This window comes from Gasterosteus aculeatus, chromosome 2 (genome assembly GCF_964276395.1).
Source record: "Gasterosteus aculeatus chromosome 2, fGasAcu3.hap1.1, whole genome shotgun sequence".
Classification (NCBI taxonomy): Eukaryota; Metazoa; Chordata; class Actinopteri; order Perciformes; family Gasterosteidae; genus Gasterosteus; species Gasterosteus aculeatus.
The window spans coordinates 16,266,274-16,406,078 of record NC_135689.1 but is presented as its reverse complement, the minus strand read 5'-3'; the positions used below and the strand labels follow the sequence as shown (position 1 = coordinate 16,406,078).

The window sequence follows — 139,805 nt, the reverse complement described above, 5'->3', positions numbered from 1 at the left end:
TACATTCCAAATTTGTTGATAATTGAATGTGAATTGAAATAGGTGTGTTTATTAGGTAGTTGGAGGTGCGCCATGAAATTATTTTTGTTTCAGTTTTGAAAAGTAAAAAACGGTGTCATCATCCACCTTCTTTAGGTCTTTTATCCCAAAACTCAAGTGAAACCTGTAGTACGAGCTGAGGACATTTGAACAGTGTTTCAAGCTTTACCCACATTCTCTGCTGCTCTTGTCTTCCACAGTCCACAAAGGTCCTTGTTCCACAGTCGGATGATCGGGAAGCCAAACGAGATACTCCGGAGGAAGGAGAACTACGGGATCAAAAGATGGAAATAACAATTCGTAATTCCCCGTACACACGGGAGGACTCCACAGAGGACAGGTATTTGGAACTGTAAGAAACTAACATGGATGCATTTTCTTGGTGGAAGAACACATCATACTTAAAGATTCAAGGATCATTTATTGTCATTATACAACGCAGGGATGTACAAAGAAATGCAGTTGTAGCCCATTTGCAAAACAAGAAAAATATGAAAGCAAAACAAAAAACATCAAAGTATGTATATTATTGTTTAAAAATGATGTGCAGCACAATGTTGGCAACTCTTTAGACCCTCACGACGTTTTCTTTACACTTGTAACAGGGCAGAGGAAGATGAATCGTTGGCTATCAAGCCTCCACAGCAAATAGCCAGAAAAGACAAGTCTCACCACCGAAAGGAGGAGAAGAGAAAAGATAAGAGACGTCATCGAAGTAGCTCTGCAGAAGGAGGTGTGGAAGTGCTTCTTAATCAATAACTTATAGCAGAATACAACATTTTTTTGCTTCCACTTATGGCTCTTTGCTTCTACAGCAGGGAAACAAGTACGACCCAAAGACAAAGAAAAAGAGCGAGAGAACGAACGCAGGAAGCGTCAGTGGGAGGAAGACAAAGCCCGGCGAGACTGGGAGAGGCAGAAAAGGAGAGAACAGGCCAGAGCTCATTCACGCAGAGAAAGGTGAGCACAGTCCTGGTTTACGACCACATATTATCTACTCATGCCTATATGTACAAGTTGATAACTCATACCTCTTGTATCAGTTAACATGATTTTAAATGCCTTGTTGGAGTAAGAATTCTACTCCTCCAGTAAGTTAAAGCCTTTGAGCAACATGAACTCAATCTTCTTAACTTTCTTTTCCTTTCAAATCTGTAGCTTCTGGTTGTAAATGTGATGTACTATTATAGTGGTAAGATTGTTGGTGTGTTTTATTTTATAAGTCATTTAAATGTATGTAAACCGAGCAGCCTCAAGTGGATCTCAACACCAGATGCATTTGGGTTGTTTTATTTCAGTATATTAATCATTGAGTACAACTGTGACGAATACAAAGTAATGTTGCGGCCACAAATTAACTGTATGTTTTGAGCAAGACGTACCTTGACCACCCAGACTCCAAACAAACAAACATTGACAAGATGGGGCTTTTGGTTGTCTGGACAGACCCCGATTGGACTCTCCTGGGTTTTTTTTGGACCACAGGGACCGCCTGGAACAACAGGAGCGCCAGCGCGAGCGAGACAGAAAGCTCCGCGAACAACAGAAGGAGCAACGTGAGCTGAAGGAGCGGGAGAGGAGAGCCGAGGAGCGGCGCAAAGAGCGAGGCGGTCGCCGAGAAGGTCAGTGAGTGAACACAAACGCCTGCTGGACAAGAATCACATCTTTTCCCCTGAGGTGAAGCCAGGCTATCATTTTCCCACCTGCCTTCACTTTTTGTGCTAAGCTAGACTAAACGTACTAAATGTAAGAGGTTCAATGATTCCTTAAGGCTCAAGATCCAAAGCAGCCCAATTGTCAGCATTGTGTTTTAAACCCTGTGAAATAGGACACCAAATATGTGTGTATGCATACACACGTGCAGTAATAAGAGACTTTTCTGTCCTCAGTGCCGTCTCACCATCGGATGCTACCGGACGAGTATGGGGACAAACCCAAACAAAGCCACAACAGCCGAAGTCCCAACCGCATTCCCCGAGACAGATCTGAGCTCAGCGAACCTCGGAAAAGTGCACGTGAGTTTATACATTTCATTCATTGGAAATTCACTTCTGAAAAAAGGTCTTGTCGTCTTATTATTATGTCCTATACATGCTTAGCTGTGCACTTGGGCAACGTCTTACGGGTATAAGGATGCAGGGTGTGAGTCTATAGACGTAAAAGCACATTGTTCTTTGGGTAATAACATTATATTTCAAAATATCAGTTATTGTTGATATCCGTATTTGCACAAACTCGTAGTTTCAGCAGAACATTTTGTCCGCAGCGCCAAAGGAGGAGAAGCCAGAGGGCAAAGACCTGCTCGCAGATCTCCAGGACATCAGTGGCAGCGAGAGGAAGACCAGCTCAGGAGGTTCCTCCGTCGGTAAGGGCTTATAAAACCTGCTCTTTGAGCAAAGCGTACACCTTAAACCGCAATACAATTTAGATAATTAAAAATAATCAATTATGTTCGTCATTAAAGCTTTGAAATGAACGATACAGAATAAGTAGATCAGCAGTTGTGCTTCACACACATTCCCAACACAACCAAAACCCTCAGATAACATTGAGCATTTCAGTGAAATCGCTCCCATTTTTTTATCTTTTCTTAAAAATCGCTCTTGTATCTTGCCGCCTTGTCTAGCATCGGGATCAGGCTCTGAAGAGGAGGGTGATGATGATGAAGAGGAGTCCAGCAGCCAGAGTGAGGGTGAAGGAGAGGAAGAGGAGTCTGTTTCAGGCTCTGGACGGTCCGAGCAGAGTGCAGGTAAAGCTGTAAGAAGAAAAAAAAATGTGTCGTGACGTCTGTCAGTGAGTCGCCTTCACTAACGTGGCGGCTTCCACACTTTCAGAGGACGTGAGCGAGGACGAGCAGTCGGCCGAAGAATTTGAAGACGAGAGAGAAAACGGAAATCACGTACCTGCAGGTGGGTGGACCTGTGATTTCTGTGCTCCCAATTCAAAGATGTCATCGAACTTTTAACGGTGAATTTATTATGACCTTTTTACCACAATGAAAAGCCGGTACGCGGTCCGGCCCCGTAAGCAATCCCCCCAAAGCTGTTTAACGTGTAGAAGTCCTATCAAAGGGGACTTTCATAACATATACCCTTTTAAGTATTAGTATTTGTTAGACCGAAAGAATAGATCCTCTAAAATATCATTTTTAATGTTAAAAGTGTTTTGACCGCTGCACGACTAAACTCAAAAACTCTTTAAGATCGAGCTGTTTTTTCCCACTTGGCCTCACAGTGCCAGAGTCCCGCTTCGATCACGACTCTGAGGAGAGCGGTGAAGACATGGATGCAGAGGAGGAGGAGGAGGAAGAGGAGGGGGAAGAAGTAGAAGAAGAAGACGAAGAGGAGGAGGAGGAGGAGGAGGAAGAGGAGGATGCAGGAGAAGCTGACCCCACTCCTCAGTCTCAGACTCATTCTCGCTCCCCGACCCCCGAAGAGAACTACATCCCAGATTCCCCTCCAATGTCCCCCGTGGAGCTGAAGAAGGAGCTGCCCAAGTATCTGCCTGCTTTACAGGTCGGTGCCAGCGTGCCGCAAAACGTTCCTCCGGCCGCTCGCTGTTTCATGCGATATGTAATCATGGAGTGCGGGTTTTTTCAGTCAACACGTTGCGTTTTTTTCTTCAGGGTTGTCGCAGCGTCGAGGAATTCCAATGCCTGAACCGAATAGAGGAGGGTACCTACGGCGTGGTGTACAGAGCCAAAGACAAAAAAACGGGTGCGTGTTGCTCCATGTGCTCCCCGTGTGGTCCCACGCGTTGTTTATTGGGGAAACAATGAACGCAACCTCCTGTTTGCAGATGAGATTGTGGCCTTGAAAAGGTTGAAGATGGAAAAGGAGAAGGAGGGCTTCCCCATCACCTCTTTAAGAGAAATCAATACAATCTTAAAGGCTCAGCACCCAAACATCGTCACAGTGAGGGTGAGAGAACGTGGCTGCTAGCGGTACATCGCTATGTGTTGTAGGGAAATCTAACCTTTGCGTTGACTCTGCCTTAGGAAATCGTTGTTGGAAGCAATATGGACAAGATCTACATTGTGATGAACTACGTGGAACATGACCTGAAGAGTCTGATGGAAACCATGAAGCAGCCCTTCCTGCCAGGTTGAGTGGCTCTATTGTAAAAATAAAAAGTTAAATGGAATAAAAATGTTCTTCTGCCTTTACTTTGTTTTCCTTTTGTGTACGTAGGACCAAAGCTCTGTTAAAGGATGCCGCCTCTCTTTCAGGTGAAGTGAAGACTCTGATGATTCAGCTGCTGCGAGGTGTCCGACATCTCCACGACAACTGGATCCTCCATCGGGATCTGAAGACGTCCAATCTGCTGCTGAGCCACAAGGGCATCCTGAAGGTACAGTCAGCCCAGAGAGACGCCTTCTCTAATCCGGCCCCCACAAACCCAACAGGCTCGCTAGCTAGTTGCTCCCTTGCCAACTGCTACTGTCTGTGGAGGAAGCTCTGCAACCGTTGTTTAATAGAATCACTCCTTTTTTCATTTACTTGCATACATGTCTGTCAGGGTCTAGGAGGTCTGCTAGTTACAACCATCTGCCCAAATACTCCTGCTTTTGGTTGATTTTTATTGCTGTGGGAGTCGAATTACAGTCGACTCTGCATTTCCTTTCAGGGATCATTGCTATTGAGAAAGGTTGAATTTTTAAACAGTGGGACGTAAGAAGACGTTATCAAACAAAATGTATGGAAGAAAGAAAAGCCTATCCCTTACGTTAATTACATTTCCATTTAAAGATCCATCTCTCGAAACTCCTGCGAAGGATTATTTAAATCCATCTTTCTCAGACACATCACAGTTACACAAACTGCATGTGATTGTTGAAAGTCTATCCGAGCAAGAATATTTGGCAATACAAAAGGCAGAAATAAGAGTCCACGTCTAAATATTTAATGTTTTTACAGACATTTGTCTGTTTGGGTTCTCTGCAAGCTGACAATATAAATAATGAATTACAGTGCATTGTGTTGTTTTTCAAATCCAATGAGATAATCCAGAACCTGAGTTCATGGTCATTTACTTCCTCCAGAAAGCTCATGATGAAACACGCTATCAATAGCGAGGCATTGTTTTGTCTGACCGCTGTTTGTTTGGCTTTCCGTCCCGTCCCGTAGATTGGCGACTTTGGTTTGGCCCGGGAGTACGGCTCCCCCCTGAAGCCCTACACCCCCGTCGTGGTGACCCTGTGGTACCGATCACCAGAGCTTCTGCTCGGAGCCAAGGTGAGAATTACCCCTCAGCCCACTTCCACACTTCCCAGGAACCACAGGGAGAAAGCCACGTAATTACTGAACGTCCAAATATAAACTACTTTGCACTTTGGTTTCCCCATCTGGATTTATTTGGTTTACCCAAATAGTTATTCCTAAGACAAGACTATTCTTTAAGATGCCAAATACCGCTGAAACACTATTCAAATTTTACAGTTTTATGATTTACGCAACTAGACGATAGAGATCCAGCAGCCCATCAGAGCAAATCACACACACACACACTCACACGCATACAGTAACCCGTCCACCGTAGAACCTTGCCAGACAAACTGTCTACTATGTGTTCCTGCGGACTGCCACTGTGTTTGTTTGTCTCTCCACAGGAGTACTCCACAGCTGTGGACATGTGGTCAGTGGGCTGCATATTTGGCGAGCTGCTCACCCAGAAACCTCTTTTCCCTGGAAAATCTGAAATCGACCAAATTAACAAGATCTTCAAGGTAAATTCCCTCATTTTCCCTCATAAACCAGACTAAATCACGAAGAAGAGCACAGCCCTTTGGTTTAGAGGCTGTATCTCTCTTGAGCGTGCCGTCTGTCAGAGGAGGTCACCACTGGGGGGAGCTGTCGGTAGCCGCTAAACCAGCGCATGGAGTTATTATCAAACCATCATGAAGACCATTATAAGGAGGGTTTTTTTCATAGTAGGGGACGTAGTCCTGTACGGCCGTGAGCAGCCTTTTCCACAGCGCAGCAAGGTGAAGCCATTTACCTTGGTGTCGTATCCGAGGTGTCACGGTGCAGGAATGCTGCCATTTTCTGCTCTGTGGCTCATTAGTGCTTTTCTTTCCAAAAAAGAGCGGAATGTGTCCATGTCATAAAGATCAGTGCTGATTTATATAACCACAAAATCAACCCCCCACTGCATCTCTGATACCTGAGATGAATCTGCATCATGCGACAGTAAAATAGGGCTGATATGTGAAAGTACAAGGGAAGGTAAACTTCACAGGGCAACACAGGAACTGAGATCAGAAACCAAAGACACTTAAACAAAGATCCCAGCTTTCCATCTCCAGCACGGACACACAAGTCTAGTCGCTCACGGATCGGCCCTCCTTATGGTCTGTTTAAAGCATGGCAGCCATGAAGACTGATGTCATCCAGGCCTCCTAAGTCATCCTACAGTCTTAACCAGTTCTTGAAATGTACTTAGGGCTGGTTTATAGCCATGTATATTGCCTGTGGTGGACAAATACCATTTGCCAAAGTGGAAATATCTCATATCCATCTCTGCTTGCACTAACTATAAGCTGTCTGACGACTTGTGTGCCGTCTGCAGGATCTGGGGTCGCCCAGCGAGAAGATTTGGCCCGGCTATGGCGAGCTGCCCGCTGTGAAGAAGATGACTTTTACAGAGTACCCCTACAACCACCTGCGAAAACGCTTCGGAGCGCTGCTCTCGGATCAGGGCTTTGACCTCATGAACAAGTAGGATTCTATCGGACCGCCTCGTTCCACACACACAAGACACCACATTGCACCTCCCGCCGCGTCCTCACTGCACCGGGTCTGCAGGTTACCAGGTGGCTTCTGTCAGTGCATGTGACCACGTAGCTGTGGGGATAACTGGGTTATAGACGAGACCAATGTCAATGAAACACCAACAGCTACCATCTCAAACCATCAGGAGTCCTACAGTTGAAGTTGCCCCGTTGAGTACTGTTGACTCTTTCCAGCACTTCTTAGCCAGTAAGTGCAAGTAACGGCTTCGCAATTCCATAAATCAGCGTTGTTTCAGTGGCTCCCTTTTGCCTACACCTGTAAATGAGAGCCGCGCCGCTCGGTTACCCCCACAGCTGCAGAGGATGGCAGCAGCAGCAGCATGTCCAGGGAGGGAATCGCGGTTTAGTGGAAGTTTGGCGCCAGTCCAGCGCAGCTGCAGCCTTCCAGCTGTTGGAGGACTCGCCGAGGCGTTTACACGGGGACAGATTTATGCCTCTGGGGGTTCAGCACGTAGAGAAGTGCTGTTTTGTTGAGCGGTTTGAAATATCACACACCCCCCCCTTGCGTGGGACAGTGTTTGAGGAACGGGGCTTATGGTGCCCTGAATCTGCTCTTATTTCAAATTGTAGGCGTTGTTGGGATGTTGTCAGCCAGATCACAATCACAGGTCTGAATAAGTCTGTGTGGTCAAAAGGCTCCTGGGTCCCGAGGGTGCGGAGGAGGAACAGGAAGCGCCTGCTGTCCTCAAATTGGATTGTCAGTCTACACTAGCGTTGGCCCCGTGTAGAACAGTGGTAATGAGTCTAATCCAGAAGATTCCTTCCACATTTGATACAACGTGGTGGTGTTCCCTCTCTTTCACGCTTTTATCACAACCGAGGAGCTCCCCATTGTGCTGCGTTGATCCCGTCTCAAGCAATCAGGACTTTTTGCACAAACCCAGCGGCTCTCCGTGTCCCAGATTGTCTGTCTGGATTTAGTTTGGCCAGCATATTTTATAAATGCTATTTCATAGCGTGGATCTCTACACATGACACGTTGAAAAAGGTTTTTTTTATTCTTCATTCTTCACACAGACCGTTCATAGGCAAAGACCAGCATTCCACACTCCAATTAAAGCTGAACGTTACCTGTGGGTCTGTACTGAAAACATGTGTGAAGTGCGTTGGCCTCTCCGTATGAATCGACTGTTTCTTCCAGATTCCTCACCTACTGCCCCAGTAAGCGGATCCTATCGGACGAGGGGCTCAAACACGAGTACTTCCGGGAGAAGCCGCTGCCCATCGAGCCGTCCATGTTCCCCACCTGGCCGGCCAAGAGCGAGCAGCAGAGGGTGAAGAGAGGCACCAGTCCCCGTCCCCCCGAGGGAGGACTGGGCTACAGTCAACTGGTAAGGACATTAGGCTCCACTTTCTCCATTACACGCGGCTACCAGGCTTTCCGAACGCCGGCCATGGTGAATAGATTACCGAGCTACCGGCTCCTGCTTTGTGTCCGGCTATTTCCTCCTCGTGTCTTTTATGATGCTCGCCCTTTAGTCCATAATTTCTTCAGCAGCGGCCCGACCCACCCAGAAGCTCACTGCTGATACTGATGTATTTAAATATAAGTGGAATTTCTGCATTTTGTCTTCAAAATAAGTCACACCGTTAAACGCCAAAAGGTTTTGTGTTTTCATCGCTGCTTTATTCCTCTGGAAAAGCTTGTGGAAGGAATGAATTGAGTTTGAATGAAACTCCACTGAAACCGGGAAAAATAACTATAGGAATGTGAATAATAAAGGTGTTCATGCAGGTTTTTCTTTTCAAAAGCTAGCCAGCACTGTGTCCATAAATGAAACCGCAGAGGAGCGATGAAAGCGCGCGTTAACGCTGTTTCCATGTGTTCAGGGCGGCGACGACGACCTCAAAGACACCGGCTTCCACCTGACGACCAGCAACCAGGGAGTGTCGGCAGTCGGCCCGGGATTCAGCCTCAAGTTCTGAGCCCAGAGCTGCACGATACCTGGCTGTCTATCCCAGGCAGCGGGAGCAAAGACATCTGGGACCTGTTGCTCGTTTGGAAGTAGGACAGCGTCCCTGGTACACAGCTATGGACCGGATGACTCTCTGAACATTTAAACAACTGTTACCAAAAGTGGTCGGGACTGTCTCACAGCAAGACCGGTGGCTCCAACGTGTTGAATCTTCCGAAATGAATCTTCTCAAACCATTTTTAAATGTGGCCATTGTTGCTCTTTAAAGAGGAGACTAGACCGTACATTCGTTAGACGTTCAGCGCTCATGTTTGACCTTTTGTTTTATTTTACGAGAGAGGAGCAGATTTTTTCTAAGTGGTTGGTATTTCCTGGCTGCCTGAGCTACTGTATAATGATCCATCCAGCATCATGCTAGAAATTTACTTTCTCTGTCAATGTCACTCGATGCCAGGGGGACGATGTTTTTACAAGAAATAAAATCTGAAACTTTGTTTTGTCTGCCGCCTTGCCTATATTTATAAACCCCGTCCAAGTTATGCAAACACAACCGTGCGCCGCGAGAGGAGAGAAAAAAAAAAAACGAGAGAAAAAAAAAAATCCAGCCTTGAACCCAACTTGAGAGTCGCTGTCCAAAAGTGATGTCATTCTTTGCGCTGCACACTCTGTCTCAGTACTTTGTTCTTTCAGGGGCCAGAGGCCCAGACTTTGCTCTGCTGTTATTTTGAAGTGGCTCTGCAACGTTAGAATTAAACCAACTTATCTGATTCCAAGCAGAAAACAGACAAACCGCACGCTTCACTTTCAGTCCCATGCAGACCGCACGCCGCTTTCGCAGGAACCAGCGCACAAAGAAGTAATGTCCTGGGATGCCTTGAGCTAAAAGGAAGTGTTCATTTACCAGTTTCTCCCCTCCTGGAGCCCCGACGCAGATGATTGCACCTGATGTGTTGGAGAAGCTTGGCAGGGCGCTGCTCCTGGCTCCCGTGTGAGGCTTGTAAAGTCTGCTAGACGTCTGAGGTGTCTGCATGTGGCCGACTGTCCAAATGGTTCCAAAGGACGTGGACGGCAGTGTTTCCTCCGGCTGAAGTCGTTTAACTTGGTTCAGTGTGCAAAGAAATGGCTTCGAAACCCCTGAACACACATACGTTCAGAGACTTGGAGGCCTTTTGGTGTCACGTGTGTTCACTGCATATGAAAAGTGATCTATAATAAGTTCATCGTTTACTGAGGACGCCTCAATGATCCCTGCGTTGCCTTGGACCACTGCTGCCTCAGCAGCGAGCGCTTAGAAACCCAGGCCTTAAGAATCAGCAGATGAAATCACATCTTTCACACGTACGCACTCATTTACACGACGACAATCGCCTCTAGACGTGGAAGACACGGGGGAAGAAAGAGCTTGTATTTCTTTTATTCAAACAAACATGTGCGGCGAGGCCCTCAGAAACGCACGCGCACTCTCCACGAGTAGTTTGTGAGGACTTTCTCTCTTTTCTTCACGACGCAGGTGTATGTGCCCTCGTTGATGGCGTTGGCCACTATGGTGATGTGGTCGTCTTTCAGGGAGATGTAGTTGGGGTGAGAGAACTCCAGCAGCTCGCCGTCCTTGTACCAGCTGCAACGAAACGGGAGTCACGCGTTAGACGGGCCCCCCCACACTCCCCCACCATCGCTGTGCTTAACGGGGGCCGGCAACACATCGCAGAGATACTCACTACACTTTGCCTTTCTTTGACGCAATTTTCTTCCCGCAGCGGAAAGTGAGCTTCTTGCCCTCGACCACGAGCTTGTGCTTGGTCCTCGGGGGGGTCTGGGTGGGAGCCACCGTGGGGAACGGGAATTCTGGAGAGCAAACGGAAGGGAAACACCTCAGTGTGAGACGATCAGACCGCTTTGTGATCTTAAAAACTCCAATTATGACTAAATAAGAGGATATGTAGGATATTGGAAATAAACTGACGACCTGGTTTATAAATGAATAAAATATATTGAGTGTACACCAGAATACAGCCATGATTCTGAAACTGTAACCAATAATGTAATGACAATATTGTAAAACCACTGTAATTTTGAAACTGTAATCAATAGAATAACATCAATGTACAGTTATGATTGTATTTAATGTAATCAACTGGAATGCATGCATGTAATACTTGCACCACAACTGGTATTGACTGAGAGACATTGAAATCAGAGTTACATTGAACTCACCAGCAGACCACTCCCAGAGGTGTGGACACTGACTTTCACACCTTTACGGATCGGTATAAATACCTGTAGGCAACCATTGTTCTCCAGTTCGCTGGTGGAGGCAACAGACGGACACTGTGGCCTGTTAGCTCAGCTGGGATGTTCTTTTTACCACAACACCCTTTTCTTTTGTTAAATACTTTTATTGATTTTAACCTTTCGATCCGCGCTGTCCTTTGTCCGTCCGCCGTTTCTTCATTTCGAACACAACAAATCCTACGCTTGTGTATTTGATATATGTTCACAATAACTCTGATTATTGTCAACATATTTGACACAGACTCCTCACCCAGAGTCTCGTCGTCTTATCGGTGTAATCTCTCCCATCTGGATTCTGACACGCACGCAGAAACACAACAGGCCGCCTGGTGATCAAACCGCAGTCCGCCTGCCCGATTTTGCTCTCGCGAATGCCGCAAAACTCCAAATGGACCTCGCGTGTCTCTAACCCCCGAAGCCACACTCTGAAATTCCAGCGGTTTCGAAGTCGCTCAGGAATTTTCCACAGCCGTACAACGTCTCCCAATCAACAAGGAGGAGCAGATTACAGCGAGCCAGGAATCGCGTCCTCTTCGCTTCTCTCCACGATGAACCCCGTTGCCAACTCAGCCCCTCAAAAGCCACAACAGCGTATGTACGAGGCTGCGACGGGGAAGTGGAGCCATTTGCTCTTCAGACGCGGGAGTCCTGAGCAGCTAAAGACAAACTCCTCCAGCGGCAAGTGTAATGTTCTCTCCCGCCCACACCCTCACCTCCCTTTAAATCGGATTCTTCAGAAACCCCAGATCGGCTCTGCACGGGCCTGTTGGCCTCCGTGGCTCAACTACCCCCCCCCCCCACACCACCCCTGTATCTTACCGTAACAGAAATCACAGCTGGAGGGGCAGTGCTTCTGCATCAGCTTACGCTTGCTGCTGCAGTAGCCTTTCCGAGCCCAGGCCGGACAGATAAACAACCGGTCCAAACATCCTGGAGGAGAGGGGCAGACGGAGCGAGTCAGAGACAAGTTTTGGAATCTCAGATCTACTTTTGGTTCCAATGAGGACGACTCATCTTAATACACCCCTGTAGTTTATACAACATTCATTAGTCAGTCGTCGAAGACAGACTGTGGTCGGCATTCGCGCCGGCCGGGGTCCAACATTTGGATCGGGGCTTTTAGAGGTTTTGCACAGCTGGTTCTTCCCAAGACGTAATACTGGGATCAGACTGCACGATATTTTTATGTAGCAGATGAAGCCATTGCTTAAATTCCTGCCCTCATTTGGCTGAGAGACGATCGCCGATGATGATCAGACCGCCAGGCCTATTATGTAGTCTGGTCACAGCACCAGACCATTTTTCATTCATTCAAGAGGCTTCAGTGGTTTACGTTTTTGGAGGAACTACCACTTCCTACTTCCAGACACCCTGTGTCCGGATGACTGGGACAGTTGTCAGATGTATTCACAATTGGCAAAATCCCCAAAGAAGAGCTTTCCTTTGTGTCCTGGCGATTGGAAAGAAGGGTCGTCAACGTACCGTAGAGGCGGTGCAAGCCCCACACCTCGTCCTGTGTGATTTGCTTGCGCCCTGTCAGGGTTGCATTCAGGTGCATTATAGCTTTTGGGTTCAAGGAATGCATGAGTCCGAGGACATGGCCAATTTCGTGAGTTGCCACATGTACGAGATCCGTTAGCCAAACCCCTGCAACATAGATACCATATGATTATTTTCTCTTACGGTTGCACTGCACCTCCCCCCCAAGCTGAGCATGGGTTGCATTTAAGCAGTTTCAACAAACACGCTAAAGACACATGCCTTTCTTCCAGCTGAAGCGCATGTTTCCCAGAATCCAGTATTCGTGGTCGTCGAAGTGGATCTCGCCAGTTGGCGGGAAGAACGCGTGAGCCAATTCTCCTGTGATGCCGTCGAAACAATGGTGCAAGTAGGACTGCAGACAGTCGGTGTGGTTGATGGGGTAGAAGCCTGCCAAGACACAGAGAGAGACATACCTCAGAGCCGAGGAGGGAAGCCCTCAATCCATTACTCCTGCTCCGTGTAGACAACGGCAGGGGAATGATGAATTACAAAAAACCAGAGCGTTTTCATCAGCCTTCACCTCGCGGGATGACGAGCATTCCTCTCGCTGTCCCTGAGAATTTATGCAGGACCCTTGAGTTTGCACCCAAAGGGACAGATAAAGCACCATTAGGGCTTCTTTTTCAACTTATGAATCACGTTGAAAACAAGCCCGGTTACACAGTTGCGGTTTGCTTTAATGGTGTTTGGAGGCTTAAGTCACGACGGAGCGGGAGTCTGGAGCCGCCGGGGGGGGGGGGAGGAACATCTGTTGGGGATGGACGCGGCCACGTGCAGAGTACCCACCGATCTTCATGTCTGCCTCTTGGTCAGCTGGCACCTCTCTGAAGCTGAACGGCGAGACGTCGCTCCACAAGCCAAAAGCCTTGGCGATGCCTCGCCGCGTGTCGCTGGCATTGATCAAGTTGGTGGGGAAGGAGAGCAACCTGCTCAGAAACGACAGCGTCGCGTGATTATTACGCGTCTCTACACACATTCCTCTACAGCAAGGGGGATGTGCCAAAGCACAATGGCTACTGTTCAGACAAGAACTCCCACGAGCTCTGCGAGTACAGCTCCATTACTTATTCTCTCATATCTCGGCCAGGCTTGGACTGATATGGATACTTTGGATTCAAATCAGATAGGGATCAGGTGGTCTGTCAACATGAAGCAGATGAAGTTATTATTTTACTCATGCAGGTTGAGTTTTGGTTTGGAATGGAAAAAGTTTTGATGAATGTAAACAAGCATTTGCAAGTTTATTATTACACTTTATTTTAGTGTTGTTTGCTGTTAACTAGAGGGAGAATTGCAAAGGAATACTTGTATGTCAGCTTGAAGTTGTCCCACTTGAGCTGCTCGGGGGTGAGGGTGTAGCGCTTGTTCCTGGAGAGGTGGAGCACTTGTGACTGGGCCTCTTTCCGGATCCCGATGATCAACACAGTGGTGTAAGCTTCTTCCTTGGACAAAGAAAAACCTTTCGTTAATCCCCTCCCACTGACGGGAACCTCATTTGTAATCTTGACGGTTACGCCTGCGCTCGGTTGCTCGCGTTTCGGTGCCTCGCGTCTGAATGTCACGCGTTCTAATCCCACAGAAACAGGGAAGTGGTCAGAAAGTTAAGGGTCTTTCCACACATAAAGAACGAGCCTTCTAACAGATAAGCCGTGTCTGATGTCCCTTTGGGGGTGGGCAATGTATTCTCCAAATCAACACACCTGAACTCTGCTATATTTTAAAGGCCGCCTGTGTGTTTTCTTATTTTATTTCATTGCTTTCGTTAATATTCTGTGGTTGAGGCTGTGGTTTTCCTTGGGTGCAATAGACCATAACAGTGATCACGCAGTTGATCAAATCTATCGCTTTTTATGGAGACGGGCATAAATGATGAAGTCGGGACGTGACTCTGACCCAAGGAGCCCATTCTGTGCGGGAGAGGAGCAACACCTCCTGTCCTACCTGATGCATTTAAGGAATTTTACGGAGACGTGCGTTAAAACTGATCATGTGACGTATAAGCGGTGCTACATACCGGCGCTTATTCGCCACTTTGTACTTAAACAACAGCGTTTTAATCTTAACTATGTGCTTTGCAGACTGACCAGAGCAACCACTGCAAATCTAGTGTAAGATTTGAGGCAAAAAAACAGAGCATCCCAATGAGAAGTGCAAGGGCCTCAATATTATTCAAAATCATTTGTTTGATTGTTTGACCACCTTTGGAATCTGAACATCTGAGCATCTGACCAGACACTCAAACAACCGATCTCTCTTTGTAAGGTGTTTGGCCAGGTGTGTGTGTGTGTGTGTGTGTGTGTGTGGAGGTGTGAAAGTAGTCTGTTTCATACAACTACTGCCACTAGGGACGTCCCACGACTGAAATAAGACGCAGAGGCCTTTTAATGGGAGCGATGCCCAGTCCACCAGCACTGCCATTGCTTTGAATGAACAACCGGGTGCAACACTGACTGGAAAGATGTGCGGGGGATGAATGCACCAATTGTCACGTCTCACTCATCTCCATGATGTTATTTTTTAACGTCACCCAATAAGTTCTGCTTCGTTTAACACGTACCAAGGCCTCTAATAACACCAGGAGGATTACAACATTGCAGTGGCACTCATGCATAAGCACACAGTTGGACTTCTTAAGAACGCTGTCATAATTAAAACAAGGAGAATCAGTCTTATCGGGTAACAACAGGTAGACGGATGCAACAAATGCCGCAGTCCATGTTGTCTTACTTGGTAAAAGCACTGAAGATGGAGAGCAAAAGACACCCACTTTGTATTCTGGCCCCTAAACTCTGGTTCCTGTTCCTGCTTCGCCCAGTCAAGGCAAATGGAAGCCGTACTTCCTTCATTTCCTTATCAAAATAGTGAAACGGGGGCATGCAGTCTGCTGTCCCACTGCTGTTGGACGTGCCGGCCTCTCCTGCTTTGACCTTAAATATATTGTTTCTGTGTTGCATTATACGTATCGTCATTGTTTTATCCAACCGTTGCCTTCCTGGCCTCATACCTTACACAACTGTGTCCTGTGATTTATGACGTGTTTAACGTAGGGAAGCCAGCGCAACTCTTTCAGTCTCACATCTTGTTATTTTTACTGCAAATCCAATGTCCGACTTTGGCACAAATCTAAGAAGAGTTCCAGAGAAGCAAAAGCTGTTTTCTGTTCATAATTTCTCATGAAATAAGTTCTGAGTTTGTAGATTTTAAGTAATATAAATAGTGTATTGTATTTAAGTGTGCACAAAATAAAACACATTTAAATACTCTGATTGCGTTTTGACTTCACTTTATTGAGGAAGAAATCAATTTAGACCCTAATATGTGTTTAACTTAAGCTGTAATTCCTTCTGGTAGAAGCCAGGCAGTTGTGTAATCCTCAGCAGTCGTCTTGACACAAAAGGAGAGTGTGTGGCGAAGGAAATGACATAACGTGATCGCTCCGTATCGCAGACACACTTATCCAACTGACTGAAGATTTTACTGTACCATTACTGTATCCATCCCATTGCCTAATCGAATGGGGCCTGATGCATTGCCACGAGCTGTGACTGAGGAATTTCAAGTGATGATGTCACTACGTTTGAAAATACTAGAGAAATGATTGAAATGACATGGACAGTATGTCTGCTTATCGACAGTGAAAGAAAAATAATTAAATCTGTTTCAGACCTTATCCTGATACCCGTGTTCTCTGTCAAATTGTATTATACTTTACACAATCTTTATGCACGTTTGGAGAATTCAGGTCATGCACCGAGTATCACTTAATTTCAGTGTAATTGGTTCACAACCGGCTACTTGGTGCAGTGAAGTTTGCATCGTATATAACACTACTATTCACGCCAAATTTAAAATGTAAAAAGAGGTCAAGCCATTCTTCGATGTATCTTGACATAAACTTATTGTAAATCACCGACTTTTAAATGAAGCGTTTAAATAAAACAATTTCATGATTAACTGCACGACTTACATAAAAGGACAAAGCAAACAACGCATCAGTCTCATCTGTTGCATATCACGAAGTGGTCACAGCATACCTCTAACCTCCAGGAGGGAAACGCTGTGGTTTGATGCATTCCTGCGACCAGAAAGCTGAGGAGCGCTGCAGCCGACAGAGGAGCGAAGCCCCGATCCGCTCTCCGTAGACCGCGGGGAGCCTGACAGCACGCCATGGCTGCACAAATCACACAAACAAACAAAGTAAATCCCTCGGAGAAGACCGCGCGGGTTTATCATCTAGGCCCGTGGGTAATCACGCCTTGGCCATCGCGCCGTCCGGGTGGCGCGTCACTATACGTGGGCAGCTCCTGGCGCAGTGTGCGGCAGCGCGGTCAGAAACCTGCCGAGCGGGTGAGTGGAAGCGGCGCAGACTGCATCTGTTCGGCGCTCTCTTTGCGCGCAGTGCGCCCGCCAGCCGCTCTGGTTTCATATTACTGCGGATGGGGCATCGGGTCAGTGCCGAGACGGTCTAATGAAAACCAAACGCGCTCTTCCCATCAGACCGCTGGTTGCGGCCGCTGGAGCGGCGTGAAGCAGAAGCAGATGGGTTATACTTTAAAAAAGAGTTTTGGAGTATTGTGTCCTTCTGCTCCTGGTTGGGAGAAACAAAAAAGTGGTTTAGTTTATGCGTTATAGCGCACACAGACTCATTCATTCGAGAGCAGAGCAACTTGATGTTTAAGAATACAATATCTAATGGGGATTCTAGGGTCCAACACAACTGGTACTCATGTTGGTAATCATATTCTGCATGTTGACTCCGGGGTTAATGGGACAGGTACGGGCGATGGATGCGACTTGGACATTAGTTCCACTGTTGCTTTTCCTTCCGTTGACAACAAGCCAAAATGATTGCGCTCAACGAATGGAAAATATGTCAATTAACATGTTTTAAAGCAGCCTGTCTTCTAAAAGTCCTGTACAACTTCAAATGACGACCTACATTTGTTTAAACTCTGTGAACACACCGTTTTAACTCGTTAGATTGAATGCACATTTCCTATCAAATGATTTATTTTCCAGCAGAATGAATAGACCCACGTGACAACCCTTTGCTAATTAGTGTGGTGTTTTCATCATGACGTAGACTATGAAACCTATTTTATTCATTTTATTTTATTTTACTCTGTACACATTACAGCAAGTATTTACAGATTTTTTATTTGTGCTGTAGCAAATTGTTTGTGGGAATAAAATGCCCGTCGGAACCATTGTACGGACACTCCGTTTCTTCGAGCCCCGTGAGAAGTTGCACCCGTTGCGGAGGAAATGGCGGCCATCAGTTGTAGAACGGTCTGCTGCTGCCAACCAGTCAAGTACGCTCGATATTGACGCGTCAGACATGTAACTGTCTGTCTCCCCCTCCCCTTGTCAGGCTCAGTGGACACAGAAATATGTTTGTAAGCGGAGGTAAAGGCACTTTGTCTCGGATGTTGAAGACATAACAGGTGAGAGCCGCTGTCAGACATTTCCTCCTCTCTGTCCCCTGAGTAGATCCATTAGCTCGGTGGCTAGCCGGTTAGCTTTAATCTGATAATCCCAGTAGTTCACCGGAGGCTGTCCACCCCTCCCGGGCCCGGCGCGCGCGTCGCCGAGCATCGAACCCGGCAGAGCGGCTCTTATCAAACCGAGGGCCACGTGCGCTGTGGAGACGGATGATTCACGTCACCGACTGATTATCCAGCTTCCAAAATACACACTTTACTTTGACGTGGAAGCGGCACGACTGTTAACGTTACTGTCACGTGACTCACTATTACTAACCATAGCTAACAGACACCCGCCCGACCCCCTTTATGCAACGAGCATGCTTTGACCTGCAGTAGTATAGTAGTAGCGTGCGCATGCTCATACATACATGGACTCCGTCCAATTTTAACATATGTCTGTTTATCAGTCGGAAAAAGTCTTTATTAATTATCACTTTCATACTTGAATAAACTTGTAATCAAGGCATTTCTTAAGAATGCTCTGGAGTGACACATAAAAATAAATATCGTTTCAAGAAATCTCTCCATTCATATCACTATATATACATGTGAAATGTATTACTCAACCCAATTTTTTATTTTATTTTAGAAAACGGCTACCGTGTAACTTATTTGACGTTTTCTCTGCTACAGGAACTTCAGAGCCTTGACATTTGGAAGCATCGCCGGCACAGCGGACCCCCCACCCGGCCCCCCCCACCTCGCAGGAGAATGGCCAAGGAGCTGAAACCAGGCCGGGCGGAAACGTTTGTACTGGCCGGATCAAACGGCCACAACGGCCGAGAATGGCAGACGGGTCTGAGTAGCCCGGCCCACCATCCCCCGGGCGCCGCGTCCAGGATGGCCCGCGTGGCTTCGGACGTGAGGCACAAGTGCGCGTCCTACGTGATCGCGCTGCGGCCGTGGAGCTTCAGCGCCTCGCTCACGCCGGTGGCCCTCGGCAGCGCCTTGGCGTACAAGTTGGGGGGCTCGGTGGACTTGGTCATCCTAATGGTGTGCGCGGTGACCGTCCTGGTGGTCCACGGGGCGGGGAACCTCGTCAACACCTACTACGACTTCTCCAAAGGGATCGACCACAAGAAGAGCGACGACCGGACTCTGGTGGATGAAATCTTGGCGCCGCAGGATGTGGTCATGTTCGGGGCGTTGTTGTATTCGTTGGGCTGCTTGTGTGCCACGCTGCTCTTTTTCCTGTCTACGCTCCGACTGGAGCACCTGGCCCTCATTTACTTCGGGGGACTGTCCAGCTCTTTTTTATACACCGGAGGTGAGTTTATTATTAACTACAATCTTACACACACACACTTTGTTTAACATTGCAGAAAAATGTGTGCGATTGTAATACAGGAACTTGCGTACGATTTGGGGAAGTAGTCCCTGTTGTGTGTTATAAACGGTATCGGCATGTTGAGGCATTTACTCACTGCAGTTATTCAATATAAGAATAGTTGATATGAAATGACCTCATGGTAAAACCTGTCTTTGTTTTACACCTGAGTGAATTAAATAATCAAAAGAGGAAAAGTACTGAGCATTTTCTATGAATAAAACAAGATCATAACAGTTCAAGTAAATATCAGTATTTCCAGTTCTACACTAACAACAGTGTGATTTAGCTACAGTGGAGTATTTCTATAAAATTCGTATCTATTCCAGTTTTCTGAGAAGTTTGAGTTAGTTTCATTTAAAAAACATAAATATTCATCACAATATCTTCATGTGATTTCTCCTGGATAGGATTCCATTGTTTGGAAGACGAAATATTATTATATTGAACTGTAAACTATAGTTGAATTTGTTTTTGTAATTGTACATTTTGCAGACTTTCCCTTTAAGGCATTTGGTTTCTAACATGACGCCAATGTGTTACATTTCTTCATGAAGTCGACTGCATCACTATATGAATGTTTCTCTTTCTCTATTTCTCTAGAACAGTCACACTAGAATTTTGTCATTTAGCAAAGTGTCTCACATTTTGTTGTTTTGCCATTTTGGTGCAATTTACCTACAAATATTACAGTACTCTCCTGTAGCCGACTCCCGTCTGGAGGTTGGTGCCGCTCATCCTGGGAAAACCGCTGCATAGTATAACCCAGATGATGTCATCGCCGTAATCTCAGTTTGGTTTTTGCGGCCGCGAAATGTAACAGAAACCCTGATATTTGATGCATCATGGGACATGGCGGATGCCATTGATTCGTGGAAGCAGAGAGCATGAATGAAATGGTGAAAACCGATGCAAAGCTACTTTGAGGATGTAATGGCACTAATCGGAAAGTGAAATGTGGCCTCCTGTTAAAGACTGTGTTCACCCCTCCCCCCCCCAGGCATCGGCCTCAAGTACGTGGCCCTGGGAGACGTGGTGATCCTCATCACCTTCGGCCCGCTGGCGGTCATGTTCTCCCACGCGGTGCAGGTGGGCTACCTGTCGGTGTTGCCGCTGGTGTACGCCGTGCCGCTGGCCCTCAACACAGAAGCCATCCTCCACAGCAACAACACCAGGGACATGGACTCCGACAAGCAGGCGGGCATCGTCACCCTGGCCATCCTGATAGGCCCCACGCTGTCCTACGTCCTCTACAACCTGCTGCTCTTCGTGCCCTACGTGCTCTTCTGCATCCTCGCCACCCGGTACACCATCAGCATGGCGCTGCCCCTGCTCACGCTGCCCATGGCCTTCCCTTTGGAGAAGCTGTTCCGCAGCCGCTGCTACGCCAAGATCCCCCAGAAGACGGCCAAGCTCAACCTCCTCATGGGACTTTTCTACGTGTTCGGGATCATCCTGGCCCCCCCCGGGAGCTTACCGTCACTGTGATTTCATTTCAAGTTTTATTGTTTTACTACAGACTAGTTTGTGTGCTTCTTTGTTTTCGTGCAAAGCTCTTTGAGGGCTTTGACTGGCTTTAAATTATTGTCATATTTATGTTTTACAGAGATTTAGTTTGTGTCCCCCTCTGACACTGAAGGCACAATCCCGTGTATCTTTTCAGTATTAAGTCTGCTGTCGTTATTTTGCCATGTTGGCGTCATTTTGTAGAGGTAGGCAATATTTTCGTAATCTGAGGAAGGATGATCAACCAACAGTTGCTATATTTGTTGTTCAAGACACAAGATTGATAAATGAATAAACTGACATTCTGATATTTTCTGAACATTGTAATCTGCACAGTGAATGCTGATAAATTGCTTATTGTTTTTTTTCCCTTTGAAGAGCCAAATAGTATTTAATTTGATTGTAATAAAACTCACTGTTTCATGTGTTCATTTTGGATCAAAGTTCCCCTTTGAGTACAATTTGATGATTTAATGACATTACTGAAATATATTTTATTAACAAGGTAATGAGACCGAAAAAAGTGAAACTATTTAAAAATATGGAAAAATAATAATTTGCTGACATTTCGTATGCGGTGTTAAGTGATAAAGTAGTACCCCTCCCTTCAGAATGTGGGAATTAAATTGCTATTAGATTATGAAATAATTGTTGAACCAACAATGACAAACCACACTTAGGGACCCACACACATTTCCTTGTGTTTTTTTCCAGAGTTGAGTTCTACCATTTGCCACTTAATGGCCGGATGTCTACATGAAAACATTGACATTTATAACCTTTGTGTCTGCCTGAAACAACAACGTACATTTACACTTAGCTACCTAGTAGCAGACACAATATTTAATCCATAAAGAGACAAATATAAACCACAATATGATTCGATTTATTTGTGACTTCTGTTGTCTCTCTTCAATCCAAGAGGCACCGTATCATGTACACCTGTTTTATTTGCCTAAAACGCTGCTCAACTACTTTGAATAGAGTACAGATGGAGTAACGCATAATATCAAGAGGATGTTACTCATAAAGTCCCAATCTGCATCCATGAAGCGATACGTATGTGATGTTTACAAAAATGCTGTTTGTCAGCAGGGGGCGCTGCTGCACCACCGTTGGCAAACACACAAACTTCCACAGCCTGCGTGTAAATTCTGTTAAATGACCTCAGATTTGTGGGTCAGAAATATTCTGCTGGTGGGTCTAATTGTTTGTCCAATCTGTGTCTTCAACAATCCGAGCTTGTAGTATTAATAAACCAATGCATCTACTTTAGAATGGTATTAATTGTATCTGGCTGGAGCGCAACTTTCCATCATACCATTTCATCTGTTAAGGTGTATTTTCTCCTACTCCCCAGTAATACACAGCAGATAATTAATATAATTCTCTAGTATGATATGGCGATAAGTCATTATGATTTATGACTCTTATGATCTTAATCTTCCTTAAACCAGGAGATCTCAGAAGATAACTTACTTTTCTTTTAACAAGACTACATGAGAGATATATCAGGCCTGAGGCGTCAGTCAATAATATGTCACCGTGGCAACTAGGGGCCGACAAAGATCTAATTATGGGTGATGATTTGGCAGTCGTGAGGCATGTGTTTGTGCTCCTTGGTCGATTTCACTTCATTTCAAATGACCTGTGAAGATTATTGACTTGCACATTTGCACATTTCCAGGGTAAAACATATACCCTAATATATTCCGATTGTCACACAAAATTGCATCCTATTCTCACAAGTCCAGTGTGTTAAGCAACTGTTTGGGGGTAATAAACAGTGGGTGAATTAAAAAAAATCTTTTGGTGCTGTAGCAATTCCTCGTGAGTGTTGCTGCCTGTCTGTGGGCCTGTGAGTGTGAGTGTGCTGCAGACTCCGATTCGCTAAAGTCATCAGCAGAGAGCAGCAAGGCCACAGTAGAAGTAATAAAAGTCATCTCGTGGACACATTTTCAGGAAGGAAATGCTCCCATTTCGGGTTTGTAGTGCAATGGCGATGCTGAAACAACAGACTAACTCCACAAGTACGTTTATTCAACCAACGTGAAGAAATGAACTAAGGCGTTAAACACATTCACCGGTGTTGTTTATTTCTGAGCTGGTTATACATGAAATCAAAGCAGACCTTGAATCCAGGAGTTGTTTTGTTTATTACGAACAGCACGTGAAGGCAACACTTGGCTTCAAGTAGTGACGTAATGCATGGGCGTGTTGTCATGGCTGCGTGCCGCAAAACCCCTCCAATTTAATACTTATTTGTCCTAAAAACCGGCCTTCTCAGCGTTGGCGGTGGACAGCGAAATGGAATTATCGCTGACCTCCAAGTAAACGCCGTTGACAAAGGGGCGGTAAGTAGCTACACCACGAAACAAGTGGTTTTTATAGCAATACGTGATGGCCAGACACGAGCGAACGTTAGCTAGCTTAGTAACGTTGGTCCGCATGATGCCACCGGGCTCCCCGGCGGGATTCACCTTGCGTGGCCGTGTCGTTACCGGGACACGTTATGTGACAACAAGCCGCTACACAATCAAACGGCTTCACGCGATTCTCTCTTCAACTCTTTTGAAATACACGAAACGCGTCCAGGTCGTTTGCCTGTCAAACATCCATCCACCGTTAAATCAAAATAACGTAACAGCGCTACAGTGTAAAGGGCGAAAGCTTGGTGAGCTGTCTCAACGCTGGCTGTTCATTTTTACAAACTTGACACCTGAGCCGTGAAAACAAATACTGGTGGTGACGTGGGTTTATACACGCGTATCGCATTAAATCCCTCAGAGGAAGCACGGTGACATAAACGGCCCGTGTCGCGTCCTCGTTAGAGAACCCGTCTGGGCTGATGTGACTAGCACGTTAGCTAACCTGCTAGCTGACTAGTGCTCATGGTTACCTTTTCTCTACCTGCCATCTACTTTATTCTGTGTCAGATTGCAAGGACCCGTTTTCTGATTTAAGCTAAATAAAACAACAACAAAGAACCCAGCACACATTGCAAATACATGTAATCAACCCTGTGAGCAGTAAATTGTTTCCTGGGTGCATTGACGACCCTCTGATCGGATGAGGTACAAACTGTGGCGTTGTGTAAACATCGTTACCTGTTGCACATGTTGCACAGGCCCTGACCCTCTACAGGTCATCTTTCCGGTCATGTCGGCGGAGATGAAGCAGAGCTCATCTTCAGCTGCTACTTGGTCAGGATCTCCGTCAGCCACACCCACCTTTCAGTCCTCTGCTGGTCCTCTGTCCCGTTGTCCCTGCTTGGACAAACTAAACCGAATCACAACAATCAAAAAGGGTGGAGCGCATGTTGGCTTCTATCTCAGAGGCACAAGTGGTGATCAGTCGAAAAAATGGGGGGGGGGGGGGATGTTGTGTGGGAGTAATGTTTGTTAACACTGTTTGTGGTGTTAAAGGTGCGTTGTGCCAAACAAGCGTTCATCGCTACGGTAAATGATCTGTACCTGCTTTTCTAGTCTTCCGACCTCTCTATGAACTTCCATGTCCTCATTTAGCCACACACACATTGATGACAGGCGCTGTCATACACGGCGCCACCATCAGTAACTGTACGGCCACAGGAGCCATGTTGGGGTTAAGTGTCTCACTAAAGGACACAGCAACACGCAGGTTAGCGTGACCTGGGCCCCACCTGCTTTCTTGTGGTGCCGGTTTATGTCTCTATGCCATTTGGTGTTTTGTCTCTGAATATATCTTTTCCTGGTTTGCGTTTGTCTTTGTTTTGTTTGAGCAATTTAAGACTGAAAGACTCATACCTTTTTTTTTTTTTTACTAAATCCTTCCAAACGCTGTGTAAAAGGCATCTTTTATATCTTTTTGTTGAATATACACATTGACTGGTGTTGAGGCTAAATCAAATACAGTATATTTAAGAATTAACACAACGTAAAAGGAAAAAGGCGAGGTATTTCAACAGAGTGACTGTTTTCACAGCAACCACTACACTCAAACGCTACTGTTTCACTGAAAAAGTAGTATTTGCAGTGGATTCGTCATGACGACCTTGTATGGGGAAAAAAAAGTGTTTTCAGATTAAATTCTTTAAATGCCTATTCAAAGAGTGTGCGTGTGTGTGTGCGTGCGTGCGTGCATTAGACAATGTCCCATGAAAATATGTTTGCTAATTAAATAAGTGCTTTTTTATGAGAGCATTATCTACTTGCACACTCTATTTATTGTCTTTTAAATGTTCCTCTGTATAGTATTTGTTGTCAAAACGCGCATGCTTTTGTAAAAACCTGTTACTCGTCATATTTATTCAATTTGAGAATAATAATGGGTAAATGCCATGTTCATTCTATCTTTGCTGGATGACACTGGGCATATGGCTTTGATTTCCATCTAAGGCCCCAAATAACAGTACAGTATTGTCACTGGGAACCGTTTGAAAAGGGGAAGGCGCCACAAACAAATATACTTGGAACGTGGTTTGATGAACCTCTCGCCGAAGCGAGTTGGGAGACAAATTGAAACCTCCCCTTTTTAATGATGTAACTGAGTTCCCCCCCTCCCAGGAGCAGCCTATGTTCTTTTTTTTTTTTTTTTTTTTAGCATACAGTCGCCTCTCGATGTGTCTCAACCACACCGCCTGCTGCTTACAGGATTCTGTTGGTTCTGTGCCCTGGCTCACCAAACGCATAACTTGCTGATGGGGTTTTGTTGTTGTATTTGATTCTGGATTCTCTTCATATTGGGAAAACGTATCTGCTGTTTAAGGCCTGGTCAAGTAGCCAGAACCCGCTTGGGTTTTCTGTGTCATTAATCTGAAGCGGGCCGGGTAGAGGAGAAACCTCTTGGCTGAGTTGGTCCCGTGAACAATGAAGGCTTGCTCAAGCGGTCCTGTGCAGCACATAAACAGGAGTGTTTGACTTGGCCGTAACTCGCCCAAACACGTTTCCTGTCTCCTGGACTCTTTTGTGATTCACCAGTGGTTCTAAACAATGAATGGCGGATTGATCGGACGCACCTCGCAGCCATATCTGGCGTGTCTATCTATCTAAGCGTTGTTTTTTTACCCCCCAGATTGCCACCAGCAACCCGCAATCAACACAGTTCCCTGGTCCGATGGCCATCATGTGTGTGTCAGTCTATTTTAAGAGAAACGATGTGAATGAATGAACGGCCCCTTTTGTGTGATGTGGACGGCGAGCCCGTTGCAGACAGCAGCAGCTTTGTTTACAAGACAGGAGAGCGGCGTAATAAACTTCGTTACGAGCCCGTGTCTCGACCGCTTACGAAGCCCCCCCCCCCCCTGCTCATTCTTTGGCTGCTCCTGTCGTGGCAAAAGCAGCTGTACAGTTGTGCGTGCATGCGTGTGCGTGTGTGTATCTGCCAGAATCAACACAATGCTGTTTTTGCCTGGTTGTTGGCGCCATATTGTCGAGGTCTCCCACAGCTGTGGACACATTAAAGAGTCTCCTTCAAGGCTAGGAGAGCGTGGGGGAACATGCACAATCTCTCTCTCTCACACACACACACACACACACACACACACACACACACACTTTTTCCTGTGTGAGCTTGCAGGAGACTCTGAGCTGGTTCTTCCAGCAGCCAGTTTGGGACCATAAATGAGTATAATGGCAGGTGCCCATTCATCAGAATCTCCTCTGGCCCCGCCCCATTTTGTTTTCACTGAGAGTGCACGCACACACACAAATATCAACGCAAGGACCCTCCCCCAGAAACATATTGCCCCTCCCCCCTCCCGTCTTTTCGCCGCTTGTCTGAGCTAATGCACCCCCCCCCCCCCGCCCCCCCCCCCCCCCCGCCCCCCCCCCCCGCCCCCCCCCGTGGTGAAACGGAGGGCTGCTCATCCTTACGTGGAGCTCGATGCTTATGTGTGTTTGTACATAACGATCAGCAAACACAGCGTGTCGGCTTCACGTGCGTCCTTTGTGTCGGAGCGCAGCGTCAGAGGAGTCTGAGGCGGAGTGCAGCCCCCCCCCTCCACCCCTCCCCCGGCCTGTGCCGATGCCAGAGCAAGGGTACGTCGACCTGAATGCGGGGCTCGTCGGGCAGCCGCTGTCCCTTGCGATCGGCTGCCCCCTCCTCCTCCTCCTCCTCCTCCGCTGTGTAATCCTTGCTGACACAACGCACAAAGGACTAATCGAAGCCCTGCTGCTTCCAGCAGCAGGGCTTCCTCCTCCACCAGCTGTGATCCTTCGGAGTCGGGCATTACACCTGTAAGACGGGTCTGGACCGCGCATCACACCGGCCTGGTTGCCCTCGTCCTCCACCCCCTCTATCCTCCCCTCCTCATTCAGGGAGTGCATCCGAACAGGACTTCAGCCCTAAGGAGGGGCTCTTTTTTTTTTTTTTTCTTCTTCCTTTTTTCATCTCTCTGGAAACCGGTAGGACCACCGGTACCCCCCCCCTCCCCCGGCCCCCTCATCTGATGCGTTTATGTGGCAGGAGGTAGGACCTGATTCCTCTCTGTCCCCATCTATGTCTGTCTCTCCTTTTCACCTTAAATACTGGTCACTATACCAACAGGCAAACCAGCAAAACTGGACATGCTTTATTAATCAGGAGAGATTTCCGTCTCAACTATTTTTTTATTTTTTATTTTTAGACGAGAGATCCAGGCGATGCTGCTGTTCTTTTAAGATATGTCTTCCCTTTGTCCTTTTAAAAAAAAATTGTCGTTCTGGAAATCAGACAAGCCAGTCTAATGCGTCCTGAATGCTGCACGGCTGCTGCTGTTTTCCCGGTGCCACAGACGGTCACAGTCGTGCGCCTGAGGCTACTACAACTGTGCCTCATGTCATCGCAGTCCGTAGTTCAGCTAGTCGGCGTGACGGGCAGACAGACAGACATGTGGCTGGATTCTGTCCCTGTTGGTGGAGCAGACAGTCGGGCATCCAACAGGCACAGCGTGAACGTGGCAGTGGAGTTTTTTGGTTTTTAGCCTGTAAATCATTGATTGCAGGCAGCCTAATTACAGCATGGTTACTTGAGTAGCTATTACCACATGAGGTACTTGATTATATCATGTAGACAGTGGCTGATTGGATCATTACAGGATGATTGCGTTGCTGGATGAGATTGAGTGCTTTTCTTCTGGGTTAGATGGATACAAATTAGGGCCGAGAGCTTGCGATGCACATAGAGCGACGTGTGACGGAATATTGACTTTTGAAATGACGTTTTACTTTTAGGTCTAGGCCTGGACTGTCTGACGGTTTGGGACGTCCTTTCTTTACCCGGCCAGCATGTTGTTTTTCTTCAGATAAGTCCTCAGAATTGTCAAGAACCCGGGAGAACAGAACTGCATGTTCCAAAACAGAGGGCAAAGTTCACAGCAAACCAAATACTACCAAAGGTTCCCTCCCCCTTCAGTAGGATGACGGCTTCATAGCGCGAGCGCGCTCTGCATTTCAGGCGGTCCAGCTGGTTGAACCGGGATCGTGTCAGAGAAATCCCGCAGCCTGCGACATGTTCAAAAGTGGGCTGAAGAACATGGGCTGTGAGTATGATGCTGATCTGCGCGTCGCGTCATCGGACGCACATTAGGTTCTTCTTCTATGTGGCGTTTGGCTGTGTTCTTTTTGTGAGCGGCTCCAGGGATGAAGTGTGCTTGTGTGAAATAAGTCTACCAGGATCAAACTAAATCTATTGTTGCAGCCATTGGGCCTTTTCTCTTCTTATATTTACATTTTTTTTATATGCGTTTAGAGAACAAGATGTGGAGACGCCCATGTAGTGCGTTTTGGATTACTTTAAATAGTTGATTATATGTAATTATATTTATTTACTGCACAAACCTGTTTGAGTGAGCTCTGTGAGAAGGACGGAAGGCCAAGCAGAAGCCTGAATCGGGAAAATGGAGAGTCTATTTTTAGGCCTTTCGCCCACTCCGAGGAAATCTTTGAATGTGTTATTTACTCGCTGCCCTCATCGATTTTCTCGAGAAGCCCTCCGGCCACCAGATGTTTCTGACACAAACCAGTTCCAGCTGGCTTTCAATCATTTCTGATGTTCGGGTTAGTGAGGTTAAAGCTGTAGAGCTTGTTTGTAGATTGCTGAGCTTTTGGTTCCAGTGGCTGAGAAAAATGTAAAAAAAAAGAAAAAGCCCAAACACACGGCCTCTTGTAGACCGAGCGAGCAGATAAACCAGGCAAGGACACACAAACTGTAGCACGTGTCTGATGGCAAACGAGTCCACCGGCGATCACGTGCTCGCTGGCTTTTATCAGTAGATCCGACCTGCACAATGGTTAAGACTGTTGAGTGTGATGTAGATCTACGTATTGTAACCATCACGTTACCGTCTGCTGATTTCCCAGATTGTATTTGTAGCATTCAAAGTCCCGATACGTGTTCATGTCCAAGCGGGGCAATACGTGTTTATAATACAGTGACGAGTTCCTCTTTACAGAGAACAAGGTTGTCTGCTGACAAATATTCCAAACACACAATTCTTTAGTAAATTCCTCTTTTTTTCTGTGTTGATATCCTATAATATAAAAAAATGAATTTGTCAATGTGCAGCAGCTGAAACTAAAATTCAAAGTTGGGCCCTTTTTTTTTGCGTTAAACACCTTCTTTGTGAAACCAGCAATTTCTAAGCATTTGTTTGCGGCGCGTGTTGATTCGTGTTGTGGCTCCACGCCTGGCTGGTTGTTTGCGTGATGGAGGTTGACTCCCAGATTGGCCCTCAGCAGTGTGCGTGACAGAAGCCGGTCCATCTGTTTGTTGCAGGCACAGAGCTGTAATCCCGCCCGTCTTGGCCCTCCGTCTGTAAATGACGACATGTCCGATCTTCACCGTCCTCAACATTTTCTTCTTGACTTTGTGTTGTCGTTAACACGGGCAAACTTTGACTTTTCTTTCTTTTTTTTTTTTGGAGTTGACTCATCACAAAATCTCTTGCCAAACCACCGTTAGATTTAATCATCATCTCTATGAAGCTGCCAGACTCCCGCTGGTGCTGCAGATAACGTTGCACGTCACTCGAGGTATAGAAACGCTTGAGTAAACACTGTAATGCACACGTGTGGGAGCCGGAGTCTGCACTGTGCAAACAGCTGCTGAGGCTGCTTCGCTTCCTGCATTTCAACAAGGTAATATCTTGGCCGGTATGTTGTAATCCTTTACTGCTGTCCAGGATGCATATTTCCATCTGTCAACACCAAACAATAACGTGCGTTGGGATTCGAGGAGATGAGGGCGATTTGACTAAATCTGCCTCCCTGTGCAGCACGACGCGTGCATTCAATCTTATTCCAGCGTGCACCTTGTTGGACGGTGTTATCGGAGAGCGGCAGAAGATAAACGCTCACGCGGTAAGACACCGTGGTCTCCGTGGCGACGTGGGATAGGAGCCTGTTGCCCAGATCGAGTCATCCACCTGAATCCCCCCGTGCCGCATCTACACGTCGCTGCCAGTGCTAGTCTGAAATAATAATGATGAGATATCCGCGCGCTGCGCCTGAACTCTCTCCGGAGGGCACGCAGTGTGGGGGCCGCCGAGTCAGTGACGTGGGAGGCGGCATGCGGGAAGGGGGGGTGGTTTAGGAATGTAGGTGGTAGGTTACGCTTTCTATCTTCACTCCACAATGGCAGATAGCGGAGCCGCTTCAGGCGCCAATGTTGTAACCAAAGATTCTCGTGCGTGTTTTTAGCTCAGAGATCTGATGAGATCGCCTTCTCAGTCGCTGCTTCAATCCACCAGGCATTTCTTGACATTCATGCACATCCGGGATGCCGGGAACGGGGTAAAAGGTCCGGTGATTCCTGTGTTGACACGTTTGATGATTGGTTGGCATATTGGAGGCTAAGCTGTCGTTTTTGGGACAGATAATGGAGTATAAGCGGCCTGCTCTCCCTCCTTTTGATCCGCTACATACCGTATGTTTTCACGCTTAAGCAGAGGCCTTCAATACCAAAATGACATTGTAATCTTGATAAGCACGTGTAATCTCAGCCGCATTACAGACATCGGTCAGCCCTAATATTGAATTATTTTTATGTTTTTACTGCTGTAAAACGAAAAACATGTGAAAATGACCAGATAAATTGAGGTGTTTAAGTAAAAAGGCCTTTTCCACACAAATGTGGATATACTTTAAACCAATACTTCCTTTTACCACCATCTGCGCTGGAAGTGGCTGTAACAACAGCGGCGTGGATCATTGTGAAAGTCGTACCGCTCGCTCCTCCTCTACGCCACCAGCCAGCGCGTGAGGCCTCCTCGGCAGAGCTTCCCAATGGGGTGTTAATGGTCAGATGTGAGCCCGCCTTCCCAGCGAAAAGTGACAACAATGACAGGAAATGTGCTTCTCTTCCTCGAGGGTGTGTTAAGTCTCCTCAGCAGACATTTGATCTTCTGCTCGAAATGTGTCTGAGGAAAGAGGCATGAAGTGCCTCATGGAGGCTGTGATGTAAAAGCTGTAGTGGTCGCTCGTACATATGGACAAATGTTAAGCACTCTCCTTTTTCTAGCCTGCAGTTTCCCTTACTCATTATCGTACACAGAAATCCGCAGTGTCGAGGAGGAATGCTTCATGTTTGTCTTATTAATACTTAAAGCGCCGGAGATGGAACACTGCGCCAGCGTACACCAGCGTATCGTTTAACCATATGGGATCAGCGGACGGCGTTGGATGCTGCTGATGGTCGCGCTGCTCAGCAAAAGCTGCTCCTGCGTGTTGCTGACTCAAGCTGCCACGTGATGGCTGCTTCCTTCCTGCGTTAGGACTCGTTTCTAGCGCCCAGCGGCAGTCATGGCAACACTGAAGTCATCAAACAGGGCTGCGCGTGTGAACGAGTTCTTCTGCAAATACTTTGGAAGCGTTTTCTTATGTAAGGGTTTCCATTCTCTTTGTGACTTGTTTGTTAGTTTTTGTTTGTTTGGACTGCTACCACTAGGTGCTCTGTGTTCGTTTTGTTGTCCGCAGGAAGTGAAGCTTCAGCCGCTTCTGGGAAAAGTTAAATAAAGATGTATAAATTACTTATAGTCATAATAATCATAGAATAGATTTTTTTTTCAAATGTCTGTTCTATGATCTAACAAATACTTTAAATTAGTGATTGGAATTTCACATTAACTTTACAGAGATTCAGGCTTTTGATAAAAACAGCACCAGCAAATAGCAAATCATGATGAAAATACATCAAATAAAAAGAGAACACACCTTTAGGGATAGTCTGGGATTTGAGTAATATGCTTAAGTTAAAATCCTTATAAAAACAACATACTTTGCTTGACATTTTATATGGAAAGTATTATTTTCTTATTACCATATTATTGTGATCATCATAAATCATTACGTCAGATTAATAAATGAATAAAAGCAACGTAGGCTTATTGTGATTGTTATTGTGTTTTGTAAATCAGCCTCTATGTTCCACTTCTCTGCCTTGCTAGGCAGCTTTTTCGAGTCACCCTTGTGATGACGTTCTTGATATCAGGATAACGAGAATTCACCGCGTCCGATATGGTCACAGGATCACTTTTTACCTTTCCAACATTGTTTTTGTTAATGGCTATTGCTTCCCAATGCATCGCTCAAACCTTTTTGTGCACGACCGTTAACATTAGGTTTGTTTTGTTAGCTGCAGGATGAAGCCCCGTGATCGGTTTCAAGTAGTTGCGTGTTATGGTTGTCATGAATGAAGCCAATGGACTGCCTTGCTCCGGATATGTGTGTTTTGCGCATATTTGTTTGTGTGTGTTTGTCTGGGCTATTTGTGTAAAGGGTCAGGTCAGCGCCTGATTAGCGCAGCGGGGCGTAGCAGTTGTGTCCAGCTGCTCTCTCCAGAAATGGGCCATGACTCACAGCGAGGCCTTCAGTGAATGATCCACCGGCAGGGAGAGAAACAATTGCTGTGAGATGAAGGAGACATATGGTGTGTTGCTTCAGGAGTCCCTCAGCTGCCACTGACTGACTTGTAGTTCGACTCACAGGTTGTGCGATTTCCTCCGTCAAAAGCATCGGAGACAAAACCCCAAGTGTTCTGTTCCTGAGTAAAGCTTTAAAATGGATTCTAGACGGGTGGTCAAGGGTCAGCGGTTATGTTGCATGTTATCTACAGTATTGTTTATTACACCATGTCATCTACGTCTCTCATACCGGCTGTGTCCTATCTGCGCTCTCTCTCTCCCTCCTCCAGTCCCCCCCGAACTGTTACCTGAAAACCCGCTGGTGCCGTCCCTCCCCGCGATATCGTCGGCACGAGCCCTCCATCTTCAGAAGGCCCGGAGGCGGCGCAGCAGCAGCAGCGGCTGCGGCGGCGGCGGGAGTGAGAGCGCCGCCAGGCCTCGGCCGCCGGGCCCCAGCAGAGGCGGCATGGAGGTGGGAATGCGCGTGGTGCGCGGCCTGGACTGGAAATGGGGCAACCAGGACGACGGCGAGGGCCACGGGGGCACTGTGGTGGAGATCGGGCGGCAGGGCAGCACCACAACGCCGGACAAGACGGTGGTGGTGCAGTGGGACAGCGGGACGCGGACGAACTACCGCACCGGCTACCAGGGGTCCTTTGACCTGCTGCTTTATGATAACGCCCAAATCGGTAGGCACTGACGCCAGCTAATTCTAGTTTGAAATGTACCTTTTGAGATTCCCAAATGATGACGTGATCACGATCTTCTATTATTGCTTTATTTGTAACTCATATCAAAGCCCCCCCTCTGACTGTGAAATGTATCCCTAACTTTGCTTCCAAGAAAATTGCATCTCATCGCTTCTACTGGCACATACTTAGATGAGATGATGTTCAGGTCGAACTAAACGTTCCCCTTTCCATGCAAATGAGCATTAAACTGTCCGATTGACAGCGACTAGCGCTGATGGCCACACGGAGGTACAGTGCAGTGGTTAGCGTTTTTATCGAGTTGGTGGTCTTAGTCACTCACTTTGGGATTGCAGTTGCATGGAAAATAAAGTAATAAAGCCCCCACATGCGTCACTTCTAAAAAAATAAATAAACAGAAAAGATAAGATTGGAAAACGTTTATTAATCGGACGAATGATTCCATCCCAATCTCCTTTTCCAAATCGTGGGAATGTACTTTTTTCCTTCTCCCTCTCTTCGCCTCCAGGCGGTTTGGGTGGAAGTGGCGCTCTGACAAGCCCCCCGCCTCAGGCTCACTCTCACCTCACAACCGACGCATCGGCCGCAAGCACGTTTATACTTTGCCACATAGGCATAAAAAAAGGGTCAAAACATTGTGGCCACATTAAAGCTGTAAAACAAGAGACACAGTTTGGGATTTAAACCTTGATGCAGTGCAGAGAACGGCTGCTAGTGACGCGACGCTGCTGTCAGCGGCTAGGTTCAAAGAAAGGTTCAACCTTTAAATAAACCCGTTAGTTAAGTTGCAGCTGTCTGCACGATCATAGAACTAAATCAATCAGTATCAGAATACACGCTTGCCTGCGTGCTGGACAACATGGACAAGCCTGCCTCTGTTTCACAGTTTCACAGCCCTGTGATTCAATTCAGGGGTTCAGTTTAAGCTCTGAAGACCATCTCTCATTATCAGCCATCCGGCTCTGTCCTAGACTTGAATGACACAAACAATAATGCAGGACCCATTAGCATTTTGCTCCATTTAAAGCAACATTTTTCTGGCTCAGAAGCTTGACCTTTAATGGAGCAGAAGAGGAGGAGGAGAGATGATGAGCTAATAGGGGGATGGGGGGGGTTTGTCCCAATGTTTGTGCCTCAGTTCTTCCACATGACACGTTCCGAGCCGCTGTGATAAGTAACGCGGGGAAGGAAGGACACGGCGTGTGCCTGTGTGATTTGCATATGGAGGAATGCATCGAAGCTATAACTGCACTCACCTGTCTTCCACCTTCCCTCCCTCCCCTTGCAGGTGTGCGTCACTCCAACATAATCTGTGACAGCTGCAAGAAGCACGGCATCATGGGAATGCGATGGAAGTGCAAGGTGTGCTTTGACTATGACCTGTGCACGCAGTGTTACATGAACAACAAGCACGACCTTGGTCACGCTTTCGAGCGCTACGAGACGGCGCACTCCCAGCCGTGAGTACTGCGCCGCCGCCGCCACTACAATGGATCCTCATTTAAACCCGCGCCTCTGGTTTGACAAGCTTGGTCCGTCCGGTTTGATCTTATTAGTGATGTTTCCTCCAATTCATTATTGTTAGTCTACTCAGGCCAGCAGGTCAAGGCAACATCAACAGGTTTTCCACTTTTGGACCTGCTAGTTTTTACCGACAGTAAACTGATCTACTGCCTGCTTGTGGTACGGATCTTTTTTTATCAGTTTCCAGATTATACCAAGGTTTATATCCAAAAGACTTATTTAGAGATAAAAAAAACTAAAAAAACGTATGCCTTGTTCGGCATAAATGTTTAGCGAGCTGATTGCATATCCACTTTAACAGTCTTCAGAATCCACTCTTCTGCATCAGTTCACAGTAAAGCATCAAACGGCCTCAGGCGCAGTCGGAATGTCAGCTGGATGGCCTGTTCCCATTTTATGGAGGTGATATGTACGACCCAGATTTCTTCCATCGTTTAGCCCGGTCCAGCGCCAACCCAGCTCAGCGTTTTTCTCTGTGCCTGCTGTCCAATGAAAGGTGCAAATAATCAAGGCCTGTTACCCTTAAGCTTCAATTTGATTTACATCTAGTTCAGAAATGTACAGTGTGAATACGGATCTACTACTAATTTGAACATCAGTGCAGCATTCGAATGACTCGTTACACCCTCGCTTCAGATCTCCACCTGCTCATGACTCCAATATTCTCACAATCTCTCTGCTCTGTTTCACTTCTTTTTTTTTTTTTTGGATCACTTCCTCACAAGATAGAAATATCTTCATTCAGGTTTATCTAGCTTGAAGTTGGGTCCACAGACCTCCGTTTTGAGTCTGATGGTTGGGGTGGAAATTGAGCTGCACACTAGTACAGATTTTGTTTTTAAGTGAAACCCGGCCTGCAGTGATTATTTAGCACTCTAACCGTAGCTGGAATCTCATTTCGTCTCCCACCTCAGTTTCTCTTCGACAGTATTGATTTGTCACCGAGGCCCAAATGTTTGGCTCAGCAGTGTCCTTCATTATGGAGTTTTTTTTTTTTTTTGTCAAACCTTTATGTAACCGCACAGGTCAGAACAGGTCCGTGGACTTGTTCTGACCTGTCTGTGGACTCCAATTCCGAGAAGGACTTTTTCCTTTTTTTTATTTTTTATGATTTAAAGACATGTTAGTGAGAGTAACACTTTCCAGAAGAGTTCACAATATCAGTTAAAAGGAAACCTTTATTTAAGTTGCCAATACAAGGACGGGTGAGGATCGGATGCGTCTGATCGGTGTTGACGTTGGTTAGAAAAGACAATGTGAATAGCAGCCTGCGTTAAAAAAAAAAAAAAAGAGAATTGTGCTACTCTGGATCTTCGAGGTATGCTTGTACAGTAATTGATTGCATCATTCGAAACATTTTGAGTGAAACAAAACTAAATGTAAGATACTTAAAAAGTGTGTCAAAAATGATTCCAATCCAGCAATACCACCGACATGTGGTTAAAAACCACGGACAGAAGTGTCACAATCACAGTTGGTTTCTGTTAGTGTGGTAACCTCTTTATATTGTTGAAGTGAACAATATTGTTTGAGTCCACAATAGAGGAAGTAAAACGAGCAGTTACACAGCACATCATCTCACAAATGAAGTGAAAAGCCTGTAGTATGAACGTTGAGTAATAAGGAATCCGTTCTTAAATGGATGAATTCATACGCTTCCACTCATCGCTATCGCTATCTATTGATAGTTGTTTGTCCGTCACCCACTATACACTGGGCCCGTCTGAGTTATTGCTCACAGGAAGATTATTCTTATGCAATCTGAAATCTGAATTGGATATTGATGTCCATAAATGGCAGGAAAGAATGTGACTCAGTCAACCAGAACATCACTGGTCCCAGCTTCTCTATGGTAATGTCTATTTCTATATCTTGAGACGGCGCCGAGGATGTTGCCTTGGTGTGCGTCATCGACCGCTTTAACAGTGCAACACAATGACGCCGCTGTCCTGAGGAGAAACTCTCCACTCAGTATTCCAACCCTTACTTCACAATCTGGCTTCTGTCTGCAATATTACAACTCCTGGAGGTGACCTCAAATAACACTTCAGCTTTTTGTCTTGCATATTAGTGAACAAATTTAATTCAACGTTTTGGTGTTCGATTGGATTGACATATCTGCAGAGACTTTTTTTTAATATTAAAGATTACATTGGATTTGGTTCTGACTTCAGGTTTTCAAACGCAATTGTGGAAGATCAGAACAAGCATTGCCTGCTGCTTTGCTGACCCGCGTGTATAATGTTCACCAAGTGGCTCCTAATGTACGCTGGGGTTGTGCAGGGCAACGGGGACCAGACAAAACCCGGCGCATATGTGGGAAAAGATCCCACGGAAGGGATCGAAGTCCCGTCTCCTAGTCGGATGAGTGAAATAAGAAGAGCGCCTCTGCAACCACACTGCGTCTCACTTCTTATTTCTGGACCACAGTGACCCACATTTCACCGACAGCCATTCAAAAGACACGTTTATAATCTAGTTGTCACGGGACGCGCTCGATAGTTGCCTGGGAAGACAAATTTAGCTTGGTTTCAAAATGAGGGGGCTCCTTGTTTGTGCCGGCAGTGGTTTATGTAAAGGGGGGGGGGGGGGGGGGGGGCTGCAGTCCGGGCTTAACATAGTTAAGAGGAACATGTGGCCCAAACATGTGGGACGGTTTAATGGCTGTTTAAGAAGGTTAGATCTGTTTGCAGTTCATTGACACTGCGGGAGGGGGAACTTGTCGGTGTCCCGAGGGGTCAATGGCAAGTTGTCGAAGCAAAAAAAAAAACCAAAACGAGCTGCACCCCACCCACGCCGTAGCCTGGTGTGAGACCTGAGCCGGATGTGCTCCGTGTTCCATGGCAATCGCAACCGATTTAGCCGGATTAGCATGCTCACATTCTCAGCTGTGCGGTTCAGCGTGTAAAACATTTTCAAACTGAGATGACAGCTGTTGGACGGGGAGCAAACCGAGGCGGACCGGTGGTGCGTTAGACTCTAATGTGGTCTTTCTTTTGTTTAATGCGAATCCTCAGGATATGAGAACACAATAACCCATTTTTAAATTACGTTTCTGATCCCAACGCTGTGCTCAGTGCCGTCGACGGGTCACAGCGTCTTCCATCAGCTCAAAGTGAATACACTCACGCTGCTGCCACACACGTGTGTGTGTGTGTGTGTGTGTGTGCACACATGCTGACAGCGCTCAGGGCAGCACGTGCGTGAACCATATGTTTACGAGGAGGTGGCTGCTGTGCAGCTGGTTAATCGGCTCTTCAGGACACAGACAACACACATGCAGTCCCAGGGAACACACCCGGTCAACGCAGTGCCTGATCCTCCCCTCGCACACCAAGCAGCGTCGTAACAAGCCGCCGCGCTTTTAAGGCGCGGCATCCGGCCCCACCCAAACACTCGCTGGCCTCGCTTCACCCATGCCGTCTCAGCCGTCGAGCCCGAGTCGCAGCTGTCCGTCATTTTCAAAGCACTTACAGAGGGCTTTTTGTACTTTCATCGGCAAAGTGTGGCCAGCGTATCGACGTGTGTCTAATCAAGACTGGTCGGCTCCAGCCCTGATTTGTGTATTCACAAGAGTAAAGCACTCGTGACAGTGAATGCGCACACGGCTGTGATTTTAAGCCAGAGCCATCTTCTTTTAAGGAGAAAGCTCTGAGCCACCCACAACTGGTGCTGCTGTACCAACTCATACCGTCGCCATGTTTCTTTGTTACGCAGATTAGATTCTTTCTTGTGACTTTCTCACGCCGATCCCGGAGCGGTGGCGCTTGCTTTCGGCCGTCTTGTGAGTAGGTGTGGGTCTCTGATCCTGTCTACGAGCGCGGTTGACCTTTTGGCCAAGCAGGATTAGAAAGCTTGATCCCCTGGAAGAGCTGTCTGTATTTCTCGGACGAGCTCCACTGAGGAACAACGTGTCACGGGCAGAGACATCCGTCCTTTTAAGGACTAAAATTATTCTTGGGGCGGTTTCTGGAAAAGTCTGTCACTAACCCAGCTTTGGTATCTTTTTAATCAGTCCTTTCGGTCTGTTCTAAATCGGCTTTGGGCCATGGAGACGTTCTCTCTTATGACGCTGTATCCTGCCATCGCACCCAGGAACCTAGAAAATCCAGCCAGTGACGCGGGGGGGGGCGGGAGGAGTCAGCCAAGGCTAACCTTAAGCAAAAGCCTGGCACGATAGCAACGTAGGTGCAGCCGAGGACTCGATGAGGCGCCCAGAGGACTACAGCTCCCACTGGACTCTCATCTTCCTTTTGAGCACGTTGGATTTTATATGACTGAGTTCATCCAGGAAGCTGTTGGGTTTAGATTGACGCTGGGGTTTGAGCTCGTGGAGAAAGTATGGGAATAGGGAGCTCGTTTGCACCCAGATCTGATCAAATCTTTACAATAAGGTATGTCTGTTTTTAATGCCGTAAAGTGTTCTTGCTGAAATCCTTTCAATTTAAGGAGTGTTAATTCTGCTCATCTCTTAACCACCAGTTCACCACAGGTAGCTCTGTACATTGTAAACATATTGTAATGAATGAAGGAGGTTGTGTCAGGTCTTTGCACCCTTTGACGCCGCTCGGAGCACTTTGTTGAGCCGTGTCTCCGTGCTCCCATCACAGGGTGTGCTTGGCACCGAGGCAGAACCTCCCGCGGATCATCCTCAAAGGAATCTTCCAGGGGGTCAAAGTGGTCCGTGGACCCGATTGGGATTGGGGCAACCAAGACGGTGAGTGGTGTTCTTAACCGCTAATGCCCTTTTACCTTCTTGAGCTGCGCCTCCTTCAAAGTGTTTCACCAACCACCCGTCTGTGATAACATTCTAACCCCACATCTGTTTAACCCACAAAGTGTCGTGTCGGTGTGTGTCTGTGTGCATTTATGTTGCCACTGACTCATCTGAGTCTGTTCCACACATGTGCCTGTGTTTACTGACGTTTTTCTTTCTCCGGCCTCGTGTAGTTTCATATACTGAGACGCCCCTCCACTTAAATAATTTGCATGTTGCAAGTGTTGCGTTTTCGTGGCTTCCACTAATAATCTGCAGTTTTACATTATGTGAGCAACCTTGTCGCTGTTTAGAACAAAACTGTACTCTCTCTGAGCAGGCTAAATTTAGGCTCTTGAATGTCCCTTTTAGGGAAAGAGAGAACGCAATTGTAAACGGCGTCTCCGAGAATGGCAAGGCTCCCTTTTACTGGACTAAAGCGAATGAGTCAAAATGTCCTTTTTGGTGTCTTTGGAATCAAAGCCCTGAGGTTCAGTTAAGTTACTCATCAGGCTTAAGTGCTGGATGGGATAAGCACAGGCAGGAAGCTCAGACACCCCCGGCCCGCCAGTCCGCAGAGTCTCTGCTTCAGCTGGTGCTGATTGGCAGTGAGCCGGCCTGGTGACTTGAAGGTGACATGTTTGATTGTTTAATGGTGACTGATACTCGGTTTATGTCTCTGCAGGGCGAAATGTTCCTTCCACACCTTTGTGTCGGTCATCTCATTTCTCTCATGTGTTCTTGTTGTGCTTGTCAAACTTGATCACTTGTGCCCTCTGTTGTTCGCATGTTTTCCTCCCAATCTTTATCTAACAACTTTTCTCTTTTTAGTGAGATTCATTTGATTTGACTGCCTTCATTTCTCACACAGTGATGCCTTATTTCTTCTCGAATATTCTTGTTTGTATGTGTGCGTTCTTCTGTGTAGGCGGGGAGGGTAAGGTTGGGAAGGTAGTGGACATACGGGGCTGGGACACGGAGTCCGGTCGCAGCGTGGCCAGCGTCACCTGGTCCAACGGCACCACCAACGTCTACCGAATGGGCCACAAGGGCAAGGTGGACCTCAAATACGTGTCCGACGGCCAAGGAGGCTTCTACTACAAAGACCACCTGCCGAAGCTCGGTAAGGCAGAGCTGCTCCTCATTCTAAGGCACTTCTCGCTCTGTTGTTTTAAACTAACTTTTGGAGTCAACAGTATATTCTACAAATATTGACTTTGACGAATAACTTAAAACGAGTCTATCATGTCACATCTTACTGATAAGTGGAGGTCAGCCCTCCGCTTAGTACTTTGTTAATCCAAAACATATTTTGATGCCAGTTTGTGTGACATATAAGTATGTTTTGTTTTATTTTTGCGAGACATTTTTAGAACATTACAACTCTGTAAATATAAATATAATTAGAAAACCTAGACATGCCGACTTCAAAAAAACTAAAAAAAACTCACGCGAGTCTCCAACCTAACACCCGTCCAGGAGAGCATGCCGAGCTGCAGCGCCAGGAGAGTGCTGACGGCCACTCGTTCCAGCAGGGCGACAAGGTCAAATGTCTCCTGGAGGTGGAGATCCTGCGACAGATGCAGGAGGGCCACGGAGGGTGGAACCCCAAAATGGCCGAGGTATTGCACACAATTCCAAACGTATTAACCATAGACTGCTTTACATAACTCCCTGCTGGGTTTGTCTGTAATGCAGAAGTACAGAGTGAGGTTATAATGAACTCTCTTATGTTTGAGACACGCATGTCCTCATAGTCACAACACGTGTGCCCCATGACCTCTGCTTTCATATTATTTATATAAGTGGCTCAGATGGATGCCGGCGCGCGACAGAGTGAAAGGAAACAGAGCGTCCAATTCTCAAATCACAGCTGCTGAAGGGAACATTAAGGTCACAGCCGTGCAGCGGGAGACCCTGGGTGAAACGGCCTGTTTGTGTTCGCAGTACATTTGCCGGATCGGGACTGTACATAGAATCACTGACCGGGGAGATGTCAGAGTCCAGTACAGCAACAACATCCGCTGGACTTTCCATCCTGGGGCCCTCACCAAGGTACTGAGAGCCAGAGGGTCTTACAGCGGGATCTGATGTGCTTCAGAGGACTGTGCCGGGATCATCAGTTTTTCCTTTTTTTTTTTTTTTTTTTTTCCAGCCAATTTGAACATTTCATTAAGTTTGTCCATCTCTCTTTCCACTAGGTGAACACTTTTGGAGTTGGCGAACTAGTCAGAGTATTGGAGGACATCGAGAGTGTGAAGAGACTGCAGGCTGGCCATGGAGAGTGGACAGACAGCATGGCTCCTGTATGCTCATTCGGCCTCATAATAGATTGTAGCCTGATAGCACTAAACGCTACATGATGTGTCAATGTTGGTTATGGAGGCTTGGTTCATGCGAGATGGTGGCAGAGGTGCGGACTCGGGGCACATGACTGTGACCTGAGGTCATGATGACAAAATCAGAAAAGACTTTCGTGAATGAGACTTTCAAATCAGTTATTTTGTCTCACCTGTGTATTCAGACCCCCCCCCCTCTCCCCTCTGTGTGCTCGATGTTAACCGTGTCACAAGTAAAGCCTCATTTGGCAGACAACCCTCTGAATTACGAGTGACGTACTTCCCGATAACTGGGTGTACATCAGGATGTAATCAAGTTCAGCGGCGCTTCCTCAAGGGCGGTCTGGTGATTTACCGGAGCCATGAATAGTTCCAGCTGGATTAGTTTCCCCACTCTTTGTTCCTTTTTATCCACGTCGACCTTGTCCCTTGTTTCTAAACGAGCTGAAAGGCCGCCCCCCTTCTGCCCCCGAAGCGAGCCACATCCACCTGACTTACCGTTGCTCTCCTAGGTGCTTGGCCAGGCCGGGAAGGTGTTGAAAGTATATGCGGACGGCGACCTGCGGGTGGCGTTCGGAGGACAGACGTGGACGTTCAACCCAGCGTGCCTCTCGGCTCAGACCGTGGAGGTGGACGCCAACCTCATGACAGCCGAGAACCCCAACGAATCTGGAAGTAAGCCGAGACGACGGGGCCCATCTCTTGACACTCCAGCTCCAGCTTTACCTTCTGCGTGCATTCATTCACCCTCATTGCAGCTCTGCCTGAGCATGCAGGCTTTCTCGTACAGGTTGCACCGGTGGAAAACGCGTCCACAGTCCCGTTCCTTTCCTGTTTGTCCTTTTTTTTTTCCCCAGCAGTCTGTGTTTACGGGGGATGTCGCTTGTCCAAATGTTCTTCTCCATTTCATGTCGTGATCCTGCATGTTGACAGCGAGAGGCTTCGGCAGCACAGCCGCCTTTTCTCATCATGTCCGAAGTTCCCAGCCGTCTTCTAATCATGTCTTAATCTGTTCCCTGCATGTGTTCACCTCAGTGGAGCTTGACAACAGAGCGATGTGCGTGTGTGCAAATGTTTGTGCACTGCAGGGAGGTGCAGTTTGCAGTCGGTGCTGGTGCTATTTTAGCCCTCTGAAAGGGTACCTAATGTTGTTCACAGTGGACCAATGTAGATGAATTACACTTTTTTTTTTCTCTCTTGTCTGTCCCCTTTTCACAACCTTCTCCTTCTCCCTTCACCTTGCTCTCCATCCGCCTGTGTTTCTGTTCAGGTACCGTCATCTCGGTGTTGGAGAAGCTGCTGTCTCAGTCCACAGAGCAGGACAATCCCAGCCGGCTGGTCATCGAGGCCGCACACGGCAGTGCCAGCAAAGTGCGAGAGTTGGTGCTGAAGTATCCCGACAAGGTTGGTGCTGCACTCCTTCTCTTTGCTGCGGGCCACGGCCCGTTCAGAGAGACCTTTTCCATCAGGACACCAGGGCTGGGGAATGTAGGGCCAAGTTGAATAGATGAACCACATAGGGCAAGGGCTCGCTGTACATCGACATTTGGCACTTGTCTGTTTGATGAAGCGACTCTAGACTTCTCTAGAATCCAGATCTTTCCACCGCACTTTTTAATCTGTTATTATAGTACTGTATGTCTAACACACATGGCTGAGACGCTAAGCTGCTCTTCTTGCTGTTGGGAATGTCAGACTCTCGTATTAAAATATTTTCACTCACAAAAAAGTTTCATATATATCTAGATATAGATTGTGTATTCTATTCTATATAATACAGTAGTAGTATATAATATAATAGAGAGAAATGTCAAAAATGAAATGCATAGCCAAATATCAGATATAATAGTTAATAATTGATCAAACTGATTCTTATAATTGCGTTAGAGTGTTTAGACGCTCAAGACTGATTTATTAAAAAAACAAAGTTGGGGGAGCAAGAGAATGAGCGTGTATTTATATATGTGTGTGTGTGTGTGTGTGTGTATATATATTAATCTATCACATTTCAAACGTCCTTACACACAATGTACTTATTACCTAATTACATTGACCTAATGTAAATGTAAATAAATGCCTTTCTATATAACTTATGACGTATAAGTTTAAATGTAGAGGTGTTTGATTCTTAAAATGATTGAGAGACGTAATGTGTTGCCCAATCAAATAAAAGCACAATTGAAGTCGTTGTTTTGTTACGTTTCTACACGGCTCCATTTCTACCAGGCTTATCGGGATTATGTGTCGAGTGTATGACAAACGTGGTTGTCACTCTTGCCCAGATTATTTCCAGCCAGTCTTATGCTCAGCTCTGTCCGTGTCTGCGCTGCCGTCGCCTCTAATGAATCTTCAAACCCCGGCTGTGTCCCGGACAGGTTGATATTAAAAACCAGGGCAAAACGGCTCTGCAGGTTGCTGCCCACCAAGGCCACATGGAGGTGGTGAAGGCCCTGCTGCAGGCCAACAGCTCCATCGAGGTCAAGGACGAAGATGGAGACACCGCATTGCACTACACTGCTTTTGGGTGAGGATACACACACATTCTTTTCCTTCACACGATCAACTACGGTCCCACACACACACACACACACACACAAGTTGCAGCTCTGCTCCTTGAGGATTTAGAAAGGAGACTGACAGATGTACAGTAGAGCTCCTCCCTGTCCTTCCTTGTAATGTGATAATCCATTCACAGAAGGAACAGCATTAAGTGCTTCCCTAATCACTCAGCTATTTCTCCTCCTCTCACCACATTCACACATGCTCAGGACGTCTCTTGGGGATTTTACACGTGTTGTCAAGTTGTTTTGCAGCAGTGGTACAGCATGTAAACAAAATGGCAGCATTTGGAAATGTTATTTGTGGGATTTAGCGTTCAAACCCCTAAGCTCTGAGTAGCTCTAAGCAGGTTTGAATTAAATAAATGGAAAGCACTGTTCAGACACGTAGAATCACTGAACTCCAATGGATGACAGTGGGGATTAATCTGCATACGCATATTTTTTTCTCTCAATTGTGTCTTCCGGGTTTAGTAATCAGGCAGAGATCACAAGGCTGCTGCTGAGCAAGGGTGCAAATGTCAACCTCCTGAACAACTCCATGTGCACGGCGCTCCACATCGCCGTCAACAAGGGGTTCACCGACGTGGTGCGAGTGCTGACCGAACATTCGGCTGACGTCAATCTCCAGGTGAGGAGGCCTTGAATATCTAATACCAGCATATTGGCATTTAGCGCCCCACAAAACGCAGTTTAATTCCGGTGTAGTTCAAGTGGCGTTACTGCGTTAACGTGAAAGGATGAGCCAGTTATGCTTTCATGTTCACTCACATCTTTCTCTTGTATGAAGTGATAACCCGTCACACTTTAATGATATACACGCTAAGTAGCGTCAGAAGCGTTGATTTTTCCTACAGTTATACCTAAATACTTTTTGTTCAGAAAATAAAAACATTGTAAATGAAATAAACGTCTGTGTTTTAAATATCCAGTTATATTTGTTTTATCCCAAATATGTGTTTTTAACTTAATATTTCTATTTGAATGGCAAACTCAAACAAATGCGACCATGCATGATGTTAGCATGTCACCCTGCTTCCTTTCAGCCCTCATACTCAATAAAGCAGTTCTGTGTGCCTTTTTAAGGCATTTTCCGGACTGTCTAACAAGCCTGTAACCAGGCCCCGAATCCAGTAACAACATTGTTTTTCTGCTTGAGTGGTGTCATACGCCGTACAAAACGTGGTGCAGCAGCGGGCCAGAGTGTTTGAGTTTGTGCCTTTTAGAGAAATAGAATGTACTCAAGCATCCTTCACATTAATGAAGATGCAAAATGAGTATACAGTCTAGTTTTCAGTATTTAGTGATAATAATATTGGTTACAACAATACTTGTAATAATGCAACTGCTTTACTTGCAAAACAAAAACTAAAATGTTCTCCCCCAATCAGGATTCATATGGGGACACGCCGCTCCATGACGCCATTGCTAAAGATTTCCGAAATATCATCGAGATCTTGGTCTTGGTGCCGAACATCGACTTCACACAGCAGAACCACAGAGGCTTCAACCTGCTGCACCACGCTGCCCTCAAAGGGAACAAACTGTGAGTAGAGAGCGAGAGACATATTATGAATATGCGGTGTTGACACATTAATGTGTCGGTCTTGGCATGTTTAGTGAACCCCAATCGCCGCAGAGGAACAACTCGTGTTTGGGGCTTAAAAAAAACGGCGCTAAGATGAAAGGTTTGAGAGAAAAGATGAAATAGAGAGACATTTATACAGACAATTCGAGACAAATGATGAGCTTTTTTCAACATCAACGCATGTCAATTTTTCAAGTATGAGTCTTAAAATGAGCATGAATTGCCTCCTTACAAAGCTTGGTTGTGACTTAAGCGCCACACTTATAATATTGACGTTAGCTACTGAAACACGTTTTTTGACTATTTCAAGAGAACCGGTTGGGATTTTCTTGGGGCCGTATTTTTCACGAATGGCTCACTAACCAGCCATATGCGTCTGCATAACTAGGTAATGGTTAATAATGGTGAAAGGAGGAACGGATCAGTATTGGATTGGTCCCATTTTAAAATATTTCTGAGCAGGTTCAGTGAGAGAACCACAATTTCCAACATGTTTTCTATCCACACAAAACCGTCTCCCAGCATTTGAGTCACAGCCATGACATGACAGCCATGTTTACTGGACGTATACTCCCAAGATCTAGCTCGCCATCGAGCGTATGTGCGCCAGATGAATCTAACTGCTTGTCAAAAGTCCCTGTAGAGTGTTCTGTTCTTTCAGTTTGCTCTGTCTCGGCCACTTTAATGCACGTATGTGCCTGGGAAATGATGGTTTATGAGCGTGTGTTCAGATGAGGACTCGCGGGTCGACTCAACGCTATGCGTTACAGATGGAGAGCTCATCTCCCACGCAGCTTTTGCTGCGGTCAGCAGGCTGCTAGTCGATATCAGGCAAAAATGCAACATTTGCTTTTGCGCCCTGGCTCGCCACACATCGACTTTTCCTCCAAATCTGTCCCAAAGTGCGTTCAGGGAAGTCATCTTTCAGCAATGCAGAACCAGGGGTTCATGATTGGATCTTTTTAAAAATATTTTTTCCCCCCCAAACAGATCCGAACAGTTTACCAGATCAGACCCCAGGAAAGAGCTGCTCATCACAGCGGCCATGAACGCTTTCCTCACTCGGCGAGAGGGCTTGTGTCACTGCTTGTGTCACACAGAGCTTATTGAGAGCGTGACGTGAAACACATTTGTATTTTCCGAATACACCCTAAAATGACACCAGCAGCGAGCTGCTGAAAGATGAGCTCAGCTATTTTCCTCCACAATGCGGAGCTTGAGGCCAAACATCAAAGCGGCCTCTCTGACACCTGTCAGAAAGGCTCCATTGTCTACTGACTGTTATTTTTTGGGGCTTGTTAACACTGGAGCTGCTCAATCACAAGCTTAGCATTGACGTCACACATAACTGAAAGTTCCCACAACGATAAGGTTTCCTTCTTCACAAAACAACATTCTGTCTGGCTCCTCCTTTGGTGTGTCCGTGTTGGCCTCCGTCCACGTTGCATCCCACACAGTCCAAGAAGAACAAACTGAAAGTTCTCAGCAGCGGCATCGATTCATTGATAATCTAAATATTACGTAATACAAATTATGTGATTTATAAAAAAAATTTCATCCAATGACTCAAACCAATCGCAACAGTTGTGCAGTTTGTCCTTTCGATGTGGTATTTAGAGACTCTCTACGTTGTGCAGATGGAATGCATGCATTGCTGCGACTGACCTTAGATCATTGAAGCTGTCAAATTATTCAGTTCCATTTCATACTATTATTTTTCTTGCTATTTTCAGCAGTGCAATCGATTCATTACAATAAAGTGCTTTGAAAACCCCCTTGCCGGGTGTTTTCTTTGCGTTAAATGGTAAATAGGACAGTTGGTCTCCTCACAGGCCCCTGTGACCACACAGAGGTGGAATTTGTCACGCTGCCACGATGAGTCTCTGCTTCTTTGCTCCGGGGCTTTTACAGCCTCATATGAACTTTCCATCCAAAATTATAACAAAACCATGCAATGGGAAATTGTCCATTTAAACCTTTTTAAAGGCCGTGAGAGCAAGGAAGCAGGAATGACAAACACCAGTAGCCCCTTACATGTCCACCCTTCATTGTTTCACTTAGAGATTTGTTGTGCATTTGGTGCATGTTGTTAGATTGTTGAAATGTTGATTCCAAGGAGTGGAAGCCCTGTTAATGTCATTAGTAAAGACTTTCAGGCTGTGAGCAGATCGCCACAGCATGGTTCTCTGGATATTTGCCTGCAGCCTTTCCACCATCTACTTATGCTACTTAAGTACTAAACCAGCAAAATAACCAAAAGTCAATCTATTTATCCCGCCATAGGACAGCTTTTGAGGTGCTAGATTCTGCCCCGGCAAACGTCACCTCCATGTGAGCCACATTTCTCCATCACTCCCAACAACCAGCCCGCTCCAAGCTGCCATTGTGCGCACCTTGAAAATGCTCCTACTAAAGATCTAACCTCAGAAACTATGCAAACAAATGTAAACAAAGCAGGGATAAAGAAAAAAAAACAGCAACAGAAATCCAGAAAGGAATAAGAACGGAAGCGGATGCTGCACTAGACGTCATTTAATAAATGTCCAATCTGTTCAGGCAAGTGTCATATGTGCAGTGCTGTGAGTTTATGATGCGCTCCCCAGCATTCAGTCAGCGTGACGTCGGCCGCTTCGCCGGGAGCAGAGACGCAGGATTTACGGTGTTCAGGGTTGGCTCGGTCTAGCGGTCCAGTCATATATCATCAGCAGGCCTGCGGTGCGTTTGGACAGCACAGGTGATGTGTGTTCGCTGCAGGTTTTTACTGTTTGCTCTAGAATTTGAAATTGCAGTGTGCAGTTTGAATGTGCGGAGGAATTTGTCTTTTTGGAGTACATTGAAAAGAATGTGCCTCCAGTTAGCCAGGAGACGAGTGGAGACTTTCTTTCCTCCGCTTTGAAAGTAAAGATCATCCATTTGAAGTAGTTTTCTGTTTGCGTGATGCAGCTGTTGCTCTTGGTTTCGTTTTGTGACGGAAAGATGGGAAAGTTGTGTTTATTGGCCTATTTATTTATTGTGAGGAAATGGAAAAAGAAGGCCAGAGGCCAAGTTCACACAGTCTTGGGAAAGAAAGAAACAAGGCAAGCAGCCAGACTTCCTCTGGAGTTTTCATCTTGACAGACGAGTTAAATGGATAGCTGGGGATCGGGTGGTCAGTCTGTTTTCACGTACTGGATTTCTCCATCTTTTCCTCTTATCACATTTCTTTGCGGCTTCTTTGATTCCCCTTGTTTTCCCCCAACGGTTCCTAGTTACTCCTTATCCAGCGTTACATTGTGTCTTTTTATAATCAACTGACAAAGACTGACATGGATTTCCCAGCATACTTCCTCTCACTGCTATAGTTATCCGTAAAATGCTCTCAAGTCGAAGAAGCGTCTCTCGTCACGGTACATTTCCCCAGCTTTTATCAAGCTTTGATCCAGGAGCAAGTTGCACACAAGCATTACGCAAACCTCCAAAAATAACCAAATGATGAATCCGCTCTCCAGAAAAGTCGTTAGCAGCGTCCCCGAGATGCCCTCTAGCTGTCGTTTGTGAAAGCGTGTTTTTGTGCAAAACCGCCCCGAGTCTGAATATTCATGAACACACACACACACACAGCGGTGAGGATTATGGAAATAACGCAGGGGAATGAGGCTTGGTGGGTGCAAAGCGAACGCAACTGACACGTCCGTGTCGCCCTGCGAGGGTGAGCTGTGTATCCAATCGATGGCGCTCTGGAGAAGACTCAAAGGCAGAAATTATATCGCCCTCCATCAATACCTATACATACATACATACACACACACAATGACACATTTAAACACACGCCCACGGAGCTGCATTGCAGGTACAAATAACCTCCAACACAATGTCCCCCCCTCTAACAGCCTTTAACCTTAGTAATAAAGCCAGAGGAGAAGCCGACCATACGTGCATCAGAGCAGCCTGTTCTCCCGGCGTTCGGGCCCCCGGCAGTGCTTTTTAAATAAATCAGCCATCTGCTGCTAATGAGCGTGTGAATTTAATAATTTGTTGGTTATCATAATTTTAAAAAGCATTAAAACCGCACCTTTTTACACTGATGGAAAAAAATTTCATGTTCCCCCGTGTGGTTTTGGGAGCATGTATGCAGTGTATAATAAAGACAATGACACCACCCGGATGCATTTGGTTTAAGGGAATTGGGGTGCTGATGAGCAGAAATCGGTGCATCCGTCGTTGAGTCACAAAAACAGTTTTTATTGAGAGAGATAAATAGTTGTATTTCAGGTAGAATGAAAGTTTCACAGTACATACTAATGGAAGCACAGTTGCAAATTGGGGATATTGAGTTGCCTTGTTGGGGATGTGAGATTTGACCCTGAATCACTTTTAAAATAAAATACATAAAAGATAAAAAAAAAAACCAATAGTTAGTTTTGACTACTTATTCTATGTGTTACACGGGTTTGTTTTTTTACTTCTTTTTTTTTGTCCTTTTTATTGCTGGATGGTTTGAAGAAGCTTGTACACATTACTGGTTACCCAATGCTCAAGTTGGATTAGTTAGTTTTTTCTTATTAATAAGGGATAACAGGGAGTCAGTCTGTTGAGTGATGAGAGTCCAAAAAGTGAGTGTTTCGCTGGAAGCAATGAGCATCTCATCCGAGTGTCGTCTGTCAGTCCAGCATCCAGAAAGCAAAGGTTGGGTCACATGGCAGCAGAGCTGGCACGGTGGCCCGCCAGCTTCCCGGCGACTCGCTGAGGCTGAAGGCTTCAATTTCACACGCCATGAAGCAGACCCGGCGGCAGAGCAAGGGAACGAGACGGCGGTGCAGCATCAGCCCGCCGCGTGAATCACTGCGCACACGCAGAAAGAGCTAAAGTTGTAATGGTCTCACTTCACTGGATGTGGTGTCATTTACCGGAAAACTCCTCATGTCAAAGATGACACGCTGTTATCTGCCAAAACTAAGGCACATGACAAAAAGGAGGACGGCTCAAATCTTTCACGATATTCCATCCGTATTAAAGCAAACTGGTGTGATGCTTAATGGGACGATGGTGGGAACGATTTACGTCTACCTTCACGTAAGGGGGTATTAAAGAAAGGGTTCGCTGTACATCAGGACAGTTGAATGGGTGTCGATTGAGAATTGGCCGCCTGTGCGTTCCTGTTATATCGGCTTGTTAACACCTCTACAGCTGCATCTCCGTCCGAGCTGCTGTCAATCCAGGTGTGGCACAAGATGACGCAAGCCTCTTCTGAGAGGTCTATACAGACGCAGGGCTGCTGTTGGACATGCTGTGTCTGATGTATGCAGCACATACGTGTATGGAAGGGACTTCTTGGATAGGATGCGTTGCAGTATATTTAATCTGGGGATACTCTTATTCAGCTCCACATCCAATAGCAGAATCTTTTGTATTCCCACTGGGCACCAGGTAGTTCTTTCTGGTACCTGTATCATTCAGCGGCCTGTCGAGCCCGGTGCACTCTCCCTAATCGACTGGTGTGTTGTCTGTCGGTGTCCGCAGGGCCACGGAGAAGATCCTGGCCAGAGCGCGGCAGCTGGCGGACGTGAAGAAGGAGGACGGCTTCTCTGCGCTGCACCTGGCCTCCCTGAACAACCACCGGGACGTCGCCGAGATCCTCGTCAAGGAGGTGAGCTGGAGACGGGAGCGCAAGGGCTTTAACCAAAAACCGCTTTAGACGTCTGATTCACCTGTCTCCCCCCCACAGGGACGCTGCGACATCAACATCCGCAACAACCGGAACCAGACGCCGCTGCAGCTGGCGGTCACGCAGGGCCACACTGACCTGGTGCAGCTGCTGGTGTCCGAGGGCGCCGACGTCAACATGGAGGACGAGGACGGGGACACGGCCATGCACGTGGCCCTCCTCCGCCCGCAGCTGGCCAACGTCATGCTCGGCCCCGCCACGGGGACCAGCAGCACCCCCGAGGAGAGCAGCGAAGGTTGCTCCTCCACATCGCTCTACTGCCGGGTGAGGACCGACGGGGAGGTGACCCGTTGTCTCCGTGTTGTTGGTAGTTGTTCCACTGGGACTTCAGCAGCTGATCACTAAATTGTGGGTGTTGTTGGGATTGAATGAACTGAAGGGAACTAATCCCATCATTTTTAGAATATGCAAACACAGGGAAGATAAGTGCACCAAGGGCTAAATACTTGAAACTGGTGGGTGCAAATTCAAACAGAAGCGACAGTTGCTGGTGAAACAACCGATAAAGAACCAACGACGTACACAAAAAAACATTCAAAGAGGTATAAATATAGAAGGAATGAGGGATAAACGGACACAACGTGGGGGGTGGATTAGGACTAAAGGAGGGACAAAAGGATTAATGCAGTCTTAAGAAGTAACAAACAGACTCAGAGCTGGGTAAATAAAGGCTTAGGGGCTGAGATCTCTCTCAACATTGAAGCAGGGAGGGAATGGTAAACAAAAACAAATGAAAAGAAGGCCAAGTTTTTTATTACATTCTGAGCGGTTGATTTAAGATAAAAGGGTTAGTGGACTTTGCCAGTTAAATGAGGGGATCAATGGGTAAGAGGAGGGAAAATGAGTGTGGTGCAACCGAGGAGAAAGGACTTTAATGTGTAAACCGTGTGGGAGAGACACGTCCAATAGGAAGCGTACAACTCAAAGCAACAACTTGTTGACAATTGAAAAAATCCGAACACCCTAATAACCAAATTGATTGAAGATTATAAGGCCCCACTGTGCGGCTTTATTTTCTTGGCAAGGAAGAAAGATAAATCTCTAAATCTCTTATTGCGGTTTTAACAGCGAGTCCTGGCAAAGAGACCAAGAGCGATGGTGTAAAAAAAGGGAAAGAGGAAGTGCTGAAGGGTTGAGAAGGGAAGAAGAGACAAAGCTCTAGTTAAAATGTCTGTGATAAATTCAGGAGGACTGTGTAAGGCTTAAACACACCATATGATTTTTTTTTTTCTTTTTTTTCCCTGGAGCGTTTCTTCAACTTGAATGTCGAAAGCTACGTTAGAAGGATGCGGTATTATTAATGCTCAGCCTTAAATAACTGACAGAATCCCGAGGCCCCCCTCTAGTACGTCTAACCCCAATGTGACACTTTGACATTTTGAATATAATTTTTCCCCCGTTAAATCACTCTGCGGGGGAGGGGCGTCCCGTGCATCACCGCCGCACTCCATAGCAAAGATGACACAAAGCACAACGAGGCCTCGACTGAACGGCGCGTGCGATAATTCCCTCCAGTTTCCTCACATTAAACCAGAATGAAACCATTTGTTTTTTTCTCTGAAGGTGCAAAATACCTTCTTTTTTTTTATGGTGACACAAACAATAATGAGAACAAACAAATCTGTGCAATGCTTGGTAGAACCCCCTTTTGCTGCAATTAGTTTTTGTACATGTCTCCACCAGCTTCGCACGTCTAGAGATGGAAATGTTCATCCATTCTTGGAACAAAAGCTGAAGCCCAGTCACATTGGATGGAGCGTCTGAACAGTAATTTTCAAATATTGCCGTAGATTATCAATTTGATTGAGGTCTGGGCCATTTTAAAACATTAACATGCTTTGGTCTGAACCATTCAGTCGTGGCTCTGGCTGTATGTTCAGGGTCGTTGTCCGGCTGGGGGTTGAACCCCATCAGCCTGATGTTTCCTGCACCGCGTCTCCCTGTTGGGACGGTGTGCTCAGGGTGAGCAGCGGTGTTGGGTTTCCTCCACTCAGCGTTTTGCACTGAGGCCAAAAAGTTCCAGATATTTTTAATCACCTAACCCTGCTTCATACTACAGCTTTATCCCCGAGCTGTTTGGTGTATTCATACTGAGATAATGTGGATGACAGATGGACCCTATTTACTAAATTTAATTAATCAATTAAATTAAACTAAAAAAGACAATTGGTCGCACAAGAACTTTGTTAGTGGTTTTACAGTAAAGAGGGTGTTGGTCCATTACATACCAATGAAATACATTTTTGTCAGGGTATAACCACGGATTCAAATATCTACCCCAGCAAAAGTAGAACAGTCCAAGGGGGATGAATACTTATGCGAGGCATTGTATTGGGTTTAGCGGCTAAATATGTAGGATTCTTCATTGTAAAGCTGTGGGTCATAAACCAAAGGGCAGGCGGCTGCTGCAGAGTGAGGAGGTGATTCTCAGTAGTTAATTAATAGCGGCTTTGTACACCGTGTATTGATAGTCTGAGTCTAGTTTAGTTCCTCATTGAGAGACCTTGCTTGCTCAGCCCTTTTTTTTATGAGACTGTTCTATTAGTTTCTGTTAATTGCGCCAATGACGAATGTCCTTTTCAGTCTACATGACCGCAAACACTGCAGCTCCACTCAACATCCTGGAGCCCTGCCAAGCCAACACACACACACACACACACACACACACACACACGCGCAGGCATCCACTCCCACCCATAGAGGTGGCCAGGCTTCAGTGCTCAGGGCTGTTTTGGACAACGTCAGCAGAAGACTTATTGGGGCGAGATCTCCAGTGCTGATTAGATTTGCTGAATCAGTCTTGGCAGGATAGCCCTGGTTTTTATAAACATTTCCATTGTTATTCACTATCAGCTGTGTCCCTGACGCAAATGTTCTTCAAAGTATTCCTCTGTACCACAAGGTCAGTCCTCTAGCCTGAGGGGGAATATAGAGGTCCGCCTCAAAGTCTCTTTTGCAACTTATTCTCTCTTCCTCTTGTCTTTTCCGTCCCCTTCTCCCGTCGCCATCGCGTGTGTCCACAGCTGAGCGCTACGGGTCTTCTGGGGAGCACGGAGCTGAGCGTCGGCTCGGCCATCGCTTGTTTCCTCGCGCAGGAAGGGGCTGACGTCAGCTACGCCAACCACAAGGGAAAGAGCCCCCTGGACCTGGTGGCGGACAGCGGCATGCTGCAGCTCATCAAGAGCTTCTCTGAGAAACACAGGTACGTTTTTTTTATAAGCACTGCGGACATTTGGGTAATAATGCTTAATATTCTGGCTTGCTAAACCGAAGAGGAGATTGTTATGGCTATTTACTTGAAATGAACTAAATATTTAACTATGAAGTGTTTTGTGAACATCTGCGTTTTGCCCGTCAGGTTGCAGCGGCTGCAGGCCATCACATGTGGGCAGGGCCTGAGCAGCGCCAGCCTGCGGCGTGTCCACACCACGCCAAACACCATGACCAACCTGGTTCTTCCCACGCCGCCGGGGCCCAGCGAATGCCTCATCTGCTCCGAGCTGGCGCTGCTGGTTCTCTTCAGCCCCTGCCAGCACAGCGTGGCCTGCGAAGGTGGGTGGAGACTGGAGGCGGAGGCGGGCTCTGCCCACAACGTCGATGAGGAAGCCGATGGCTTTCTATTTGGGGTGTTAAAAGACGTAGCGGATTCTTTCTGCTGTCTGGGAATTTTTTGTCTTTTGTGTTCTACTCTGACCCGGTTCTTGTTCAAACAGAGTGTGCCCATCGAATGAAGAAATGCATCAAATGCCAAGTCACAATCACCAAGAAAATCCGACAAGGTAAGAATAATCCTCTAGTTGTTGTCATCTGTGACATGCCAGTAGGACCGTTCTCTATAATGCAACATTTACAGACAAAACAGGAGAAAATAACTCCTTGAAACAGTGATGTGCTGGTGAGGTTGCTGTAAAATAAAGCTTTATTATTTCTAACACAGTAGGACTTTCCCTTCCTGCACAGCTTTCATACATTTGACACGCATCAGGAAGCAATAACCTGCCTATGTCTGTTTACTCAGTTCCTCACTGCTCTGACATCATCCATGTTGACGCCCCCCCCACCACCTCTTCCACAGACCAAACCGAGGTGGACTGCAGCCCCGGCACCGAGAACTCTGAGCAGCACAACCTGCTGGAGCAGCTACAGTCTCGCTACCGGCAGATGGAGGAGCGCATCACCTGCCCCATCTGCATCGACAACCACATCAAGCTGGTCTTCCAGTGCGGACACGCCTCCTGCATCGACTGCAGCGCCGCGCTCAAGACCTGCCCCATCTGCCGGCAGACCATCCGCGAGCGCATCCAGCTGTTTGTCTGAGCGCCTCGGTCACCGCGGCGCTTGAACCACCCAAAGAGGATGTTCGGCGGGGGGGGGGGTCGGGAAAGAAGATTGGGCCGACCTACACCTGCCAATCCCCACGCCCTCCCTCCCCCATCAAACAAGTGCAGCGCGGGCGGGAACGCGTCGAAGAACTTCCTTTTTTTATTTTTTGGCGTCCGAACTGCCGCGCCCGACGGGAAGCCGGCCGGGCGACGCTGGGAGGCGATGCTGCCTCTTTGAATACTCCGGGAGAAGGTGCCCCACCTCTTCTTTCCCCCGCCCAGCCTCCACCTCTTGTAATCTTTCCCACCTTTCGCTGCTTTAGGTGGATTTCTGTTACCCATCATCCTCTCTGGCTGTCTGGCCTCCTCTGTTTACAAGGCTGCGCAGAATCAGCCCCCCGTCTTCTCGCCCTTCAGCCCGTCCTGTGAATTACGTTTGCTCTCATTTGTACCAATCTCTTAATAATCAGTGTTCGTCTCTGCGGAGGGAGTTGGTATAACTAAAAGCTCTCTATATAGTCCCCGACCACTCGCCTGTATGCAAGGGGAAATACACACTATATATGCATGAGTATATGCATATTGTAAAGCTGAAAATGACTGTGCCGTCATGGGTGATTTGTTGTTGTTGTTTTATTTCTTTCTGGTTACATTTGTGGTTTTAAATGTAGCGATCAGTACAGGTTTTTATTTATGTGTGAAAGGTGGTATTACTTGGTAATGTCCTTTTGTTTTCGGTTGATGTTTGCTTGGCAAAAATGTTTTTGTTTCTACTGAACTTCAGCCCAAGCATATGTCCTTTACTCAGGGTATCGAATCATTGAAAGCACTTGTGATATCCATAGCGGGCTAAAGAGTCCCCCCCCAATGCACGACACACCCACTACTACAGAGACTCAGTGTATCGGGTCATTTTTTGTAGGGTTACAGAAAGAAATGCTCACAAAGGTATGCAGTAGTGACTTAATCCACTTTATCAATCCTCAAAGTTCCCCTGTCATGAGTAAAAAGAATGTTTAAAGAAGCAACGAAACTGACATTTTCCTCCCAAAAATGTCAAACAATGTCCTTGAAGCGTGTGCGTGTGCGCGTGCGTGTGCGTGTGTGTGCGCGTGCGTGTCCCAGCGATAAATCATGTTTCCTTCTTTATTCGCTGGATACGTTTTAAGACCTAGAATCAGAAGAGGCACAACATGAAAATGTTTTTTCGCGTCTACCTTCATTTCAAAAGACGCCCCCTTCTCCTCTGGATTTCTGGATTGTAGATCATCTTCATCCTTTCTAACGTGCTGGTGTGATTTCTTGAAGGGCTGTTGCGTATGAAAAAAAATAAATAATCCTACCTATTTAAATTGTTATTTAATTTTTATTTTCTATAATAAGCTTCCAGAGACAGGCGTTTTCTTTTTGTCTTCATTAGATCCCAAATCTTGGGAAAGCCAATGTTTAATATGTACATTTGAATGTTGGGGAAGAAAAATGTATCAGTTCTCACTCTGCCTTTCTTCTTTTTTTTTCTTTTTCTTTTTTATGTGTAAAGAAAAAAGACGTAAGAGAAGCAGCCGGAGGGACTGAGACGTGTCTACCACGAGTTTTAATTTGAGGAAAGAACTTCTACATCTGTGCCAAATCGCATGAGGATGTGCATGGGCATGCACGCCCAAATTTATCTAGACTCATTATGCTAAAGCCCTCCAAGCTCTAGTGAGGGTTCAACTATTCCAGCGGTGTGAAGTGAACCAGAAGTTGGAGCATTTAGTTGGAAATAAGAAGCGTTATCTCCGCACACTCGGTTCCTGATGTTAGAAGTTAAACTGATGGTGTTTGCCTCCTGACTTCAGCTGTTGAACCGACTCATGTTTGCGATGAAAAGTGACGCAACGATCACTTCCAAATTATTATCAGTCCCATATTGTTTAGAGCTTTTTACAAGTATATATATATTTATATTTTGTGAGACATTATTAATTAAGGGACACGTTTTTAAGGATTGTCCATTGGTGTCCTAAGTCGATGGGACTCGAGGCAAAGGCAATAATGTTCTAGAAAAAAGGGGGTAATGTTTGAGTTCTTTTACTCCCCTGAAGGAGGTCTCTGTGAGGGCGGGAAACACATTTATGTATAAAAACACAAAGCAGCAAATGTTACTATTGGTGTTTGTACAGTTCAGCTCTCGGAGTTCTGATGTTGGCCTTATTGTCCATTCCTCCTCTGTTGATGTTTTTTCAGTTGTATTCTGTACAAAAATATTTTGCAATAAATATGGAACTGTTTTCTAAGGACTTGGCATAATTGTAGTGTTTTCTTTTTCCTCCTTTCACTACTACATTCTTTTCAGTATATTTTTAAGTTGTAAATCCGTAGCTTACATTTAGCTTTGTCGTCAAGCCTTTTGACATTAGTCATTTGATGCCCTTTTTCACTGTTTACAGATATTGTTCTCAATGCATCTTGCGAATCTCAAGCAAAGTAATTTTAAAGTATTTTCAACTGCGTAATGTTTGCATTTAATTGGACGTGGACCGGAATTATTAATGTTTTATCTCCCGATGGGGAAGATGTTAAGTATCTTCTATCTCGCCCTTATTGACTTAAATAATACCGACTCTCAGACACCACGAGGATGGTGAACAGATTGGAAGATGTGTTTTAATTCCTCCAAAAGGTGTTGGCCCTGTACCCTGAACCCTGTACTTTGAAGTGGTGATAAAAGATCATACTATTCTAGATCCAGTGAGGGGGAAACCATATGACGTATTCCACATTGACAGCTGAGGTGATCAGACGGCAATGAGCAGGTTATGTTTACAGCATCTGCAGCGGCTGCAGTTAAATGCTGCTGTGGGTCACTTCTCTGTGCAAACACGGCTCGGATGGCTTTGGATTATGACTCCTCACTTGGCGTGACCCCTTCTCCGAAGACAACATGACAGCCCTGAACACTGAATAGAATACAGCAACGATCTCAAACAAAGTTTTTTCTCTCTACCACATGTTTTGTAATAAAAGTAATCTAAGGAAAAGTGTTCTGAAATCATTTGACAGTTTTTGTTCAACTCCCAAACATAAAAAGCATTTTCAAAAAGTGAACAGCAACTTTAAAATACTAGTTAGAACTGTACCTAAATATTCTTATTTAAAAAAAAAATAGAATGTAATTACTTCTCAAATGATATTTTGAAATCAATTAGGAAGGACATTTGTAACTTGTACTTTTTTATGCCCTTATATTTTTTATTCATTTAGTTCTTAGCTTTTTTGTTTTTAAAATGTTTATTTTCTGATCATGAAGACTTTTAAGATTAATCTTTACATTTCACATACTTGTGTTTAATTTTTTGTCAGATGTCCTTCTGATGTTATTAACAGTTTCTCAGTTTTACATTTTTTCTGTTCTTGTTTATGTCCTTTTATTCATCTCCTCCCTAAAACTAACCTTTGTAAACTTCATATAAAATGGTTGTTTTATCCACTTAATTGTATCAATTGTTTGTGTTGAGAGGATGTGATGAGACCACCACCTAGTGGCGCATGTGAACTGTAATGGATGTCATTGGATAACATGTGCACTCCGCCCTCAGGTCTCCCTACAGGGGGCAGACGTGCTCACAGATCTCCTGCACAGTACGTGCACATCCACACTGACAGGCTTTAGTTTTTAAGTAAACCTCACCCTCCTTCTGTTTGACACATGCAGTAATTCCTCTGCACAGCTCACCGCTGTGTGTTGCGCCTCCGTTTGTTTTACTTCCAATGCAAAGAGCTCTGTCCATCTTGATGTAACTGACTGCAGCTAGCGGCTGTTTTGTTTAACAAACATACCTTAACTACGTTAAAATAATTTGTTGCATTTATCCGGCCACATTAATCGTGATTAATGCGTTTATGTTGACACCCCTAATTAATAGTATTGTCTCTCCACTCAAAAGTAGATCATCTGCAGGAACGAGTTCCGAGAGCCAACTAGAGGACGATGGCGCAAATCCTTCAAAATGAATAAAACCACAGCAAGTGCATGTAGAGGCCAGTTTCCTTGGTAACCATGTCTAAGGCACGAAGACGAACCCAAGGTGAGCCACAGGGCTCTTGATCACCTTGGTAATGGTAGAGCCACGTAGACCCCCTGGACCTGTAGTCCAGCACTTCACACTAAATGTAGTAAGTCAGCAAACTGTCATTTAGACATTTTAAAATATTTGAGAAAGAAGTCCCAACTTTTTGACCATCACACACAAACAAACACACAATGAAGTTAAGTATCTGAACTCTTTTTTGTAGTATTCAGTGGCAGAGCTTCAACTATGGATTTAAAAAGGTAGTTGAGGCTGATTCATTTTACAGTTTGTGTGTTGTGCTCACTCACGTAAGACACACACACACACAAAAAGAGTAATTTAAAGAAACAATTTCAACTTTCGTTTACTTTAGGTAGGTCATCATCTATTCTCTCGCGTACTCACGAACACAATCTACTTCAAATTCAAAGAATGCAGAAACGCAGTCACTTTTCACGTAAACACACAACTCAACAGGCGCAGACACGCGTACTGAACAGCACGTACATACTTTATCTGTTAAGGCAAACGCATGTTTACATAAGCTACATACAGACAGTCTCTGATGTGAAACAAACGCACACCAACCCGGCCTTTATATCTCTCTCTGACAAACGCGCTTCATACCTTGCACACGCGTGCCACTCTGGAGTAGAGCACCTTCCCAGCAGCCCCTTCTGCCTCCTGAGCGCGCTCGGTGAAAAACACATAGACCTTATCATCTTCCGGGTTATCAGTTTCAGACAGCGGCGCTACCCGCACAAACTGGGCATCTGGAGAGAGAGAGAGAGAGAGACGGGTACAACAGAGTTTAAATAACTTGGCACCACAGAAAACACTTCACTGCAGATGTAGATGTCCAAACAGATATGCATTAAAAGAGCAGCTGTTTGATGAAGGATTCCAAGACTGTTGGCATGTTGGCTGTCAGCAGATGTTTGTGTTTCATGTGGAATACCAACATATCAAAGAAGCCAATCAATAAAAATCCTAGATCCTATACCAAATAAATAAAATGACTTGCTATTACTTAGTACGTAACATTTAAATATTGATCAAAAAGGTTTAACATATGTCAGCTAGTCAATACAAATGAGAGCACGTTCATTACTTGGCTCCTCTATACAGCAGGCATTAAAGTGTTCATCAAAGTAGTGTGTCAAGCCATTATACTTGTACAGGATGATTGAATTGTTCCTGCTCACGCATGCAAACACGTATGCATATGCAAAAAAGCACAAACAAACGCACACACATTTAAAATACAAATGAATCCAAAATATGAAAAACATTAAGCAGAAATACGGTCCATTGACAATTGTCAATGTGTTGCGTCTGACAGCGTTTTAGTTCTGTCATGCTCTCTCTCTTCCTCACCCTTTGGATTGGATCTCAGAACAGTAGCAACCTTCTGCAAAAGAAAAAAAACACCCAATTATCTTCACTCTTAAGTAAATTAAAATGTATTTTAGACATTAGGCTTTGTTTAATTAAGTTCTGATAAAATAAATAATTTTTAAACTCAATATAATGTTTTATATTGGGGGGGGGGGGGGGGCAGCAATGACGTCTGGGGTTAATCTGACACAATCCACAAGTCCAAAAATTGGTGCACGAAGGAATTAAACATACAGTTTCATATACGATTAAGAAAAGGAATGTTCAGATAAAATCTTGATATATTTATTAAGTAACCATCCCTGTTGCTGGGTACTGCTGATGTCCAATCTTGATGTTTCGGACCCCCGACTCTATCACCTCATCAAATATGTCTATATTTAGAGAAATTAAAAAGACATTTCATTAAATGATCATACAGATTATGTAAGCTTTTTGAGTGACTACATTTTTATGTTTACAAATGTATGAATGATATATGAGACAAACCTTGAAGAAACTGGAGGAAATCCAAGATGTGACTAAGATGTGATTCTTTTGGGGAACCATGCCCAGCATTTCCTGTTGCATTTTATTAAATATATGAGTCCCTTAGCTTATCTAGCGTTGGCCAAAGTAATTATAATGAATGAGCAGTCAATATGAGACAGTTTCTAGTAACGTTAGTTGTTGTTAATTAGTTTTAGATTATATAACATAATTAATGTATCACAAGAAATATCAGATTATTAATGCATACCACTGCTGTTATTAAAGAGACCCTTCGACACGGGGAATTTAGTATAACATCCCCATTAGAGTCCTCCTTCATCGCTATTGTTCACCTCCCTTACAGATTAACATAATTTAACATAACTTAGTGGCCTCTACAGAAGCTTCGTATGCACGGCTGCCCGTTCAGTCCAGCTGTTTTACCTTTAGTTTCTCCACCACAGGTCTTCCCTCAAACGCGCGAGACCAGCCCTGACAAATGTGCAGCCTTGGGCCCAAACAACAATGCAGCCCAAGGTTGAATCTATTTTTGAACGCAGGTTGGCCAAATTGTATGTCACTCATATATATCTTTAATCGGGAATTCTTCTTACACCTGCCCTTTTTGGCCCTGGCCCCCAACCCAGCTGAGACATGGAGGCAGGCAATACCTTACTAATAACATTAATTATCTTACAAATATTACTGGATATTTCTTTTTTTATATTGTGGTTCAAGGTGGGCTAGGCATTTAGTTTACATCCCTTTCCTTTAAAATATAAAACGTTTTAAGAAGTTCCGATGCTGTTACTTTTTAAAATACATTTCACAGGCGTTTGGTTTTGCTATCGGTCGCCTCTTGTCGTTTTCCTCGTGAAAGCTGGAGTGACAAAGTCTTAGTCATGCACGCTGCTGAAGCCAGTTTTGCATCTTGGTTTGATTTGGACAACAGAGGTCAGGAAGTGACCTAAGCATGACAGAGCAGCCTTGTCTCCTGCAGCAGCATTCATCAGTGAATGCAAAGGTATTTGCATAGTAAAATACAAACTGAAGTCTTCTGGGAGTGAAGGTCCACCCATTATTGGAGGATGGGGGGGGGGGGTCCTATGGGTCTTTGAGTTTTCACAATGTACTTTTCGATATCTCATTCATTCTTTTAAAGTTTGATTTAGCTGGTTTTGCAACAAAAGCAATCAAAATACACTCATTTACATTTACAACAGGATAAAATAATGAAAATAAATCAACCGTTTCATTATCGTTTAAAAGCCCATTTATTTTAAAATTAAAACCCACAAAAAAGTCCAATCCAGAAATACATGACTTGATATGACACCTGTCATCAGTCAGACGTCAAGACTGTGGGACCTCACTGACCTCAGTGGCACCTGAAGGTGGCAACTTAGTGGCATCTCAGTGGCAGCTCAGTGGCAGCTCAGTGGCAACTCAGTGGCAGTCGTCTGTCAGGCGTCACAACAGCAACAATCGTTCGTCACTTGACCTACCCACCAGAAAAAACATTTTTAACACGCGATTAGCATTCAGCTAGCGGACTTAATGCTAGTAAATGTACACTTGACGTAGTCAGCGAAAAATACACATCTAAAGCAGGGAGCTGTGTATCACCAGGATATATTTGGTATGTATTACTGGATGCACACACTAGTCATTCTGTCCTGCCTACAGCTACAGCATATTTATGGTATTGAACAAGTAGCCGGAATAGAAGTTGTTTAATCAAAGACTCTGGACAAGTATGCGTGTTCAGGACCATGCTGACTACTGTTGTACAAAAAAAGGAATACTTTGACTGTACAAAGTGAGATGGTATCCTCAAAAGGACCATTTGCACCAGTTTGAACTGAAATAAAAATGTCTCAATAATTCCAGTCGAAGACTAACATAAACGTGTTAAGGGCATCTCAATTCTCTACTATTGTTAAGACAAGTTAAATATTTTTTATCTAAAACACAATAAAATGATTTCATACAAGTCAGAGAGGTCTTTAACACAAGTACATTGGCCTTTGTCTGGAATTATTGTTGGGGGGGTATTTGGTGGACCCAAAAGCACACGCACAGCAGCCTTGGATTTTCAGCCAAAACGACTCGACTTTTCACAAAAAACAAACTAGGGGAATACGGGAAGCAGAAAGCGCTCCTCTGGCTCAACTGGAGTCGGGAGGGAAACTCCACCGACGTCTGGGGTGGCTCAAGCAGGGTCCGGTGTGGAAACCCGAGGCCCGACACCATACTCACAGTCCAACTCAAAAGCAGGTTACGTGCACCTGAGACCAGCCTGGGTACTGGGACGGACTGACGACGAGCCTCTGAAAGCAGGAGCCCTTATGCTCGTCACCAGTGATCCCCGGAATGAGCCACAGCTGGGCACGTGGGAGAGGGGTGGGGCCGGAGGCGGAACACACGGGTGGAAACTATAGGTGGAAAAACAAAACAAAACAAAATCACAGACTGGGGGGAAAACTGTTAAGAAAACCGGGTCCCTAACAATTATTGAGAAATTTGCAATTATAGGGCTTTTTCTTTGAAGAAATCTCCAAATCTGTACAGTAAATATACCTCATATTCAGCCTGCCGGTAGTCAGAGAAGTCCTTAACACCCATGCATTGGCCTTTGTGTGGAACTATTGAGAAATATGTTTTTTTGCAGTCCAAATATGGAGAAATTGTCCTTTTTGAACAATTATATGCTTTTACTTGCAAAATCTCCAAATGAGTACATTAAGAATATTTAATTTATTATAGAGTAGTCAAAGGGAGGCACGGTGGCGTGGTGGTTAGCACTGTTGCCTCACAGCAAGAAGGTCCTGGGTTCGATTCCGCCCAGTGGCCTTTCTGTGTGGAGTCTGCATGTTCTCCCCGTGTCTGCGTGGGTTCTCTCCGGGTTCTCCGGCTTCCTCCCACAGTCCAAAGACATGCTCTGGGGATCAGGTTAATTGGGGACTTTAAATTGCCCGTAGATGTGTGAATGTGAGTGTGAATGGCTGTATGTCTCTGTGTAGCCCTGCGATTGGCTGGCGACCAATCCAGGGTGTACCCTGTCTATCGCCCGAAGTTGGCTGGGATGGACTCCTGCCCCCCCGCAACCCTGTGTGCAGGATAAGCGGTTTGACAATGGATGGATGGATGGATGGATAGAGTAGTCAGAGAGGTCCTGTACACACATACTTCTATCACTGTCCGGAATCTGCTATTTAAATAGCCTTTATTCCGGTTAATACCGTACATGTCAGCATACACGTGCACTAAAACTCAAGCGTCTGCAGAGTTGACCACCGACATCTGAGCGTCAGCTGACTTGACCACCGACATCTGAGCGTCAGCTGACTTGACCACCGACATCTGAGCGTCTGCAGAGTTGACCGCGGTCACGCGCTGCAGCGGCAACAACTCGGCGACACGTGCGTAACGAGCAGGACTCCATCCTGGCGTGGGATGGACCAGGGGCCGGGATGCCCATGATGAGTCCAGACGCAGAGAATAAGTTGCTCCAATCTGCTGCTATGCCACGTTCTGCTGTGCATTGGAGGTGTTACAGGTGGTGGCGGGTCGAACTTCGGTGCGTGCTGAAATGACAACTGACAGCCACAGAGGACAGTTTTTTAACGTTTGCCAGCACCGATGCAATTGGTTTACGGTGACCGCACCCACGGGCGGGTGGCTGGTACTATCCGACCACGCCCCCAATCAGCGGCCCCGTGCACCCGCAGGGAGACCGGAGGCCGCCGGGGAACGCGCAGCTTGTCAAGGCTTCCTGACTGAAGTTTTGCCAGAAGTTTTTCTTTGTACCGGGCATCGACATTGGACGTGTCCAAAAGGACACCGCCATGGCCGGTAAGCGACACTTTGCCCCCACGCTGCTTTACCTCGAGCGATGCCGACTTCCAAAATGACTTAATTTATTCCTAAACGTCAGTGTGGCAACCGGCTGAAGCTGCTACGACCGAGTCCGCTAGATGTCGCTGTAGGCGACAGTGTGAGCAACATGTCGAGAAACAACGCAATTAATCTTCATTTTGCGCGTGTGTATTAACGGCTCAGGCTAATGAAGAAGTGTTATGGTCACAGGTTACAGCCTAGTCATCTTCATTTTCTTCACTTTTGTTTTCTTGCGAAATGCAGGCTCCCTTCTCTATTCGAATGAGGGGAAAAAACAACATGCACAATTAAACCTTCCCCGAGTTCAAATAGCAGACGGGTATACCAATAAATGAGTAAGATTGAAGTCTGTAGTCACTCAAATGGTTTCTATAGTGATGACACACAGACATTATCTTTGTTAAGAACCCCCCTCTCCCAGAGGTGCTTACACACTGGTTTACAGGCCAATTATAGTAGGACAAAGAGTTCCCACGTTGAGATCAGGCATATGTTTTCTTCATCATTTTTTTCTAAAATGATGCTGAAACCTTTCTTTGATTTTACATCTACTAAATGTTTTTATATGTCTTATTTAAAATAAATATATATTCTCTTACAGATTCACATCAGGTCTTCCATGATGCGCGGTCTGTTCTTCAGATGGTTGGTCCCAGGTGTATATTTTGCACTCTGCAAGTGGAGGCTTCAGTAGAGCATCTACATCGAAAACATCTAAGGGACGCTGTTTATTTTCAAGATGGAGATACAGGTACTTAATCAAGATTGAAGAGAAAAGACTGTATGCTCCAGTTTATTGCAACACTTTGAGCAAATCCTCATTTCACTAATATTCCTAATTTTATGCGATGTTCTTCGACAGAGAAATGTGTGGTGTCGTGCTATTGCCAGGACACGAACCAAAGGCATAGATGCCACAATCATTGTCCATTCTGCAACTACAGAGTGTTTTCCCGAACAGCGAGCTTCAGGAAACATCTTCAACAGCTTCATGGTAATTATACGTCACACTCAGACGAGGTATTTCCAAGGCCAATAACTAACTAGACAATTTATGTTTGACATAAAGACATTCAAATACTGAATTACGACGTTGGCCGCCTTTTTGATTTATTCATCCCAAACCAAATAATGTATAAATATCAACTGTAAATCAATTTAAAGCCTCTCAGGACATTAAACGGCCACATGTCACAATCACACCACGGTTGACAGTCATTGTGTTAAAATCAACTTATAAAATACTAAAGTTTCCATTTAAGATATTAAATACATAAATTGCATTCATGCAATATGTTATTATAGTGTTCTTATATAATGTTCTCTGTTTTTTTTAAATTAAATTACATCATATCTTTATTATTATTTTTTAAGGGTGAATATGCTGTAAATAAAATACAAAAAAGTATCAAACTAAAAACGTAAACTACACATGTAGTTGTGTATAACACCTGTAGTCTCATTATGTCACTAAGTAAAACATTTTTATTATGAAGAACATTTTTCATATTACCGGAGTTTATACAATATTTAATTGTAATTTGTTCAATATGTCTTTCCATTGCAGGTATTGAATCATACAAGAAAAGAGGTAATGTTTTATTTAAAGCATTCGTACATCCATCCAGCAATCTTTACTTCCAGCACTGACTTCTACTATTCAAGTGGTTGTAGAACCTTCTGTTTGTACTCTTACGATTAGCTCAGCCCTTCTACTCAGGTTACTGTATTTGACTATTTTTCCTTAATTACTCACAACTTGACACACTGTAAAAAATACATAGTAAGACATAAACATAATGTGTCCTGTTAATTCTTTATTTTTGTTGTTTTAGAAAAACCTGACAAAAAGGCTGATGCAGAGAAAGCAGATGATGTCCCTCATCCAAAGGATTCACTGAAGAATACACACAATATTCCATGCATGCTTTGCAGCGCGTCTCTTTCATCTCATTCCAATCTGAGACGCCACATCCGTGACCTTCACAACCGCCCGACCATCCCAATAATGTGCATTGACCCTGACAATGGCATTTACGTCACACCGAGACATGATGCAGGCCGTCTTATCCCGATTCATGTCATCAAGTCCACCAGCGCGCCGAATATTGATTGTGAAGTTTCATTGTGTCGGAAATTGATGGACGTGGCCACAGCTTCAGGAAATCCAGGGAAAGAGTGTGTCCACCTGGAAAGAGTCAAACATGCCGATCCATACGTCCCCCCAGAATCTGTGAAAAAGAATTCGCTGCAGGAAATGTTGGACAAGGGACTCATCTCCACTGAGTGGAGTGAGCGGTGCGAGGAGTTGCACACAGCAGCGGCCAGCAGAGGAACTGACAGCGTCAACCCTATTTTTTATGGACTTGCTGGATTTTCAAAAAGATGGCTATTTTTTTCCATCTTCACCGACAAAAAGGACAACTGGTGCCGGTTTGAACGTACCATGGTAAGCTTTGACTCGGTGGCGGGCCAGTGGCACTGTCCCTGCCGGGAGATGGGACGATCCCACCGCTGTGTCCATCGCATGATGGCCATGTGGTGGATCTTTCAGGAGTGTCCAAATGTTCTCAGTAACTGTGATACCCAGCCAGAGGACATTGAAGACATGGAATGTGAGCTCCTTGACCCCGAACCGCCATGCGCATCATGCAATGTCAATGACCAGAGAGTCCTCGTTATGACAGAGTACTTGGCCAAATCTAAGAGAATACCTGCGTTGCATAACATCTCCGTCGAACTGCGCACAAAAGAAAAACCACCACCGACGTGCTTCATTCCAAGTGAGCGGAACTGTCCGTATTGCCCCGGACCAACGGCCCCGGGTCTGCTAGAGGAAACCATAACAACACAAGCCACCGTTTACGGATACACCTACATCGAAAAAGGTAATTAAATGATCTATTACATTAACAGTTTTTCATTGTGACCGACAGCACACCGCATCCCAGTATACACCGTCTGTTTCGTACATATTGTAATAATACTGCCGTAACATTGTCTGTCAAAAATTACATTTCACAAAATTGAATGATCCGATACTAAGTTTTGTTTTGTTTGTTTACTGAATCTCAAAAGTTAGTGACATTGGGAGGAAAAGCCTTGTTATTTGTTAGTGAAAGCACAAACTCAGTAGTGTGTGTGAAAGCATTTCAATAGCGAACGTAAGAGTGTCTCAGTAGTTAAGTCCTAAACGGCCTCTCATGATGTTGTCTCTCTTACTGGCTTACTTACGAAATGAAAACATGTCGTCCTTTTGCTCTAATTGAAGGTGTCTCTGTTGCCGTAAGCAAGTGCCCAGTCTGCGGAAATCATGTTCGTTTCCAAGACTACGCATCCGGGTTCCACAATTTCAACAACAGGGTGTTTCTCACTCTTCCGCTATGTGCACTCCTGCTCTCTGCTTTGGCTGTAAGTTTTTATAAATGAACGTATTACACACGATGATGGCATTTGGTTATGTGCTCATTCAAAAAATGTGGTTTTAGTGTATAATTTTTTTAAGGGGGATTGGTTTAAAACAATAATTTGCAATAACTCCTCCACATGTGCTGTTTCTCCTGCTCTCCAGAACAAGACGGCCTGTGGACGCATGTTGGACACCATCAATCTATTTAATAAAAACACATACCACCACCAGACAGTACGCCAGGCGTTCCATCACTTCCTTTCACTTATGGACTTTGAATTTAAGTTCTCTTGTCACCAATGTGGCCATAATCCTCCAGTTATTATCGCGGATGCCAACTGGAAAGTGGCTTTTGATGTGCCAGGTAAGTCGATGAAATCCACGTCTTAGAAACAAAACCTTGCTTTTATTATCCCCCTCACCCACAAAAGGAAAAGAAAGTGTATGTATGTGATGTTACTGTTGCTCTGTGTTCATCTCAGTTGGGACATTCAAGAGGCCGGACCTGAACACGGTGACAGACACCGACCTCAATATTGATATTGAGAAGACATGGGCGGACCTGGACAAGGAGATGATTGCTGAGGGCTTCACGTCAGGTACATCGCTAATACTGGTATCACCTCTAGTAACGTTGGTGTACTTTGCTCTATTGACACACATTATGTATTTATTCCTCCTGTTATTGTAATAAAAAATAAAAAAAACCCGCCAGTTTTAAGAATGTCGTTAATTCTCCAAAGAGAACATAACACAACTACACAAAGATACCTACGTGGTATAAGCGTATGCCATTTGTACTTTTCCCATAGGAACCACCACAGTAAACCCTTACAGGTCCTTGCTTTCATATTCCACATTGGCTCCATGGATGGGAAAGGACACGCGCGCCGGAAACATTCTCCCAAAGACTGAGGTGAAAAAGGGGTTAAAGAAAAGGTCAGGAGAGACCATGGTGTCCAACCAGAAGGTGGATGAAGACATCATACATGCACTTCTTGAGTCTAAAAAGGTGTGTATGAAGTTAATAATGTATTATTGAGGTCGTTGTTGCATATTTTGCATTACAATGTATACTGAAAGCTGCATGGATTATTTCAGCCACAAAAGAAAGAACTACAAGATGCCTGCGCAGCACTCGGGGTCACTTCTGAGGGCTCCATCAGTGACCTCATCAACCGGCTGGAAGAGCTGCTGAATTTCAAGGAGCTTTATCCAAAGCTGTTTGTAAAACTACAAAAAACAGGAGGTGATTAATAAAGGGAAAAAGTGTTTTTTAAAAGCAACGGCCAATTCATAGATACATATCTATTAAAACGTTTCTTTTTTTTCTAGGTGGTCTTTTACACTTTTCCTGTACACATGGAGTCGTGTACTACGTGAACTTCCTTTTTTGGGGCGAGTCGGCCAGAGATCACGTGGATGGGCTTCTGAGCTTTAACAGTTTCCCAACTGTTTATATCTCCGATGTGGCGGGCCAGGTTTCCCGCCACATGAACAATAGAACCCAACAGAAGTTCTTTCAGCCCCACGACGGTCGGCTCTGCGCGCCGTCACAGTCCAACATCAGTGCAGCAGCGGAAAAGAAACTTGAAGTGGACCTCGAGTGGATCAACAATCTCAGGTCTCCGGGGGCCCCACTGAAAGCGGCCCCGGGAGCGGACAGGTTCACTGCGTTGCATTCAATAACAAAAACCAACGAGAGGTACTCCCTCTATGACCGCTTCCACCAGAAGAACCAACGCAGGCCGGAAGAGAAACTGAGGAGTCTAAACATCTGCCCCGCTTTACGCACGGAGGTGAACTCCTCAGTGGCCGAACAGTTGAACCACGAGCTGGGAGCCTTTCGTTATTCCCTCTGCCGCATGAAGGAGGCTCACTTCAAACAGGCAGTTCGGGTCCTCATCGAGTTACACAACGAAAACGTTAACAATCGCTTCCTTCAGAAGATGCTGGCAATAAGCAGCACGCCGCTGGCAGTAGGTCAGCACGGGAGGTTGGTGCTGGATTCTCCAGGTAAGAGCATACGTCAACATTGTCATAGTTTTCATGTTCAAAATGTTGTTGTTATTGACAACTGTTTGTTAGATATATATATTTTTTAACTTAAATAACCAAATTACACTATTTTGTAGTAAAGAAAACAGCCGCTGGACCACGTTTGGCACCAAAGTCCGCCATGGACCAGAGGAGGGCCTTCTCAGCCCAGAAGTACAGCATCGATGACACGGACAAGGTGAGATTAAATATGTCAATACCTGGCTGCTTTTGTATGATGAGCGTGTGGATACTACCTGTGTTTGTACTCCAGTAGCTTTCATTTATACGTTTATTTGTTTTTTTTACACGTGTATATCACGTAACAGGAGAAGTTAAGGACACTCCTGACAGGCTCGCGTGACGAACGGCAGGTGTTGAACAACATCAAACAGAGACATCCGTTGTGCATTCGGGACGTGTGCAGTGTCTGCCCGGTGGCGCTGTTGGGCGGAGCCGCCCGGGTTATGCCATGGCTCACTGATGATGCAAGTCATGAAATAGTTAATCAAAATGCAATGATTACAATAATGTGCATTAGTAGATTACATATGCTCGCGTAGCTTGGCGTATGTCATTTTGTTTATCATTAGGATTATTTTCCTTTAGGCCGTCAACTATCGTGTGGCGCAGCTCGCCATGGACAACTCAAAGGTACGACTGTCACAGCGTCGCTGTAACATTTGACGGATATCAAAATGCAAAAGTGAAAAATTCTACTGTCATATATATACTGTGTGTTACAAAGATCTGTGATTTTGTTGTTAACAGAGTGCAGCACTCAGTCATTTTGACTTTATATTGTGGCACAGAGACTGGATCAATAACAAAAATGTCAATGACAGGCTTGTTAGTCTTCTCCCTGTAAGTTTTTCACATCAATGTGGACAAAAAAAAGTCACTAAAACGCTCTGCAAATGAATTCATTAAATAGGCCTTTTGTCAGTGACCGAGTAAAATTAGAATTCTCGATTCTACAACAGGATGCAGAATTGATCCTCCTGCCAAGACTTGTGGGTCACATCAACAAAGAAACTGGCAACCACTTCATCCTGTGGGTATGTATCAGTTATTGTCTTTACCAATGACTGTATGACTTATAGGACCAGATGAATGAATGGTCATAGAGCAGCCGTGTCAAACTCTATTTAGTTAAGGCGCAAATACTGCCTACTGTGCAAATTTCTATTTTCAAAAATGTGCTTTTAATATAAGCTTGTTAAACAGCACAACACATGATGAACCTCAACCTCTGGGGAATTACATCTTGACACTATTGTTTATAAGGTTCTGGATTTCTCCAAAAAAGAAGTCCGTATTTACGACTCCTTGAAGACCAGGACGGGTTTGGACGAGGATGACCTGGATCTTCTGAAGTCAGTCTCCGTCAGCTACAAAAACACTGATATGACACAGCAAGACCTTTTCATCTCTTTGACATGTTGTCAAAACTTTGTCACCGACCAGAAACGTCTTCCGGGAGAAGGGTGGGCTGCGGGGCTGGAGCGTGACGTACCCTGTCCAGTGGCTTCAGAAGGACTCGGTCAACTGTGGGATTTTTGTCTGCTCAGTGAGTAAATCCCAGTCCTTCTGTGTACAGCAGTGTTTGAAGAATATGAAAGGAGTTTAGTTTTGAAGCTGCTTTTTCAAACAATGTGTTTGGCTAAAGCCACTATTTTGAATTTTGAAAAACACTGAATTTGGAGTTCATCCAGCTTAGAATTTTATTTTTTTAAACCCGTTTTTCACATGAGTTATTATCCAGTTAAATGAGGGCTATTATATGTCCATTTAATGTATATGTTAGTAATAGTCGTTCTACATGGCTGAAATCCTGGATTATCAACGGCCCTACTTACCGTCAAAGACGTCTAACATTAGCATTGTAGTGAATATTGGAAAAGGCCTATGTACATAATTCTAAGAACTCCTCACAGATTGTGTGCGATTAACGCTCTCTTATCATTTTTCATGCTGGCGGCTGAGAATGAAGTGACCAGAACAGATGTGCAAGGAGAGTCACTGACAATGACCCAATGCCGGACTCTGCGGCGATACCACGCAGCCAAGATGATAAAGGATATCCCAGAGACCGTAATGAAAACGTGTTGTGTTGTATATTTAATAAATAGTTTAATAAAGAATTTGAATGTGTTGTACGGACTTTAACCTGCCCAGTTTCCCCTTTCAATGTTTTGGAAAAGGCCTTTCCTCTCACAAAGAGTCAGTCAGAGGAGATGGAAAAACAAGAGGCCGGGCTCACAAGAGCAGACGAAAATCACCCGGAATCCAACTGCCTTTGCGTCGCATGGTGCATAAGTGCCTGCGTTGTTCAGGGCGTCCCGGGGACGAGCGTGTAAGTTATATGTTTGTGTTTACTTTCAAAAAAATAACCACATATTTATCGTATGTTACAATAACAGTGTGTGGGATTTTTTTCTAACCTGTATTGTCACCTAAAAATACGAGGCATACTGCCCACATGGACGACGCTCCAGTTGGTTTTCCAACCTCACTGATACATTCCACAAAATACTACATACTTAAGTTAGATGACAAAACATTTAAAAATATCTAACATTTTCAGACACCTCTTAACAGTTAGTTAATTTCCAAAGCTTTTTAATTATCTGTTATTTAGGTGTCTCCACCCAAACCTAAGCGAGTACAAATGGCTCGAGTGCAAACAATGCAGGAAATGGATTCACCTCCATTGCGCTGGGATTGTTGGAGAGTGGACGGACAAACTCTTTGATTGTGGCTGCAATAAAGTTGTCCAACCGAATGTGTGAGTGCAATGATCTCACACACCTTGGAACAACCTTTGCCTAAATCTTGCATTTCTTTCCACTAATATCCTCGTGGATATTTCTGAAGGCGTAGTTATTTTAAAGATTGCAGAATTCTGTCATATCTTACACACATAATTTGTATGTACAATCAACAAAACCTTTACAGGTAATTCAAAGATTATATCAGGATGGTTGCTTAGAAAAGACTTCCTCTTTTTGTCACCAGTGAGAAAAGCTTGGAATCAATAGAAGTGGACAACATGTTGACTGACCAAGAAATAAAGGTACAAAGGGACCTAAAATGTGTATTATTGATGTATTTAAGAACCCCCTCCTACATTATTCACATGAAGAATAATTAATAATAATAATTATAATTATAATTTGTATGTTGACAAATGATTTTGAAATGTATGGATGGTTGTCAAACGTCTCAGATGCAGTGACAAAATTAAAATAATTATAGAGTAACTTATTTTCAAAGATTTGAAATAACTACACTGTGTTATCATGCTGTTCTCAGGATATGGAGCAAAATCTAAGAGATGGCAAGCTTCTGTCCAACAGAGTCTATCTGCACCACAATAAGGCTGTTTGTCCAGGGCTCAAGATGATGTACGCCACCCACAACACATTGTTGGATGAAATTAAGGTAAATAAGGTACAAGACATGTCACCGCCTTAAAAACATTTTCAAATTTTTCTCAAAACGTTTTCTTACCCACTTTTATATAATAAATAATACCACGCTATTTGTACGATCCATGTCGATACGAAATTATAAACTGTATTTCAAATAATATCCCAAAAGCACAAAATTGTCACCAAAGCTTCTCTAAAAACGTCTGTATTTTGGAGATAATGTGTAATAACAAACGTTTGTAAAATGTATCAGACTGCAGAGATGATGAGCAGGCTGAAGAACATCCTGCCCGCACCAGGAACACGAGGAGAGCAGAAGATGTACCTGGAAGAAGTCATTCTGCCAGAGGTATGGATCATAGCATGCAACACAAAATCAACCATCCCAATCATAATAATAAATGCAATGTTATTTTGTGGTCACAACATGTTGCATTCTTGTTGATTTTAAGGTAACAATTCTGTGGCTGAGGAAAACTTTTGGTCTTTGGCGACACGAGGCAGAACGTATCCTTTTGAAACAGGAAGATGCACGAGAGTAAGACCTCTTTATTCTTTGGTTTTTGTAAAGTAAATGTTAGATTGGGGAGGAGGGAGCGGGGCTTTCTGGTTCTAAACGGGGCCAACAGATGTCTGTAATGGGTATACATCTGAATAACTAGCTGTAATTAGAATGTATATATACATCCTAGTTATGGCTGTTAAAGGATAGATGTGACCAGTCGATGGGGAGGTGAGCGGATGAATTCACACAGTATCAAAATTACACCACAAATTGTGGCTAAATTAGAACATATTGTAAATTTAAAAAATGGAGACAGAAAGTGATTATCAATAACAAAACATATCCGAGGTTAATAATAAATACATATTTCTATCGCTGACTGAAGTTTTAGAGAAAAGTCTTGAAAGTACAAAGGACAATTTATTGTCTTTCTTTTATTTAAAGTGGAGCAGAGCAGCAGCACTGCAGGCCAAGATCCCACAGACCAACAGGTAATTAGCTGACAGCGTATCTGAACACGTCATTGACACAATATACACGGCGCTCAAGAACCTCCCGTACACAGGCATTATGTGCACAACACTGTAGACATTGGAAATATTATTACTGTGCTGAAGTAGCATTACAATATACATCTTCTGTCTTGTTGAAATTAAATGTACTTTTATTATTTCATACTTTATAGTCAAAGTGACTATTTTAAATTAATGGTTTTTTTATTTTTATAATACTCCTTTTTCTTTAAATGCAGAATATTGGCAAAATCCAAAAGCTGGAACACAAGTTGTTGGCAGCCAAGTGCCATAAACTCAGGGAAAAGTCACGTTGCCATAAATAAAGACCTTGAAAAATCCAGTCTGGATGAAGAAGAAGACAAAGACTCACCAAGAAGTGTCTTTGTCCTTGAATTCCAAGTTCATAGATGAGGGCTACGTGGTCAATGGTTCATTTAAAGAGTGTGATTACTTCATTTAATTATTATAATTAAATAATAATTCATTTTCATGTTACGTTTATATGATTAATTAGTTTATATTATTTATTGTTATTACGTTTTCTTTTGGTTAGAATTGTTAACATATATAAAAATACCCTGTTTCCTGACAATCTCTGCGTCTCATTCTATTCTTCTCGTGTTCCCACTTATGACAACTTTAGCTTTATTGATTACGCAAATATTTATGTTTTCACCTATAACAAAATTTAAATTTCAATAGCACCTTTCATTGAACACAGAACAAAAACTGATCTAATGAGCAAAGCCTTACAAATAGTATTTTTTTAATGAACTCTGACATCTGGTGGTGGTCTTGTGGCAGTTTTGCGATTCTCTGACTTTAGGCAATAGGAAAAAAAGGCAACACTAAGTGGCAGTCCGAGACAAACAACACGTCCTACGCTGACAAAATGAAACCCAAGAAATGAGATATTAAGAAATGAAACTCCACTGGGGTGCACGAGGCGCCACTGAGGTCAGCGAGGTCCTGACTGATGACGGGTGTCCTATCAATACAGACATGTACTTTTGATTCCACTTGAATGGATTTTAATTTTGAAACGTAAAAATATGCTTTTAAATGATAAACAAATGGCTGTTTTATTTTTATTATTTTATCCCGTTGTTGTAAATCACTAAAATTGATTTTAAGGAAAGCGTGTATTATGATCCCTTTTGTTGCAAAACCAGCTAAATCAAACTTAAATGAAATGAGAAACTAAACTAAAATGAGAAACAAAAAAAGAGAATTATCTTTGGCCTGCGGGATAATATTTAATCACTATTACAGCTGCCCGCCGATATATTGTACATTTTAAATAGACACTTTCCCTAATCAGTCCACTGGGGAGCACTGTGTGAGTGAGCGCGTGCCACACAAAAAGGACGGTGCACCATCAGCACTTTAACAACCAGGTTAAAGTGCAGTGAAAAATAAAATAAAGTCTGCTAACTTGATAAAAGGATATTGGTTGGATGTGTAATGGTTGGTTTTATTGAACCGAATGGTTTGCAGTAACTTGACTTGACAATCAAAACTTAATTTGACTGGATTTGCTTTGTAATTAGGTTCATGTTTGGTTAGAGAAGTTAAATATTCTTTATTTATCCTCATTGTACTCTGTTGTGATTGTGTTTTCACAGTCAAATTTGCAAAAATGAATTTAATCAAAATTTTAGAAAGTGAGGATGACTTTGCACTTTTGGCGAGGTTTAATTATTGGTCCTGACGTAATTGTCCAACTCTTGTTGCAAGACAAACAAACCAACAAAAAAATGTATAATTACATGAAATACTGATTTGTGATCAAATCGGTCTATACTATACATTTCCTTAATACTAAATGTCTGGCACCCTGTGAGAATCATACATTTCTTACCCGTTCTTACTTCAATGGTTTTATTGAGAGTGTAAAACAAACTGTAAAAAAACATTTGGAATTTATATTATCAGAAAACTCCAAAAACCAGGGCCCCTAGTTTCTTCCGAACTCTTAGTTTATTGGTTGATTATTTATTATGAAAATAGTATCCACATACAGTTATCAGGTTTGGATGTTTTGGTGAAAAATAACTGTGTCCGGGACTTTTCCGTAGCGCCGGATTCAGTGAATTGACTCTCCTGCAGCAGCAATAAACCAGCAATTCAAGATGAGGTGGCTTTGTTTACACTGTCACTAAACACCTGTTGTTCCATCAACAAGCTACGCTGCATCGGTTGCTTTTCAATCCACATACGAATGAAAAATCCCAGACGGTTGAAAAATGTCTCAGGAGTTGCTGATGTGGTTTGTGTATGTTGGGTGGGAGGTTTGGGTGGAGGCAGAGGGCCGCGTTGTTGTTATCTGGTGCATGCAGCGACTGCGTGTCGCCACTGGGGGCCCGAGTTTCATCTTACAGCAACTGATCTGAGAGCACAGAGCAGATGTTGAGTATAAAAGACAGACTTTTTTTCTTTTTTAACATGATGTCACACCATCCGGGTAAAAATCCCTGACAGCACAAGAGACAAAGGGGGGAGAGAGATGGGGAATAGTTTTCACCCCACAGACAGCCTCAAGCCCATTTGTGACAAAATAATATAAATCATTTGTCTTTTTTGCTACTTTTCTAAAAAGAAATTAGTAAGAAAATGGCTTAGTAAACCAGAATGTATACTCTGATTGCACTGAATCCTCTAGACCCCCAAACGCTAAGTAACATACTGTAGATCTATTATGGCAATAATACCTTTCTGATCACATAGGAAAGCCATTAAGTCTTTAATCTCAACCCCTGGCCTGCTATATACGAATTCAGAGTTTGATCCATTTATCTACTTCAACCTACCTTCATATCCTTTAACAGACTATTACCAATTGCCTTTCTGCTGGCCAATAATAATTATATAATAAACAGAGGTAAACATCCAAATATCTCACTCGGTGTAAATGGACACTGATCATTAATTCAGCTCTCACACGCGAGGCCTCATGACGCGCGTAGAATGAGGAGAGTGCACCTCTGCAACCAGAAGCTCGGCTTGAGTAGTAGATGGTGCTACTGGGGGCGCTTAGAGTTAAAACAGCATTTGACCCTGGATCAGTCTTAATAAGGGAACAGTTGTATAATTGATGATATCATTTAAGTTGATTGTGGGCACTCATTTTTACCTGTTGCTTACAGACTATGTAAAAGACTAGCCAAATTCCCCTTTTAATGCTTTAATACTTAATGTGTTTTATGAGTGAGTATGACTATAGATGTAATGACTTTTATATTTGTTCCAACTGGGGCTTTAGTGTTGTGCGCAGGAGGAATTACAACTATCCCAACACGCTACATCACAAAAGTACAACCACACCTTCACCTTAAACTTGTTTAAGTTGTTTATTACTGTTTTTAGTGTTTCAGTGTCACATGACATTCTTAACTTGCGGATTATTGTGAGAATATAGAATCTATAGCCTGTTGTACACAAAAGGTGCATGAAAACCCCAAAATGTGCTACAAAAAAGGCCCCCTGCCAAATGCTGGTGCTATTTATGACTGAGTTAATATGAAATGTTTTAGTTTTGTATCCCTGCTTTTTCAGTCACAGTCAGTTCTTTGTCATTGGTGGTTAATGATTAATGATTAATGAGGTTTATGGTGCTTTGTTCTACGGTGCCGTTTACCAACCAGAGTACCGCTACTATTACACAAACTGCAGGTACCGTGGATTTGGATAAAGCGGCAGGTTGCGTTTGGCCGGTTTCGGATCAGCAGGTGAGACGTACTGTAAGCACTTTGTTTTTCTCCCTGTGACTGCGTGCCATGGTTGCTATGATGGGATTCCCACTGATGCAATATCGGCCAAGATCAGCTCAACTCTCTGGGTGCAGCGAGCATGGTCTAAATTTGGGTTGGAGGTGTTTTTGCTCATCAGTTTTGTACCGGTTATGAAAAGAGATCAGAATTAGGTTCTAAAATTGCGGTAGTTTCACAGCAAGGTGCCTGAATGGCCACGTTTAATGCACAGCTTTCTTTAAACTCCCTGCGGACCAACACTTCCACCCGCACCACCCTGCCCTCATTGTAGTCGACCTGCTGTTGACTCGGCCCAGAGTGCCTCTGTTACTGCGGATTTGTTAAGAAGGTGGTCATTACATTTCCTATAGGAGGGTACCGCCCAAACTGCAGCAGATGGGTAAACTGGATGGGAAGCAGGTTAATTATGGCCCGATGACATCCAGACGACATGTGCTGCCTCTGAGATTACCAAACTCTCAACGGATATAGTGCAAGGATTTAAACAAATCACATGGAAAAGCCACACAACATCAAGATTTCCTTTGAAGGAGCATTTAGTTGACATCACTTTCCTTTAAAAAAAATAAAACGCTTTAAAGGGTTCCGATGCTGTTACTGTTTAAAATACATTTCGCAGGCGTTCGGTTTTGCTATCGGTCGCCTCTTGTCGTTTTCCTCGTGGAAGCTGGAGTGACAAAGTGTTGTCTTAGTCATGAAGCCAGTTTTGCATCTTGGTTTGATTTGGACAACAGAGGTCAGGAAGTGACCTGAGCGCGACAGAGCAGCCTTGTCTCCTGCAGCAGCTACTGCGTCCGCTCAGCGGATGCAAAGTTATTTGAATAGTAAAATACAAAGTGAAGTCTTCTGGGAGTGGAGGTCCACACATCATCGGAGGATTCAGTCAATAAAATGAATTTGAACATAAATGTACACTGATACACTTTCTGTACTTTGCCGTGAAGAAGAAAATAGTTTGTATGTATTCTTTTACAATCCTGTTTCATACTACTATTCCACGACTAGTTTCACTTTATCTATTCGTTTTAAGTTTTATAAATGGGGCTTTGGTAAACAATCATTCTCTAATTGTTAGTAAAAATACCATACACTGCTATAAAAGTCTAATTTCGTTTCTTTCTGCTTCCCCAAATCGTGTGACTCATTTTCTGGGCTCAGAAGCTGCAGCTGTGATGTGGCGACGCACAATCTTTGTCACTCACATAGAGACGAACCGATTTGCCTCTGATGCAAATAGCAACGGAAGACGTGCTGCAGTGATGATGTAGCTCAAAAAAAGTGTGTGTGAGGGTTAGGGTTAGAGAGAGAGAAATGAACCTTTACTCTAAATGAATGCCGTGTCTCATTAACCCTACTCCATGTTTTCATTATTATTATTAAAATAGTCATCCCACATATGATAGTATGCATAATCTTCACTTTTTAGATATTTTATTGCTGGCTTAATACAAATGCTACTTGTGTTTATTAAATTGATAGACTAGCCATCTAGTGCACGAATGAGCACAGAAGTTCATTCACTAACTGGAGAAATGGCAGCAGGTTTGCTGTCAACAGAACCAGAGACGGTACGTAGGAAGTGGACTCCGTGGTCGCCGGGGCCTCACCCGTTCTTTGCCACACATGACACGGGGGGGGGGGGTGGAAACCAAATACAACTGAAAGCTGAATAAGACATTTCTAGGGAACTAAAATGTTACAATTAACATCCAAAAACTGAAAAGGTAAAACACAGACCGGGCAAGTCTATGAATCCCGTTGAATAGAGACCTACCAAAAGAGCATGCCATCCAAAATAGTTAGATCAATCTGGTGTCACCCGTCTCCATGGCGATAGGCCTTTTGCCCTGCCTTTGTGCGTTTGTCATTCAACACTTGTAGTGTATGAGCTACCTGAGTAGATGTGATTTTGTGCGACTTGGCTCTTTTTGAGGAGACCCTGATCTTTACAGGTGCTGTACCAGTAAATAGCTGTTAATGTCAGTAAAAACTGTTGTTCCAAATGTGTAACAGCCTGAAAAACCTTAATCTCCAGCAATGATAAATAAAAGGCTACGGCGTGTAAAGACGGTTTTGTAGAGTTCTGCTAACATGTTGTATGTGCTGGACACGCTGAGATAAAAGAAATGTCTTCTTGCTCACCAACAAGGAGAAGGGTTGACTGTTCCTTTAAAGTGCGTGTCCCAAGACAGGCCCCGCTAGGACACCGAGCGATACGGGGAAGACTCTCAAGCACAGCCGGGGTTACGCACCTCCCGTGTGTGACGCCCAGGTTGTGTGAATAGATCGGCAGCTTTTTTTACCTTGATAATAACAGTTGGTCACATACACACACACACACGCGTGTGCTCTCACATGTACGCACACGTTTCTTTGAAGTATGTGTGTGTGTATGTTGGCGTGGTCTCTGTCTGCGCCCCCCCCCATTGGCACACATGAATAGAGCCGAGTCTTGTGCAGTCGACAGCTGTCTCCTTTGAACGCCCAAAGACAAAAGGCCTTAAATCCAGCTACCTCCCTCTTTCATGTGTTCATCTGATACGGCTTTTCCTCACCTTACTGTCCCCCCATTCATATCTGTGGCCCCCCGGGGGGCCTGCGGCTTGTTTCCACGTTCAACCTCTCGAGCCCATGGATTCATTAGCTGCTTCTGAATGTTTTCGCTGAGAACAAAGTGCAGCAGCGTGCAGCGTGCAGCGTGCAGCGTGCAGCGTGCAGCGTGCAGCTTTGTTCCCATTACTGTGTCTGAGGGGCTGATGTCAGAGCTCGTTGGTTTGGTGCTTGTGTTGTTAAAAACTCCCTTAACTAAGACACTAACTTTATCTTATGGTAATATTCACTCAAAATAGATTGAAATAATGGATAAATATACAGCAAAGTGGGAGATGTTCTCCTCATGATTAAGTGATTATTATTTCCTGGCCGTATATCCCTCTTTTCCCCCAAAAATAGTAAAATGGCAAATTATTTTGCAAAGAAATTAGACACAAAACAAAAGAAACGTTGAATCGTCTGTTTTCTTCTTTTACGTTTAAATATGAGCGACATGTTGGGATCATAAGGCCGTAGTGCTGATGGGTGACAAATCACTTTCAGACATTTTAGCACATTGTTTTAGTGGTTTGAGCTATTAAATTGATGGGATAAAGTTGTTATGAGGGATTCTGTTTCAGAAACTAGTGTTAACATTGATTTTTAACAGTGATATGTTGTTTTACTATGTTTTCTTTCAGTAAATGCACTTTGACATTTTCCTAAATAAAGTTGTCTCCAAATAAGTGAGAACCACCAGACAGCACAGGGATGTGTGAGTCCTCGCCTCACTGGACTCAGCACGGGTCCAATAAATGTAACTACAAATTACATTACACTTTTATTATTTATGTTTATATGATTGATCCATGTGAGGAACCAAACGAAAGTGGAGGCTTGCAACCATACTTGACTTTTATTTTAAGCTCCATAGTTCTTCAGAAACATCTTCTGACGAGGTCGCCTTCTGTGAAGGAGAAGTAACTGGCAACAAATGCTTTAGAGAAAACTTTTTATTTTAGCTCACCGAGTTCCAAATATTTTCCTCACGATGCCTCCCACACACCTTGTGGCCTCGCAAGGGAGGGGGGCGAGGGGGCAAAGATGAAAGCTAAAAATAGTTTATCCCAAAGAAGACTGGGGAGTCTTGGTGGATTGTGTGATAAGGCACTCGGCCCTCTGTGTGTCCATCTGCCTCCCATTCACTGAGGGTAATTAGAAAATCTGCAGGGCAGGATCTTCCTGGCTCTGTGTGTGTGTGTGTGTGTGTGTGTGTGTGTATACCAGCATGCTTTTGAGTGTGTGTGTGTGTGTGTTTAGCCTGTGCATAAGGAGGCTGAGGCCCAGCACTGTACCAGGCAAAGGTTTCCACCGGCCTGTTCTTGCATAACTCAGTGAGTGATAACAACGGTAAATTCCTCTCAACACACATCGCAGCTGCCAACATCTTTCACTTTGGTTTTTCCCCAGTTTGCGTTTAAATGCGGTCGGTCTCACAGACCCTGCTGAGCTGGAGAGTAGAAGTCGAAGATGTCCGTGTAGCGATGGAGGGATCGGGCGATCTCCGGGGGCGGAGGTCACGTTCATCAAGAGGTAGGTCAGCCGGGGGTTGAAGCTTAGGGCGTATTGTGAGTCAATGCCCTTCAATCCAAAGGGCTAGACACCGCAAATGGACTCATGACAGCAGCACAGGCGAACTGCACACATTTAGACCTTAAGAAGCGCGTATGATGCGTAGTGGGAGGAATCGTGAAGAAGTGATAGAGGTACATGTGAGTTCCTTGGCTGAATTTAAACCGCTTTTATGTTGCATATGCCGGGTTTTGTTCTCTTTTGAATGTGGTCCACTGGAATGTTGACTCAAAACCTCTCATCTCCCTGAATGCTTCAATTGGACCCCATAAATGAACAGCCTCTCTACTACACACCAGCTATAAAACACCAGCATAACACCAGTATATGCTTTGCTCGCCAAAATGTAGCTGCACCCTCAGGCCTCAACACTTCCTCGCCCATCGGCGCTCAGTGAGCAGCTGCTCTCCCCGGCTTCTGCTTTCCCGCAAGGCTTTCAACGGACGATGCCGCCCCACTGCTGCTTTCTTTTTCGATTGGCCGTAAGGACTAAATGGACCTGCGTGGTGCAGGGAGACTGCGATGTTGACAGAGCTGCGCCTGACGCGCTGCATGTGTTAATGTGTACCTCCTTTACAGTCACAGATCTGCACAGCACAGAGGCTCAGGTAGTGTTTGGGCCCGTGGACTTTGATACTCATAAGATCGTACAGCAAAATTAAATCTGCCACTCATTTACTTGCATACCGATCCCTATGAATGCAGATTCTAGGTCGACGCTGAGGGGACTTTTCAGACTCGGATGACTTTATTTAACAGTGTTCACCTGCCATGTAACTTCCAATCTCCCCTTTGTATAAATCAAATGTTCGTCTGTGGTTCATGAACATAGCAGACTGTTTCCACTCAAGGTAGGAGGGTATTCCGGCAAATTGTTCTCGTTATTTATTTATTTATTTTCAGATATTTGGTGATGCAATTTCAAATGTGAGTACAACCAGTGCACAAGATAATGAGTTTCTTTTAAAAACCTTTGTCATCAACTACAATTGAGGAACCTGGGCACGGTCTGCGCGAGGAACAAAAACTACCGAAAGTCACTGACTTTATCTGCATGAAAGCAGCAAGTAGCACGTTTTAGTTTTGAAATACTTATTGAAACAATCCTTCCCATTACAGGTTGAGAAGAGTTCCTTATTGACCACAGATACATTTCAATAATTCATATATTTGTTAAAATCTTTACTTTCTAAGGTGTCTTTTCTGCTAGTTTCCTCCAGTGAATCATTGTGTCCTTTAAGTGTGTAGTTCGGTAATCTTGCTATCTCTCCCCGCTTAGTCAGATGTATATTTTGGCCATGGCCATCCGCCATGAACCGTAAATTATTCTGATCTATGAATCTAGTTTAATTGTTTGTTCTTTTACATTGCTCAGCATAAATTTACTGCTCACTGACAGTGATGAGAAACAATGCCCATAAGAGGGTTTAATATGCTTGTGCAGAAACATAAAACACTTTTAACAGCAGGTCGTTTGTCAAAAGCGTGAAGTGTTTTCAGTATGTATAGAGGCGATCTGCTTTGTCCTTGAATTACCTCACATTAAGTAAATGATCATGGCAGCAGCACATATAGAACAATAGACAAGTGAATCCAGGAGAATTAAATAAGAAGAAGGAACAACGTTCTCCCTAAGGTTTCTTCCCTTTTTTCCCTCTTGGAAGGGTTTTTTCATTTTTTGGGGAGTTTTTCCTGTGCCGATGGTGGGTTTCGGGACAGAGGATGTTGTATGTGTACAGACTGTAAAGCCCTCTGAGGCAAATTTGTAATTTGCGATCTTGGGCTATACAAAATAAAATGAATTGAATTGAATTGAACAAGCTTCACTTGCTGTGTGTTTGAAGGGGCGGCATTCAGTCGCTGCTGCAACATCTCAGGCTTTTGATAAAGTGTTTTCTTTTGATGATTTTGTGGGAATTTTGGTTGCTTTGTACGATGAATTAAGGCTGTTCTTGGCAGTATGTCTTTGGTACAATTGGGGGAAAATTTCATTATAACCTCCATGCATATTGTTAGTAGTATTACGAGAGGGAAGTAGACCTCTTGGTTCTGTGTCTTGGCTTTTGACGGGTGACGTTGGCCAATTACAAGTCCTTTACGACAGTGCATGTTTCCTATTGGCTCATACAGACGGGGAGAGCCTGATTCCGCTGCGGAATATCCAGCAGAAAATGTTGCTATTCCTGCAAAACAATTAACTTACCAACAACAAAGTAACAAAATATCACATTTCAGAGAAAGAAAATGTTGCTAATAGTTTAGCCTGCCATGTCCAGCGCTGCGAGCTACACTCCCCAGTACACAAGCTGAGGCAGTGGCTCAGGGCGAGCATTGTTTCCATCCATGTAAGCCAGAAGGCTAAGCCCTTATCCACAGTTTCTGTCCATATGTGAGGTGCATATGGCTGTGCCAAAAACAACTGCCCACCCTAGCTGTAAGTACTGTGATGGACAAATATTCCCATAGTGAACAAATTGGTTTTAACAAAATATCCTTCTACAGAGGTATTTACTTCTTAATTTGACCTTGTTGGTTGAAGCAGTGATTTCGGGTTGCAGGTAGCCTGCTGGAATCTTCTAACTAAAAGTGGAATAAAGGGATGTTTTCCAGCGAAAGGACCCTGGATGTTGGTTCTGTAATGGTGATTGTTAATCACTAAATGATGCAAGAAGGGCTGAGGAGGCTTTTGGGAAATGCAGTCATACGGCAATTACACCAAACGCCATGCTTACATGTGCAACCAGATTAAATGCAAGTGACTTCCGGTTGCGTTTGGTTGATACCAAATGTGTGATATGGTCTTGATTTTGTTTTTGTCGCGGCCCTCACCCTGAAACACACAGAGCTGTGGGAGAAGTTCAGTACATGAGAGCAGGTGGAGGAGGGCGACGCTTCCTACCTTGGTAACTGGTCCCAGTGGGCCGCTTCCTTGCCGTACCTTCACCTGCACCCTGCCTCCCCGGGGGGGTCCTCCTCTTCACAAACACGTCTTGCATCATTAGCGGGACCTGCTGTTGCCCTGCTGCCAGACCCCCATGATACACTGTGGGAGAGAATAACCGGAGAGCCGTTACCCAGTTGAAGATGCGGAGAGCTACAGTGATATTTATGTAGCTACATTTTGTTTTGAAGCATAAATGTGAAAAATGTCGGCATCTTTAATGAGTCGTATGTCTCTCAGAAATCTCCATTCAGTCCAAAGAAGTCAGTTTCATCTTCTAATATGTGTCATATACCGTGTTCAAGTATTATAACTTATCCTAAAAGTCATGTCATATATCAGAAGTACTTTGACGTGTTTGCGCAGTCGTTTTAAATCACTAATTCTCAAATATCCAGGACACCTCATAGGTGTTAAAAGTAATGAAACACATAAATTACAACGTCCGTCACTTGTGCACATTTCTACTGGTTTTACTGGAGAGAACGTTGGTTGTGAGGTTTATAGATATTCATAAATTGTGTGGTCGACTTCCTGTTCATTTGAAAGAGCAAGGTGACGACTGTAGGTTATTGTTTCACTGGTCTTTTCCTCCGAGCTTCATGGTTGTTTGTAGGTGGTGTAAATGTAAATAGGATTGCACAAGAGGGACTTTTACGTTCTAGGTCGTCTTAGTTCCTCTTCCCAGCAATTGATAGAAAATGTTTTAGGATTTTAAACAATAAAAGTCCAATAAAAGAAATTCCGAAACAGAACTGTATGAAAATGAAGTAACATAATTTATATGGTTTAGTGGCTGGTAACCGTCCCTGATGGTAGAGCTATTAACTTAGCAACACTTTTCCAAATCATTAAAAATGTTTTATGGAATAAGATCGTTAACTGGGCGGACATTGATGAGAAAATAGTTATTACTTAGTTCACATTCACACATAAACACTAATCAGCTGCATCCACAGAGAAGATCTCCTGGAATAGTCTCAAAAGGCTGGTGAAATGGGCACTCGCTTATGTTAGTGCCATTCAACCGTTTTCATGCCTTGATGAATTCTACATGCACACAAACTAAAGACAATCTTTCCATCTTTCTAAAGCGTGAAGCTGTTTCTCTGAAAACCGAAGGCCTTAGTAAGCACATTGTCCCGCCGGCTCGCTAAATGAGACCAAACAGAACGTCTTTTGGAAGAATCAGGCAGGTGTGTTTGGAGATGTACATTGTCGTAGCACCTCATAATGCCCTGTAAGTGAACACACACAAACCCTTTAAAGCCTCCACAATGGCTATTTAAAGTAGGGCACAATGAATGATGAACTTGAGGTCAGCATTTACGCTCATTTCCTAAACAAACTGCACCGTCTCGACTGTGAATGAATGAAACTAGAGCCGGCCGGCAGCTCAGCAGCTGTGTTTGACAGGCAACAAGAGTCAAACTTTGGTGTGTGAGACTGACGGTTTGAGGCAGACAAGCGTCCACTCAGAGACATTGAACTTAAAAAAAACAATAAGCTTTTTGAAGATTTCACGCAGCCTGAGTTCTAATAGCATCATGCATTTCTCCAGGGAACTTTATTTGTTTAAAGTCCTTAACTGTGTAGTACATTTCTATAGTCTTTCCAGCATTTTTTTTTCTTCTTTTTTTGTGTGATGATGATTTTTACGTACCCACGTTTTTATCAGTACGTAGTGAATTTGTCCGTCACGATTACCAGTGAATCGGTGCTTCCTGGATGCAACTATCAAAAAGGACGACAGCGACGAGATTGCGCATTTGATAAAGTGTCACATCTAATTTACATGATGGCATTTCATTGCTCCACCCTTTTCATGTGATTGAAGTCTCTTCTTATGTTTGTATCAGCGGATATGATGACAGAGTGAAACGTGCAGGCCTGGATTCTGGATTCAAAGTGGAGACGTTATAGTTAATTGCACCCCTAGCAGTTCGGCTCCCTTTGTCCTCTTTTTTCTTTCTTAGATAAGAAAAGAGAGATAAGATAATACTTTATTAGTGCCGCAGCGAGGACATTTACTAGATTTTAGAGGAAGCAGAAGATGTATTTCATTAGCGTTTGTTTCTTGTTTCATGTGCCAACCTTTCCTCCTCCACATGTGAAATAAATACCTTTTTGGGATGTTTTGTTGATTACTAGAATGTCCGGCATTTTTCACTGTTTTCACAGCCATCGGCCGGCATTTTTTGGTTCGTCTCTCCGTCCCTTCGTCCGTCCGCATGCAAAGGCCAATATAACCTCACAAATTCTGCGCAGACCTCCGGGGGCACTTAAAGTAAATTGATCTCAGACAACCACGACTGTAGTTCTTGACTTGTAGGTCAAACAGACTGCCTGGATAGAATTGTCCCATTCATTAAGTGCAGTATGGAGACAGTGTGCGGCAGTCTGGCTGCCGGATGAGTGTTTGCATTCACCACCAGCGTCCTGAATCATATCCTGTTCAAACACATTGTCAATGACGAACGTTGGACTTCTGTTTGATGAACTTTCCTTGAGGAAACCCAGTTGTTTTAATTCCTAATCCTTATGTAACTGAAGCCTAATCGAATGCTTAATCGAGTGAAGGTTTTTGAACATTGAAATTATCTTTAAATCCCCTTTCCAAAAAAACAACTAATTTGTTTATGCCAAAGAGGTTTTAATGCATTCTTTTGTCTGCGTTTATCTCTTTGCCTGTGACTGATCACAGAGGCAGTGAGTCCCTAAACCAGCAGATGAGCCAAACAGGTGTGCTGTGGAATAAGATGCACTAATAATTGGTATGCCTCACTTTGCTTCTCTATGGCAACTGCCCCATTGGAGATTATGGGATACGACAGCGCCATCCACACACTCGGCATCCTGGCCTAAATCCTTCGGGGGCCAATTACCCGCTGTTGGTGGCAGGCCGCAAGTCAGAGCACGGCTGCGGCTGCTAGACGGCATGTGTGCTCGCTGCTCCCTCGGTGATTCTCTGGCTCAAAGCCAGGCAGAGATGAACGTTCGATGTACAGTTTTCAACGTTTTGTTGTAGAAAAAGGTCAAAACCGCAACGAGGACCACGTTTTCAGAACCGGGCCCGTCTACCGTAAGGTGGGTTCGGGGGGGGGGCTTTGCTCGATGAGGCGCTAATTGGCGAGAGAGCCGGTGGAAGTCAGCGGTTGCGTGCTGATCAGTGTAATGAGGACCCTTTAAACATCACACCTGGCCTAAGTCCTCCAATTTCCTCTAAGACAATGTAAATGTCTGTAATTATCCCACAGTCACCCGAGCAGCAGGGCAGACCACGGAGACAGGTGGATAAAACAACAGAAAAGACTCAACAGACAGATGCTGCATATAAAGCCCTAAGACCTCTAATTTGGGAGAACCCACGAGAACGGCAGCTATCGACGGCTTTACATTTGCGTTTTAACCTCCAAACACTCTTCATGTGGGGTGTTTGGACTTGATTCTTGTCAGTGATCCAGACTACAGGACCCGCCCCTCATTTCAGCTAAATTTCCTGAGCTAACGGCACTCGCTCTCTCGTGTTTTAAGAAGACGTGTTGTGCCCTTCCAGGTCACCCATTGATCTGTGATTTGTCCGTTGGCCGAGCGCCGTAAAGACTTCATTCAGAGGCCTGAGGGAGGACATGTGTACTCGTCACCTTGTGTACTGAATGCATGACCGCGGAAGGTCACGTGGAAATGTTGTGCAACATAACAAGTAGAAAGATAAAACAAAGACTGGCCATTGTTTTCTTTCGTCAGTTGCTGAGCTGTGTTATTCATGCAGACGGCCCTGTGTGGAGACAACGGCCCCGCTGCTCAGATGGTCGTTCAATTAAAAAGGTTGTGCTGTAAGCAAGGTCTTACTTTTTGAAGGTTAGCGCCTCTTCGTTGGATATCACCTAGGATGTCTGATACTGAAGTGCACATTGACCCATTCAGGATTACAAGAACCCCAAAAAAAGACATAAAGTTGTGGGAGGTGAGTTAGAGAAAAGTACCTCCTAAATCACAGGCAAAACTGTCTTTTAAGGAATTTAGGAAGAAGTCCGCGTCCAAACCGATTATAGGGACTTTGTGAGGCCTAATGTTGAACAATTTCCTACCACAATGATAATTTGTCTTGAGTTAAATAGGAGAAGTTAACAAGGAGGCCGTTCAGTCAACCAGAAGTTACTAATGGAAATAGGCAATAGACAAATTGCATAATAAAAGGGCCTGTAGGGATTTTTTTGAATTGGATTACATTACATCATCATCCCAAATTTACTGAGAAAGTCCCGTAATCCTATAAAATGTGTTTATTTGGATCAATAAATAGCAGAGCATAGAGATTTAAACCACCATAAGACGTCCTGGGCTCAGTTATTGTAATTTTCTGTCGGTTAGGGTCAGGGTTGGGGTTAGCCCTAGAGCCCTTATTCTCTCCTGAAGGTGACTTGTTGCAGCCATGTGCTGGCAGGCGGGAGTTGGAGTCTGTGTATGTAAGCGGATGTATTTGCCTCTGGTTGTTAGTGTTTGCAGTCTGAGGCTGTTGGCTCGTTGCTGCTGATGGATGTCCTTACATCCTGACTGGCGTGACTGGTTAGTCAGATAGCCATCAGTACCCAAATAAGTTCAGCTCATGCCTCTGCCTTTACTCCAAACCTCATTTGGTATGCAAATGGCCGGCCTAAACAAAGCAAACCTTTCAGAGCGGGGCAATTCACTAACTGCTGCCTTTTGAAGAGACTGCAGGTCTAAAAAGCTTGTGGATTTAAATGCTTAAGCACAGACATTCTATCACTCCTGTCTTCTTAAATAACCAATAGGCCTGAATCAGCTCGTTGTCCACAACACAGATCTGAAGCTGAGAATTTAAAGACGAAGGTGTTTGAATGGTGGATAATGAGTGATTTTATTGTACTTTGGGTCTGTATTTCACTGTTTGTTTAACTCAAAGGTTCAAACAATCGCTCGCTTCCATCTTTGCTAACGTGGATCCGCGGCGGCCTGGGCCACACCCCTGCTGGAACAGGATACCACTCTGGCATTGTGCTCATTGTTGAGGGACTAATCCCGACAATTACACCTCGAGACCGAAAGTGGCTGCCTTGAGAAGCCTCCAGCCAAAGCCCCGTCCAGGCTTCGGATCGGGCCTCCGTTTGCCCCTGGGGGGGGTGGGCGAGAGCCCCACCGGCCCCCCTTGTCACCGCTCCCCCATCTCCCACTTCCCAAACTGCTGGTGTGTCTTTACACCAGCAGTTTACTCACCTGCACTTTGTTCACCTGTCGCTCCGGCTGTAACACAGCCGGGTTATTGTTAGGAGAAAATAGGTGTGTGGACACAAAGGCAGGCATGAGAGCAAAGGGCAGCAGGTATTTCAGGTTATTGGCCGGCTTACACAGATGACAAGTAGGCAAAGGTTTAATACCTCACAGATTTGTGTTCCTGAATACTCGGCCCTCACCGCGTGTCGCTTCGGTGATTCTTTTTTTTCTCCTTGGACCGGGCGGGGTGTGTCCGGCAGCGGAGGAGGACGGGGGTTACGCTGTTGTCTGCGTTGTAATGTTCGTTCCCACAGACGCCTGAGCTGACATCATAAAAAACACACAACGAGGTACCTTGGAGGGTTGGGGGAGGCGGTGGGGAGGGCGGAGGTGAACAAGCCGGTTGAGGTGGGAGTCGGAGGGTGGGGCAGGATTGGTGGTGTCGCCGGCGGGGGTGGGAAGGGTGGGGGGGGTTTCGTCTCATCCACCATTGGCTGAAGACAGCGCGGGGGACACACCTGTGGGCGCCAGAGGCTAAGAGATTGGCTGCAACCTGAAAATTACACCTGTGGGGCCGAGAGGGGGGCGGGGGGCGGGCGGCGGGGGGGGGTTTCAGGCTACATGTAAACCAAGCCCTTCACAGGTTCAGCCTCTGTCTTCTTGAGGAGCTTAACCGCCTAACAGCGCGGACGGGAGCTCCTGGAAAACAAGTTCTGCTCGGGCTGCGGGAAGAGCGGCGACGCGCCTCAAACTGGCTGGGTTTGTTTCCGGCCCTCGGCTCTTCCAACCCCCCCCCCTCCCGCCGAATCACCGGCGACGTCTACACCTGAAAGGGACGGCTTTTTTTTCCACTTCAGAGGTCGACCGTCCTTCAGCGGGAGCAGGAAGAGAGGAAGACTAGCCAACGGGGCGTCAAGAGCCCTCGCACAATGATGCCTCTTGTCTCGGGTTTCCGGCTCGGTGACCGCACCTGGGAAGGACTTGGTAAATTCACAAACGTGATCCCTTCTTTGTCTTCTCTCTCTCTCCATCTTTTAGACTCGAGCTGTCGTCCTAACCTGTTGCTGGAGGGGGGAGGGGGGGGCGGTAGAGTTACAACTTTACGGGCATTTGTACCTCGGCTAAGTTTAGGAAATTTTGCGGCAAACGAATTAGCTCGTGGCGCGAAGCCGCCCTGCGAGCGCGCGGCGGCGGTGCAACGGGGCTCAGCTCGTTTCGATGGGAAGCGAAAATCATAGCGTATCGAATTCCAGCTCCTTTTTAACCAGAGAGAAAGAAGAGGAAACAAAAGAAGCCAACGCTCATTCCTAAACTGGATAGACCAGTTGGGGCAGGTAAAGGCAAACTGCCAGGCTTGTCAAAGGACACCAAGACGGAGCTGACTGCTTCTTTTGGAGCGTTAAAATGCTATTTGCAAGCAGCGTCCACGGTATGAAACCGCCTTTAGGAACTAATTATCTAATAAGTTATAATACACACGAGTTTAGAGTTCATTTGGAAACGTTTCTCTTCAACCGGCTGAACTGTAAAGCCTTGGTTGATTTTAAAAACTAGTTTTAGCTTTCCTTGACGTGGGGCTTTTTAACGTAGTGGTTTGGTAGAATAATGTCTGTTTCAGGCGCTTTTTGTAAATGAGAAAAGGAGGAAGTCGGCTACGCAGAATGGATGTGCGTCGGACGTAAAATGTCTGCTCATCCGTTTGCTCGCCTCTGAGGATTGGTTAACATAAGACATTGGAGTTTTACCAGAGCGGTTTGCAGTGGATCGAAGGTGTACATGATTTAAGTCCGCTGCTCTCCAGATCTTTTAAAGCCGGACAGGACCGTCGCGGTCGGGTGAAGGAGGAAGTTAGGAAAATGGAGGGAAAATGTCGACCACGTACTGTACAGCAGCGAGCGCAGAGCGATGTGGAAGGTGGTGATTGGTGCAAAGAGCAACATTTGCTCATTTCTTACATGGACCCAAATAGCCGCGAGTCACACGGGTGCGTGGCGCTCTGCCGGTGCGCGGCTGCAGGGCGGGAAGCAGACTTTCAGCAGAAAGCGAGGCTTTGCTACGAGGAGGAGAAGGAGGAGGAGGCCGGTCGAGAAGTTGTATGGATTTTATGTTGCTTTTTAGCGTTTGACCGAGGCTTTGGAGTGAAGGAGGCTGTCGGCCTCGTCCCCCGAGAGGCAAAGTTACGCCGTGAAGTGAATGACGCTGCATTGAGGGCCAGAGCCCTTTATAAGAAGTGACATTCTAATAATGTTAAAGCTTTTTATAATTCAAAAGATCTTCTTTCTATAGTTTTTCCCATTTTTGCCACTTTTTGCCAAGATTGAAATAACTTTAATAGATGTAGTGTTACATGTTGGGCCTGCAGGGAGATGACGACATGATTATGACGTTATTCAAACCAGTATGAATAATTTACATTTTCAAATTTCTATCAGATTTTGCTTTCTACTCTTTCCGAATAGACGCAGTATACAAGCTTTCAGTACGGGGGGAGGGCGGACAGGTGGCTTAAATTAAAATGTATAAAAGCACCAAGAAGAAAAGGAAATTCCAAACCCCTTTTTTGACATTCAAAACTGTTGAATATTTTAGTACTCCATTTAAAATATTCAAAACTGAAGGGTGGAAGGACACTGGTCAAGGGGGAGGAGCTACTGTCTCTAAAAGCACAAACGTAGCCGTGAAGTACACATCTAGAATCACAACCCAGAGGCTGCAGGGGCGCACGGATGACACGCAGCACCGCGGCCACCAAAGGCCCAATTAGGTGGCGCTGAGATGGGAGGTCAGGAGTTAAATAAGGTTTTGGGTTTCACCCGCCATTGTTTTCTCACAAAGACGGCAACTATTGATTAAGGGCCAGGCCAGTTTACCTATCGGGTTGTTGACTTCGCAGCGGAGTCACATTCCAGCACGGAGGGCAGAGTTACCTGATCACGCCTCACTTCCAACAGGCAGAAAGCGTGGGCAGCCGTAAGCGCTTAAAAAACTCCCACCGCACCGAGCATCATGTGCAACAATGGGAAAAGTTCTACGGGTTTTGGCCATGAGGGAGCAGAAGAGGAAGTATTTTTGCGACGAATGGAGGGCGTAGAGTTTGTGCGTTAGATATTTCGGAAGGTAACGCAGGACATCCTCCGCGTTGATCAGGTACTGTTGTTTTCGCAGCTCGAGTTTCTTCTTGGCTAATCTTTTTTTTCTCACTCTTTCTCTCTCCCTCCCTCTTTTCTTCCTCAAAGGGCCTGCAGCACTGGTTTATAATGCTGATGATTAACTAACTAGAGTCTGGAAGAGCAGGTCTGCTTGGCTTTCTCATTTCATGGGGCCTGACAGACCGGGAGGAAGACGGAGCGTTCTCAGGCAGCGGGGTGGAAAGATCTCTCTTTTTCTGCCCCTTCCCTCTAAAACGTACTCACTTTACTCCGGTTTTGTTACATTCTTTCCTTGGGGTACCTTTCATGACGGTAAGGTTACAGGTGCATTCTCCATTTTCCTCCTCCACCTTCTTCCCCTGGACTTTTCCCTCCCTTGTACTCACCTTTCTTTCTCTCTCCCTCCTCCCCCACCCCTCTCTCGTCTGCTCTAGTTTTGCCTTGCTTGCCGAATGCCAGAAAACCTCTTTTTTCTTTTTTTTGGCCAATTGACACAATCAAGTCTCATCTTTTTATTTGTGCTTTTGGTTCTGAGAGACATTTAGTCGCTGCGTAAAACAGTCGAAACGAGAGGGCTGATTCTCATTGCTTTGAACAACCGAGTCTTTGTTGAGAGAAAGGGGAAACTCTCCATTGTTTCCCTGCATGTCATTTGATCGAGTATATTGTATATCTAATGTGACAAGGTGCAAGAGATTTATTTTGTCACTTACACAGAAAAGTGAGTATAGTGAAACGCTGTTGCTCCCAGGCAGTGCACAATAAATAACTATAATACGTTCATAGCTAAGATAAGATATAAGTGTAATGTTTCATTTAGAGGATAACGTACTTTAGTATTTTCAGAACGTGGTGTGAGGATTTCACGCGGCGTGAGTGCGAATGATCCACGTTATTCAGTAAACGGGGGCTGTTTCAGTGACCTTCTGCACACAGCGCGGCTGCTCCGGTCGAGCTGAGCAGCATTCCATCAGCCTTTCATCATTCCGCAAACACGAAGACAACGACCTGGGGGGAGTCCACCAACGGAAAAACAGACAAAAAAGAGAAAAATAGCTTTATTTCGTTCCTTAAAACATCTGTTGAAATAGATTCGGCAGTGCTTTTTTTTTTTTTTTTTAGACAGAACAGTGTGTCGCAACATCAAAACACAATCTTCTGGGACATGATGTGAAAAGGAAGCAGCTCCAGACAGGCTGATGTGATTCCGAGGTGAACGTATGCGGCGTAAGGTGTTTGAAATGACTAACTGCCATGTATTGTATGAAAAGCCTCCCAACCTTTCCGTGCCATAGATTTGGACTAGTTGGAACAGGTTTGGGCAATCATTAACAACTACTGTGGCCCAGTCTCCTGTGACAGCGAGTTGAAGCTGCAAACCAGAACAAGGGCTGAGCCTTCTACTAGAGGAAGGTGGACTCCAAATTTGGACCCCCCAACTTATTTACAGTGCTACTGGTGTTGGTCCCCGGGTAAGATAGAGTTCCCCTTTTTGTTTTCTTTTAGACAAAACTCTGTGTGACCAAATTGTGTTTCATTCGATTTCTTTCTTTCATTTACCTTCAATAACTCTCACTGATATCACATTATGTTCCACAATCAGTCGAGTCATGAGATGTTTTGTGTTTGGGTGATTATCTCCATCTTACGAGGCAGCATTGGATATTATCTCTCTCTCTAATACTGCCTGGTAATGATGATGATAGTCATCTGAGGACGACAAAGCAGACAAACCGCTTTAGCAACGCAGGCAGCAGCGCGCTCCCGTCCGGGGGCCCCTGGATGGGCTCCTGGATGGGCCCCTGGATGGGCTCCTGGATGGGCTCCTGGATGGGCCCAGATACTTGAGCAGCAGCAGAAATGGCTCCCAGGATCCATCTTACCCGACAGTGCTGGATTGTACGTCTGTTGTTCTAACACTGTCTGGTAACGATGTTTCCTGGGTGGCTCTTTGATCTCCGGCAGAAGTTGCTCATCACGTGTTAAAAATGATTGTTGAGATCTGTGAGGCGCTTTGGATGCCGTCACTGAAGGGTAAGCGAGATGAGCAGGGCGGGCTCCATGTTCTACCACAGAATGACCGAAAAACCTTACTTCACTGGAAGTCAAAACTAGGAAGATGAACTTTCTTTTGTCTTTCACAAATGCCGGAGGCTGTGTGTCAATCGGTGACAGATAACAGGCCACGGCGTTGAGCGATAGCACATTTGCTCATGTAAAAACACACAAACATTTATGTCTGAGCCTGTTATGTTGAAAACCGTTTTAGATCGCCAAAGGAGAAATGACAAAGTGGAATTCTTTAATGCTTTAATTATAGTTTTTGTTTAGTTTTACTTCCTAACTCACTGTCTAGATGTTGTTTTTTTCCAAACCTTTATTGCAACCCCACCCCACCCAAGTTAAAGACTAGCAGTTGGTGGATGGTTCCACCGGTCCTGCGGGGCCTCGTTTGCTTGTTCCCTCCCCCGGCGTTTGCGTTGTGTGGCAACGATTGGTCCGACGGGGCTTACCTGCGTGGCACGTCCTCAAACTGACACCTGAGCTCACCTGAGCGTGCTGGTGAAACAGGTGAAAAACAGGGATACATGTTCTTAACTTTAATCCGCCACAGGACGATGCCTCGGTGCTTAAAGTGATCATAAAATGGAGCCTCGAAAACAAAAATGGAGTAAAGTGTGCTGGGCCTTAAATGTAACTGAAGACTTTAGAACATTTAATTAAAGTCTGAACTAGAAGGTGATTTAATGGGTGAAGCCTTTGAACAGACTTGAGAAACAGGCAAATAATAGACATGAAGCAAGCAGAGACCCAGTGTTTGTTTAAGGAGGGAGAATTACTCCGCGGATAATGAGACGCACCTTTATTTACCCACCCGGCTCCATTATTCCTACCACAGAAACATGAAATAGCTTTTTTGTTTTCTCCCAGTTGTCCCCTTCCTTTGTGTGGGCGTCACGTGGTCGGTGTATTGATGCAACAACGTAGAGCGACTGGGACCAAACACAATTCACCGGGCTTACTCTGCTTCACGCCTCGGTCTGCTCACTCGTGGCTTTGTTCTCCCTCTGCATGCTGGGCCAATGTAACTGTAAATGTGTAGAATCTGTGATTGCAAGACAAGAGGAACTGCTCGTTTCAACCTGTTTCTGCTGCACTGTTCCTCTCCTCTTCCTCTCTGCACAGGTGAAAGCTCAGAGGTCATCCTTCCAGCCTGTTGATTGGCGTCTTACCAGACATGGTTAGATGTAATTAATGGTGTCTAATACTGTCTGGTAATGCCGTCCATTAAATGGCATTACCTTCTGCTCTCTTACTTCCTCCTCTCTCGCTCTTGTGCATGTGACATGCAGGGTATTGACAAAGGGCAGTGCAGGGAAGCACATCATCATATTTATGGCCGTGGCAGATGGGGCCGCATGATGATGACTATGGAACTAGGATCCTTGCACTGGAAGATTGATTGATTTCTGAGTCAAAAGAGCAGCAATCGAGGGTTAAGGTTCTTTTGACGACTTCATTTCTACCAGGAATGTTAATGTGAGTGCCGTGTAAAAGAAGGAAACGTATTCCAAAAAAAAGAAGCCTTTATTTGTTGAAAGATCTACTTTCTTCCTCTTATCGTAATAACTGAATTCCTTGCGAGGACTTGGCTTTTGTCCACGTACAGTAGAACAATGCAAACGGCTTTTCAGACCTCATTATCTGCGATACCTCATGTATAAAATGTTTGACCTTTTTACTGAGGTATTATTCCATGTAATGTCCAAGAAAAGATTCAATAAAATGGGATGAAAGGTGAAACGCCCCTCTTGTCCGTTCTCTCTTTGCAAACATATTTTCAGAACGAGTGTTTCTTTTCAACTTTTTATTCAGATCATCCCGTTTGCTGGCTCTTTGTCCCAGCTTCTCTGCTCATTGTGAACTCTTCCATCAGCCAGACCGGAATGCCGAGCCCCAGTCAGGTGTGGATCAGGTTACTGCTGAACAGAGCTTCTTTTTAAATGCCTCAATTTACCCATGAGGTCCCCCCCCCCCCATCAGCTAAGCCCTCATTGTGTCGCAGCCTATGGCCGCACACAGTAGACCGGCTCGATAAGCCGAGGAGCACAAGGCGTGTTTTCACTGCCACAGGTCCACGGGCCGCTTACAGTAGGCTGCTTTTGTCTACTGAAAACCACACTCTTAGTGTGTGCAGTGTCACAATGGTTACGATTACAATGGTTTTATTTTGTATTTCATTTTTTCCCGATGTCTGTTATCTCAACTGTCTCTGCGGCGGACACACACACACACACACACACACACACGCAGCCAGCGGCGCGGCTGTGGCGTTTAATTAGGCCCGTTGGCTCAGAGTTTCAGTTGACTGGTCAAACGCGCCTCTGATTTTATCAGTCGCAACGCAAACACAAAAACCATTTAGCCGTTACACATAACAGGCTGATCTTCCATGCTGGCTGGACTTACATCCATGGATTTTGACACAAAGAGTTTTTTTAATCCTATTAAATATTCTATCCCGTTTTGGGAGAAAAAAGATGTGGAGAAAATTGTGCCTGAGAAATATTGAAAGTTAAATATCTGGAACTGTTGTTCTAACAAACCGTGTCATATCCTTCCACACATACTCAATCATGATTTCTGTGAATCATGAGCGATTAAAATGGTTTCCTGTAACATCTTATACAAACAGAGAAGAATCCAGAGCGGAAGAGAAAAGACGTTTTAATCATTAATCTCCAGCATTTACAGCTTTCTAAGAAACAACAGGTCTGTAGGAGAAACCATGATGACGGTAGACCTTTGCAAACACACATGTTAGGAGCCTGGAGTAATGTGTAGTAAGGGCTTTTCTTTTAACTAACTTTCAAGTGAAAAGGAATACAACATTTTACATTAGTCTTTGGCTGTGTAAATGCTGGGCAGACACCTATTTTTAGTTTAGTATTTAGTTTAGTATTTGTCCGTTATCAGTGAAATGTGTGTGTTATTGGGTCACATTCAACAGGTACGCGGCCATTTTGAATAAATGCAATATCTTTATGCTGGAAAATTAAATAACAAATGTTTCCTTCTGTGCCAAAATAGAAGTGAATTATTGAATAACGATTACAAAATAAAACAAAATACAATGAAGTAACCTGAATAATTATGATTTATATATATATATATGGATATGCACAAGGTTTCATTTGGTGTTACCTTGCTGCAAAGATAGAATGTGTCCGTATTAAGTATAAATAAAAACACAAAAGTACAATAACCGTAAAGCGGTACCCCCCCCGACCCCCCGGCCCCCCGGCCCACCTTTGGCGACGTCACACTACTGAATCACATTCCTGACTGGCAGAGAGCCCGTAAAGGATTCCTGCACTGGTCTGTGCATGCTCGGTGCAGCCAGACCACTTTGCTGCTCTACAGATGGCCGTGGAGGAGGAGGCCGGATTCACTGAGCCGGCTCGCCGCTCAGGTGGAACAGGAGCACAACGGAGGGCTGAACGGCTGCGGCATACCTGCAAGTGTGCTGACGCACAAAACAGATGTGAGGAGCTGCCCCACAGTTATGCAGGGATCTCCCGCCACACTAAAAATATACAGTTCTAATGTATCACATTAGAGCCGTAAGGACACAGCACACGCTTTAGAAACCTCTGCACAAACCTGCAGTCGTAAAGAAGAGAATTTTCAGATAAGTTCCGACAGATCGTTATTAAATCAACGTCTTGCAATGCAAAAAGTGGTCTGATGTTGTATCATGTGTTTTACATTGAAAATGCAAAGGGAAATAAATCCGATGGCAGATAAAGAAAATGAGATGTAAAGAATGTACCCAACACACACCTGCGTAAAGTAAGCGAGCCAATCAAAGACAACTTCACTTTTTTACTAAACCAGCTAGCTAGCTAGTCAAGATGGCGGCCCGATGCTGTTACCATTAAGCTAATGATGCTGTTACCATTAAGCTAATGGCTGCTGTACTTTAGCATCACCTGCAAGCTGTGGCATAATTGATAAAGAACCACTTGATGAGGCCGGTCTCGTCGAATGTAGTTTTGACTTTTTGCCTTTTCTTGGCACACTTTGTGTTACACATGAAGACTGGAAGGCCGTGACGCCGAAGCTTCTCCCATGAAGTATCAACACCGCTGCCAATATATTTCTGAATTCACCTGATCTCATTAGGGAACCGGTTTTTCTGCAGAGTTTGGCTGCCATTGTTCCGTGACTGCTAATAAATATCCCACAGCAGCTGAATGGACCCACCTGAGGTATTCAGTTACACCTCGACTGATGATTTTCATAATGGTTTCTATTACTGAAACCGTATTTTACTCGAATCCCGTCATATGAGGCCTAATTACCCTGCAAGCACTCGCACACGCCAGTACTTTTAATACCATTTGTGTGAGTGATATTGCTTCCCTCCGCAGCTCTGTCGTTGTACCTTGATGGATTTCACCTGTCTGACCTGACTGATTTCAAAGTGTTGGCTGCCTCCGGCACTCGTTGCATCGAGTCTTTACTTCCTGTACCTGTTGCACTCGAGAATCTCCCATTTGGGTTTCCATTCGAGCAAAACCAACGTCCAACAAGAAGACAAGAAATATAGCAACGCCGCACACCCACAGAAAAATAGTCTGTTTAAAAATGCCCCAAACACAACTCCAACAAGTATTAAAAGAGTTAGAAAATATCTTATGTGAGTCCAAATATTGTGCAAAAAGCCATGAAAAATAACACGGAAAACGTAAAGATTAATTGCTGAATACGCTGGTATAAGTGTTATTTCTCTCAAATAAACCAACAAAATGAAGAGCAAGAAACCGCCAAGCACCGCAATATAAAAAGTCAATGAAAATATGAATTTAATCCGGTGTTTCTGCGCGGTAATCCGTGTATCCGCCAATGTACATGACCCAATGACGTTAGCCAGACGTCACCATCGAGCATCATTTACGCTCTACCCGTTTCGGCTTCCGAGTGGCAAAGCTCTGTCCCTCTTTTCCTCGTCATGCTAGTCGGATCCAATAGGATCAGACGATTCAAAAGGGGCCGAACGAGGTTTTAGTCTGCCCGTTTATCGCCGCTTTGCCATTTTTGGAGCAGAGGCCAAAAAACAGCCTCAGAGTGCAAACAACAAACATCAAACCATCAAACAACGTTAACCGCGAGCGTCTCTGACTCCACCACCTTTCCTCCTTCTGTGGTGTTCTTTCCAAAGTCTGCTGAGAGTGACTCATTTTCCACCTCAAAATCAGGCGGTAGTCCTCGCGCGTCTCTTCATACCTCTGGAGGGTGTAACCAACATGCTGGATGACGTTAATCCAGGAGGTTGCCACACGCGTCACCTTCATTCGGAGTAACCACGGAGGCTGAGCTGGGTGGGACTGAGACAGCCCTTCTCCACCTCCCTCGCCTTAGAATGATTGTGTGATATGTCAGAGGACTTTACATCGTGTACCACGTCTTTTACAAATGTCAAGCTACTTTTTTCAAAAGTGTGTAATCGACGCAAATGCCTTTAAAACGTCCAGTGAACATTGAACCCCGAACAGCAGCTGAAACGTCTTTGTGTCCAACTTGCATTTACAAATGCCTTGATTGTATTTTGCGTCACTCGTGTGCGTATTGTTAAGCACTTTGTAACTTTGTCGTGAAAGGTGCTATATTTGAAAGGTGCTATATAAATAAAAGTGGGAACTAGTAAATACAGAGCCTGGGAACCAAACGCCGCTCCACCCCACTAACACAGCCTCCCCCCCGCTGTAATTCTGTAAGGAAAGGATGAATAGCAGGAGACAGAGAGACCCTATTGAGACGAGCCTTTCTTTACATCGAAACTTAACTCCATTCCCTCCACTATTACACCTTGACAAGGAGAGTCCTGGCAAATAATGGGTTGTGTGGGGACACCACTGCTGCGGGCTGCATCCCTGTAATTGCTGAGCACTTCCTGGTACAGGAGGCGGTTGGGATGGCATGGGATTGGGCGGGTCTCCAAAGACACACACGCTTTTTATGGTAACCGCCTTGAGACGCACACACACAGACACCTTTCATCTGAAGAGATTTCTATTCTATTTTTGATGTTTTATTTTCATATAACTCGGCATAGAGTTTTGATTCCCTGAAAGGACACGTTATTCGAAAACACACACTTTGACCCGCCGTCTTTAGCACACACACTTCCATCAAATCTAAATAGGAAAGGTATTCATTAACATTTTAATCGTGAAATATGTAGTACAAAAAAGGGGACGTATAGATAGCCGCACAAAATACACAGGCTCGTACACTTATCCTAATACACACACGCACAAAGACTCTTGGCAGATGGTGAACCACGAGGTCGACAGGGCTGTAAAACAAGCCTGTTCTCTTTGTCCACCTACGCAGCCCTTTGCACAGTGTGTCTATCAGATGGCGGCTCTTTATCAAGGTGTGGCTGACACCGGCTCCACACAAAGCTCTGTTAAACAGGAATATGGGAGGCCCGCTTTCAATAACTGGGGTGCTGTGGCTGCACTCGCATCGCTGCCAAGCAGCTCTCTCTCTCAGGTTGCTGCCATTTTGCACTGTTGTGTGTGTGTGTGTGTGTGTGTGTGTGCATGACTCAGCTGATGTCGGTCTGGTGACTGCTGCTTCCTTGTTGTAAAATGTAGTCATTTGTTAAACGTGTAAGGGGTGTGATGTCACCTGCAGTTTGCATTATGGTGACTCAAACCGTGGAAGGAAAGTTGGCTTTGCTGTTTTGGTTGTGGAACATCTGACTGGCTGTTGTGTTGTTCGGTTGTTCAGCGGTCACTATCAGTACCTTCCTATACCCACAAACCTTGGACATTATCACATAAACATTTGCCTTTTTTGAGGCTGTTCCCCATTTCATTTCAAGTTATAACAGTAAATTATTATTATTGTTATAAAGTATTTTACATACAGCCTAAACATAGTATAAAATATAAACACGCGGCTGAGTGACAGGTGTTGGGTGTTTGCGTCTCTCCTGGTTATCCTGCTGTATGTGTTATTATATGGTTGCATGGATGCACCCATGTCAATTATCAGACTGTTGGGAGGAAGAAAGGAGATTAGACTTAATTGCAAACCGTAGTTTGCCTGGGTGTTTCCTCCCCACTCAAATCACTGAGACAGAAAAAGTGATAAGTAGACTTGCCAATGCGAGCAGACTAATACTATGTTGCTCAACTGCATACCTGCCACTGGATTTGCCATAATAGACACAATATGATAATTTCATGCCGTAGAAATAGTGATTCTGAAAATGATGCAGCTGGATAAGTTGAAATAAACTGAACTTCATAATAGATATAATATATAAGATCATATCTGAGGGCTTTAGGTTTAAGTGAAGGTTCATTAATATGCTTGTATTGTATTAGTTCATCTCTTACACACATTTCAGATACAGAAATCATTGTTTGACTGTTCAGCTTTTCATATTTAAAAAACATTGAGGCTTTGCTGTTCAGTGTGTAAAATTAAAAATGATTATTTTATCTTTGGTTTGTGCCAAACGGTGAAATCCATTCAGGTTGGCTCTCTGCTCTCATGTTACCACCGGGTTCATACAACAGAGGCTAACAGGAAATGAATATTGAATGAAGCTAAACTTAGAGGTGAGGAGGGGCAGGTGTGGGATACATAATCTTTGGTAGTTAGTTTGTCTTGAGCTGCTGTTGTTTGAAACTGCAGGCGGCAACTGTTGCCAAGGGTCCCATCACCAGAGTAACTGGCGGTTGTTGACGTTGGTCTTGTGGGTTTTCCTGCTAGCAGAGTAACAGTGGGTTAAACTGCTGACACACACGGGATTTCTCCTCTGTCAAGTCTGTCCCTCCGTCTCCGGGTTTTTGCCGTTGGTCTCGGCCGTGGCGTCGGACTGCGAGGTTGAGCGCGCACATAGCAGAAGAGGACCAGGCCGAGTGGGTTGTCAGGGAGTCCGGCTGTCCTTGTGACTGCAGGTAAACCCCTTTGCTTCTAAATATAGCTGCAATCAAGTCAAAGTTCAGCTCTTGTCTTCTAAAACAAAACAACACATTTATTTTGGGATTGAAAATCGCTTCATGCCTCTGTTCTTTTTTAATGTATAAAAAAAATAGGTTGAAGTAGTGATATCAATGTGACCTCCAAACTATTTCAAGCTAGACTCAGTTACAGGAAGTGGACAAAAAGCATTACATTCGTTATGAAGAGGATTAGAGAACAGCCCGAAAACTCCTCTCAGATTAAACAAAATCTTAATTAATATTTCAGGTTTGTTCTTATCGTGGAACTACTATGGGTGAGTGGGGAGCACGGTCGTCCTCCAATCAGAGGGTTGTCGGTTCGATCCCAGGCCCGGCTAACCCGCATGTCGATGTGTCCTTGGGCAAGACACTTAACCCAACGTTGCTCCTGTGGGTGCGACTACAATGTGTGAATGTTAGTTACTGATGTGCAGGTGTCACTGTGTGTGGTTCTCCTGTCATCAGTGTGTGAATGGGTGAATGATGTCATGCAGTGTTAAAGCGCTTTGAGAGGTCGGAAGACTAGAAAAGCGCTATACAAGTACAGACCATTTAACTAGAGGAAATCTTATAAGTTATTACATTTATATTACAATGGACCATGAAGGTGTGAATGTCCTATAAACCACCCCGTTCTGGCAACTACAAATATCCACGTGCGGAACTGAAGGTCAGACCACCAATTTTAACAGGTGGTCTTGAACAAGAGGTCAGAGGGTCACCACATTAATTTGCAGTAGTTATTAGAAGGCCATGACCCTCACACATCTATGCCAATGTACATGGCAGGCTGCACAGCATTCAGAACAAATAACTAATTAAGTGTATTTCTGATGAAATATGGCAAAAAATAATATACTCATCCCGATGAGAAGGAAAGTTGAGGGGTCCGCAAAATAATTACTGAGGAGGAGATCGGAATATGTAGTTGTTGAGACTCTTCAGTCTGAACCATAAATACGGTACTTCAGATAAAAGGTCAACTGGTTCGCTTCATCTTTCCATCTTTTACTCCACTAATTCCTCTGTGCTTTCATACACAATAACGAACACCTCATTCGGCGTCTCTATTTCTGAATCCAGTGTGACTGCATGCTGAAGAGGTCGCCCACAGTGCAGGAAACATTTGCAGGCATTATCAGCAATCGGCATCAGCGCAAGGAGATGTCATCCAAGTGCTTGGTGGAGCGCTGCAGTAAAGTCCAGGCACAGGAGACCAGACTGCAGAAGATAGAAGGCAAGAAGGCAAAGAAGAAGGAAGTGGAGGTTCCCCACGGGGACAACAGGCTTGCGGGAAGCTTGAGGCAGGAGGAGAAAAAAGGAAGATGGCCTTCGTCACCTTGCCAAAGAGGCATGCAAAAAGCCTCATCCCAAAGTGGACTGGAGCAGGTCTGGAGAGAGGAGACACAGAACAAGAAAGCAAGAAAGGGCTTTTCCCAACAAGAAAACCAGAAAGGCTCAGGTGCGTGAGAGGGAAGGTGGGACGTCAAGTGTGATGTCATTTTCATATTTTGATCCTTTACTGCTGCGTTGCAGAATAAAATTCCCCAACACGATTTACATGTACAGAGCGATGAGCTCACAAGTTTGTGTGAGTGGGAGTGACTGTATGCGTGCATCATTTCTGTGTGTGTTTGCGTGGGCGAACCCTTCAGGTAGCGGCCAGATGGACCGATGCATTCTGAGGTCCTTCGCCAGGGGCTCCTTCCCGCGCAGGGAGCGGCACCGGCAGGCAGAGGAGTGCCGGGGTCCAGGGCCTTTCTACTTCTTTGGAGGAACCAATGGTGCTGAAATGTAAGTAGAGAAATATAAAATAAATAAATCAAATAAAAATATTTAATAACCTGTTGGATTGTAGATATTTTTAAAATGCTGTGGAAATTGAAGTTTAATTCAAGAATTACAAGTTGAAGAAAATTGAAAATTATATATTTGGTTTAATAATAATACAAAAATGTCAAACACCAGCTGTATATTTTTGTTGCTGGCCCCCTAGTGGTTAAACTAGCGCGGACTTCTGGATTGTTGTGTGATCCGTTTCTCTTTGGACTTTTCCTTCAGCGTGAGCAGTTACTTTGAGGGCAGAGGATGGAAGAGGATTGACAACAAGGACAGGGAGGATTTAAAACTCAAGTGGTGTGAGACCAAATCGCCAGCAAACTACCTTAACTTCAAAGAAGGTCCAGTGCTAGAATGAATGCTGTATTTTACTGTCAACAGTAAAGTAGCACAATGCTACCTTTCTATTAGTAGAAAAGATGATTCCTGCTACTCAAAGGAAAGTGAACATCTCAATGCATTGTTTCTAGGTGAACAGCTGGTGTACCAGCTTCCCAGCAACAGGGTGCTCACCACAAAGATCGGCCTCCTCAACAGTCTGCGGGAATATGAGCGAGTCAGCAGCAAAGTGAACCACGGTCAAGGACCCAGGTTGTATGTCTCAAAAGAGCGATATAACAGCTATTTTGTTTGCAAAATGTTCAGTTATGTCACAATCACCTGGCAACAATCTGGTACCATCATGGAGGTTCAATAGAGACCCGGCTCTGCAAATACTGATTAAAAGACATATCAGCTTGTGACCACCGGCCCCAATCAGGCCTTCAATCGGAATCACACAAGCTTGGTATCGACAACTATGTTTGTCAGTTATATAAACTACAATTATTGACAGTAAACAAATACAGTTTCACAACCTAATTCTTTTAACCAGCACAAATCTGCTGGTGAAGAAAAATAAGTATCTCAAAGCATCCATTTTACAGAATGAGATCAAACAATGCAATCATACAGTCTAATAGTCTCATAGTAACAATCCATTAAAAAAAAAAAACAGAGAAGCAAGACTTAAGTCACAGTTTAAGTTAAAGGCCAGCGGAGATGAACATGTGCGCTTACACTGTGAAAAAACTCGGATAAAGGTTAAGATGGACGCTACCATACAGGACACAACACAGATGTAAACCATACAGGATTAAAAACATATGATAATGCTCTTCAAATATATAAGGAAAGAAATACACGCAGCATGTTTAGGCCTCAAAGAAACAATGAGAGCAGAAAGAAGAAGTGAAACTTCAATGAACAACATTTGAACATAATTTTATTTACACTCTGAACACACTTACTGTTCATTGTAATACCATAACGGTAGCCAGTATTGTTACTTATACTTAAGTTTCTCAGTTATAGCGGAAATGCTGTAGGTTTCATTTTAAAAAGCCCCACTGGCAGTTAATATATTTATTTCTATCGTAGCTATATGTTTAAATAAAGAAATAAAGCGGAATTCCTACAATTAAGAAATAATAAAAATAGCCAAGCAGCTGAAGATGAACAGCAAATGGGTGCAACCTCCTTGCGTTTTTGTACCTCACAGAAAGCTGAAAATGGAGGAGTTTATTCCCACTACCTTCCGCATGGATGTGAAGGAAGAGAGGGAGGTTTTCTTTGCCCAGCAGGAAGGTAAAATGCCCAAACACAACTTCAATACAACCCTGTTATCCTGATAACAACACTCTCTGGTTTAACTGGATTTGTGTTTATTTAGAAGGCTTCAGTTGTTGATATGACGTCAGTCCAAATTGACTTGTCATTCATCCAGTAATGCAAAGAAGAATAGTTTGTTCTTGGCGGTGTTAAGAAAACAGTTGCCTTGGTGATTGTTTAATCGAGGCTGAGGACGTTGGAAAATAATGCACCCTCCCATAAGGCCCTCATTAAATCCCCAGGGGAACATGTTGTTGCCATAGAGACGAGTCAGCAGAGGAAAGGGCTGAGACACAAACACAAGGGGAGACGCTTAACTGGCATCCGATGTGGATCAGCTGCAGCACTGGACAGGGCTGAGGAAAATAAGATACATTCAATTTTAAAACTGAAAACTTTTTGAAAAAACTGTTTTGGACCGTAGACGAACCCGTGGTTTCTGTGTCGTGTATAGTGATAACGACACGAGATTATGATAACTGGTCTGCAGGTTATGACAAACATGGTTATCACTATGTCAACTGGAGAAGGACACAGACATCTGGTTCAGATCTCTGGGTGACGGATAAATCAGTGGGAAAAAAAAGACCAGTGCAAACAGATCAGAAAAGCATCATCGCCGTCAATGGTGAAAAAATATTGATAATTAGTTACAAGTCAAAGGCTGCAACGTGAGAAGGCTGCATTGTAAGTACAAATGTGAGATTGTTACTTTTTTCTTTTGGGATGGTAACATTCAAATAAAAAGCCAAAAAGTAGAAAAAACCCTCTCTTTGTCTCACATGAAATAAAGAAAGATAAAAAAAGAAAGACGCACCCAGAGAAATAATATTGAACCACAGAGCACAGAAGAAGATCTTAGCTGAGAAATGTCCTCCACACCGTCTCCAAACAGAGAAGGACTTTACCACACCGGCAATATCGTTTGTTGTTGATTTACCTGGTGTATCTTTATGGCTGTTAGCAGGTGTGAGCAACGCTGAGAGTCACATGTGGATCTGTAAGCCGACGGGTCTGAACCAAGGCAGAGGCATCTTTCTGATCATGAACCCGGAGGACGTCGCCGCCTTCAGACTAAAGCTGCAACACACAGAGGAACACAAGAAGATGCACCACCGCCAACCTCAGGCTCGCATCGTCCAACAGTGGGTGAACATGCGTAACTATGGGTTTCTCACAATTAATATCGCGTCTCCAACTAGGCAACATCTTGTTGACGAAGGACAACCCGCATTTCCCAATGGAAACGTTGAGCAGGTTGAGATTGGCGGTGAACCGACATTTTTCCCTCAGTTACATCCAGAGGCCGCTGCTCCTGAGAGGGAAAAAGTTTGACGTGCGCTCTTACCTTCTGATCGCCTGCACTGCACCTTACGTGGTCTTCTTTCGGCATGGATACGTGCGACTGACCTGTGACCTCTACGACCCCAGCTCTAACAAGCTGTCTTCCCACCTGACAAATCAGGTAAAGCTTGATACTGATCGAGCTTTGCCAAAAACATTCCGTTCATGCTAACCTTTAAAATGTGCTTTTAATGTAAGTGAGCGCTGGGCTAAAATGTATTTCAACTAGTTTTACTCCGCGCAGACATCATTGTAAGCAAGCGTGGTCACGCATGTCAATAACTGGTGTGGCCGAATTGAGTAAAATGAAGAGGGAACTAGACGGAAATCCCTTTTCATTTATGGAGTTTAAAAGCATTCAATCATCTTTTCACACATGCCGTGTAAACTTCCATCTGACTCAAAAAACAACAACACAAAACCCACAATAATATTAAGGAGACACGAGATTGCATGCTTGTCCTCCGTCATTTACAGAGCGGTTGAAGGGATCAAACACCGTTGCATCGACTTTCTCTGTGCTCCTGCTGACTGCTTCACGTGTCTCTGGTCCCCCTGCTGTCCATCTCCAGTACATGCAGAAGAAGAACCCCATGTACAGCCAGCTGAAGGAGGACACTGTGTGGTCCATGGAGAGCTTCAACACCTACGTCAATGACAAGTTTCAGGTTGCCAAGGGTCTGCCCAGGGACTGGGTGATGGGCGCCTTCGCAGTGAGTACCGCGGCGCGTCGCAGCTCTCGGGGACCAATTACCGTTATAACGATGGTTCTTGACGCTCGCAGCTAATTGAGATTGGGGCTCGGCTTGGATGACTTCACTCCTGTCTGAGCACACATCATGTTATCACCGTAAAAATCTGACCATACCATTTTAACATATTGGCTTTTGGCATTACATATTTTATGACTGATTGGTTGAATTTTCTGTAGCTTGTCATTGAGTTAGGGCGCTATGTTACATTGTATTCAAACTTATTAAATAATGAATAATATCAATAATATCAATAGTAAAGTAACGATTAGTAGTAGTCAACAGTAAAGATTATAAGTTAGCAGTGTTATTTTTCAATTTCAATATTCACATTTGCATGTTCTTGCCTTAAAATAATTAACGACTGTACATTTGGATTGTAGAGATTCAGAAAAAATGTAAAATGACATCCTTTATTCTTTAAAGAAATGCAAACACAACTGTTACGATAAAATTGCTCCCTCGCAGCAGCAGCCTGTTGCTCCAAAATGCTTATAACAGGTTGAATGCAGGTCTAATGTTATGTATGCATAATGATTAAGATTATTCCTGTTAAGAGCTGCAGACATCCAAACTGGGCGTTAAAGAAACTGTTACATTGTGTGTTTTTTTCCTTCCATCGTATCAGAAGCGCATGCAGCAGATAATGACCCAGTGTTTCTTGGCAGTCAAATCCAAGTTTGACCGCCGACTGGGCTTCTTTGAATTGATCGGCTGCGACTTTATGGTCGATGAGGACTTCAAGGTGGGCGACGCGTCGCTGAGTATCCGGATGGCGGTCAGTGTCAATGTTAAAGCGCGTGTTTGTGGACTACTTGTGTCTTCGTGTCTATAACAGGTTTGGCTGTTGGAGATGAACAGTAATCCAGCTCTCCAAACGAATTGTAAGGTGCTGAAGGAGGTGATACCCAGCACTGTTGTGGAGACGCTGGGTGGGCCATTGTTATTTCTGCACATAAAACCGCCTTTTCGTTCCAAGTTTCAAATGTTAAAGTGAATTTAACAGCACGCTGAAAACAGAAATGTTTCATCTCTTCTTACTTTTCTAACATGTTTTTATCTGCTGTCCCTCCTTCATGCTTTAGATATAACTCTGGAGATCTTCGACAAGTGCAGGCTCAAAGAGAGAATTCTTCCTTTGGCCAGTCAGAGGGACTTTGTTCTGCTCAACAGAATTATTCCCCGTGAATCAGTGGCGGTCTGCAGCGAGAGCCTAACCCTAACCCAGAAGAATCACAGGTCTCGAGTTGAACTCAAGCTCAGCAAATGTTCTCTGCAATATTGTCCCCAAGCTGCAGATGAAGCGAAGGACTCTAAGGTGCAGAAGAAGACTGTAACCAAGCCGCTATCGCCACCAGGGATCACCGCCTGCGGCTTGCCAGAGACGACACCGTTCCCTCCGCTCTGTGAAGAAGAACGTGAAGCGCAGCTCAGACTGGACAGAACCAGCTTTGTTTGTAAGACATAAGAGGGACTGTGTGGTGCGTTATGTGCAGACAGCTGGGCTCTGGAGATCTCTGTCTCAACAAAAAAAAAGTGTTCCTTTTGATATCTGCGTATGTCATAAAATGTTGCAATTACATGGTTCTTCATGGTGTTTGTGAATTTGAGGAGAAAAGGGAGATGTGAAAGAGTGCTTTAAAATAGACGTACATTAGGTAATTTAAAATGCTTCATTACACAAACAGAACACAAAATTAGTAGTGCAGTATAATAAAGAAATTATAGTATTGTATGTAGTGCTGTAGTAATGTAAATTAACCTAGTGGTGGTGTAACAGTATAACACGATATGGTAAAACTTAAAATGGCTGGTACATTATAAATATGAAGGTATATAAGTGTAATATAAGTTATAGCAAAACAATATTCGGTATAGTGTTGCATATTGTAACTATTAAGTCTGCAACCAGGCCTATCCATCAATCTGTACACTTATGTGTGGACGAAAGACAAACAACACAGCTCCTCTGTGACTCAACTAAAATCCATACACATAAAAATGATCAGCTGATGTTCTCAGGAAACGTGGCACTTTGTGTTGTGTCCGTAGTGATGAACTCCGTTGGCATACAACCGACACTTCCGAATCACAAAGGCAAAAAAGTATATATATATATATATTGACATCACTGGAGTTGGTTGTAATACGTGATTAGTGGGAGGAAATGGCAGACAATCGATTGTCATTAACACTCAGTCACCTCTTCAGGGAAGGTGTGTGTTTCTCACACAACACTGTGAAAACTGTTAATTTACAGCGAGGAGGAGTGTTTTTAATACTGTAACTATTAAATATTTTACACAAACTATTTACTAATGTAAAATACTAGAAGAACAAGCCTGGCAGTAGCTGAGATAATGTTCCATACTTTAGCCCCTCTACAAGGCTGGCTTTCTTTCATTCGCTGTACAATTATTGTCAATCAATTGTTAGTAGTGTTGCAATAAGAAGTCACCTATTGGCAGTTATTGTTGTTATACAGGTGTTTGTGAGGTGTTTGTACAGCTTTCAAACACAATAAGACATAATCAAAACAATACATTAACAATCATTTTAATAATACATATTAAATCGTCACTGCACCTTTCTTCAACCTATTTCTCTAGCAGGCTTGGCACATAGGAGGAGTTTCATTTTGTTGCAATCTGCAGCCTCACCGCCAAGACTGCATTATAAGCTCTATGACACCTAGTGGAAGCCCTATGATACCTAGTGGAAGCCCTATGATACCTAGTGGCAGCTCTATGATACCTAGTGGCAGCCCTATGATTTCTTCCCTTTTTTCCCTCTTGTAAGGGTTTTTTTCATTTTTTGGGGAGTTTTTCCTGTGCCGATGGTGGGTTTCGGGGCAGAGGATGTTGTATGTGTACAGACTGTAAAGCCCTCTGAGGCAAATTTGTAATTTGCGATTTTGGGCTATACAAAATAAAATGACTTGACTTGACTTGACCTAGTGGCAGCTCTATGACACCTAGTGGCAGACTTATGAAATCTATTGGCAGCATGAGAAACACCACAGTCAGAACAAGACATTAGAAACAGTCAAGTTCTAATGTTGTTATTCAAAATGTTGTTAGAAAAAAAGAAGAAAAAGGTTATATTAAATGATGTTGAAAAAAATAAAATGTAGCAGGTTTAGTACGACGTAAAACATCATTGTACATTTTATTTATGGTCGACTTGTTTACTTTAATGAAGGTAAACATTAACATTTGAGGCAAAAGAAAGTATATCAGTCTCTCATCTTATGTCAAGTTGCCTCACTTCTCAGCTACGCCTCCTGTACATGGAAAGCCTCAGAAAAGCACTCGGTGTACAACCCCTCCCACCATGTCACTGTAATTTAAACCAGGAAGATCAACACAGGGCGACAGTTGTTGTTGCTTATTGTTTTCATTGCAGCACCTCATATCTGCATTTCATAACTCACAATTATTTCACTTGTCTATGAATATTTATTAGTTCATGTTACCATCTTTCCCAACAGGATCCTTGCTTCATTTTGATGCATGACAACAAAAAGGCTGGCAGCATCGGAGCCTTACTTATCAGCATGTAAGTGGACGTAGCAGCTGCTTTTTTACATCTGCAAAGGGCAAGGTTTAATAAGCAGCAGAATTAGTTTGTATTAGTCATGCTAAAGCGTCATCAAGTTCCCATTCTGAGTTCAGACCGTCAATAGAACAAACAACTGAGGAAATGGTTAATTTCTCTGCCGACAGCCAACTGACAGGAAGGAACAACTACAAAGCTGTGACCCAACGCTTTTTTTTTTTTTTACCACTTTTATCTTCAATTCCTCTTTGACAGCGGTAACACCTTTTGTCCTTGTGGCTCTGTTTAATTATAAACTACATGCTGGCAAAAAGGGGGAACTAGAGCTTAGCAGCAACACCCCCTCCCTTCTCTTCTTTAGCACACAATATCCTCTTTTGGACCCAACCAGCCCCCGTTTTTCTGTTATCTCTTTGGTTTAAGTGTGGCGCGCACACACACAGCGGGGATGATCGTCTGGGCAGATGGTGCTCAGTTTGAGGACTAGAAGCTGAGACGGAAGGAGAGGGACACACTCCTCGTCCAACATGGGATGCTGCAGTGTGACCCAGAGCCATACAGGGGTGGACGAGGTGGGCCCCGACGAGATCGAGCTCCTGGAACTCTCCGGAGACAATTTAGGGTAAGACATGGTTCCATAATTTAATGGTGAGAAATGCTCAAAAATAGAAAAGTAAAGGTGGGGAAGCAGAGTTGTGTGTCTGTGTTTGGATCCCGGAACCAAATGCAGATTGGCTAAAATGTGTGGTGGTTATGGTGGTTATCTTCAGAGCTTTAGAGAGTAACTTTTAGTTTTGTCTAAATGTGCTTTTGTGTATCGATGAGTTCTGCAGGAGGAAGCAGCGACACTGGGAAGTTAATAAAGCATTTTACAGTGCATCCGGAAAGTATTCACAGCCTTATTCCAAAATGGATTAAATTCATTATTTTCCTCAACATTCTACACACAACAACCCATAATGACAAAGTGAAAACTGTTTTTTGCAAATTTTTGCAAATCCGTTAAAAATAAAGAACGAAAACATAACATATACATAAGTATTTTGTAGCTGTTTCTCTTTCAACCTCTGTGTTTTTTTCTTTAGCTGTAAGTGGGTCACATTTCGCATTTACGTGTAAAGCCTAAGAAGAGGAAGCCTCTCGCATAACCTTTGTCAAAGCTGCAGCGTAGTATCAATGATGTACACACGAAATGCTTCTTTTCTCACGGTAACAGGATGTGCTTTTACAAAGAAATCCTCCAGGTTAAACAGAGAATAACAGATCAATCTGCCTTTAACCACCATAAAAGCACCTGCAGTACAACACATTATATCCATATGTTTTCCACTTAGCAGCACGCAGCAGAACAACAAGACTGGTGAACTAATTGGCTTCTATTTACTAAACATGAACTTGTGGACTCGGTGATGCTGCACTGACGTGATTAGCAGTTTACTAAAAGACAATGGCTGAATTATGGAGGGGTTTAATACAGAGTCAGGGCGGGACAAATCCCCTCTTGTTTTAAGGCAAAGGGATTACCAGAGGATAATTACAATAGTAACTACCACAGTTCTTATGGGTGGCTGTTAAATAATGACTGCTTACGTGGTGGATTGTTACTTATGGTTGCAGCCCATTCACAGACAAAGAAGTCAGAAGATGAACACACACATGTACATATATGATGTAGTGATACATATGATGTATCCATCACTACATCACTAGTGACTTAGTCATTATTATTGAGTTTGATGTTGTCGGTATTCGAATAACATCATTCAAACTAATAAGTACATAGCATTATATGCATGCCATAGTTTAAGATTGCAATGCAAGCCCACACAAAACTCAAGCTGACAATACATTAATCATTGGGGAACTTGTGACATATATTGTTTTAAAAGCTGCTTGACTCATGTTGAATATGAGCTCACCCTATTTTGAGTTCCACGAGCTCTACATGTGTATTTAATGAACCTGTCAGAGTTACAGAGACAGAAGCGCTGACAAGTACCACCGCGTTTGTGCTTATTTAGGCATTTATGGACGGGTCTAAAATAAGAAACGTATTAGTTTGTTAAAGAAATGGCGCTGGAGGGACGTGGTCACCTCCTTCTGGGACAAGGGGGGGGGTTGTCTGTCTCAGCTCGGACTTCTGTAATCTGATTACGTCTGTCTGCCACTGGGCTGCAGGAGGATCAAGACCCGTCATTTAAATTCTAATATGCTCGATCTCTCTACAATCTCATGTTCATTTTCTTAAAGGCTCACCAGGTTCAGGCAGCCCAAACAAAAGCAGCATCATTAGGGGACACGCGCAAACAGGGAGACTGTTGTGAATGTCGTTGCTTTGAACAGTAATACAGAGCCATGCAGTTTAACATTCACAGTGTACAGACGAGACCAGAAACCAAACCCACATCCGTGCAACAACGAGGCCACGAAGACACCCACTCAGAACCCGAAGCATTGACTGCTCATACGTGGCTGATGAAATATGTGTTCTTCAGGGTGTGGAGTCTGGGAGAGACCAGACTTCAGCTGTCAGTGAGGACCAGCAGAGATGAGCCTCCCCCGGCACCGCCGCGCTGCCCTTCAATACGCCACCTGGAACAACAGGTCACAATGCTTGTGCTGTGGCGTGATCTATGAGTGTGTGTGTGTGTGTGTGTGTGTGTGTGTGTGTGTGTGTACACGTGTGACTCAGATTCTTCATCATGCACAGAACACAGCTTGGCAAAACTTAGCAAAACACTTTTTAGCGCTTAAGTTGAGTTGATGTTCTTCACATGAGTATGAACAATTTCCACTGTTCCACAGCGCAGTTATTTCTGTTCAGGCCAGACACACACACACACACACACACACACACACACACACACACACACACACACACACACACACACACACACACACACACACACACACACACACACACACAGCGCAGAGATTCTGCGTTCCCTGTTTGGGGTGATTCAAACTTTACAGGAAATAAATGAGGGAGGACACACTGCCACACAAACTTGAGCTTTTGCACATCTATCCACTTGGATGAGAAATTGTCGACATGTGAAGCTCCAAACCCCCAACAAAACAACCATTTTAACAACAACTAGATGCTCGCAACAGTGAAGCAAACGTCAATCTTTTTGTGAAATATGTCGCCATGTTGCTACTGGAGGGGTGACGGCGCAAAAAAACATTTAATAACACAGCTTATCAGAGACCTTCTTTATTATTTAAAAACACACAAAGTGGAACTAAGGAAAGGGCTGATTTACGTGTGCAAATCCTAACCAGGTTTGTGTCTGCAGGGGGTACTGTGGGGCAGAAGCAGAGACGAGTTGCACCACAGGATCTACTCCCATCAGCCAATCAGGGAGTGGGAGGGTCAACCTGCACACATGTATGGCGAGATCATCCACTCCTCCCTGGTGTTTCTCTACAACACTTACACACAGGTAACACAACAACGTGTGGCCGCACGCCAACATCATCCTAAAAAGGTTTATTCTGAAGTCGCGTTGAAGAATGTGTTTCCTTTGTGAGTTGCTGCTCTAGTTGTTGGATTCCATTCACCACTTTAGACTTCTGTCTGGCAAGCGACATCTTTATTCTGATAAATGGTGAAACCGGTCAGTTTTATTACATAGTCTGTTTTAAACCGTTGAGGGAAAGACTGACACCGTACATCCACCGCACTTCTTCCTGCTTGTTGGGTGTCACATGGTCTCACACGTCTTGTCCCCTCCCACAGGAAACCAGGGAACACTTCCTGGTGTTATTCTATTTCCACCTCTTGATCCTTTCACTGGACCACCCTCGACAAGACTTTGTTTACGAGGTATTCATACGCTTTACTTAAAAATGAAATGACTCAAATTGTAGCTAAGATTCAAACACACATTAAAGGGTAACTTCTGTACTTTTTTTTTAACTTGGACCCAATTTTCCCATGTTTTGTTCATATAGTGACTAATGTGCAGTGCATTTAATTGAAAACGTGGTGCAATGTCATCACTTGCATCTCCAAAGCATATGCATTGTTTTTGACACTCACAGGTTGAGAATTTTTTTTAATTTTTTTTACGACAACATGGAAAAGACTCCATAGGAAAACAATTTGTTTTTCCTTTACATTATACAGCTTGTAAGCTTGTGAGCCTTTGTATACTTGTAAATCCTGTTTTGACATCTCATGTCCCACTTTTTCCAAATTAGCCAGGGTCACATTTACATCTATTAGATTACACTAAGCTATGATTTTCGTACCCATACAAGCTCTAATACAACACACTCTGACAACACAAAATCAATAACCCGACATGGGGTCCAGGTTAAAAAAGTACCTAAGTGAGACGGAATAGGAACTGAGTATCTGCTGGATGTGTAAATCAGAAACCACACACAAGCCATCACGTTTCATGAGATATCACGATCTCCTCAGAGGAAACTAAAGCACATCGGTTTATTCTGACACGTTGTGCAACCTCGTAGGGTATCCTTCCCCTTTCTGGCCTTTCCTTGGAAGCGGTAAAAACGGCACATTCACCACACATGTTCGAGATCAGCGGTGAGTCGGCAAAAATGACCAAAATCAGTTAAGAGGCAGCGTGAGGTACTGAGCGTGATTCACCCTGTTCCCTCTTTTCCTCCAGGTCCAATGATGGACGCCAAAGTCTTCATATGCTCCAATTCTGTAGAGCTACAGAAATGGATGCAACACATAGAAGACAGGAGATACAAGTCAATGGCACAACCCATGAGTCCCTCCCACTGCGCTCTCTCCCATCTTGTAATGACCAACTGCTTTCATCTGGTTACAGCTCTATGTGACAATTAGACGAGTCAAATTGTAATGAATGAAATGGTCACGCGTCGTATTTCTTCCCTAGTTACCCTGTGATGAGCACTGGAAAAGAGAAGAACTGAATAAGTACTTACTACAAGCTCCCATATGGCAGTGGGAGGGCTCGCCGATACAGCACATGGGTCAGCCGGGGTACATATCTATCGTACATATCACCAAGACACAAAGACAGGTAATAAATACTCCTCAGTCTGCACATTAGCACGGATAAAATAACTGGAGAGCAAGAATTACTTGTTTGTTGGCATGAAAATAAATTTACTTCTGAAATAGCCAAGCTCTGCAGCGAGCTAGAGGGAAGAGAATATACAGACAGATACAACAGATATTTTTATCCATCTCTATGTGCTTCTATTCCTCACACCTGATGTGAGACAAACGCCCACTTACAAAAGCATTTTTGTCAGAGGATCTACTAATCAATCTCTGAGTAAGTCAGGTTTCAAGTTAAAGTTAAGTTACTAGCACACAATGTGGCAAGTAGGCCTTCTGCAGAGGTCTCATTCATTTAACACGAAATTTGGCATCGAAATTTGTCATCATGGTCATCGTGATAAGTTTCTATATTCTATAGAACATTATTTGAAGTGTCAATGTATTTTGCCAGTAGGAGCATCAGTATCAAACCTCTAACACAACAGTAGCAGTGACATGGCTGTTTTCTTTCAGGGACGACAAGAAAGATTGATGGTTCTTTTCCCTCAAGACATCCTGCTGCTGTCAGTTGACAACAAGCGCCTAAATATAAGATATGAGGTACTGGAAAGTGACTCTATGGAAGGAATACACGATAACACACCGCCCAACCACTGTGGCATAACTACTCACTGTTAACTTCTGACGTGATCTTTTCACACATTTTTGTCCGCACAATTGAAAGCTTTTAAACGTCTTTGTCCTCTCTAACAGGGCCGGCTGCCCCGGTACAGCATTAAGGCAGTCGAGAGGTCCGCCTTGCCTGGACGGCTGGAGTTTGAGCTCATAGGTGTGCTGTGCAAACGTCGGACATTAATACTTTCTTGGCTAACTGTAGAATGTGATCATTGCTAAACTAAGTGCATGGAGAAACACAAGCGTTTAACAATGGCTGTTGTGTTCTAGGTGAGCTGGTGGAGCCCCTGCAGGTCGCCTGTACCTGTGTGGAGGATTATCGGAATTGGATGTTTCAATTACAACAGGTTAGATTGTGCTGTCTGACATCTTTTAAGGCATATACACTTGTAAAGAATAGCAAGCGAGGCAAAAGAGGATCAGAGGGGAACTGCGGCGTTGGTGAATTCTTTGTGGTGTTTGCCATTGTGTGTTGCGGGTGATCGAGGTAAAAAAATCCAGAAATAGACTCTTTCGTGTGCCAATGTTGTGTGCAATTTTTTTTTCTATTGAATGGAAGTGGCCCAAAACCCGTTAACATCGAGGAAAAAACAATGTTCTAGCATATCTTTCACAATATGTCTTCCCATTTCTGCAGTTCATTGGCTGCTACTGGTTTGGTTTATTAATCACAAATGAGTTTGAGATCAAAAGAATTCTGTCGTTTTATTTGGGTGAGTTTTGTTCTGTGGTTGTTTGTGGGAATGCAGTTCAAAGACTATTTAAAGAATATTTTAGGGTGCTAGCTACAAAATCTGCCGAGCATTATAGAGAAGGAAAGAAATTGTTGCCAATGGTCCATCTTAGTAGTGCAAACCTCCTCGGCTGTCAGACCTTCTGCACCGATCACCCAGAACCGTGAAGAGATGGCCCAATGGAATCAGCAGGACAGCGAGAAGATAGAAGTTATCAGACAATTAAAATGAGATTTCCTGTGCTGTGACAACCGTGTGTGGACGAAGCACCTGGTAATTTACTTGTTCTCATTTAGCAGCCAGCCACCTTCATACTTAAGACTGGATACAGCAGGTTGATGGCCTACAGTCCCTCTGCTCTGGAGATGGATTAGTTAACTAGGCAGCCGTCCTTTCCAGACATACCTTCTGCTCTCCTCCAGGCAAAGTAGTTCGCTGTGGTTCCTTTGACCAATTTTTAACACTCGCAGATAGTGATTGCCTGTACATGTTGAGAGAAACTTTTCTAACCATGTTCAAAGAATTATCTGGCCTACGGCTGTGCTCCGCCCTGAAAACTGCTTAATCATATTAACTAATCTGCAGACATATTTGCATATTATGTCCGTCAAACATCAGCCAAACACCTCGACCTTGGAGCCCTTTTAAAGTCAGTTATGCGGTTGTTAATTCTGGAAAATCAGGGGGGTGAAAAAAAAGTTGTATTTGCAAGAAATTCTTGCAAATACAACTTCAAAAGGTTCTGTTGAATACCTCAAATGTGAATCAACTTTGTAGCAACAAGATTTCTTTTCTCTGTCTGCAGCCAGACAGAAACAGTCATGTTGCTGTGAGTCACACTGCACCTCCAATCATGCCAAAGCTGCAGAGGAGCAGGAAGGAGTCCCAGGAACCGATGATAGCCGCCGACCACTGCGACATCAACGGCCGCAGCTGACTCACCTGGATGTGGAAAAGCTTTTATTATGAAAGAGACACTTTTAGTTCCCTTCCACGTGGAGTCAAACATCAGGGTGGTGACTAATTCAAGCGCTGTGTACTCTGTAGAGCGTTAGTTAATCGAGAAAATAGTACCGAAGCAACTGTACATATTTAGCTTCCATGTCTTTACTATAAATTACATAATGTTGGACCCTTTCTACAATAAACTTTCAACAAACCTTTAAGAGTCATTTATTCAGCAAAATAGAACAACGGAAGTATCTGTATTTATTTCAATGGTTAAACATTTACAGTAGTGTGCTGATCCAGTGAACATCCAGTGTATTACAATATGTATAGCTAGTATTACTGAAAACGGCATAATTATGGAATCTAATAATAGTTGCTGAATCTTTGTTCACATAAATTACAGACCTAATAGTAAATTATTCATTTTCTACCCTTTATACATGAAGCCATCTGCACAAGTACATATACATCAGAATCTCCTTGGAGAACAACCAGCTTGAGGAGTATAAATACACGTGCTGCAACAGCAACCGAATAAATTACAACTCACAACACAGACATAGAAAAAAGGGGGTTATAAACATTGTATGTGCCACTGGAAGTTTACAATTGAATGTTCATTATAGTGGTTCGTTAACAGCAGGTCTCAGGTCAGTTACGCTGCTCTTTTGGTCAATTGGGGACTTTTGCAACTAAAGAGAGGAGTAATATGGAATATGGAATTCAGTCATCAGTATATCAAAGTATTACTTGATCCTTTATGATAAGCTGAATATAACAGTTTTCTATGGTTATAACGGGATTAAAACTGATGTTAAAGGCAAAATCTTTACCTCTTTTGTAGATGTGTCCTTTAGTGAATGTCAATTTCCTTCTTTTTAAAAGTAAATTATTTTGTATTTTTCTCACCGTCAACAAATGCAGTAAAAAGACCACATTCTCCACCGTGTCTGTGGCACTCATCGCCAAGATTTGAAATGACTCGCATATAAACAGTTTTAACAGTAAAAAAAGGTAAAATCGTTCCTACGGTTGTTTTTTAGCAGACGTTACCAGTAAGTAGTGCATTTTTGGGGGCTATTTTCTGTTGTGCGTTAATAAATATTTGGTGCTGTTGTCAGTATTTGCATTAGTGGTTAATGTACTCACAGTGTCCAAAGAAACAAAGGAATGTCATTGAGTCTAACAGTTTGTGTGTTTAATTGTTTTTGGAAACCAGTGAAACTTTATGGCGAAGTATAAGATCGATCAGTATTTAGCTTCTCAGACAATACTTGTCAATATAATAAATAGGTGATTTGGTGACATAAAAAGAAAAAATTTAAAACATTGTCCGCTTAATCCTTATTTGTGTATTGTGGCCTTTTTAACAGGATGTTCTGTCCTTCACTTATTACAGCAGAATTGTGAAATCCTCTCTAACAAAACAAAAAATTAAAACCACCATTCTTCAGTAATCTCATCTGGACTTCCTCTTTAATAAAGAGGCACGGATGTTTTAACAAATCAAATGGATGGAAAGGAGCAACACTACATTATATGTAGTCACATATCGGATGGAAAGAAAAAATAAATCAGGTTTTCATTTCTCTTCGAAACCTTTCATTTCGTCTTCTGAAACAAAAGCGGCGCAGAGTGAAGACCGAGAGCTTATAAAAGGCCTCTGATGGGTCTTAATGCAGCTTTTTAAGTATTTACCGCAAGCAACTTTCTGATGATGCAACATGAACTGAATGACACTCATGTACCTCTCATGCCTCAGCTTGAGACAGTCCCAACATGTGGACTCTTACATGAGCCGAGATATTGGAAATGATCTTTGGAAATGATTAAATTACTGTGTTTTTCAGACTTATTAAATGGAAATGAATGACTGACCAGAAAGCACACCTAAAAGGGAAGCACCAACAAACATGTCCTCCTGTGAACATTGGTTTGTATAAAAGCAGTGCCAGCTAAAATGATATAAGTTTGATATAAGGCCAGTTTTCATACCTGCGTACTTCAAATAGGTCCCACATTCATCCAAACTCATGACTAAAATGATCCACAAGCTTAAAAAGGCAACTTAGGAGCTGAAACATACCTCTGACCGGTGACAAAGGGGTCAACGGTGCAGCAGTGATTAGGCAAAGTGATTAGGCAGTAAAAGTGATTAGTCTTCCCCCCTCCAGTTTCTGCGTCACACATTTGATGCGGATATTTTCTCGGAGGTTGCGGAGGCGAGCGCTGCGACTCGTGATTTCTTCCACGTAGGTTTTAGGGAACCAGCCCCGTTCTCCGTCAGACAGCCTGATGCCCTCCACCCAGCCTGTCGATAGAGAACATCCCTTAGACATCAAGGGAACCACTGCGGCACCTGATTAAAACTCACACCGCCAGAGGGACGGACGGACCTAGCTTTTTACTTTTTACGTTCACTTAGGCGCAGTTTGAGGCCGGAATGCTTCTAAAGACTTCATCCAAACTCTTACCATCACTTGTAATGGTCTTAGCGTGAAGGATGTCGGCCTTCTCCAGTGTTAACTCGTCGTGCTCTAGCGCCTGATAGCTCTTGATGCACTGAACCTGGGATATATCTAAGTGCAAAAGGCAAGAAATCACAGGATTAAAAGGTTTCCACTGATTCATTGGGCATCTAAAGCTCTCCACTGACCATCGTTCTCATTGGCTTGCTCGATGTCTTCGAGCGGATCGGATGGAAACATGGCTGTAATCCATCTCTGCTTCCCGCTCCTTGGTGGACACACGAAAGAGCCGTTGCATCAGCTTCTGCTAAAGCTCCCCGTTTATACGTCGGCATACTTAATTGTTGTTGTCACTCACTCGGTGTGGGACTTGAGCAGGATTTGGTGTTTGAGCTGTTGGCCTCCACACAGCTGCAAGTGGAAGATGAAGCCTGAGATGCCCTGCAGCTTCTGACTGAGGTCCTTCACTTTTAGCTCTCCTATCTTGGCGTGCACAAACACCATGAACTTCCACGCGCTGCAAAAATATTTATTATCAAAATCATATATGTATGTCTATACAGTACACATAGAGTCTGCAATCAGTGCAATATATGGTCTCCGTGCATCGACTGCGTTTCACTCACTCCTTCCTCCGGGACAGAAGCAGACAGTCGTTGAACAGATGAAGGTACACGGGCCTCGTGGGCAACTTGAGCTTCGATCCAGAAATACTCATCGTCTGAGTGTCCACCTCCAAGAGCTCCCCGTGCTTCACCAACCAGCGGGACTGAGAGATCAGAGGGAAGATCTGCAAGGAAAGCCAATCGGCGGAGGAGTTGGATGCACAGCAAAATGTTAACAACGCAGATAAAAACAATGAACAATTGACTTTGGTCACCTTTCCCTCAAAATTGATTTTTTTATTGAGGTGAATAAGTTCCTCCATCCTCTTCATTGACTGCACACTGGAGTTACATTCTTTGATGATCTAAGTAGATACACATACCAACATTGTTATTACTGTTTGCCTCACCAGTGATAATACTGGTACTCATCCAACTACCTATTAGGGATGATAATCACCACCTTTTTTAGCTGGTTGAAAGCCTTTGTGGCAGTGTCCTCATCCCGGGAGCCTGGTGTCGTCCTCTTTAGGATGTTCTGAAAAGTAGATATGTTTTTTTTGAAGAGTGAATACTACTCGTTTGTTGAATAAACCTAATGCGAATGTCTCTGTCTGTCCGTTCTTACCTCATGACAACAAGTAACTGGGTTTCAAGTGCAAACATGAATTCGACAGCGATTATTTACCTCCACCAGCATTTTGAGGCGTGTGATCCTCTGAAACGGGAGGATTAGAAAGGAGGTCAGAGGTAGTCTTTGGCAGATTGGGTCCTCTTCCAAACGAGCCAGGATGCCTGGGAAACGAGGATTCTCTTGCCTGAGAGGACAGGACGAGTACACTTAAAAAATACCTAAATGACTTTTAGCGAAAGTGGCTGTTAAATACAGTCTACTTTTCTTTAGAGAGAAAAAAAAAAAAAAAAAGGTTCCGCCTACTCTAGATGAAACATCTGCAAGTTAAGTCATGCAGGACTTAAATAACACCAGAATACCCTTAGAGGAGATTATGGACTTATCAAGCATTACAATTGTAATTGTATGCATTATATATTTGCATACTGTATATATTTAGACCTCAAACTGCTGACATGATCCACATCAAAGGAAAGCAGCTACTCACAGCAACCGCTGGTATGTCTGCTCCTGGTACGCCTGGTTAGTCACATAGGGTAAATAAACCCTCCGAAGAGCCGGGCAGTGCTCCAGGACGATGTCGCACACATCAAAACGCAGAATGTCTTCCTCCAGCCTGTGCTCCAGGTCCTGAAGGAACCTGAAAGGCAAGAAAAAACGCTCAGAGAAGACGACTACTGAGAAGTTAAAATGGAGAATTTAAAGGCTGCAGAGGCCCATCAGCTTAAAGTCAGCATCATCCTTCACCTCTCGCTGACGCCTTTGACTTCAGGCAGCTTGGAGAAGAGCCACTGCTTGTCCTGAGCTCCAAGACACTCGGCGAGCTCCTGAGACAGCATGAAGTGGTCCACCGCGATCGTCAAACTGCGAATGTAGGACGCCTCGGACGTCACCAGCTCAAACTTTGCCTGAGTGACGGGAGAGACGGGGAGTGAAGACGGGGAGTGAGACGGGGAGTGAGACGGTGGGTGAGACGGCTCGTCTGCAGCACACGGATAAAACAGGTGGACTGCGGTGAAAACAACTGTAGCTGATCTAATAAAATAAAGTCCCATTCACCTCCTGTAATTTCCGTTCCTCGTTGCTGAAGTTGTCGAGCTGGCCGCTGGTCCGAACGTCGGGGATGTCCTGCCACAGTGTGAAAGCAGAGCCCCGTGACGAGCGGAAGGAGCTGGATGGAGACAGGTTGGAAGGAGACGGGGCCCCATCCGACCCCTCGTCCCTGAGCCCCTCCTCCTCGGGGCCCGGCTCCTTCCCTTGCTGCCTCTGGATCTCTCTGTTGATGGCGACGTCGCTGTATTCCTGGTACAGAATGGCTGCGGGAAGATAAAACGGGAAAGTCACAGGAAAAGTCAACCATGTCCTGGTTTAATTAGGTGTAATGTCCAGACAGACTTACAACTCGGCAAAAAACGTGACAATCGGTTGGAACCAGCGACGGTGGGAAGGGTGCAGAGCTCCTCCTCGATAGATTTCTTTCGCATTCTGTGAAAAAATAAAAAAATAAAAGCACTGACATTAACACATATATTTTGATCTGTGCAATGTATGAATAGTTAATGACTGTATCTACCCAAGTTTTGTGCTCCAGCGATGCAAAGACGTACTGCTGTCCCCGCTGGGCGGAGCAGGTGCAGGTCCCACAGGACTGTGGGGGGCGCTGTCACTAGAGCCCCCGGAGCAGCGGTACCTGCAGCTGGATTTATCTAAAGAGGTTAAATAGCACATTGTGCAGGTTGAGGTAGAAGCAATAGACTTTATTTTATTAGATCAGCTACAGTTGTTTTCACCGCAGTCCACCTGTTTGCGCTTCTTCTTATGCTATCAGACATGTAAATTACATTAGTCTTTGGGTGTAACAATACATGTTCCACGCTCTTTTTTTTTAGATCTATTAGCATTCATTTAGAATGATTCTGCTGATAACTGTTTCAATCATTAAATAAAAAGTTTACAATTCCATCTCATTTGAAGTGAGATCATCTCTATTAGTGTGTTTTGCTTGATCAACAGATTCAAAACCTGAATATATAACATTTTGTGCCAGTCAAATAATAAATGAATTCTTTCATTTATTAAATAAAGTATCCAGCAAACAAGTCAATGGATATTTTTTATTTAACTGTGTTGTGCAGAAACAACAAAGCTGTTAACCCTTTGACTTTAAGTTGAGTTTTGCTTCCTCCTGCTTGTTAAAAGAGAAGGCCGGTGAATTGTGAATATTCTTTGTCTTTTGCGTGTTGCGTTGCGTTCTCTACTCACAGTCAGCGTTGGGGCTGCCGGAGCTCTGTCTGTCTCTGGAGGCCACGCGTGCAGACAGCGACTTGCCCAGCTTCAAGGAGAACGAGCTCTTCCTCTGAGAGAGCTGCAGTCTGGATATCAGCTCTGAAGCCGAGAAGCGCCGGCGTTCTTGGTCCCCCTGACGGCTGCGTGCCAAAAAGCTCCCCACTGTGGCACCCGATGTCTCTACACTCCCGCCGCCTCCCCCCACGGGGGGCGTTGAGTCCTCTATTATGTGCAGCGGTTCCTCGGGCAGATCAAAAATATCATCGGGGCCGAGGTTCGGGAGATCTGTGAGAGCGTCTGTGAGAGCGTCTGTGGACGAAGGCCACGAAGCGGCCTCCAGGGAGGATAACCCGCTGAGGTCCTCCTCCAGGAAAGATGCAAACGGTCCGGGGAAGATGTAGTCTGGGTCCAAGATCGGGCTGCTGAGAGATTCATCGCTCGGGCTGTCGGGCGAGTAAACCTGCATCTTTCGCCCTGGAAACAAGAAAATAACGTAATATGAGATTAAGGGGAAGCAGATCCGATCTGTAACATAAACCTTGTCCACAGGGGGAGAGCAGCTGCACACTCACGGATAGACTTCTCTTTCACTGATCCTTGTGATGTCCTCCGCTGCAGCCGGCAGGGGTCCAGCCTGGGGAACCCGGGACCTTCGGGGGAGGATGGAGAGCAAGGTAACGGAGACTCCCAGGAGTCTCCGTCGGTATAGAGAGAGGACAGAGGGAACGGCAGCGGGAGGCTGAGCGCGGCGTGGAAAGGGCGACACACGGTCGTGACGGCGTGAGGATGTTTTTCCGTCCGCTCCTCTGAAGGAGTCCTGGCGCCGCTGTGGCATTTGAGCTCACGGTCACCCGCGGGTGCACGCGAGTTCGAGTTCACGGCTGTGCCCTCCTCGCTGTCATTCCGGAGGCAGTCGTTCAGTTCGTTTAGTGTGCGCGTGAAGCCGTTCAGGGGCGAGTGCGTCGCGCATTGTGTCTCTGGAATAGCGGTCGGCCTCGGCGAGCTAAGACCGTTCAGTTTAGGGGTCACCGGCGTTTGCAGCTCAATAAAAGCCAATGTTTCCTGCTGGCACACAGCGACATGCTTGTGGTGGCGCGGGTGGAGGAGAGGCCGGTCCTCCTGGGCCTCACTCGGGGCCTGGGCCTCCCCTGAGCCGGGGATCCACATGCTGGGACTCTCTGCTCGGCAGCAAAAAGCGTGAAGGTGGGGCTGGAAATCAGGAAAAGGTGACAATCCATAGCCAGGAAGCATGGCTGAGCGAACACATGAGAGCTGCAAATGAGGAGAGAACGGTTTAATATGTCTGTTTACGTGGGGCCACTATTATGCACGATCATGATCATGACTTTAACAAGGCCTCATATCAATGCAAATTTAGAGAATCAAATCCTTCTTTTAAATATCAGCCCATAAAAAAAGGATAGATGTCTTGTCTGGAACCAAGAAAGGACATTAGGATAAATATGTGTAAATAAAAGTAAATAATAATCAAAACACTTTTCACTTATTAAGCTGCTTGTGTGGAAAACATGATTGGAATGATTGAAACTATTCAAATAAAAGACGTACGGTGAGAAAAAACAAACTCGGCAACAAAATACGGTTGTTGCCCAAACACGAATTAACTGTCAACCACAGAATGTTTCGTTGTTATGAACAGCAGGCAGCAATGTGTAAATGTTCAGACACCCCGCGGTTGTTTAATTGAACAACGTGTTTTGAACATTTCTGCGATTCAGTGTCGTTTAAGATGTCTTAATGCACACACACACACACACACACACACACACACAAATGGCAAGATGGATGAAACTATTGACGCGTGCAGGATGTTCCCCGGCCACACACACACACGTAACCCGCATGGACAGACTCACACACACACACACACACACACACACACACACACACACACACACACACAATTAAGTCCGGTACGGCGTGTCTCCTGAGCGCTGTCTTCCTGCTCTAATTAAAGACCTCTCCACTCACAGCCCCTGTACTTAACATCCGCGCGCACACACACTGAATATCACTTCAGACAGAGGAAGAGAGCACATCCTCTGCACTCTCACCTTTCACCCGGGACCGTCCATCACTCTGGCGCTTGGTTTGCCTCCCTGTCAGCGTGCGTTAGCTGGCAGGCACCTTTTGCGGTGGAATATTCCCAGTGAGGTTCTGTTAAATCCCAGCGGCGGGTCATTCATCCACCGGCTCCGCTGACACGCCGTTAAAACACACACGTCTCCGTCTCTTCTTACTCTCCTGCTTCCTGAGCAGGTAATCCTCAACTCCTGATTCAAAGCCTTTAGCCTTCGTAGCACAACTAGAAGAATCATTTTCAGAGATGATTTCCTTTGTGTTACCTGGATACTTGTACATTGCCTGGCAAACGCACAAAAGCACGCCATCGTGTCACATTAAGTCATCATTCAACCATTTTAAGGAGAGGTGGTGACTTTTTGGTGACTCTGTTCTCCGTAGTATCATTTGGTAAATGGATAAAGGGGTAAAGTTGAATTATTTGTTATTTTTGCTGATAAATCTTAAGTTTGTGGCTTTGTTTTGAGAGCGACGTAGGCTGGATAGTCTCTTTCTCTTGGCACTTTAAACTTCTTAAATAGTTTCTTCTCTTAGCTGTGCGTGTCAATAAAACAGTACATTTGCCTTAATCCTTATTTCAGGGAAGAATGTAATATTCATTCCTTGTATTTAAGTAGATACCACAGAAGTCACACAACTCTTCTTTTGTTTCCCCCTGTGAGACACTGGAGATGTTCATGAGATAAGTATACATCTTATTATAGTAACCAGTATCACATTACACTTTAATTGTGTAATCTAAACATGAATATATTAAATGAAAGTCATTTCCTCATTGACTTCTTTATAACCAAACTTTTTTTTCCAAGAGCTGCACCCTGAGCGTTACAGGAAGGAATGCAAGTTCAAGGCTTGGCTATTGACTTATTGTGGGCATCAGAGTCTCTCTTAAAGGTACAGTCGTGTAGGATTTGGTGGCATCAAGCGATAGAGGTTGCAGATTACAACAACCAGATAGCGATCCTCCTGCTGCTCTCCTTCCACGACTGTGGTAACGTAGCACATTTCGATGCCATTTGCCTTCATGAGGCCTTCAGTTTCCTTGTAACTATATTTTAAGAGCCACAGAAGTCCTTCTGGTAGCGGAGAAAACAAAGGGCTCTTATCTAGAGCCAGTGTTTGGTGTGTGTAATAAACATGGCGGTGAACTAACTCATGTGGATGAGAAAAGCTCATTATAAGCTGGCTCTTTGCAAGAGATACTAATGGAAACAAAGTAATGAACATTTGATTCAATGAATGTTAATAGATGCCCTTAGATCTAGACTCAGAGGATAATAGCATGAATCTGTGCTTTTCCTGGCTGTCGGTGTTGGTTCGCCGGGGGAATCACAAAGTGGATAACAGACAATAGTTTACCACCTTTCCATAAGCACACGTGTGTGGTGCCGTGTGCTGTGACTGTGAGGCTGTTGGAAAGCCACACCTGCTCTCCAGGTAACGGCAGGCGGCCCAATCAGTGCTGCCTCCTGCACTCACTCTCACTAACGCTCCCGTACACACACACACACACACACGCGTGCGTTCGCATGCACGTTCGCACACACAAACAGAGGTTCATGCACACATTGTAGTGCAGGCACAGATGGTTACCTGTTCCCTCCTTCAGACAAAGGCAGCCTTTATGTGTGAACCTGGGCCAGGCCGTCCTGTGCACAGGACACCTGAGAGATTGTGGGAACTCCTTCTACTGATCCCCTCATTCAGTGCAGCCACTGAGCCGTAAACATAATGACACAATCTTAATGGGGCCTGGATGTAATAACCGGCTGGTTATGCCGTAATCCGGCCAGAGATATTCAGCGTTAACCAAACTGCAGGATGAATGTGGATTATATCCAATGAGGTGTTTTCTCGAAACACAAATGATCATTTTATCTTTTAAATCCTGATGAATGAATGGCGAGATAATCCTCCTCCCACATCCAAGTGGTAATAAATCAACATACCATTTGAAGAAAATTAGTAATCTGCTTATTTGCCAAAGAAACCTCAATGATCCCCAAAACTGACAATAAGCCTCGCCACCACATTTATCAAAACATCAAAGCATCCGATTACACGTACTGCACATTCCTCGCGCCGATACGATTATATCCCGCGATTAAAACCTCAATTCCAAAGACGGGTAATTTCCCTTGTCATAGCAGGGTGTTATTTGGGACCGTTATGGACTTTGCTGTCAGCGGTTCCCCCTGTAATTTCACTAGGCTGCTCTAAGACGCCATGTCTGCATACAGCAGTTAATGAATGGCACTCTGGCACGCCGACAGCTATACAAGGTGCATTTTTAATTGTGATATTTTTCATCTTGAAGGTCTCAGAAAAATCCTTTAATGGAGTGCGGCACATAAATGTGAACATAAATCAGTTACCGATTCAGCTTCACGACCAGGCCAAATTCTGTGTAATCGCATATTTAAAATGCGTTTGATGTTTGCCGATGGGGGAGATACGGACTTTAACACAAACGGATTCACTGTTGGAGCTGCTTGTGGGAGCGAAGAAGTGCATTTGTACACCGTTTACATCGGTAATGTTAGTGCATTGATGGCTGCGATGCCTTAAAGCGGCAGCACAGACGATGACAATATATCAATGGACGTCATTCAGTAGGAAACACATTTGTGCATTTCTCTGGCTCAGTTAATGAGACAGAGAAATGCACAAATCTCACCAGACTCATTGTTAAATCACGTCAAACGGTGCACACAAACGCCGCTGCAGCCTTAAGAGGTGAAACTGCCTGCTTGCTAACAGTCGGTCTCCTCCCTCATGATGTCGCACCTTGGCGCTAACTCTACACAAACTGACATTCAGATCTGATGAGGCAGCTTTTAGTTTGGATACATATCTATATACGTAGATTCTTAGTAGGTGTACCAGCCCAAAACTAAGGTTGTCCGATTTGCAAGGACAGAGATTCCATTCTCTTGTGTGCTAGTCACAGACATTTTACACCTGCAGACTTCCTTCTCAGCTGTTCAAATATCAATGTCTGCAACAAAGAAGTGAACCCGGATGCAAAACAGGTCAAGACTAAAAATCCTCAATGTGAAGTCAACAACAAATGCCAAAGCAGTTATTTTGTGTGGACTAAGTAACATGTTTCCAGACTCAGCCAATCAATCTTTGATTTATTTATTTTTCTAATATCGCGGATGTTAAGTGTACTGATTCTTATAACTTGTGGGCCAAACCATTTGCATTGCTTTGCTTTGACCATTCCGGTTAAAGCAAAACAAAACAAACTGACCCCTCGTCTCAGCTTACATAAATGTTTTATCAGCCCCAGATATATGAAGTGAAACCAACATCACAAGACACTTTATTAAATTAGAGGGCACTCTGCTGTGTTGTTGCAGCAGGCCTACATTCTGGTCACTGAAGGAAGTTTACTGAAAATCCTGATGGAGGATACATTGAACTGTCGTGCAGTTTAGCGGTGCAAACTTCATAGTCTCTGCTGTGTCTCCGTGTCACACAGCTTCTCCCCATGAACCGGTGTCTGGTGTGTTTGGTCAGACAGACTGGAGTGTCCTGACAGTGTGGTGCGAGCGGCCGATGTGTGTGTGTGAGATCGCAGTTTAACTCGGTCACATCAGACCACTAATTGCCAAGCAGCAAACTAAAGAGCCCGGCGTTGTCTGGCCAGAGAAGACATGACATCATTCAGCGTCACTTATATCAATACTGTGATGGTGATGAGACTTGCCAACAAGACGAGCCTTTGTTTCTTCAACCTTTTCACTTGAATTACTAAAACGATTCAAAAGGTCGCACTGTGCAATGTCATTATTGTGTTGACTTTCTATTTGCCATCTTGTCTGGTGATTCTCCATATAATTATATTGCTGCCAATAATGACACGTTGACGTAAAAACAATTAAGGTCAACTGGTAACGTGTTGGTCAAATTCAGACAATATGCAACATGTTTTTATGCTTGTTTTTGTTATTATATCAAGCGGCTTTGACATATTTATCTCCTACTAAGAGTAGAAGATTGATAGTTGCCGGGAGATCTGCCTTGACACAGCTGTTGGCAATGCACATTATTTAAATTTGTATCCCGGGACAGCATCTTAAATATCTACCTGAAACACCAGGATGGGAAGCCAGGATGTGTCTTGTTGGTATTTTAATGGGCTAAATGAATCAATCAAAACAAGCTCAAATTCCAATTCCAATGGGAGAACCAGATGTGGAGGTGACGCACTAAGCTGCTTCTTCTTTGAAAGTCCAGACGCCTGAACGGTGTGAGAATGGTTGAGTGAATTCAGGTCGGGGGGTTTCTTGGCATTCGTTGCTCTTTTGGCCTCCACCCACTGAGACAGGTGAGCAACCCGGAGGCTACAGAGGAGGAGGGTGGAGGAGGGCGGGGGTAGCCCAATGTTTACACGCGGTGCGGGTCCTCCTAATCCGCCTCCACGCCCTCGGGCAATTTACCCACGACCCTCCGAGACACTATGAAGATGCATACTGACAACCTGGCTTACAATCACACACACACACACACACACACACACACACACACACACACCTGAACGCCGATGTGTGTTTGAGAGGCAATTTATTTTTGATTGAAGGCGCGACAAAGATGTCGAGAGGCCTCCCCTGACCTTGTCTCAACCGGTGCGATTCCCGCCCTCGCAAAACAGACAAGCAGCGAACTCTCGTTGAAGAGCCTGGAAAAAAGCGGTGACCATATCACACGTACACGGCGGGACCTTTGGACCTTTGACCTCCCCCCCCCGCTTCCCCGCCCCCCCGCTTCACTCTGCCACCATAACGGCTGCAGCCAGAGAAGCCGACAAACAGGAGACACACAGCCAAAGAGAGAAAAGACACAAAGGAGCTATTGACAATCTAGTGGAAATAACCTGGTGTAATTATGGTTCTTTGTCATAAGACGCCAAAGCTACCGAGTCGATGGAGGGCAGAGGATCCAACGCGCAGTGAATCCACAAAATCTCATAATCAGTGCCTTCTGACAGATGATGGTAATCTCGATGCCATGACATTCTATGAATAGAAGTTCTGATTTAGGACGTTTTGTCAAGTTACACGGACATAAGATGAAATTAACTACAACAAATCTTGCTTCATTGTAAGCAAACAGTATTGTATTTTTACTTAAAAAACAAGATCATCAAAAAAGGGATTCTTACTCGTAGTTCAACAACCATTTGATATTAAAAAAAAAATGAAATATATAATAACAGATATCCTACTATGGAGTAAAAGTAATATGCCAGTAAGCAATGGGACAAAGGGGCAGAAACTAATGGATATGTTCATAATTTGTGGATATGGGTATCAATAAATAATTTTGTTTATTGTTCATAAAATGTAATAAATGGTAAAAGATTCAGTGCTCCGGAGCCTGACGTTTTCCAAAAGGATTTTGTCCAAACCGTACATCCTTTGGCAACTCGTGGTGGATAAACTTTAAGCACGTCTAGCTATTCTCTGTATATTCTTGTGCCTAATACTTCCCGTATAAGGACCAAAAATCAAATCCCTGGCAAGGCAGAGCCGTGCTGTTATCCAACAAATGATTCATACCATTGAGCCAAACTGTTGCGTTCCTTCCTTATCGGGAACACACTCCACTCCGCAGTTCATTTTCACCAAAGTCCCTATAAAGACTGTGTACAGCTGTAAATAGTTGATACTCAATAGAGCACCAAAAGCTGAAGATAGAGCCCACCAAACCCTTTACTCCTTTTCTTCAATTAAGCATGTTCAATAACGTACACGCTCAGGAATTCAAGGGAGATAGTTGGCATGTAGCACACGTGTAAAAGACCAATGGACTTCAGGTTACGGATCGAGGTAGGAAAGTATCAAGGAACGGACTGATGCGTCACTAGTTTAAGTCCATTTGTGGGACTTTCTATTAGTTCAAGCTGTTTATAAGACAAAAAGTTAAGCCTACTCCTTTAATCCTCTCTCAAAGTTCCTTTTGATTCATTTTTTTGTAGATTGACCAATCCGATTACTTTTGAGGTAAATGTGCCATTCTTGAATATGTTGTATGTTATATTGAATTCTTCTGGTTTGAATTCACTGGAAAGGAGGCTGCTACCTTTGCTTTACTCAAACGGTCAATCGGTGCGCTCAGATTACAATCTCATCATTCGCTGACCTACTTTACCACAACGTGCTGAGCATCTCTTGCATTCATCTGCTCCTGCATCTTCTTGCACTCTCTTCCTCTCTTGTTTTCTAGCCATTGAGCACCAGCAGTCCCCCCCCCACACACTAATTTTTCCTTTTATTGTCTGGACAGGTATGGACAAGCCATCCGCCGGGCTGCCTGTTGTTTTGAAATGTGATCCGGTAAAAGTGGAACACACCCAACGAGCTGACCATCCAGAAACTATTCCGCATGAGCGCAGCGCTAAAGCTATTCTCTCAGTGTATCTCAGCAGTGTCATCGGGATTAAAGTGATGAATTGAATGAGAGCTAAACAACCCGGAAGAAGTGTTTTTATTTGAATTTGACATTTTTAAATTCAATTTGACAAAACATTTTAGCGAGGAAGCAACGCCTCCTGAGCCAGAAAGGTCTTATCTTACAGGAGCACAAACACAAAAGCCCCAGCGTCTTGTGAAATAACCCGAGGGCTACAGTGCTAGACAGGTGTGCAGCAACACAGCTGCAAGCTTTCTGCACACGTTGCCACTGGGCTCAAGTTTCTTTCTGTGTTAACGTTCATGCACTGGCCAAATATTCTGTTATGCTGATTAAATAATAAAAGACAGAGCTTGTGCACTCCTGTATGTTACGGTTTGTGCTTTCAGGTATTTGCAGCTCTTTGTTCGTCACACGAAAGAAATCCCCCTTTTACAAAGCCATCACATTAATGTATTATTTATTAAGCCAATGCACAGGGCTCGTCTCAGTAGGTGGTCTCTTTAATGGTCCAGGTTTAAGGACGAGTTCATCTCCAAATTCAGAGGGGGCTCAACCCCCAGATGAGACCCTCTGACCCACGGAGACACTTTTCAACATTCTCTGGATGACTTGGCAAGCTCATTCCTCTGAAATGGACCACTAAATGGAGGCAGGAGACAAACAAAGCCGCTCGACTGTACACGTACAGAGGCGGGAGCTGCTATTATGGGCTATTAAGTCTGCCGCCATTTGGGCCACAAGCTACAGAGACTGGAAAGTGAACAGGGCCTCCTCAACATACTGGTGTAGCTGATGTTTAAAGGGCAGGTTGCTCTCCTGCCTAATGGTTTTAGTTTAAAGGAAGACAGAGACCGGTGGCAGCCGAGCGTGTCCACGTGACTGGAAACAGCTCAAAGAGCTGAGGAGCGTTTGCGATTGCGGGGCGAGGTGAGGGAGGAATGGGGTAGAAGGAGGTTTGAGGTGTGGCATCCTGGAACGCGTATACGTACACACACGCTCAGACAGCCACCGTCTGAGGGGCAGGTGACGGGGCAGGTGCTCTCCAGACATGCAGTTCTTGGGGGGGGGGGGGGGGGGGGAAGAGGGAGGGGCCCCTCGGTGAGCTATGAATCTGTGTGTCATATGAGCAGGCAAATGTACAGCACCCAGATGTTATATCACCACAGGGAACGCACATCACTCGATGTGACTGCGATTCAGTGGATGTCCCGCCCGTAGAAAAGCTACACCGACGCAGTTCAACGTCCCGTGCAGGTGGTGCGTTCCAGTCCGGGCACAACGTAGTTAATCTGATAATCCAGGAAACACCCACAGCTATCTTTTTGCACTCCAGCCAAAATATGCACCTCCAGACTATGCAAACAGCTGCATGAGCAGACATTTCACATGACAACACGCTTCGTCAGTGTGACGGCAGACGGAAAAGGACGCCATCACCCCCCCCCACACAGATGTAGGTTGGAAGAAGTTTGGGGGCAAAGGTCTGGAGGGCGGTAATGTGCCATATGCATGTGTATGTGTATGAAGAAGGGAGCGGCTTCCCCAGAATGACAAATCGAGACCTGGCGGCTGGATGTCATCACTGAGCTGTTGTTCCCCCCCCCCCCCCCCCCCCCCTCCCCGGGACGCCGTGTAAACAATAACTCAGACCAGACGGAGGCTGCACATGAGCTAACAAACTAAACAGTGAGCCGGGCTGGAAGAGCTGCCTCTGAGAAACGCACATATGTACACGGATACATTCACACCTTGCAAAGTGTGGGCATTCACACAAAGATCCACGTGTGCTCCTCAGTGACCAGAAGTTATGTGTTTTGCAAAAATGTCCCACGAAGGAGAAGTTTCGGCCATTGTACAGTGTTCTTAACAACCCCTCATCCGACATACTCCAGACATGCACTTACCTGCCCCGCTGTGCAACAACTCATTGCTGCACTGTAACCATCACATCCAAGGCTCACCGCTGCTGGGAGCACGACCGGCCCCAACAGCCCAACGAGCAGTTTGCATTTACTTTCTGCTCTTACATTGGTGTGAAAATCAAGTGTCAGATCTCACATTTGAACCCAGTACTCTGCAATGCACGTTCATAAAGGCTAAAAAAAAAAAAGCAGCTTTTGTTAACAAAACGACGGCAACGCAAACAGTTCTAATAATCCTTCTCGGTTTTCTCTATTCTATCAAAATAAACTGCGTTCCCTTTTCATTGAGAGCTGTCATTTCACGCAAAGACACCTGACAAGCTGTACGAAAACAATGCTCAACTATCTCCCGTCTCCGTGGGAGCAAAAGGACAATGAAGGGTGAATGAATGTCTACGCCTGGTTAGTTATTGTTGCTGTTACAGTACCTCATTGGTGATTGCAGCCTGGTGTGTGTGCTGGATCGTAGCCAGCAGCCGTGTGTGAATCCGTGCCGTACAAGGGTCAGGCAGAGCCGCTGCTATCCATTGCTGCCTTGTGTTCCTCCCGGCTTGGCCCCCCTCCTCTTCTCCTCTCTCGGTCTTTAGACGCTCAGCTTGGACTTTTCCCAATCTGTGCTCGTCCGCTTGGTCCTCCTCCTCCTCCTCGTTGTTCACTGGATCTTTGGGAAAACAAAAGCAGGTTGAAAAAACAGCCACTTGCGATGCAGATCCCCTCTGAGCTCCTCCGCTCGCTCTCCTTTTCCTCTCTCCCTGCTACTGTTGGGGAAGTGCTCTCTCATTTTCTCTCTCATTCTCTCCTCCCCCTCTCTCGCCCTTGCTCTAACTCTAATAGTTATTTAGTGTCTCATTTCAGCACCTGCTGCAAGCCATGAGACACAGACAGGAGGGAGCAGACCGACTTGGAGAGAAAAATGTCCTTGTGCGAGTGTGTAAAATGTGCATGTGCACTTTTTTTTTTAGCAAAAGCCTTGAATGTGCTCATGTTCTTTGTTATTTGAGTGAGTGGGCTTTGCAGTCACAAGTAATAAGACTACCATGCAATGCAAAAGTGTACATTTGCAGGTTTTTCCACACGTACACATCACTGTTTGCAGATCCATCGCTTGAAATGCCCGGGCTGTGTGTGTGTGTGTGTGTGTGTGTGTGTGTGTTTTCATGCAACTTTCCTTAAAAGTCCATCTGAGTTGGTGGCAGGAAAAAAAAGCTGCTACGGCATCCATGAGCAAATCAACTATTAAACTCAGGAGCTGTAAATCTGCACTAATACATATTTTATAACATGAAAGGTGTCATCTAGGATCATCCTGACATTTTCCAGTTCAAGAGGTGAAACACTCATAATTGAAGATAAAAAAGTTACACATTTCGGGAGGATTTGGGATCCCTTTGGATTAGAAACGTTTTCAGGGTTTCCACAATGTTTTTGCTTATCGATATTTAAGTGACAATAAATATATAAATTATAAACATTGTATCCTGATAAATTGATCATGCAATGTGAGATTCTTCCAACTTACTGCATGCAGATGTAACACTGCATTGCATTCTGTATGACGCCTTTTACTTTTACCTTTTACATAT

General features: G+C 44.6%; 8 protein-coding genes and 1 long non-coding RNA gene across 56 annotated transcripts in view; 6 read left to right on the top strand and 3 right to left on the bottom strand.

The window, feature by feature from the left end:
- cdk11b (cyclin dependent kinase 11B) overlaps positions 1 to 9,239 on the top strand; it is a 10,923-nt gene extending 1,684 nt beyond the window's left edge. For 2 of the 28 annotated variants that reach the window (XR_013451518.1, XR_013451516.1), the window contains 19 exons: positions 240 to 379; positions 482 to 556; positions 645 to 772; positions 855 to 999; positions 1,525 to 1,661; positions 1,929 to 2,054; positions 2,306 to 2,404; positions 2,666 to 2,788; positions 2,874 to 2,948; positions 3,274 to 3,554; positions 3,665 to 3,755; positions 3,838 to 3,959; positions 4,037 to 4,142; positions 4,268 to 4,389; positions 5,166 to 5,273; positions 5,648 to 5,764; positions 6,607 to 6,755; positions 7,124 to 8,160; positions 8,660 to 9,239. Coding sequence is in view for 14 of the 28 variants with exons in the window: in XM_078085082.1 (XP_077941208.1) it covers positions 240 to 391; positions 482 to 556; positions 645 to 772; positions 855 to 999; positions 1,486 to 1,661; positions 1,929 to 2,054; positions 2,306 to 2,404; positions 2,666 to 2,788; positions 2,874 to 2,948; positions 3,274 to 3,554; positions 3,665 to 3,755; positions 3,838 to 3,959; positions 4,037 to 4,142; positions 4,268 to 4,389; positions 5,166 to 5,273; positions 5,648 to 5,764; positions 6,607 to 6,755; positions 7,971 to 8,160; positions 8,660 to 8,755 (2,481 nt within the window). In the remaining 14 variants the exon portion in view is untranslated. Of the gene's footprint in view, positions 1 to 239; positions 392 to 481; positions 557 to 644; positions 773 to 854; positions 1,000 to 1,485; positions 1,662 to 1,928; positions 2,055 to 2,305; positions 2,405 to 2,665; positions 2,789 to 2,873; positions 2,949 to 3,273; positions 3,555 to 3,664; positions 3,756 to 3,837; positions 3,960 to 4,036; positions 4,143 to 4,267; positions 4,390 to 5,165; positions 5,274 to 5,647; positions 5,765 to 6,606; positions 6,756 to 7,123; positions 8,161 to 8,659 lie in introns of all 28 variants that reach the window. The other 26 variants (XR_013451514.1, XR_013451512.1, XR_013451513.1 and 23 more) reach the window with 15 other exon arrangements.
- Positions 9,240 to 10,143: 904 nt separating this feature from the next.
- mmp23ba (matrix metallopeptidase 23ba) lies at positions 10,144 to 17,799 on the bottom strand. Of its 2 annotated transcripts, none has more exons than XM_040192993.2 (8): positions 16,614 to 17,799; positions 13,885 to 14,021; positions 13,366 to 13,505; positions 12,799 to 12,966; positions 12,520 to 12,684; positions 11,857 to 11,967; positions 10,464 to 10,590; positions 10,144 to 10,363 (listed from the first exon to the last, which is right to left on the bottom strand). In XM_040192993.2, the coding sequence occupies exons 1-8, from the start codon at positions 16,746 to 16,748 to the stop codon at positions 10,189 to 10,191; spliced, it is 1,158 nt and encodes a 385-aa protein (XP_040048927.1). In that variant the 5' UTR covers positions 16,749 to 17,799; the 3' UTR covers positions 10,144 to 10,188. The 2 variants fall into 2 exon arrangements, with proteins under 2 accessions (XP_040048927.1, XP_040048926.1); XM_040192992.2 differs by having other exon boundaries at positions 13,885 to 14,017.
- Positions 17,800 to 17,828: 29 nt separating this feature from the next.
- ubiad1 (UbiA prenyltransferase domain containing 1) lies at positions 17,829 to 21,329 on the top strand. The gene is made up of 3 exons (XM_040192995.2): positions 17,829 to 18,023; positions 18,699 to 19,332; positions 20,393 to 21,329. The coding sequence occupies exons 2-3, from the start codon at positions 18,777 to 18,779 to the stop codon at positions 20,878 to 20,880; spliced, it is 1,044 nt and encodes a 347-aa protein (XP_040048929.1). The 5' UTR covers positions 17,829 to 18,023; positions 18,699 to 18,776; the 3' UTR covers positions 20,881 to 21,329.
- A 1,632-nt stretch (positions 21,330 to 22,961) lies between these two features.
- On the top strand, positions 22,962 to 58,543 carry mib2 (MIB E3 ubiquitin protein ligase 2). 13 transcript variants are annotated; one of them, XM_078085030.1, is made up of 19 exons: positions 22,962 to 23,252; positions 33,046 to 33,444; positions 34,754 to 34,925; positions 39,600 to 39,706; positions 40,674 to 40,868; positions 41,225 to 41,367; positions 41,693 to 41,800; positions 41,947 to 42,051; positions 42,597 to 42,759; positions 43,355 to 43,488; positions 44,460 to 44,608; positions 45,117 to 45,273; positions 46,034 to 46,188; positions 51,730 to 51,856; positions 51,935 to 52,198; positions 54,958 to 55,136; positions 55,293 to 55,486; positions 55,648 to 55,713; positions 56,010 to 58,543. In XM_078085030.1, exons 2-19 carry the CDS (start codon positions 33,222 to 33,224, stop codon positions 56,249 to 56,251), a joined length of 2,883 nt encoding a protein of 960 aa, XP_077941156.1. In that variant the 5' UTR covers positions 22,962 to 23,252; positions 33,046 to 33,221; the 3' UTR covers positions 56,252 to 58,543. The 13 variants fall into 13 exon arrangements, with proteins under 13 accessions (XP_077941156.1, XP_040049200.1, XP_077941179.1 ...); XM_040193266.2 differs by having other exon boundaries at positions 55,953 to 58,543; XM_078085039.1 differs by lacking the exon at positions 22,962 to 23,252 and adding an exon at positions 26,721 to 27,345.
- LOC144385297 (uncharacterized) lies at positions 53,607 to 61,079 on the bottom strand. The gene is made up of 3 exons (XR_013451509.1): positions 60,939 to 61,079; positions 55,384 to 55,516; positions 53,607 to 55,123 (listed from the first exon to the last, which is right to left on the bottom strand). It is a non-coding gene; the product is annotated as an uncharacterized LOC144385297 (long non-coding RNA).
- Positions 61,080 to 65,598: 4,519 nt separating this feature from the next.
- LOC120829906 (uncharacterized) lies at positions 65,599 to 76,572 on the top strand. 2 transcript variants are annotated; one of them, XM_040194499.2, is made up of 27 exons: positions 65,599 to 66,035; positions 66,682 to 66,831; positions 66,943 to 67,074; positions 67,648 to 67,671; positions 67,916 to 68,968; positions 69,352 to 69,491; positions 69,652 to 69,853; positions 69,972 to 70,088; positions 70,302 to 70,501; positions 70,591 to 70,738; positions 70,825 to 71,505; positions 71,625 to 71,725; positions 71,856 to 72,014; positions 72,136 to 72,180; positions 72,298 to 72,390; positions 72,510 to 72,584; positions 72,814 to 72,902; positions 72,994 to 73,097; positions 73,505 to 73,620; positions 73,731 to 73,882; positions 74,168 to 74,314; positions 74,545 to 74,602; positions 74,842 to 74,970; positions 75,214 to 75,309; positions 75,413 to 75,498; positions 75,910 to 75,956; positions 76,217 to 76,572. In XM_040194499.2, exons 1-27 carry the CDS (start codon positions 66,029 to 66,031, stop codon positions 76,270 to 76,272), a joined length of 4,407 nt encoding a protein of 1,468 aa, XP_040050433.2. In that variant the 5' UTR covers positions 65,599 to 66,028; the 3' UTR covers positions 76,273 to 76,572. The 2 variants fall into 2 exon arrangements, with proteins under 2 accessions (XP_040050433.2, XP_077936756.1); XM_078080630.1 differs by lacking the exon at positions 72,298 to 72,390.
- A 16,363-nt stretch (positions 76,573 to 92,935) lies between these two features.
- ttll10 (tubulin tyrosine ligase-like family, member 10) lies at positions 92,936 to 112,432 on the top strand. Of its 7 annotated transcripts, none has more exons than XM_078084980.1 (12): positions 92,936 to 93,074; positions 106,351 to 106,729; positions 106,923 to 107,061; positions 107,329 to 107,447; positions 107,577 to 107,700; positions 108,647 to 108,732; positions 109,721 to 109,901; positions 110,050 to 110,221; positions 110,673 to 110,813; positions 111,481 to 111,597; positions 111,691 to 111,784; positions 111,938 to 112,432. In XM_078084980.1, exons 2-12 carry the CDS (start codon positions 106,360 to 106,362, stop codon positions 112,318 to 112,320), a joined length of 1,926 nt encoding a protein of 641 aa, XP_077941106.1. In that variant the 5' UTR covers positions 92,936 to 93,074; positions 106,351 to 106,359; the 3' UTR covers positions 112,321 to 112,432. The 7 variants fall into 7 exon arrangements, with proteins under 7 accessions (XP_077941106.1, XP_040049266.2, XP_040049264.2 ...); XM_040193332.2 differs by lacking the exon at positions 92,936 to 93,074 and adding an exon at positions 104,986 to 105,222 and having other exon boundaries at positions 107,577 to 107,697; positions 109,724 to 109,901; XM_040193330.2 differs by lacking the exon at positions 92,936 to 93,074 and adding an exon at positions 104,986 to 105,222 and having other exon boundaries at positions 107,577 to 107,697.
- A 1,750-nt stretch (positions 112,433 to 114,182) lies between these two features.
- LOC120829334 (putative pleckstrin homology domain-containing family N member 1) lies at positions 114,183 to 121,990 on the top strand. Its single transcript, XM_040193359.2, has 12 exons — positions 114,183 to 114,410; positions 114,834 to 115,032; positions 116,906 to 117,014; positions 117,710 to 117,856; positions 118,153 to 118,239; positions 118,893 to 118,968; positions 119,054 to 119,190; positions 119,291 to 119,437; positions 119,935 to 120,021; positions 120,175 to 120,250; positions 120,367 to 120,443; positions 121,636 to 121,990. Exons 2-12 carry the CDS (start codon positions 114,938 to 114,940, stop codon positions 121,765 to 121,767), a joined length of 1,170 nt encoding a protein of 389 aa, XP_040049293.2. The 5' UTR covers positions 114,183 to 114,410; positions 114,834 to 114,937; the 3' UTR covers positions 121,768 to 121,990.
- Positions 121,988 to 139,046, bottom strand: arhgef19 (Rho guanine nucleotide exchange factor (GEF) 19). Its single transcript, XM_040193298.2, has 16 exons — positions 138,651 to 139,046; positions 128,347 to 129,046; positions 127,751 to 128,248; positions 127,062 to 127,194; positions 126,888 to 126,973; positions 126,548 to 126,804; positions 126,236 to 126,396; positions 125,976 to 126,128; positions 125,543 to 125,672; positions 125,318 to 125,392; positions 125,130 to 125,219; positions 124,876 to 125,039; positions 124,608 to 124,766; positions 124,438 to 124,517; positions 124,256 to 124,360; positions 121,988 to 124,092 (listed from the first exon to the last, which is right to left on the bottom strand). The coding sequence occupies exons 2-16, from the start codon at positions 129,023 to 129,025 to the stop codon at positions 123,920 to 123,922; spliced, it is 2,943 nt and encodes a 980-aa protein (XP_040049232.2). The 5' UTR covers positions 129,026 to 129,046; positions 138,651 to 139,046; the 3' UTR covers positions 121,988 to 123,919.
- Between the last annotated feature and the right edge of the window lie 759 nt (positions 139,047 to 139,805).

What these genes read in the sequence shown, in the direction of transcription:
- mib2 (XM_040193263.2), top strand. Translation starts at nt 28,366, where the DNA reads ATGTTCAAAAGTGGGCTGAAGAACATGGGCT. An exon ending in TTATGATAACGCCCAAATCG is followed by an intron (nt 33,445 to 34,753) that starts GTAGGCACTGAC and finishes CTCCCCTTGCAG; the next exon opens with GTGTGCGTCACTCCAACATA. An exon ending in GGATTGGGGCAACCAAGACG is followed by an intron (nt 39,707 to 40,673) that starts GTGAGTGGTGTT and finishes TCTTCTGTGTAG; the next exon opens with GCGGGGAGGGTAAGGTTGGG.
- mmp23ba (XM_040192992.2), bottom strand. Translation starts at nt 16,812, where the DNA reads ATGATAAACCCGCGCGGTCTTCTCCGAGGGATTTACTTTGTTTGTTTG. An exon ending in GCGCTTCAGCTGGAAGAAAG is followed by an intron (nt 12,685 to 12,798) that starts GCATGTGTCTTT and finishes TCTATGTTGCAG; the next exon opens with GGGTTTGGCTAACGGATCTC. An exon ending in TCAAAGAAAGGCAAAGTGTA is followed by an intron (nt 10,364 to 10,463) that starts GTGAGTATCTCT and finishes GTTTCGTTGCAG; the next exon opens with CTGGTACAAGGACGGCGAGC.
- ttll10 (XM_078084980.1), top strand. Translation starts at nt 106,360, where the DNA reads ATGCTGAAGAGGTCGCCCACAGTGCAGGAAACATTTGCAGGCATTATC. An exon ending in GGGTGATGGGCGCCTTCGCA is followed by an intron (nt 110,814 to 111,480) that starts GTGAGTACCGCG and finishes CCATCGTATCAG; the next exon opens with AAGCGCATGCAGCAGATAAT. An exon ending in TGGTCGATGAGGACTTCAAG is followed by an intron (nt 111,598 to 111,690) that starts GTGGGCGACGCG and finishes TGTCTATAACAG; the next exon opens with GTTTGGCTGTTGGAGATGAA.
- ubiad1 (XM_040192995.2), top strand. Translation starts at nt 18,777, where the DNA reads ATGGCCAAGGAGCTGAAACCAGGCCGGGCGGAAACGTTTGTACTGGCC. An exon ending in CTCTTTTTTATACACCGGAG is followed by an intron (nt 19,333 to 20,392) that starts GTGAGTTTATTA and finishes TCCCCCCCCCAG; the next exon opens with GCATCGGCCTCAAGTACGTG.
- arhgef19 (XM_040193298.2), bottom strand. Translation starts at nt 129,025, where the DNA reads ATGCTTCCTGGCTATGGATTGTCACCTTTTCCTGATTTCCAGCCCCAC. An exon ending in CAGACATACCAGCGGTTGCT is followed by an intron (nt 125,673 to 125,975) that starts GTGAGTAGCTGC and finishes CTGTCCTCTCAG; the next exon opens with GCAAGAGAATCCTCGTTTCC. An exon ending in GCAAGCCAATGAGAACGATG is followed by an intron (nt 124,361 to 124,437) that starts GTCAGTGGAGAG and finishes TTTTGCACTTAG; the next exon opens with ATATATCCCAGGTTCAGTGC.
- LOC120829906 (XM_040194499.2), top strand. An exon ending in ACATCTTCAACAGCTTCATG is followed by an intron (nt 67,075 to 67,647) that starts GTAATTATACGT and finishes TTTCCATTGCAG; the next exon opens with GTATTGAATCATACAAGAAA. An exon ending in CACTTCTTGAGTCTAAAAAG is followed by an intron (nt 70,502 to 70,590) that starts GTGTGTATGAAG and finishes GGATTATTTCAG; the next exon opens with CCACAAAAGAAAGAACTACA.
- LOC120829334 (XM_040193359.2), top strand. Translation starts at nt 114,938, where the DNA reads ATGGGATGCTGCAGTGTGACCCAGAGCCATACAGGGGTGGACGAGGTG. An exon ending in TCTACAACACTTACACACAG is followed by an intron (nt 117,857 to 118,152) that starts GTAACACAACAA and finishes CCCCTCCCACAG; the next exon opens with GAAACCAGGGAACACTTCCT. An exon ending in ACACATGTTCGAGATCAGCG is followed by an intron (nt 118,969 to 119,053) that starts GTGAGTCGGCAA and finishes CTTTTCCTCCAG; the next exon opens with GTCCAATGATGGACGCCAAA.